The 121750-nt window shown below is 40.0% G+C and overlaps 5 protein-coding genes across 5 annotated transcripts; 3 read left to right on the top strand and 2 right to left on the bottom strand.

The window, feature by feature from the left end:
• Nucleotides 1–4568: 4568 nt before the first annotated feature.
• On the top strand, nt 4569–25014 carry sh3bp5a (SH3-domain binding protein 5a (BTK-associated)). Its single transcript, XM_042506613.1, has 9 exons — nt 4569–4836; nt 5861–5923; nt 10575–10703; nt 19419–19583; nt 20594–20724; nt 20981–21023; nt 22248–22464; nt 22604–22966; nt 24499–25014. Exons 1-9 carry the CDS (start codon nt 4753–4755, stop codon nt 24672–24674), a joined length of 1371 nt encoding a protein of 456 aa, XP_042362547.1. The 5' UTR covers nt 4569–4752; the 3' UTR covers nt 24675–25014.
• A 15574-nt stretch (nt 25015–40588) lies between these two features.
• On the top strand, nt 40589–56076 carry zgc:110239 (uncharacterized protein LOC550326 homolog). The gene is made up of 11 exons (XM_042506636.1): nt 40589–40709; nt 42988–43047; nt 43129–43221; nt 45020–45192; nt 46977–47238; nt 49335–49530; nt 49667–49860; nt 50925–51016; nt 53305–53466; nt 54236–54425; nt 55247–56076. The coding sequence occupies exons 1-11, from the start codon at nt 40667–40669 to the stop codon at nt 55432–55434; spliced, it is 1653 nt and encodes a 550-aa protein (XP_042362570.1). The 5' UTR covers nt 40589–40666; the 3' UTR covers nt 55435–56076.
• Nucleotides 56077–58104: 2028 nt separating this feature from the next.
• Nucleotides 58105–66566, bottom strand: si:dkey-166k12.1 (solute carrier family 22 member 13). The gene is made up of 10 exons (XM_042507149.1): nt 66176–66566; nt 65567–65670; nt 64898–65052; nt 64274–64442; nt 63990–64104; nt 60113–60219; nt 59769–59980; nt 59588–59696; nt 58524–58736; nt 58105–58375 (listed from the first exon to the last, which is right to left on the bottom strand). Exons 1-10 carry the CDS (start codon nt 66512–66514, stop codon nt 58273–58275), a joined length of 1626 nt encoding a protein of 541 aa, XP_042363083.1. The 5' UTR covers nt 66515–66566; the 3' UTR covers nt 58105–58272.
• Nucleotides 66567–77581: 11015 nt separating this feature from the next.
• Nucleotides 77582–109436, top strand: LOC121957967 (trafficking kinesin-binding protein 1-like). Its single transcript, XM_042506802.1, has 18 exons — nt 77582–77757; nt 78635–78829; nt 87767–87843; nt 89828–89944; nt 91561–91661; nt 91783–91888; nt 91983–92061; nt 94208–94338; nt 94468–94542; nt 94643–94780; nt 94857–94933; nt 95721–95969; nt 97898–98178; nt 100848–100966; nt 101619–101826; nt 103413–103518; nt 104105–104230; nt 106065–109436. The coding sequence occupies exons 3-18, from the start codon at nt 87793–87795 to the stop codon at nt 106657–106659; spliced, it is 2559 nt and encodes an 852-aa protein (XP_042362736.1). The 5' UTR covers nt 77582–77757; nt 78635–78829; nt 87767–87792; the 3' UTR covers nt 106660–109436.
• A 5199-nt stretch (nt 109437–114635) lies between these two features.
• On the bottom strand, nt 114636–118743 carry cckb (cholecystokinin b). Its single transcript, XM_042506870.1, has 4 exons — nt 118687–118743; nt 117897–118017; nt 117128–117283; nt 114636–115044 (listed from the first exon to the last, which is right to left on the bottom strand). Exons 2-4 carry the CDS (start codon nt 118015–118017, stop codon nt 114908–114910), a joined length of 414 nt encoding a protein of 137 aa, XP_042362804.1. The 5' UTR covers nt 118687–118743; the 3' UTR covers nt 114636–114907.
• Between the last annotated feature and the right edge of the window lie 3007 nt (nt 118744–121750).

Here is a 121750-nt window from a genome sequence, read left to right as displayed (position 1 = left end):
TTTGGTAACATGTTTAAGAAAATAAAAATATGATTGACTAGTTAGCAACCAGCAGAATACAGATATATAGCACAGTAAACTGGGTTTACTGAAGTTGCTAAAACTTAGAAAGATTTATTTAAATAAACTTGTCATTTCTAAGTTGGAACAACTTTAAAAAATAAAGTAAATATATTAAGTAAACTTACCAGTTAGATATAAAATGAACCTAAATTAAGACTAATAGTTTTAATTGCTTACATTTTTCAAGGCATTTGGTTCCCCAGATTTTTTAAAAGTAGAATTCGCTCAAGTTTTTGACTTTGCTAAAAACTTAGAAAGATTGATTTAATGCATTTTGTTATTTTTAAGTTTCAACAACATCACAAAATTAAGTAAATATAAGTAAATTTTATGTAAACTTAACAGATAGATATAAAGCAAGCACAAATGAAGATTAATAGATATATTTGCTTAGATTTTTCAAGGCAATAGGCTTTGTAGATTTTTTTTTTAATTTATTTTTTAAAATCAACTTGCCAGATTTTACAGTGTTGAGGATAGGGGCTTCCTTTTTTTTTTTTTCTTTTTTTTAATCTTGACCCCTCCCGAAACCTACAAATATTTTGCCTCCGGGGAAATGCATGGCACATCCTTCAACATATATATTCACACCAAATGTAGGAAGTAAGGATGCAGAATATTGGATTTTTTTGCCAGTATCCAATATGGCGATATGCCAGTATATAACAACTCATGGCAAATTACCAATGCAGATATCCAAATATCCCAATTTATTGATATATTATGCAACTTTCTTCCCCAGACCCTCTGACTGGATGTACCTCTCTATCCCTATGCCTGTGCCCCAGTTTTATTTATTTTTATTGGCATTTTTATTTATCTACTTATTTATTTTATTATGTTTAATTTGTCATTTATATTCTTAATACATACATATCATACTTGTATATCTTTCAGAAACGTTGTTTTGTGCTTGTGCTTTATCATTTAGGCTATTTGAAAATATTCACTTTGCCGTTAATATTTAAAAAGAAATTGGTTTGTCAATCAGCATGTTGACTGATTACGATTTATTATTTTAAAGCGAATATCGGCCGTATTGGAGCCACTGCAACATGCAAACACCATAGGAGTGAAAGGTTTCACCAAAACAAAGAGCCCATTTCTGTGGCAAAATGCAAGTCCTCTTTAAAAATGATGTTTAGAAGCACGTTGGAAATGGGGAAAGTCATCGATTCTGGTTGTGATGAATGATAGCTCCCCTGAGACAAAATAAAAACACAAGTCCTTCCCCAGTGCTTAAACATTTATTTAACATGCCTCTCCTGTTTTGCACCCCCTCATCTCTTATAAATAACAAACAGTCTTTCATAAAGACCCATATTCAGATATGTGCTATGAGCCTAGAGAAAAGACTAAGGACATCATTAACTAATATTGAAGCCTAAAGACCACTACCAACATGACATACATTTATATAGATTATGATTGATCCATTCATTAATTCACCTCAGCCACAAATATTAAAACACATTTAATCTTATCCTTCTAGTGTAGTGTTGGCTATGGATTAAAATACTGAAAACTTGAAACATCATTTGATTATTAATTTTTTAAAACACTTTTTAGACAAATAAATATGTAAATAAACACATAAAGACAAACAAAGATCCCCTCACTTTAACCCTTTGAGCCCTGGAGCAACATCACCTCTCCTCACTTATGCGGCTTTCAAATGCCTTTAAATGGTAAATGGACTTCACATGTACAGTGCTTTTTTAGTCTTTTTGACTATTCAAAGCACCTTCACAAGATATGTCCCATTCACACAGTGGTGGTCAAGACTACCATACAAGGTGCCACCTATTAGGTAGTAACCATTCACATGCACGCATACTCCGATGACGCAGCATCAGGAGCAATTTGGGGCTCAGTATCTTGCCCAAGTATGCTTCCACATGTTGCCCAGAGAAGCTGGGGAGTGAACCACTGACCTTCTGATTAGAGAACCGCCCGCTCTACATCTGAGCCACAGCCACCCAAATGTGTAACATGTAGTTAAATCTTAAAACCTGAGCAAATTGTTGTGATTTCTTTCAAAAACATGGGAAAAAGGAATGCAGCAAGAAATGTCCCTCATATTGCATTAAATCGTTTTTTCAACCCTTCCCAAAGCTTCAAATATTTTTCCTTGAGCCTCTCTGAGTGATTTGGGGAAAATGAATGACCCTCCCTTCACCACAAATGAGTTGTTCATTAGTGCATATAGGTCAGATTCCATACGTAAGGTCATCTCTAAACTTTATAGACTACAGGAGATAAAAATAACGAACACCATATATATAAAACAAAAATGGGACAGGGAAACTAACAATTGCCTCCTAGAAGATATTTGGTTAAAATATTGTGAATTTCAATGGAAGGATATCAAGCTCAAACACATGGAGATCATTCGGCTGGAAATGTCTCATTAGGTATTTCACTACACCAGCTCAACACAGCTACCAGGCAGGATCTGCCAGCTGCTGGAGGTTGTGTCATTCCCAGGAGGCTAATCATAATAATATTTGGAACTGACATTTCATTTAACTGGGATGAACTTCTTTTTGGACTTGTACTGTCAGCTAATGTAAGTGTGAAGAGTAAATATTTAATCGGAATACTGAGTCTAGCTGCTAGAAAAGCAATAACAAAAAAATGGCTTAAGCCAGACACCCCAACTATAGATGAATGGTATGATATCATTTATGAGATTTTCGTTATGGAAAGAATCACTTTCTCAATGAGGCTTCAGCAATCTAAGTTCGATGACATCTGGAAGCAATGGAAAATGTATATCTCCCTGAAACGCCCCTCTTTTATTTAAGGTTCTTTTTTCTATATTTATTTTATTTTCATTTTTTGACCATATAAAGACGCACTGGATTAATTATTTATTTAACTGTAATATTTCAACAGAAAACACCCCATGTTCATGTTAGTGTTAATGTTTAAGGAAAAGAAAGATATACATATGTGCGGGTATGTATGTATATGTATGTATGTATGGGTGTGTATGTGCGCATGTAAGTATATGTTGTATGTGTATATATATATATATATATATATATACATATTTTTTTTTTTTTTTTCCTTTTTTCCTTTTTTCCGGACATTTGAGGCAGACAACGGAAACTAGATATACGCCCAAATGATGTCCCAGATGTAAATGTCTGTTTCTGAACGTCTGACTCTGTATATCTGATTCTGAATGTCAAAAGAAAAAAAAAATAAATTTAAAAAAAAAAAAAAAAAAATGAGTTGTTAGATTTTAAAAATTGATACTTTGATGGTGAAAAAACTTGAACATATACTGGAGTTGAAAAAAGGATCATTTTTTTCACTCTTAACGTGGATGATGTCTAAAGAGTTTATTTTTTTGGCCAAATTTTTAATTTATAAAGTAAAGGGATTTTGATGACATAGACTTTAGTTTGAAATCTCAACCATAATTTATGTTTTTACAGTGTCTGGCTATGATAAACTGTGTAATTTTGACATTTTTAAAAGAAAACATGAACCTGCAGATTTGGAAGACATGTTTTCTTTAAAATCTTTAAAAATCAATGGTCAAATAAATACCAAATACAGACATTTCAGACAGACATTGTATGCCCCCCCCCAAGCCAAAATAACAACCATGAGTTCCTCCCCACTGCTTAAAAAATTGACATGCCCCCCAAACATGCCCTTTAGTTTCACTTTCAAATACCTGTAAGAAAAAGAGGTTTTGAATTTCAAATTTGGTTTTATCTCTGCTGAAAATATCATCAAATAATAAAATTAGTGATTATTTTAATTATTGTTATTGTTGATACCAAACAGAAGATTTTCCCAGTAAAGAGTGTTTAGGAGTCACACAGTTGCCAGTGTTACAGGAACGCGCCTGCTGTCAGCTGACCTCCCCAGCAGAGGGCGACTCACACCCGCTCGTCCTGTCCCAGAATGCAGCTGCGTCAAGTTCACAGCAAACACCTGCTTTAAGACCGGAAACAAGAGTGTCCCGACAAAATAATATGAAACTTGTAGGACATTAGGTAGACTAGGTTCGGACAAAAACGTGTCATTTAGGCTGAATTAAGTACACTTCATTTATAGACCATTAGGCTATTCAAATGAGTCTTTTGGTGCATGACTAGTTCGTAATGAGAACAGGTTGTTATTCATGGTGCAGGGAGGATCATGCATTTTCTCCTCAGGGAAAACTTCAGGAAAAAAATGTAGCTCAGGATATAATACAGCTGAAGTCAAATCCCAGCCATCGCCATACGCTGAAGAGTAAATTACAGTTCCTAACTCTCAGTAACACTCAAGTGCACAGGGCTGTGCCCTTTTTGAAGAGACAAGTATTTGTTATTTGATTAAGTTATTTCACCTCGTATGAACATTTGGATGCATTATCATGTGATAGCGGTCAGACATTTTAACAAAATTCTGCTGCAACACAGGCTTTTATTTTGAAAAGCTCAAACCGGAATCTGTCATATGCTGGTTTCCACAGCGGGTCTGCTGCCGATCCCCGAGATTGGAATCCTCCTCAATCGGATCTTCCGGCGGTCAGATAGCGGAGTCCTCTGCTCGCAGGGCATGTCCTGGTCTCTGGGTGAGGCTTAGTGGATCTCTGCTGGACCCTCTGCTGTCCAGCATTCCGGGGTCGCGCTGTCTTTACACTGAAGACCCATATTTTCTCTCACCAAAAATCTCCAGAAAATGGATCCTTTAAGAAACGGGACTGAGTGTGAGGAGGACTCTCAGTGTGCTGAGGAGGAGGAAGAAGTGGATCCGAGAATCCAGGTGAGCCTCCTAGAATGAGATCCAGATGTGGCGACCAGAGTGACACTGGGAGGATAAAGGGGACCCCAGTAGAAAGGAGCTCACTGCTGGGTTGTATGGAATATAGTTTAGTGGAATATAGCCAGTAAAAGCCAACAAAATTTTTAAAATCATTACATTATTATTTTATTATACTATTAACACAGTGTTACTCAACTTATGGCCCGCGGGCCAAATTTTCCAATTAACAATACAAATAAAGTGATTCACACTGGGAATTGTTTTTGTACTTTTAGTATACATAAGGTGCCAGAGTGCATGAAACAGCATCAAAATAGAGCTTGTTTATCAAAAAAAGTTTCAGTGGAGGATCCCCCACATCCCCTGACAGAGGCCCTAAAAGACCCTCAAATCCTGTGATGTCCTGAAAACATAGAAACGACCTAAAGTCCTAGAAATGTCCTAAAAACCTGGAAACATCCTGAAGTCCTGGAAATGTCTTAAAATTCAAGAATTGCCCTGAAATCCTAGAAAAGTCCTAAAATCCTAGATATGCCTTAAAATCCTTGTAACATCCTAAAATCTTACAAACATTTTTAAATCCAAGATACTGGGGAATGTCTTTAAGTCCTTAAAAACACCTTAAAATCACAGAAATGTCCTGAAATCTGTGAAACGTCCTAAAATCCTCGGGACATGAGCGGGGCTGCAGCGACTGGCCCCTGGTCATCTGTCATTTTACAGAGTTGGCCCCCGAAGCAAAGCAAGTTGAGTATCCCTGTGTCAATACTTTATTGCAGCCTTTACAGTTACAATTGAAATAATTTATAGTTATGTAAAAAAGTGTCATCTTTAATAAATAAAAAGTGTTTAGCACTCAGCACACACACACACACACACACACACACACACACACAGAGTGAGGGCTGCATGCTCAGTATTTAGGTAAACAGAGGTCACAGTTTAGTCTTTACACTCCCAATGTGTATGAACCATAACTCCTCTCTCTCTCTCTCGCCCTGCATGCCATGTTGTGTGTAAACAGGGGGAGCTGGAGAAGTTAAACCAGTCCACAGATGACATTAACCGCTGGGAGAGTGAGCTGGAGGTAAGAGCAGACACCAACACTGCTGTCATTGTCATCAGTGGCTCTCCCTGCGGGGATCAATCACACGGCCGAGCTGCAAAAGCACACTTTAAGTCTCACTTTCCAAATCTGACTCTGCTGTAAAGCAGTGAAAGCTCCTGTCTGTGCTGTGGGATAACTGATCTAGTTTAGACTGTTTAAGGTATTTGCCTAGCAACAAGGTCATTGCACAGAAACCATCCAGACCAAATGTTTTGCAAAGATGGAAATGTTCTAAATGCGGGAGCTGCTTCTGAGGAGAAATGTGGAAAAACTGAAGCGGCGGCTGGTCCTCCTTAATAACACTGCACTGTATGAACCCTCAGTGCCACAATAACTGTGATCTGAATGTTAAGTATAATATCTGAATGGCACATTTGGAGCGATTTAAATCCCAAGCGCTCTCCTCGTTTCCTGTAAAAACATACCAAACACTTAAAGAGGAAAAACGCTGTAAAGTGAAGCGAGGAGCAGCAGAAAAATGGCTGGTTGGTTGTTTTCTTTTGGGTGTTTGTGCAGCGCTCGCTCGGATCTAAACATTTACTAGATGGGTTACTGTTCAGCAAAAGCAGAAACATTCCAGAGGAAGGCTACAGTTTTCCTTAAAGTAGGCCCCTCGTGTTTCTCATTAGACCTTCAGTCATGTCCCAGTGCCACAAATCAGAGCTGGAATAAATGTTACAACAGACAGACAGGCAGGCACAGGACGGAAACGGGATCTGTAGACACACCTCAGAACCACGGTGGCTTTACTCAAGTATTCATGCTGGATCATTATTTTATATCCTGGTCATTTATAGCCAGGTGCTGTCATTTGAGATATATTTTTTTCCACTGTTTATGCAATTTTTTGAAGCAACAGTTGTGTCGCTGATGTTGTTAGATCTTTATTTCAAACATGCCAAATAAAATAGGAGAACAAAATAAAATTAAGCAAGAAAAACACCAGAATGCCCATTTAACATATTCTGTAAACAAACGTAAACAAAGTATTTCATGTCCGTAAAGGGAAAAGGAGTAGGACGAATTTAATACTCATCAAATCCTACCACCTTTATTCAGTTTTATATACATGTATATTTGCACACTGAAAAAACAAGAACAGATTAGTCTCAATAAACAAGTACACAAACATCACAAAACAACACATGAATACAGAAAACAATACAGCAGGAGAGCCAATCCCAGCTGTCATTGGGCAGAAGGCGGGGTACACCCTGGACAGGCCAGACTATCGCAGGGCCGACACATATAGACAGACAGCCTTGTCAATATATATGTTTTTGACAAAAAAACATGTTTAAATTCATTAAATGTTCTGTGTGTTTTCAACTCTATACTTCAGCTGTTGCATAAATTAACACCTCTGACTGTAATATAATATTTTGTATTAGTCCTCACTGACTGTTTCTACACACTAAATCCTCTCAGATCATTAAACTTTCTTTCATTTGAAACAACTTTTGGATATTTTGAGGTAAAAACACAGACAGAAGCAAACAGAAAATGAAATATAGAGTGGCGGACCTCTGGATTGACCTTAGGCTGCAGTGAGGCAAACTTTAGTCACAGTTCAGTGGATGTGCTGAAAAGATTTCAGCTCTGTATAGATGTCTTGGTGATGCATTATGATGTTTTGAAATCTGGAATATGAGATTTCTAGAAATGTAGATTTATTGTAATAGGTCTCGCCCACCTAAAGCAATCATCAAATTTTAAGCTTGGACTAAGTCATGACTCTCATACATCAGCATCAACTTTGTTACAATTGTCTATGCCATTTTTGATTTCTGAGTATTTATGTAAAATTGAACTTGAAAACAAATGTTTGAAAAATCATTAAAAACATTACTTGAAAATGGATTTACAATTTTTATTTATACATATATATATATATATATATAAAACTTTAGATCAGTGATCTGTAGATGATCTTGCCAAAGCTTTGGGATGATTGGCCCAACAGTCTGGGACTAGCTTGCAAAAGTGTGATTTTCAGAAAGTTAAAAGAAAGTCCCCAAATTTGACATTTCTAAAGCAGAGGACCATTGAAGCAAAGGTGCAGATGAATTGAGACATTAATATGGAGAAATAATTTTGACTCTTAGCCAAGCTGTTTTTGATATATTTGCTGAAATGCCAAACTGATCATAACAGCACCACCTTGAGATACTTGAGTGTCTTTTTTTATTTGCCTAAGTAGTGGGTGGAATTCGCTTGCCAATTTGGTGAGGTTTTGTCTGGTGGTTTTTACTGCAGGAACATTTTTAGCTGAGAACAATAAGATGAAGAAAGAAGAACATTTAGAACAAAAACAATAGGGCTCCAGCGGGTTGCTGCTTGGACCCATAAAGAAGGCGACTCATAGTGAGGCAGAATGAAAGTAGGAAAGTGAAAAATGCGTAAAGTGTCGCTTGCAGGCTGCAGGCTGTTTCCCTGCAGAGTCTGGAGTTGATTATAACCATGTACAGTAGATTCAGAGGATTCAGGAAAAGCTGAGGCAGCGAGGTTAAAGCCAAGTTCAGATATAAGGCTCTCTACGCTGCCAACACAATGGCACACAGACAACACTGTGTGTTAGAGATGAAGGGGCAGTGAGGCCATCAGTCTTTGCCATCATTACAGAATATACTAACCAGTCTGCATGCTGCGTCACAGCCTCATAGCAGGAACAGGAAGTCAGCAACATAATGATGTCACAGGAAGTGTGCTTCCTGTAGGGCCCTCTCCCTTTTCTCTCTTTTACCCTCGCTTGTATTCTTCCCTCAGTTTTTTTTTTTTTTTTTATGAACAGGATGCAGGTGCTGCTGCCTTTCAAACTCTGTAAATTACAACACACAGACAGCTGTACACACACACATGCACATACACACACACACACACACACACACACGCACACACACTCAGTAACCCTGCCATATAGATTAGGTGACGACAGACCTCATTTCTGAAGAGCATGTCTCGTGTCACTGAGCCACTTTGGGCTTTCTGCAAACAAATATGCACACACACACACACACACACACACACAGATGATGTTGCAAAGTGCACAATATCAGTGCTCACAAACAAATTTAAACTGATTTCATGAAGAAAGACTCAGTACATTTACATGATGAATGTAAACGTACTGATTTACACTGATTTACCTAAAACTGTAATTTTAAAATACATGTAAAAATGGTAGTCAGACTGAAATCTCACTTAGTAGAATTTCTTGAAGTCGGACAAACACACATAGATAATGCAGTCAGGGGTCACTTTACTCTTTCATGTAAAAGCACCAACTGGACCTGAACTGGCCTCGGCATTCTGCACAAGCTCCAGGCTTTGACCTGGAAGTTGAACAGTATAAATTCATAGAAGAAAGCCAAAAGAAACAAAAGAAGAAGAGGGGAAGTAAACAAAACAAGTAACAAGTAATGCATACAGTATGTAGAAAATGTACAGTGCCGAACTGCATCCATGTTTTGACGGTTGGACATGCAGCCCATTTGCCGCTTGCTAACTTCTTTGGTATGTGACCTAACAGATTAATGGAAGAAGGCCCAATAGCAACTAGGTGAAAGGGGCATATCGCCTCCTAAAGCAGCAAAGTTGGACATACTTTCATCAGTAAGTGGATTCTCCCCCACTGCTTGTATACTGGGACAAGGTCAGGAGTCCAGTTAAATGGTCTGATTGAGCTATAACAGTGGCTCAACTTAACTGTGCATGTAAACGCACTGAATATATAGAAAGCCCCTTTCCTACTCTACAAAAAAAAAACACTAACGCCATCAAAAATCTGGCTTTTTACTATGATGGGAAAGGTAACAATCAGCATTGAGACCTGGATCAAATGACTCCACAGTAGTCACAGGTATTTGTCGGCTCTGACTGGCATCAATGGGAACACAACACCCAGGTGAACGTGCTAATTTTAGCTACAATACCGAAAAGATGCAATGATAGGGTCGCCACAAAATACCATCCATCTTCGCCCAAGCAGTGCTCGAACATTGCTCCAAATTAGTCTGCACCGAGTTTGAAATAGAGACTGAATAGGTAAGGAGAGGTAACCACTCTAACATTTTCACTGGTCTCCATGCTGCTTTTTATTGTTTATTAACCTGTTTGTTCATGACGTGGAATGTGACACACTAAAAAAGCGACACACACACAGAGAAAGGAAAACTCATCTGCTGCAGACCAATGTACACATCTCTGCTATACTGGCAAAGGGAAAGGAGTTTATAGCCTATTTTTAGTGGGTCTTCCGATGTTTAAAAAAACACAGTGTGCATGGATTAATTTTGGTAGAAAAGGAGTATACGTTTTGCACAACAACACTGAGGAGCAAAACCAAAACTGAGATACAGTTTCTTTGTATATCAGTGCACGTGCTCATATTTGGCTTATGGTTTAGAGATGACTTTAGAGGCACCAGGCCAAACTGATCAGGGCCAGCAGGACAGCACGAGCCTCAAGGCAAGCCAACATGTGGCTAAAGCTTAAAACCTCAAACACAAGAGGAAATACAGTCGTAGTTAGGATACAAAACTTCAGTTCTCACCTTCACAACAGCTTTGAAATGCATCATTATGACTGTAGATTGACTGATACATTTAAAAACGAATGTGTTTGTGTGTAGGACTGCCGTCAGCGGTTTCGCGCCGTGCTGGTAGAAGCAACAGTGAAGCTGGACGAGCAGGTGAAGAGGATCGGACGAGCTGTGGATGATTCCAAACCATACTGGGAAGCCCGCAAAGTAGCAAGACAGGTACACACACGTACACACACACACACACACACACACACAGACACAAGGGTACATACACACACATTCACAGAGGGGTGCAGTAGTCAGTGAGGTCAGCAGACACTGAGTGTGAGGGCAGGCTTACTGAGGATGAGAAGTTTAAATAGCTCAATATCTACTTAAAGGGAGCACAGTCACATGGTGTCTATTTTTGGACTCAGTCACACCTCTGTATCCTAAGCTGCTGTCACACACACACCAGCTCAGTGTGGGGAAGAGGAATTGTCTGAGGCTACATCCACACTAAAATGTTTTTGTTTTAAGACCCGTAACTATTGCTATGTTTATTCCTAGCATCCATGTTACTTTGGCATTTTGGAAGCCCTAAAATGGATACCTTTGAAAATGCAGATGACTTAGTTTTTGTTTGTTTCAGTCTGGACGGGCACAAACAGAGACTTTTGAAAATGATGATGGCGCAGACATTCCAGTGTTTACCACAGAATTAGAATCTCTGTGTGGCGCTATCATTCTGTGTCCTCTCTTTGAATTTGGATGCTTTTTGTGGGTCCATGAAAGCAGAGCAGGCAGAACTTAATACAGTTTTTTTTTCCCTCAGCACATGTTAAGCTGTGGGGTGGATAATTGATCAGTCCATCTGATCAGAGTTGATCAGATCAGATTGATGGATTAAAGGAGCAGCAGATGAGTGTGAATGCAAATATTCACACCTAGCTCAGTGAATGGTTAAGTTTCTCTTTCACTGCGCCAGATGTTCTGCTGCTCCCTCTGTGCCCGGATTATGCTCTACGCTCCTGTGTGTTGCAATCAATAACCAAACAGAAAATATTTTCCAAAAGAACTCAAAATGAACAGTCCAGCTCCAAAAATATAAAATCAGTATGTGGTGGCAGATGTTTTAATCGTGGTGGGTAGCCACAAATAAATTAATGTGTGAGAAACCCTGTCATGTTCACTTCCTGACTGAGTCTTAGTCACAGCTCGTCAAGTCAGAACATTAAAGCTATGTCTACATACCTTTAATGATGTCATGCTTTTTGTATGGGAACTCCTTTCCCATCACAATGGCTTCCTCCAGCAAAACAGATAATGCTCCTCGTACTACTCTGTTATATCGCCATATTTTTAGTGCAACGAGCTATTTCTGTTTTCTGCCACCTTGACCACTTTATACATGTGTTACTTTCAGTAACACTTCCACCTCGTCATCAGTCAAAGCAGAGAAATCTCTGGTCTTGCTTTTTCATTATCTCCAAAATATTTTCGGTAACCAAGCAACCAACTGCAGAGAAGATAATCTGCTCCCTGTTTGCACCCAATGTACACGAGCGGCCATGTGATATGCATTTTTAGGCATTTTAATATAGATGGAAATCTATTCTAAATTCTAATCTATTTCAAAACACCGTTTAAAATCTGAGTTTCCCACACATTCATTTGTTTGTGGCAGACCGCCATGACTGTAACATCTCCTGCTAGGTATTCATTTTATATTGTTCATTAGGAGCGCTACTGGAATATACAATATATACCATACAGTCGTGCATTTCATCACATTGTTGGATCACAGAGCACACACTGAACACAGACGGAGCAGCAGAACACCAGGCAATGTGTAAATTAAACCTTACACTTCATTGTGCTGGGTCTAAAAGTTTCACAGCCGCTCGATCTGATATGATCAACTGCTGCTGAGGAAAAAAAAAACTCATGAAGAGTTCTGCCTGAGCTGTGTTAACGGACATGCAAAAATATCCAAATTTAGAGAGGAGACACAGAATGATAAAAAGGGACACACACAAGATAAAAATAAAAAATACAAAAAATATCACCAAAAAAACTGCTGAACCCCCCATTGTAAGCTACCAACACATATGCTAATATTTGATAAACTCTGAAAATTGATAAGTTATTCATGTGGATGTGGTCTGGCTGCACTGAAACTGCCAGACTCATCATATTTGTCATTATCTGTGTTGCTTCCTTTGCTGCATCTCAGAGGCCTCTGTGTTTTCATGTATGCTGAGGGAAAGTACAGCGACTTCCCTCAACGCTAAGTATGCAGTCCCCTCTCCCATGGGTCATGTCCTTCACTGTCAAACTGCTCCAGCCTGTTGAGGCTTGGACCTGATAGCTTGGCACCAGAACTTTAGAGTCCAGCACCCCCCCACCTCTCAGCCAATAAGGAAGGAGCTTATGAGTCATTCATCAGAGGGCTGACATTTGTGTGTCAGGGCTGAGCTGTCAAACTGAAATAGACTCTCTGTGTGTGTGTGTGTGTGTGTGTGTGTGTGTCCCTGCTTATCTCTGTGGCAATATGACAAATTACCTGGCAGTACCATCGTCTTCTGACGGTAGCACGTGAGCATCAGGGATTACTGATAGGTTTTGAATTTTGACTTAGGATCCAAAGGCTCTTATAGCTTTGTGTGTGTGTGTGATGGGGTGGGGGTGGGGGGGTGATCAGGGGGTTAAATAGAGCAAAGCCCTTAGATTGAACTGGTGTATTGTCTGGTCATGATTTATGGATGAATATTTAAAATTTAATACATGACCTATTTTAAAGGGATTCAAATGCTTACCCTCACTGACCCTGCCAGAATAAAAACACTCACACGCACACACACACTACCTAACCCCACCCAAACTCGTCTCAGCCCCCAACCCCCCATGTTTATCCTCCTACATTCCAGCAGACTGGGGGGGTGGAGGGTGGCGGTAGGAATTCGCCTGTACTGTCCTATCTTTTGTCCTTTTTATCCAGCATTCTCTTTTGCACCAAAGCCTGTCTGTCTGGCAGTCTGTCTGCTGCACCCCTCTCTCATTCTCTCTATCTAACTCTTTACCCACTCATCTCCACAAAACTGTAAATGGGGTGAACACCTCAAAGAAAAGGTGTCAGACAGGATGACAGCGTCTGACATGCCAATTTAAAATGAGTCATGTGTACAGTTACACACATATACACACACACTTACACAGTAGGATGATAGAAACAGGCGTCATGCATGTTCAAGGTGACAGTGTGTCATGCTATTTCAGACCAAAGCCACACTGTGACACCTAGTTAATTAACTGATAACAATGCCTGTAATTAGCATGCAGTCCCACACTCAGCAGGCTCTGTGCCACATACAGAACTGCAAACAGTGTCCTCCACCTTCAATGCATGTTACTCACCAGGGTCCTTATGATTTGTCATCATTTGTTCAATTGTTTGTCTTTTTTTGCAAAAGCAAAGAAAGGCAGAGACTGACTGTGTTTGGTCAGTTTATCTGCTGACAACAACACGAGCAAACACCAAAGGAAGTTTGGTGGGCTCTGCCCAGGAAGTCCTGAGAAGCAGGGCCATTTCTAGGATTTGAGGACATTCAGTGCGTTTACTTGATGTTAGAAAAAGTGGAATAATTGTGTGTCATAATGCAGCATTTCCTACCCCAAAGTTATTGTGAATAAACAGGGCTGTGAATTTAAAGGATTTTTTTCCTTTAAAATGTTGAGGTGATTTTTTAAAAAACTTTTGGCTATTTTTTTTTCTTTAAAACTTTTTTTTGTTGATATTTTTGGTGATTTTTAAAGAAGACATGCCTCCCAAACCCTTTGGGCTGGCCGAAATAAAAATCAGCACCATTTATTATAGCCAAAAACTGTAAAACCAGAAATTATTGTTGTGCTATTTATGTAATATTTGGGGCTGAAGCCTCGAACACCAAGGCCCAATGACGCCACTGCTGTGAACGACGGGCACTTTTGTATGACGCTTTATCTCAAAAACCCATGATGGATAGCATGAAAGTCTCACTACTTTCACTTCTTCTTTACTCATGGTTTGTCCTCATCAAATATCTATCACCATCCTTCTGTTTTCCCTGCACCGCCTCTCTTCTCTGAGCCTGGGAAATGGGTCATGATGGAGAACACAGAGGAGGGATTCATCTTTGCCGGTCAAACTCACAGATTACATGCAAAGAACTACTTTTATCTTTACACTCCCCTCCTCTATCTCTTCAGCATCTCCAGGGGGTCTTACCAACCCTGGACCAGCGATATCACTACAACACGACACAAAAGATGTCAGCATGTGCATTTCCTGCAGATCTCTGCTTGCTTGCGTCATTGTTGGAGGCTTTATCATGAACCTAGCTGACAGAGGCAGGGGTGGTGTCACAGGGGTTAATGTAGGAGAGAGGCAGGGGAGGCTGTGAGAAAAACACAGGGAACAGCTGAGAGACCTGCGCTGACCTTTTGGGAGTCTGTCATGTTCAAACCTTTTATTGTGAAATGTGTGGCTCATCATGATGAACACACAGTGAGCTGCAGGTGAATGAATGACTGACAAATGAATGAAAATTTATGTCAGACATGTGAAAACATAATAACATACAAACAAACAAAAAGTCAATTAGCTCCAACAAATAAGCAGAATAAAGTGAAACATTGAAAAACAAAATAAGCAGACTAAAGTGGTAAAACATGTTACAAAAAATAAATTTCATTTACAAGCATTGACACGCCTGAAAAGGAGCAGGAAGAAGTTAACACTTATTTAATCCTACCCCTTCTGCACAACTCAATCATTAATCTCTATTTTACATAAATATATTACATATACACATGTATATAAATATACACATATGTACATATACACACATAGAAACACATACATATATATACTGTATATATACATTCTATACACATTACATACATACACACATACCTCTACACATGTATAAACACATCTTGAGTTTAAGTACAATGTTTTGGTTTGACATCCGACAACTTTATTGTCTTAGTTTGTGCTCACCGCTCTCGTGGAGGACTCAAAAATGAAGACAAGACAAAAGTGAGAAAAACTGCAGTTCTTCGAATGTCCACTTTGGGCTGGCTCCAAAAACGAGTCAGTCCACATAGAACCCCATGTTAACATGCCTAGTGTTCCAGCTGTCTTCCTTTCTTCCTTCCTTCCTTCATTAATGAATGAAGTCCTAATTAACCATACAATAAAGTATAAGTGCATGCTGCTATCTATGTAAGTTGATTTTATTTATAAAGCCCATTATCACAAATCAGAGTTTGCCTCAGAGGGCTTTACAGCAACACCCCTCTGTCCTTAGACCCTCACATCACCCAAGGAAAAACTCCCCCAAAAACCCTACAACGGGGGGGAAAAAATGGTAGAAACCTTAGGAAGAGCGACTGAGGAGGGATCCCTCTTCCAGGACGGACAGACATGCAATAGATGTTGTAAATAACAATTAAATTACAATAATGACATAAAGGAAAGAGAAAGAGAGAGACGGAAAAAGAGAGAGAGAAAGAGAGAGGGAGAGAGATGCATAGCAATAATGGTAATAATAACATATCATATATCAATGGTGATAGACATAAAATTACTAAATGCACTCTGATAGCATGTGATGTTACATGCAAATATCATAGGCGTTGTTAAGAATCCCATGTGTATATTATTAGTGGAGGCATGACTCATAATAATAGCAGTAGAAGGTCGCGTCACACAGGATCACGGCATCGGCACAACCAAGGCCCACAACACAGGCGCAGCCACAGACAGGACCACAGCAACAGCACAACCAAGATCATGATCCAGGCGAGCTGGAGGTACAACATCAGTGCAGCCACAGCATGAGCACGGCCAAAGGCAGGGTCACAGCACCAGCACAGCTATCACCACAATCCAGGCGCAGCCAAGATCCAGAAATGTACGAAACAAGGGAGCACAAATGCTCCGGAGAAGAAGTTGATTTAGTGTAATGCAGTAAAAAAGACATGAGCATAAAGACATGAGTGTTTGCAGATGGAGGGAGCAAGGGAAGGAAAGAGGAGCTCAGTGTATCATAATAAGTCCCCCAGCAGACTAAACCTATTTCAGCCCATCTAGGGACTGGTCCAGCTTGTAAGCTTTATCAAAGAGGAAGATGGTTCCATTAAAGAAGAGCGTGGTAACTGAAGGTTCTGGTTCCCATCCAACTTTTGGAGACTTTAGGAACCACAAGTAACCCTGCATTTTCAGAGTGCAGTGATCTTGAGGGTTGGTAAGGAACTATGAGCTGTGACAGACAAGACGGGGCCTGACCATTAAGGGCTTTTTGGTAAGGAGGAGGATTTTAAATTCAATTATGGATTTTTCAGGGAGACAGTGCAAAGAAGCTAAAACAGGAGAAATATGATCCCTTTTCTTGATTCCCATTTGTACACATGCACACGTATTCTGGACTAGATGGAGAGACCTCAGAGACTTGTTGGGGCAGCCGGATAATAGGGAGTTGCAGTAATCCAGGCTAAAGCAACAAATGCGTGCACTAATTTTTCAGCATCTCTTTGAGACAGGATATGTCTAATTTTTGCAATGTTACGCAATTGAAAGAAAGCAGTCCTTGAAGTTTGTTTTATATGGGAGGCAAAAGATAAATCTTGATCGAATATAAGGTTCCTTACAGTTGTGCTAGAGAGTTGTGCAAGGCAATGCCATCTACAGAAATGATATCTTTTGAAAAAGAGTTTCTGAGGTGGTTGAACCAAGAACAATAACTTCAGTTAAATGCATTCTGGTGCCGCCCCTCTTATTACACATTGAGTGAGTATAATCTGTCCAATCCCCAAAAATGTCTCATGCACAGAGTGAGTCTATAACTCACTTCATAAAAGTGATAACTCACTTTGCCCCTTTCCTAAAAAAAAAGCACCTGTCAGCAAATTGATGTTGAGTTCATAATGTAACTGATAGCAATGGGTATACACCATTGCTGCTGGTTTCTTTCTTGCCATTTATTGATTTGGGGAAGATACACTCAGATTTCAAACCATTTTGGTTTAACACTGTGAAATGGTGTCTATTTTAACATGAATGAATGGCTTTGTTACATATTTGCCTACTACAGCAATGGCAAACAATAATCCATTCAAAATACTTAAGAACAGAAAACAAAGTAGAGCAGTAAAAGCTTGCTTCCATTGTAGCACACGGTCAACACAGATAGACGGTGTGATTAAAACAGGACGAGGGGCACAGAGACAGACTCAGAGTGTTTTATAAAATGTCAAAGAGTGACACACAACTGATTGTCCTGTTAAAATGCTGTACTGAACAAAGTGTACTCTGACCCTGCAGAGCTTTTAGAGGACTGCAGGAGAAGTATCAGTTCAGCCTGTTGTTGCATAATTTTGGATGTAAGATGATATGGCATAGTTTGGAGCAGAACTGTAACTTTTTTTCCTCCTATTAACTAAAAATCTGTGAGATGGGTTGGTGGATGAGGATGTAGTTTTAGCCCTTTTTACACAGAGGTAGCGCTATAAAGTCACCACTGTGTCCTGTCTTTATGCTTCCTTTACATTTTTGCACAGAACCAACAGAGTCTGCCTCTCATGGGACATTAACATGCACCAGCAGTGCTTTATAAACAATAAAAAACGTAACATGTCAAAAACAATAATTTACCCTCTCTGTTATATGGCAGCTGATCTTATCCTCTGCTCAGAGGGTAAGGAGCTCCCCAGTCGCATTGTTTTCCCAATGTGTGGACATTGCAGACAGTGCTGCTCTTATTATACAGACCCTGTTTGGCACTGTTTCTACCTCCTGTGGCGGTTTGAAGGGGGATCCACGATTGTACCTTTTATACAAATGGTGAGGTAGCACAACGGTGCAATAATCCTGCCTTGATCAGGCTGTGTAAAACAGGCTATGGTTTGTTCTGTTTTTGATTTTGGTTTGATAAGTAGCGGTACAACATTCCCAAAACTATATATGTGCTGTAATTTACAGTAGGCTTGGGCAATGTGTTATATTTCATACCTTCACACCAGCAATAGCAAGTTCTTATAAAAAGCATGTAGTCTTTTTGGTTTATTTTCATGCCTTTAATACCATACAGACAGACAGACAGACAGACAGACAGACAGATGGACACACAGACAGATAAGCATTTCCCTCTGGGACTCCCCAATATCACCATTAAATCCTGCTTATCATTCTGTTCTATCTTTTCTCAAATAAAAGCTCTTTATTTGATTTACCAACGACAAATGACCCAGCTAACCAAATGTTCTTTATTACTTCTTATCTTATTCCAGGAAATTTGATGCGAGTTACTGAAACCTCTTAGTATTCAGCCAGTCACTGACCTTAAAGTCAGGCCTGTATGGGTGGACAGAGTGGGTCCAAATATGTCCAGCATGATGGGAAGAATCCTGCCATTGAGTGTGACTGTGGGCAGGAAGAGCCCACTGTAAGCGCGTCAGATTTTCTTAGTGACAAAGCTTCTGTTTGTCTATTGTATCAAGGCCCGCTTGTCTTTCTGTTCATGTGTGTCTGTGTGTGATCTTTTCCTCCCTCCACGGCTGTCATAAGGAATCAACCGTGGTTCCTCCAGAGGAAATACTGGTCATGAATTACACACTGACACACAAGGACAAGTGATGCACTCATACCATGTGAGAACAAACGCTGGGCCAACTGGCTGCTGGTTATTAGTGTCAAATGAATGTCACGATGCTGTGATTTGTGCTCTCCGTCAGCTTTTCACACTTGTCACTTTTCATGACATCAGAATTGTGTAAAATCTCAGTCCTGCATTTCACCCGGAGTTCCAGTGCAGTGATATTTACCACCTGAAAGCTCTTTTTTAAGCAGGACATTTGTAGCTTTTTACTTTTGATGTGATTATAAATAATTACTCTCTATCTGAACTCTAGGCCCAGATCGAAGCCCAAAAGGCCACTCAGGAGTTCCAGCGGGCGGTGGAGATCCTGCGGGCAGCCAAGGAGACCATAGCCCTGGCCGAGGAGAGGCTGCTGGAGGAGGACAGCCGCCAGTTTGACTCCGCGTGGCAGGAAATGCTCAACCATGCCACACAGAGGGTACGAACATGATGCAAGAAAGCTGAAAAACACTGAAAGGCTTCATCCTAACAAGTCTGTTGTGCTGGAGTGTGATGTGCAGACTGCCACCGACACTAATGATCAAGGAAGTGGAACCAGTAGATACTGTTATACTGGAATTGTCCGTCTTAAAGGGTAACTTCAGTATTTTTCAACCTGGACTGTTTTCTGATATTTGTGTGGCTGACTAATGGGAACAACAACAAAGTTATATAGTTAAAGTTATAACTGTATACTTTTAAATGAAATCGCAGGAATATCAAAATTTCTGATGCTTTTCTATGGAGGTCTACGAGCAGGATGTCCGAGTTCAGTGTGTATGTGATTGGCTCATGGCATTGGAGGGCGGGCCTTGCGATAGGGCAACTGAAACTTACCTTATCAGCTGCAGCCATTTCCTCCTCTCTTTTTCATTGATAGGAAACTAGTAAAATGACAATTCCATCATTTTTTTGGACTCAGATCTGTTCAAACAACAGCAAACACAGTACTGTGGTATTGTAAACAATACAAGGCTTGGACCTAGAAATAGGACTATAGTGTCACGTAGCCATTTAAAGACCGGATAAACACTAAAATTACTGTTTATTTAAACACAGTCTGGTGGGTTCAGCAATAGCGTTTTCGGGCTGTTTCTAGTTAAATATAAAGGAATTTGCTCTTTAACAAAAAAAGTATATTTGTTGGGAACTTTTTCACAGTGTTGTCAGACACTGATGATAACAATCTGAGTCTGTCAGCGGCAAAAACAAACACTTTTGTGGACTTAAATTGATGATGCACAAATGCTCCTAGTGGTTACATTGCAGCCTATTTGGTGACTGCCAGCTGCAGCGCTCTCCTGCAGTACTGGACCACTTTCAGAATCTTTTGTTCTCATTTGTCACTTCTTTAAAAAATCATAGGAAACGAAGGTCCAGGTTGAAAAATCCCAGTGTTATGTGTGGAAAGCTGGCTTTCATAACATGAACCTGTGTGGATTGTTTCAGGTGATGGAGGCGGAGCAGGCAAGAACACGGAGCGAAGCAGAACACCGAAAAACAGCAGCCAATTACAACTCATGTATAAGCCACATGAGGCAGCTAGAGAAGAAACTCAAGCGCTCCATCAACAAATCCAGGTCTGCTCCTCTCACTCATTCTCCTTTTTCTTTCCCCTGCTCTGGCCTCGCTGTGTGTGTGAGTGTGTTTGTGTGTGAGAAAGCTGGGATTCTGTCATCTGATGCAGTCCAGATGTTTGAGGGGTTGGCTGCGCAGTGTTGGGGTGTGCTCCCTTTGTAAGAGCCAAGGAATGTGAGTGCTCACAGAGGAGTGTTTTTCTTCCAGCAGTTTCTCCCTCCCTCTCTCTCACATTTTCTCCTTTCTCTCCCTCTGTAGGCCATATTTTGAACTGAAAGCCAAGTATTATCTGCAGCTGGAGGTATGTATGTCAGCAGGCTGTGAAGTCATTTAAAGTTAAGATACACTGAGCCAAACCAGTTTAAAGCACTGTTGTTTATACATTTTTCATCCACGGTAATGTACGTCCATCAGTCCGTGCTTCTCTTGGTCCAGACTGAAACATCTCACATTCACTCCTGCCCCCCCGTCACATGTTTTGGTCTCGAGTCAGACTTGAGTAAAACTTTGATGGCTTTAGACACAACATGTTGAAAAAAGGTTAGTTATATAGGTACGCACGCATCACATAGGTGCAACGCTATCAACAATCAACTTTCATGAGGGAAAAAAGGTTACACCTGCACACATACTCCATGCCACACAAGACCTGACGAAGATCCAGGCAGGATCAAAACATCTGAACTTGTGTGGCATGGAGTAAGTGTGCAGGCGTAAACATGACAAAATCAAAAAGACTTGCAACTCAACTTGGACTTTAACACCAATTACTTGTGGCTTCACTTGGACTTGAGCCTTTTGACTTGAAAGTACTTGTTACCTTTACCTAAAACCAAAGATTCAAGTGTGTTATCTTGGGGGGCCCAGTAGCTCAGTGGATAGTGTGGGTGCTCCATGTACAAAGGCACTGTCCTCACCCCTTTCATGCTTACATTCTGTCCTGTCAAATAAAATCAAAAACGCCCCATAAAAAATATTTTATGTCGTTTCATTACATCATCAAGTGCAAAACAAATCAGTTTATTTCCTTCATGTCCTGATTCAGCAAATGTTAACTTTAATCTTTTTATTCAACTTAGACATAAAACAGACAAAAACATAAGGAAACAGGACAGAAATATACAAAAATCCATTCTGTTGTGGTACCAGTTAATAATAATGCTATACACTTCAAAGAGTTCAAAGGTTTAAAGATGTGTGAAAGGCATCTGAAAGCAGCACAAGAAAGGTGCTTCAGGGTTCAAAGGGTTAAGACAGCTCACACTGAGTTTTATGACCACCTCACATCAAATGATCACCTAAAGTTTTTATTCTGACATTTGAAATGTATCTGCGACAGTAAAGTGCTTGAAAAATCGTGTGTTGTTAGCCATGTTTGTTTAGTAATGAAAGCACTCCCCCTGTCTGTTAATGTCATGCCCACTCAGCCTCGGAAACCCTTTTCTCATGTGTCAAAATGTTTTTGATTCATAAAGTTTTTACAAGAACGTGTGTTAACTAAGTACTTGTGTTTGATATCAAACAGCAACTTAAGCGTCATGTGGATGAACGTCAGGCCAAACTTGTGGTTGCGAAGGCCGACTACCGCGCAGCGCTACGCAACCTAGAGAGCATCTCTGAGGAGATCCATGCCCAAAGACGCTCCATCGCCATGGGAACCAGGGAGCAGGGTGTCGGTGCGGAGGGAGACGCAGGCAACGAGGACATTGCCAACTTCAAGATGGAGTCCGACGGGCTGTCAAGTGAGTCTAACTGAAGCTCAGAAAAGATCCACATTGTCATCCATCCATTTTTGTTTTGTTGGTGCATGTGTGTGTCTGCGTGTTTAATGTGTGTGTGTGTGTGTGTGTGTGTGTGTGTGTGTGTGTGTGTGTGTTTCAGTGGTGTCCGTATCAATTGACGAGGAGGGCAGTCACAGTAGCAGCTCAGAGGAGGAGGCCGACACACACTCCACCTCCTCACCCTCCTCATCCTCCTCTCATCCTTCCACCTCTGCCTCCTCCCCCCCGGACATGCCCCGCTCTTACCCCTCCTCCTTGCTCCACACCACCTGCTCCTACCTCTCCTCCTCCCCCCCCTCCTCCTCCGTCCTGTCCTCCTCCTGTCCCTCGGGCTTGGAGTCAGTGAGCCCCTGTGGCTCTCATGACACGGACTCGGCGTGCGGTTCTGGGCACGCCTCGCCTCTCCTGGGCCCTCGCAGCCAGTGCAGCGGAGCTTCCTCTCCAGACTGTGACCAAGAGAGAGGTGTGTGTCCATCACATCAGTGTGTGTGTGTGTGTGTGTGTGTGTTGACTCCTGATGTGACGCTTCATCCTGTATGTCAGAACTGTTTTATATTTTTGGAGTTTAATGTTTATGTAACATTTCAACATTCAGTTTTTAAAATGCACTTTTTTCTTTTTGGGAAAGCACTGTAACTAGTCCACGTGTCCTCGTAGAATGATTTGTGTGATATTGTACAAATTAGTGCCTCACAAATTACTTTCCATCCTTCACATAAAGTAATTGGGGTTAGATTTAGGAAGAAAAAAACATGGTGTTGATGTACTTTCACCCTCTGAGACCTGAGGAAACTGTCTTTTTTCCTTTTTTAAAACATGGGAAGAAGGAAATAAGCAACTAAAGAAGAGACAGCCCACAAATTTGCAAATTAGTAAAAAGTACAAGAAAATTACCTGAAAATTAGCATGCACAAAAAAACTAAAAGTAATAGTAATAATAATTCTGTAGAATAATAATGATTATGTTTAATTATGATTAAAATAAGTGTAAGTATAGTTAAGAAAATATTCTGATAAATGCAACAGATGACAGTAAAACAAAAGTCAAGTCAATAAAAGGCAAGTCTGAATAATACGTTTTTTTAAAGCGACTTAAAAGAAGACAACATGTCAGTGTTCCTGATCTCCTCCGTCATTCCACAACAGAATCAGTGCGCTGGCAGAAGCTGAGGCTGGAGTCAGAGATAACAGCGAGGTCATCCCCAACATCAGGCACAGTCCAATGTATCGGAGAACAGTCGCTTTTTTTGGCCAAGAAAGAAAAGCAGTTTCTATTTCTAAAATAAAAACCCAGTTTCAGTTCAAGCCTTTTTACATCTACCATGTCAGTCAGTGTTGCTCCTCTTTAATCATCATATGTGAGTTTGTGAGTCTTTATTGCGAATGATATCAGACGTAGAAGGTGATACAGTGTAAACTTTTATTGGGGAGAGCTGTTGAAGTTATAATAAGAAGATGTTAGACTTGAGTGATAAATTGCAGGATGTGGTACACAGTATATTTGCTAAAGGCAGTATAATTTAAAGTTGAGCTCACAGGTTTTAGCCTAGGTCTGTCTTATATGTTATTTCAGACATTTTCAAATCCCAAAACAGTTTTAACTTTGACCATTTTTAGGAGAAAATCACTGAAACTTTTTTTAAAATCATTAATTGTCCATTGGGAAGATGGAAAAGTAAAGACAGAAGCTAAAAATAACGAGTAGTTTGTCTGCACTAACGTGGAATCTGAGCAGACCCATTTGGGACAACAGTTTACCATCGTTCACCAGAGTAATATTGATACATATTAGTTTTTTATTGTATAACAGTTTGCCAAACAAACAGCATCATATCCTTCATGCGAGAGGTGGATGAGATGAGGAAAGTGTTTGGTTTTCCATGAAGTTCTGTTTCGTCAGTTGACTTGAACATGTAGATTTAGTCACAATTCTATGCTCTTTGTGTGTGTGTGTGTGTGTGTGTGTGTGTGTCTGTGTGTCTGTGTGTGTTGCAGGTGACAGAGCAGAGGGAGCAGAAGCGACGCTAGAAGCCGGTTTGAACAAGCTAACCTTGACTGTAGCACAAAAACAAGACGGGGACTCTGAGGATGAACAGGATGGCCTGTACATTAACCCCGACATGTCCTCTCCTCGCTCTGCCTCTCCCATTCTCTTACTCAATGGTGTCTAATGAATGCCTGTCACACTAAAAACACTCACTGTGCCCAGCGCCAAGCGTCCGGACTCTGTAGCAGAGCACGTGGAACAGGCAGGATTCAAGCTGCACACGCCAACCATCCTGACATTACGTGTCCATATTGTCTGATGGTGTCATGTTAAAGGTGCTACAGTGTTTGAACATAAGTGCATTGTTGTGAAATAAATTGTGAACATATGTTGTAAACAACTGAGAGCAGGCACAAGAGGATAAGCCTCTATGTGTATAACTAGCACACTGTCAAATCTGCCAAGTTGATCCTACTTAAAATAATTTTGGAAATTGATTGCATTGAAAAAGTAAATGATAATAATAATAAGGATAATAATAATAATAAATAATAAAATAAAACATAAATAAAAGTAATAATTCATAAATTAATTAATCTTAATTTATGTTTACTTCATGTCTTATTGTTAAGTTTATTTGACATTTAGTTACATTTACTTAAGTTTGTAAAGTTTTCTCAACTTAAAAATGACAAATGATATTAACATTTTTGTTTTTTAAAATAAGTGTTTCACAACTTCAGTAAACCAAGTTAGTTTCATTTAACTTTATCATGAAAAAGAGGTTTGGTGATCTGTGAGTTCTGTTTTTTTAACATGTTTAAGATGAAATACAAATAAGATTGACTAGTTTAAAACCAGCAGAATACAGATATAGAGCACAATAAACATGGTTTACTGAAGTTTCTAAAACTTCAAAAGATTTGTTTAATTAAACTTGTAATTTTTAAGTTGCAACTTCACAGTATTAAGTAAATGAAATTTTAGTTAAACATTTAGATTTAAAGTAAACATTAATTAAGACTAACAGTTATATTTACTTACATTTTTTTGGCAGTTGGTATCCTAGATTGTTTTTAAAGTTAAAATCAACTTGTCTGATTTTAGTGTACTAGTGTTATTTCCCATAAACCACCTTGCTTCCTGTTGCAAAGAGGATGCCACTTGTTGCCATTGAACTAATTTTTCTCGCTCTGTTTTTGCCAAAAAAAAAGGAACATGGCTGTTTTGTGCCACAAAGAAATTTGTGTTGTGCCACAGTGTGGCAGATTTTCTTTCCTTTGGCAGACTGTAGAGGCTGTCAGTCATCTCAATAATAGCTTCATAGTGATGTGTCACAGTTCATGTGGTTAACATTTATTGATGTAAACATACTACAGTTGGCACCATGAGATGTTTTGTTTTAATATCAGCATGGAGCCTCTTTTTTTTTGGATCTGAATCTTCACAAGGATCAAAATAGGAAAAAGCAAGCTGTCAGGTGATGGATCACGTGTTGTTCTGCCCTGATGGTTGAGCTCCTCCTGTAGCTCCTAAATGTTGAAATGAAGGATGTGGAGACCGCTATGGAGGAATAGTTGTCAAGCAGGAATGTGGAGTGCAAACAGGAACTCTGAGCACTAAACTGAAGAAGAGACTGAACCCAAATGTTCTTCCTTTTGGATCTGTGAATAATGAGTGAGTGAGTGGATGGATGTGTGTGTGTGTGTGTGTGTGTGTGTGTGTGTGTGTGTGTGTGTGTGTGTGTGTGTGTGTGTGTGTGTGTGTGTGTGTGTGTGTGTGTGTGTGTGTGCGCACATGTTTGTGTGTGGCTCACCATCTGAGGTGGTGCTGATTGAGCAGATGATTTCTTGCGTGTGTCTGTTGTGTTTTTGAGAAATGCTCCAATACTTCCCTGTAGCACAGATATTCTATATTTATACTCCTGTATTCTTGTATATGAACTATGTTTTGTGGTTTCTGTTGTTATTGTTTAAAACAGAATAAGCAATAAACGTGTTCTTCACTTAACTGATTATTTTCTATCAATCTTTGACAATGTCTGTTAGTGTAAATAGGCAGATTTCCATTACAGATTTGATCATAAATAATATGAATCATCTGAAATACCACCTCATGCCAGCGTAAAGACATTTTTTGCAATAAATGTAAGGTTTTTGCTTGTTTTTTTAATTTGTGCAATTTGAGGATTAATGGAAAGGTAAAAAATAATTTTCATAAATAAAAAATAAAGATAAAAATTAGTAAAACACTAAAGTTGAATTAATTTCCTGTACAGTCCTAATTTGAAAATCTCCATTCCTGATGATCCTGCGGGACCTTTAATTTGAAGCCGTCTGGGCAGAAACAGACCTGTTTATGGCAAAAACGTTTGAAGAAAATGGAGGGAAACACTGAAATGTTTGTACTGAAGTGTCAAAGTGTCTCTTGCTGAAATAAGCGCTGGACTGGAACAGGAACACGGTATGTTGTGTTTTTAATATGTGTTCTTTGTTTTGGTGTGGGTTTTTAAATGACATTGTGGTAAATTAGTGAAAAAATTGAAGTGTTTCACTGTCGCGTCATTCTTCCTAAAAATAGCTGCTGACGTCATGAACACAGGAAGCATCACTGATGTTGATATGCGTGTTTCACTCATGTAAATAGTGATGTGATTTGCTTGTTTATGTATTTATATGGTTTATGGTTATGTGTCACTATGTGTGAGAGCTGATTTTATTTATTTGTGTTAGCTTGCAGCTTCCATTTTTATACAGAAAGTGTGTTTTTGATACTGTTGTAAAGGAAACGGTGACAGCATAAGAAAATAAAACGCTTTAAAAACCATTTATGTACAAGTAGCTCCAATCAAACAATCTGATTGGTCCTTAAGATATTTAGAAAGTGCGGATACTCACAGAACAGCACACCTTCTTCATCACTATAAGGATTACTATTAACTGAGCACTGCTCTTTGAGTTATGGAATGATTGCAATACTGCTAAAGGCAGGGGAGGAGGGCATTTCTGGAACTCTACATCGCAGAAGCTTGAACAGTTTTACAAGAAATTCAACTGAGTAGTTAGAAAGTAACAGCCAACTCACTAATAGTGTGATCTATAAACTAATACAAAGATGACAAAAAATAGCATAAACCACCATGTTCTGAACAGACACATTATAAGTATCTATATATATTTGCATGTATGAACATAAAAACAGCAGCATCTCGACCGCAAACTGAAAACCTCACAGTTTAGATCTAGGCATGATGGGAAATGCTAAAGTGAGGCTAAATGATTGTGGACGCATGAAAAAGTTGTCTTTGAGAGGTTAAACGGCATCAAGAAGCAGAACAAAGTAGAATATTTCGTTAGATAATAATATGTTGTGAATTTTGGAAATTATCTATCCTTTTTTCATTTATTTTGACTTTTGGACTTTGCCATTCTCTTGAGTTACTGGAAATGTTTGGCATTCTCAGGCGTTCTCCTTAAGCTGTGCCGTGACACAGAGCTACTAGCTTAAAAAACAGGTAAAGTTTGTGGATGTAATAGCTAAATCTGTATATGGAAAACAATGTTTTGTTTTGTTTTTTTGTTGTTGTTCTTATTCATAACAAGACTGAGCAAGCTGAGCATTTCTGTGTCTATATCCAGTGTATTTATTTAGTTTGCAAAACCCCACGATCTATAGAAAGTATATGCACAAGTTTGCCAGTGGACTCAACAACTAGGCTGTACCAGGTTGTAAACATGTTTATTTCTGCTGTAAAGTTGTACATTTTAACATGGGGGTCTGTAGGGGTTGATTCTGTTTTGGGGGCAGCCTCTAGTGGACATTAGAGGAACTACAGTTTTTTTTCTGCATTTGCTTCACTTTCAGCCTTGGGGTTTCTGCTATGTTCATCCTTCAGTCCAAGTGAATGTTTGTGCCAAATATGAAAAAATACCCACAGGGTGTTTTTGAGATATTGCATTTACGAATTCAACTAAAACACAAGAAATTTGTGCTCAGAAAAGGATAAGCACTCAGAGAGGATCCTAGGGTCACTGATCACCAATTATGACTTAAATATGAATGCCAGAGAGAAAGGGAAAAAGAAAGGGGAAAAAAGGGAAAGAGGAAGCAGAGCCAGGGTGGCAGGTCTGAACGGACTCAAAACCACCCCTACCAGATCGGGCCGAAATCTCTGCCACCTCTCCCTCCTCCCCGTCACATGGATGGGGATTTCAATTGAGCACAAGAAACTTGTGCTCAGGGAATATACACACTAAAGAAACTAGGGTCACCAATCAGCTATTATGGCTTAATATAAAGGTCAGAGAGCAGTGAAGACTAACACATCTTTGGGGTCATCAGGTGGGAACCTCCTTTCATCAGTGTTTCACCTAGTTGGTCCCACAACACAACTCCAGGAGGCTAGGCAGTGAACTCTGGCGTCCCAAAGCCACTCTCCCCTAGTGCCAGCCCTCACTGCTCCTATACAGCCCAAACAGCCCTGCCACCTTCAACAGACCCAGGCTCCGTTTATGCGAGCTCCAGGTAGTGGCAGTACCACCTGGCTATCACAGATACAAGGCTAAGCTAAACTACTACAAAAGCTCTCACAGATGCAAGCTAAACTACTATAAAGCTATCACAGTTACAAGGCTAAGCTACACTATAACATGGCTATCACAGATACAAGGGTAAGGCTAAGCTATGCTAGCTAGACTAGTTATTATCACATGGCTATCACAGCCTACAGACAGATACCACAGGCTACCACAGATACAAAGCTAAGCTAAGCTAACACATGGCTATCCCCCAGGAGGCTAAACTGAGCTAACTAAGCTAGCTAGGCTGGCTATCACATGGCTATCACAGCCCAAACAGCAATACCACCTTCAACAGACCCAGGCTCTATTTATGTAGACTCCAGGTAGTGACTATGCTGATGCTGCCTTCCCTAGCACATGCATCACAATTGCCAATATACTACAACTCACATACAAGACTCAAGCTAAGGGAAATAAGGGTGAATTGGATCAACTTTACACACTTACTTGGATGGCAGCATGGTCTCACACAGAGACTCAAACAGGCCATTCCCACTCTTAAATACCCTCACACTTCCTGGATTTTCTCCTGAGAGGACTGATTAGTGGATTTCTCCACCTGATCTCAAGGAGTTGTCCATTCAGTGGATCCCCCTGCTGGTCCCCAACTACCATTGTTTCTCCTAATCCAAATCCACTGACTGGATTGAAGTGCCTCATCTGACATTTCCCTCACTGTCTTCCTCAAACTTTGTCCCCTTACTCTTAGTTCCCCAGGAGAGAGATAGCTGATCCAGCTACAAATCCCCTACATCCCACTTCAACTGGGTGAACCCTAGCTTTCCATCCTTTCTGCTCAGCTTCTGCCTGTAAATCTGTGTACCTCAGTTTCTTCTTTTCATAGGCTTCTTCCACTGAGGCTTCCCAAGAGACTGTTAGCTCAATGAAATAAACGATCCGTTGACTCACCGACCACAGCACTATGTCAGGCCTTAAATTAATACAGACTAAGTTCCGGTCGAGATCCGTATGTAGTGGCTGCACTAGTCTCACTCTCCCGCTCTCTTTTTAAAGAACACTACGCTTCCAACACCCCGAAGCTTCAAAATACTCCGTGTCGACAAGCAAGTGAGTAAATCGACAAGATGACTTCTAAAACAGCTAAAAACACGAAAAAAAGACGACGCTAAAAAAGACTACTCCTGCCGCATGTGGTAGCCCGTGTGTCGCTAGCATAGCCAGCCTGCTAGAGAAACACAGGGCGGCGATTTCAGCCGAGTTTAAAAAGGCTTTCACGTCTCTGGAGGAGAAACTGGTTCAAACCGAGGCCACCGTAGAAGACCACGACCGACGCATCGCTTCAGTTGAGACCAGCGCTAACATTTTGGAACAGAGGATGGGCATGCTGGAGAAGAAGTGTGCGGCGCTAGCCGATAGCAACACCAAGCTAGCAGCTAAGGCAGCTGATCTAGAGGGCCGGAGCCGGAGGAATAACATAAAGAATCATCGGCTTACCGGAGTCTATCGAGGGTCCCCGACCTACGGCCTTCTTTTCGGATCTACTTGTTGAGATATTTGGCAGACAAACATTGCAGTCTCCCCCTGAGCTGGATAGGGCACATAGAGCACTCACTGCCAGGCCGCCTCCAGGAGGAAAGCCACGGGCTGTCATCATCCGCTTTCACCCCTACCAAACGAGAGAGCGCTGGTCATCCGAGAGGCTCGCAAACAGCGCGGTAAACTTCAGTTCCAGGGGAAGCCGATCTGGATCTTCGAGGACTACACTCCTGAGGTCCTTGAGCAGCACACAAGATACCGTGAAGTCATGTCGAGCCTTTACAATCTGGGTCTGAAGCCATCTCTGCTGTTCCCAGCTAGGCTAATGATCACGCTGAAAGATGGGTCTCGTAAAGGATTCTCATCTCCCGCAGAAGCCTCCGGCTTCGTGGACTCTTATCAACGGGAATCGCCAACTCATCCTGACATGCCACGAACCGAAGACGAAGACTGAGAATGGTCACGGTTGGTGAATTACCCGGTCTCACCCTTTATATTAAAACCACAGGGAACTCTTATGTATGGAAGCCCTAACAGGTAAACACCTCGGACACTTATCTGTATTCTGTTTAGGGCGACTTACAAGATAAGTGGATGGGGCTGGCTGTTAAGAGCCAACTTTACTGATGCTGTTTGGCGTCATACATGTTCACTGTTAAGATTAAGTTCATTCAGGAGTTGTTGTTTCAGTGATTTTCTGTGTTGAGTCTGTTTCATTACATGTCTGATTATACAGGAATATTTGTTGATGGCTAGTTTAAAGCAACATGGTGGAATTAAATATTACCATGCCACTATCTCTGCACCTCATGAAGCAAAAATCTGTTAAAGTGCCTCTCCCTTTTTTTTTTTTTTTTTTTTAAAATTATTATTTTTTATCTTTTTTTTTTTTTTTATTTATTTTACTTTCAGTCATTTTTTTTTCTCCATCCACGTGACAATTTTAAGGCATCCTACATGTAATTACTTAATAATTTCCTCAAATATTTTTCTCTACAGCAATGCCCAACCATTTTTTTTTTTTGTTTTTGTTTTTTTTCCCTCATATGTATGTGTGCATGTCTGTGTATGTACGTGTATGTATGTGTGCATGTCTGCGTATGTGTATGTGTGTTTCTATGGATGTGTATGCATATGTATTTTTTTTTTTTTTTTTTTTTTTTTTTAAATTTTTATTTTTTTATTTTTTATTTAAATTCTTCATTTGTTCCGGTAAGGCTCTATTACTATGCAGTCATGTTAAGACTGCCCTCATGAGGCGTTATACATTCAACTAAATTGCTTCACTGTTATATAACGTTGTTAACATAATAATAAGACACTGTTTCTAGTTCATGCTAATAATGGGGTTACAGTAGCCACACATGGGAACCGAGACTTTGTGAAATGGTGGGAGACTAGACTAAGGTTAGTTAGAGAGTGCCAATGTGCTTGGGAAAAAGGTGCTATGTAGGTACCATGGGATTAAAAGGGAGGGAGGATGGGAGGTGGGGTGGGACGGAATGGGAAGGGCAGAAACGGTTAGGTAGGACAACTTCATTTACTGCTTTGACTTGAACTTTTGTCTTTTTCATCATTTTTCTTTAACTTTTTGTTTGTTTGTTTTTATTTACCTGCTATAATTTTCCTTTACTGTTTTGCCAGGTTACTCTTATTGTATTACTGATTCGAGGCAACATACACCACGTATCATGCTATGACTAGCACGACTAACGCAGGGGCGGGCGGCGGACAGGTGGTAAGGATTATCTCGTTGAATGTTGGTGGCATGAATGCAGCAATTAAGCGCACAAAGATCTTCTCACACATTCAGAGCCTAAAAGCAGATATAATGCTTCTTCAAGAGACACATTTACTTAACACTGATCACCAGAGGCTTTGTAGACCCTGGATAGGGCAGATATTTCATTCAAGATTCAACCAGAAAACAAGGGGTGCAGCCATACTAATTAGGAAAAATGTTCTTTTTACCCCTGAAGATGTCTCCGCAGAGATACGAATGGCCGCTATATTATTGTGTCTGGCACACTATACCAGAAACCCGTCATTCTTGTTTCAGTTTATGCCCCTAATTGGGATGACCACGCTTTTATGAAAACTTTTTTATCCTCTCTCCCAAACTTAAACTCTCACGCATTAATAATGGGAGGAGATATGAACTGTGTCATAGATCCCCTGCTCGATAAGTCTAGCCCCAAAAATACAGTACCTTCCAAAATGGCTCGGACTCTCTCTGCTTTCATGGAACAATACGGGTACATTGACCCATGGAGATTTTTGAACCCTTCGGCAAAGCAATACTCTTTCCTCTCGCATGTACACCGGACCTACTCGCGCATCGACTATTTCCTCACTGACAAGACTTTCATCTCTTCCATAGTCTCCACTCAATATTCGTCAATAGCTGCATCAGATCATTCTTCTGTAATTCTCGATCTCCGATTTGGATTGAAACATAAGAGTTCAGATCTTGGCGCTTTGATACCCTTTTATTATCCAACTCTGACTTCTGAAAACAGATCTCTGAAGCCATTGACTTTTTTCTGGAGACTAATAAAACAGAAGACACACCTCCTACGTTGCTATGGGAAACTTTGAAGGCTTTTATCAGAGGCAAAATTATCTCTTACACAGCTCATGCTAGCAGGTGCCGCAGAGTACGGCAGAAGGAATTAGAAGACTCTATTGCCAATATAGATGCCCAACATTCAATCAACCAGTCACCCGATCTTTATAAGGAGAGATTGAAACTTAAAACTGAACTTGACCTTTTGTCAACAAAAGAGGCTGAAAAATTATTACTACATTCTCGAGGCATGTTTTACGAATCGGGGGATAAAGCCGGCCGCCTGCTTTGCCCAACAGCTGAAATCTAGGAACGCTTCAAACCAGATAACACAAATTCGTAATTACACAGGTACAATTACCTCTGACCCTGGTGAGATTAACCATGCCTTCAGGGAATTTTACTCCCAGCTTTACACTTCAGAGTCCCCGAGCAATGGGATTCAAATGTCACAATTCTTTGCGCAGATAGACATCCAAAAAATATCATCAGAGGATCAGCAACTACTTGATAGCCCCTTAAAACTTTCAGAGATTACAGAAGCAATTAGATCGATGCACAACAGAAAATCCCCTGGGCCTGACGGGTTTCCAGTGGAATTTTACAAAAAATTTTCAAAGAAATTGGCTCCACTATTGCTAGAGACATTTCAACAATCGCACCAGCAGGGCGCCTTGCCACCCACTCTTGCACAGGCTTCTATTTCTTTAATCCTTAAGAAAGGCAAAGATCCCCTTAATTGTTCATCGTACCGTCCAATATCGCTTTTATCAGTCGATGTTAAAATTCTTGCCAAGGTATTTGCCCACCGTTTAGAATCTATCGTATCCTCAATCATATCTGAAGACCAGACAGGGTTTATTAGGCAGCGACACTCATTCACAAATATATACGAAGGCTACTCAACGTCATCCCACACTCAGTCTTCTCCCTCAGAAATAGTCATATCCCTTGATGCCGAGAAGGCCTTCGACAGGGTGAAGTGGACTTACCTGTTCTCCACACTGAGAAGGTTCGGCTTCGGGGACAGCTTTGTTTCCTGGATTCGTTTGCTCTATACTTCCCCTCAGGCATCTGTATGCACAAATACTCATCGTTCTAAATTTTTCCCGCTCTCCCGTGGTACACGGCAGGGGTGTCCGCTCTCCCCACTTTTATTTGCAATTGCCATCGAGCCACTTTCAATAGCGCTGAAATCCGAAACAAGATTCCTGGGTATCCAGAGGTGGGGAAGGGAACATAAAGTTTCATTATATGCAGACGATCTACTCCTGTTTGTGCGCAACCCAGAATCTAGTATACCACATATAATGTCAATTCTGAACTCCTTTGAGACATTCTCTGGGTACAAGTTGAACACTCAAAAAAGTGAATGCTTCCCCATTAACCAAGCAGCCTTATCAATGTCAACATCTTCTATTCCATTTCACTTCTCTACACTGGGGTTCAAATACTTAGGAGTTTTTATTACCCGGTCCATTCGCACCTTAAAAGAACGAATTTTACAACCCTAACAGAGAAAATTAAGACAGACCTACAAAAGTGGGGCCACTTGCCCCTCTCTTTGGCGGGGAGGGTACAGACAATTAAGATGAATGTATTACCAAGGTATTTATATGTTTTCCAATGTATTCCCGTCTTCCTACCCAGATCATTTTTTAAGACCGTCGACTCCATTATCTCCACATTCATATGGGCGGGCAAGAACCCTAGAGCCTGTAGAACCTTTCTACAGCGGAGTAGATCATTGGGAGGACTGGGCTTACCCAATTTCCAATGTTATTATTGGGCTGCAAATATGCATAGGCTGCTGCTATGGTTCACCTCCCCACAGAGCAGCTGGTGCCAACTTGAGACTGCCTCTTGTATCTCTTCTTCACCACAGGCTCTGGCATGTAGCACCTTACCCACCCCTTTCTCACAGTACACGGCTAACCCTATTGTTACTGCCACTTTGAAGATATGGGCACAAATAAGGCGGCATTTTAAGTGGTCCACTCTCCCACAGTCCACCCCTATCTGTAATAATCACCTCTTTTTACCAGCTAGTATTGATCCAAGGTTCGCATCTCTCGCTGAAAGGGGCCTACGATGTTTGGAGAACCTGTATGTGGATGGGTCTTTCGCTAGTTTCAATCAATTACGTGCCACTTATGGGCTAAACCAGTCTGACTTTTTCAGATACTTTCAATTGCGGGACTTTGTGAGGACACAGTCACCAACATTTCCTCAAATCCTGCCTCCCAGTGGCTTAGATCATATACTATCTGCTGACACTCTGTCTAAGGGACATATCTCATATTTATATGAACTTGTTTTGCCAACTAGCGAATTCATGGTTGAGAAAATTAAAGCAGACTGGGAAAGCGAATTGCAGATTAACCTTTCTGATCAGTTCTGGGGGAAGGCTTTAGAAGCTGTGAACTCATCGTCCTCTTGCGCTCGGCTTAGCCTAATTCAGTTTAAAGTGCTACACAGGGTTCATTATAGCAAAGCCAAACTTTCCAAAATTTACCCAGATACAGTAGAGGATAGATGTAGTAGATGCTCACTCTCCCCATGTGACTTAACGCACATGTTTTGGCTGTGCCCCAAACTGGTTGGATTTTGGGAATCATTCTTTAAAACGGTCTCTGAAATATACAGATCCAGATTTCACCATCCCCCCACATAGCTATTTTTGGGAGACCGGAGGACAGTTACACTATGACAAGAACCCAAATGAATGTAACCGCCTTCACCTCACTAATTGCACGCAGGAGAATTTTATTACAGTGGAAATCATCCCTACCCCCATCTTTTAAATCCTGGATAGGTGATACTATGTCCTTCCTAAAACTGGAAAAAATCAAATTTTCTTTGAGAGGGTCATCTGATAGATTTTACTCTCATTGGCAACCACTGATTAGCTATTTAGATCGACTTCCTGCAGGAGAACTTTCTCAGTAATGCTATGTTCCAATCCTGTCTGTTGTCTTGCCAACTATTTGATGAACTGCTACCTGTTTGCCGCCCGTCCCATCCTGTCCTGTCCCCCGCCTTCATCTCATGCACCTGTATGGGGGTGTACCAGTAGTCCTGGCCTCTATAGTCATTTATTTATTTTATTTTATTTATTTATTTATTTATTTATTTATTTATTTATTTATTCATTTATTCATTTATTCATTTATTTTATTTTTTTATTTATTATTTTTATTTATTTATTATTATTACTATTACTATTATTATTATTGTTATTATTATTACTATCATTATTCTTTTTAAAACTCTAAGCCTATTCTACTTTTTACACTGCACTTGTATTTTATGTCTATTTGTGTATGCACATTCTGTTTTACTTACTAAGTTACTTTCTCCTATTTACTTATTTAAAATGTATTTTTATTTATGTACTTATTTATTTACTTTTGGTACTATTATTATTTTCTTGCTTTCCACACTAACAACTAGGTTGTCCCTTGTAGAGGGGGTTTGTGGGAGGGTGGACAGAAGGACCATGAGGCACTGAGCCGGGATAGAAAAATGGGGAAAAAAGTGGAGCATGCCTATGTTCGATGCTCTTGTGCTCTTGTCTTCTCCCCTCAATACCTGCAGCTAAGCTTCTCAACATCTGATTATGTCGCCATGTATACCGGCCCTGTGGTAAACTAATTTTGTGCTTGACAAAATATGTCTTAACATTGCAGTACCTGAACACAATGGGCATGATGGGTCACCATTTACCCAGAGCTTCAAGTTCTGGGTGGTTGGCAACACATCATATGTAGCCCCTATCAGAAATCTAATGCGGCTCACCTGCATACTCCACAGGTCCCTCCAGCTAAGCTTCCTCCTCTCTACACTTTGCCAATTCAACCACTGACCCTGCTTAGCCTGAGCCACTGCCTTAGCTCCCTTATAGTCTCCTCCTGCCTACGTAGCCGTTCCACTACCAGTTTTCTTCTATCATTGGGGCCTGCTGTATTCCACACTGGTTTGCCTGGCCCAAGCCCCAAGCCTCCCGGCCAAACTGAACATTACCTACTATCTCTGCATGCCTTAGAGCAGCATCTGCGTCCTGAACTGCCGCTCTTGGGCTCCATTTTCTCCCCCTGGAAGGATTTGGAACCACACTCCTAACTATTACATCCTTACTCCTGGCTAACAACAACTCTGCCCTAACCTTGGTGCACTTAAACTCCTCTGTTGAGCTAGATACTGGCAGCTGAAGTATCCCTTTCCCATATAATGCCATACTGCTTAGACACCTGGGAGTGCCTAACCACTTCCTAATATATGAACTAACCACCCTTTCCATTCTTTCCACAACAGATACTGGGACTTCATAGATTGACACCACCACTTCAACTTTCCTGGGAGCCCTGACTCATCTATTCTATCCAGTCTTTCAGCGAAATCTTTTATAAATTGCACAACTTGCTCAACATCAATCAAATCATCATAATTTTACCATTGTACCAAGAATGAGATGGATGCAAGGTCACAGTTGACCACCAAATTCAAAACAAGTCATCCTTGAGTCTAAATGGATGTTTGTGCCAAATTTGAAGAAAACCCCTCAAGGACTTCTTGAGATATCAAGCTCACAAGAATGGGACAGACAACTCGAAGACATAGTGCCTCCAGCCACAGCTATCACCAATGTGGAGACATAAAAAGTGTAAAATCAACACTCTAAAAAAACCATAAATACAACAAAAAGAAAAGTTAAACAAAAATACATCACCAAGAAAAAGCAGACACATTAAGACAAACAGCAATATTTATTGTAAAAAACTCAAAAGAGTTTGAAACTGTTGTTGAGTTAAAAATTTGTCCAGCTTAATAAAGTTCTTCCTCCAGTGAAGAGCGTTATTGTAGTTTTTCCAGTATGAAACAGCTCTACTGAGGAACATATGACACTTCATGCTGTAAACCTACACTTGTGTACATCTGGGATGTTGGGGCAACTCTTATACAACAGCAGAGGTTACAGACGTCCTCACACACGCTTTGTAGTACTCTCTATGTAAATGTGATGATGCCAGTTGAAAAAAATTTAAAAGTTTTTGGGTTTTTTTTTTTTGGTCATATTATTTATTTATTTTATTTCAAACATGCCAACAAAATAGAAGAACAAAATAAAGTATAAGCAAGAAAAACAACACCTGAATGCTCATCAAATATATTCAGAAAACAAACAGAAGTCGGAGGAAGTGAATACTTCCTCCGACTTCTGTTTGTTTTCTGAATAATCTTCTAATGTTTTCTGAATAATCTTCTAAACTAAACTAAAACTAAAAAAACTAAACTGAATAATCTTCTAAACTAAACTAATACTAAACATGAATGTTCCGAATTTCTGCCAGAATATTAATCATAAACACCTTGATCTAATCTAGGTTTCTCTTAATATACAGTGCTGCTTCGGTTGTGAATCAGATCTTTTCCAGATTGTAAAATGATTTATTAAAAAAGATGTTTTCAGACCATTTATGTGGAGAGTTGGAGTCAAACCATGCGAGGAAAGCCCTGGAAAACATGGCCTCCAGAAAGTCACGTTACAATATAAACAGAGCTGTTGGTTGCTTTAGGGCCCTGGCTGATTTTGTTTTAAACAGTATTGAAAATAGTTGAGGGTGTACTGTATGAGTATAAACAGTTAAAATTGTGTACATTACTCTGAGGCAACATGGTACCATAGAAGTTTAATATTTTGGGAAATATACTTCTTTGCTTTCTGGTGGTCGAGGCTGCTACATAAAGCACCACCTGCTGTGAGACTGTCACGCTGTGTGTGTTTTGGGGTCAGTAGTTTGACCAAGGACACTTTGACATGCAGACTGGAGGTGCCAGGTATCGAACTACAGATCCTGCAATGACTGGATGATCCGCTTTTCCTCCTGAGCCACAGCCACCTCTTTTAATGCCTGTATCGTAATATTTAATCCTGTTACAATAAACAATCAGATCCCAAAAAGTCCCACAAAGTGATCAAAAGAAAATATCCTCTCCCACTGACTGTTTCTCTCTTCCTCCATCTTTAATCTGGCTGCTCAGTGGCTGCAGTGTCACTGAGTTCACCGCAGCATAACTTTTACTCTGTAACTCCTTGCTCCAGTCCTTTCTTTCTCTCCTCTGCCTGTCTGCACACACTCCTGAGAGCACGCTGCCTCTCCCCACACTGCATTCTGAGATTGAAATATCTGCCTCAGCAACTCTGGACTCTGACCTGTAGTATTGGGCAATAATAGGACCACGTTCTGTAAGATACTGACATCTAGTGCCAACTGTGCTTACATGATTGTTTCCACACACACCCTCAGAAAAAAAGTTGTAAATCTGTAACTCAGTGAGGTGTCATTAAATTGTGTTTTTCAGTGACTTGATTTATTGATAATATATATTTTTAAAAAAGAAAAGAAACCAATAAAAACGAGAACCTCCACAGCTCCACCCTCCTGTCCAAATATGGTCACCTCTGGTTTAAAAAAAAAAACCAAAATGACAAAATGCCGCACTCAGTAGTCCGAAAACCAATGTCTGATATCACAGTATTGCTGTGATTTCCTACTTTGTCGTGCTGTATCCTGCAGACAAAGAATGACTTGGATCAAAGAGTTGTCTACAGTGGCCGCGATTAGTTCAGGCAGCCGGACTAAAGGTGACCTAAGGGTGCGGAGCTCTCTTTCTGTTAGTTACACCCAGGGTTCCCCCAGATCTTTAAAGTCCTAAAACGCATTGAATTTATTAATCTAAAAATAATGCCTTAATTTTTTTACTAAGTTGACTTACATACACATTTTTTAGAAGTCTTAAAAATGCTCAGATGTGGGAAGTAGTATTTTATGAAAAGGTTTTTTTTTCTGATGTTGCATAATCTCAAAATATTTAGTAACTAACATCTTTTTTTTTTTTTTTTTTTTTTTTTAATAATTGTATTATTTCCTCCTCTTAAACTTGCCATTATGGGAAGCCAAGCAGTGGAAGCTCACATGTAGAGGGAAAAGCACAAAATTGCCAAGACAAATGGCTAGAAACGCTAGATATTTCCCACTTTATTTTCTCCTCACTGGAGAAAAAAGGGCACGTTTTATGTTATAGGAAACATTTTGGCCAAATTAATTTGTCCTTAACCTGTTGCTTAGCCTGTTGCCTCCGCGACCCGGCCTCGGATAAGCGGACGAAAATGGATGGATGGATGGATGACCCTCTCATCAGTCAACAACAGGAGACACATTTCCTCTCACACACAAGTATCATACGCTGGCAGCTGTTGGCACCAATACATCCATAGTTTGCACAGTACAAGCTTCTCCCTAAAGGTTATTTAGTCATATGACACAAATCACATGATTCACAAATAAATCCCGCCTCTCGTCTCTCATTGGAGGACACTCCTCCGCACCACACTGTGATTGGTTTAGAGACAATGTCCGTTTTTGCGGCTAGTTATTTAATAAGTGTTTTTGGGCAGCAGTAGATTGCAGAGTCATGTGTTTTAGTTTTAACTTAGTCTGACTGCCTTGTCTCTTGTCTTCTGCTCGAACAATGCGTTGGTTCCTCGCAGCGGTTCTTCTGTGGACTGTCATGGGTAAGAGACTGTATTTAATGCGCCACTTTGTGTTTGCAGTTAGCTAGCGTTAGCTAAGATACATGCTATGAAAGAAGCTAGCGGTTAGTGTTGTGGATGCTTTTTATAACTAATCGCTTACGTTGCTAAAAAATAATTTCAGAATTAAGCACTTCACTACAGCAGTGACAGATACATATCAATACTATTATCATAAATAAATTCAAATACCGAAAAAGTGTCTGGTTCCGTCTCCGTTGAGTGCTGATAAACACACAAGGTGTCAAACCAAACTTAAGGCAAACAATTTTTCAATTTAGAGTAGACCTACTTATCAGGACGGCTGTGTGGATCTGAAAACATGCTTCATGATAGCAGATGACACCGCATGAAGTCGTCTTAGATTCGGCATATTTGCAACACACCATGCTACACTTTGATGAAACTATGGGTTGTTTGTCTACAGATTTACTTTAGGCGTTCAGTGCCAGTATAAAAGCCTGAAAGCTAATATGTTTGAACAAATGTGGAACTCGGGTGAGTTGCTGAGTCGTAAAATTTCCCCAAAAACTGACCCTTAAAAGACGTCAGTTTATTGTTAAAACCGAAAGAATTCAACATTGACTGAAGTACCAAATTTTTCTGGCTAATATTTGCTTTGACTTGCTTTGTAAGTGATAAGGACACACAGCCAGAGCACATGTCCAAAGACAGCTATCAGTATTCCAACCAGGGCCGTGCAGGGACCTTTACAGGGCCAGGTGCTTTCATTTTAAAAGGGGCTCTCGGATTTTACAACTTTAATTTAATTTACAGAATAACTTGCTGAATTATAGCCACCTTTATTCAACAAAATTTGATAGGGAACCATAAACCAAACTGCATCACATTCTATCATGGAGGGAGATCATGAAAAATAAACATAATAAAAGTATGACTGTGTAGTCATTTGAGCTGACATTCCCTTTGTGAGAAATCGCATGATACTTGGGCATAGTCAGGGTCATCCTCAACAGCAATCACTTAAAAGTTTCATATAACATTTTAAGAATTTGGTATTGATAGTTCAAATTACTGCTGGGCAATATGGGCTGAAAATTGCAATATTTTAAGGCTACATCTCTATATATTATGTCTTGATGTCTAAATCTCCTCAAAAGCACTTCATTAATGCTAGAAGTGGAAGACAGAATCGAAATATTTTTTAACTTTTTTTTCATCAAATTCCCTCATTGTTGTGACAGTATTGTAGAAATGACTATTGGGGGGCACCCGCTTTACCAACTGAGCTACTGGGCGCCCCCCATTATTCATTTCTGCAATATACAGAGGCTGTGTCGATTCTGGCCGTGGGCCTTTGCTGATTTGCGCCCCCCCCCCCCCCCCATTTCACGCTTAAGCTGTCCTGTTAATAATGGCAAAAAAAAAAAAACCCCAAAAATAAGTGTCTTTACAATTTCAATAGTTTTGCTTGTTTGTGCCCCCTGTAAATAAATTAATTAAGAAATTAATAAAAATAAATAAATATATATTCTTTGATTTTGGTGCTTTCTTTTTCTTAATTTAAAAAAAATACAGCAGAATAACTTAAGCTTATAACTGGATTTCATGTAATGTGCAGTATAGTGTAATTTTACCTGTATATCAAATGTGAGAAGATTTGTGTCTTTCATCATCCTGTTTTGCAGCTCGAAGCACCCACACCAAGATAATTTTTTAGATGACAATTAGAGTTATATGTATTCATCTTTAAAAAAAAAAAAAAGGTATTGCTATTATTATTTGGATAAGATCAATTTTGAGATCAATTTTTTTTTAACATTCATCTTTTTGTCATACTTTTGTCTGTGGTTTTTTACTTATTTATTTGAATGTATTTTCTTTTTTATTTATTTTTTTAAATGATATGACTTAGACATCACAGGTCATTCTAAGCCAGCAGGAGTGGGGAGCAGAGGGGATGAGAGGGTAAGATAAAAGGGCTGCTTTTCTTCAGGAGTATTAAAACCGGCAAAATTTGTAAAACAAATGGGCACATATGGACGACATGTGGCTATGATTAATTATTATTCACTGCACAGCACTAAATAAGAATTTTAAAACAAAAAACAAAACAAATTCTTTTTAATGGCTTGATAGAAGGGCATTTTGAGCATGGAGAGGCAAAGGGGCAGGTGCTCAAGCACCCTCAGCCTTATTCCAACTAACATTCCTGTTTGTTTCAGAAAAGTACATGGATATGTACAATGACACCACTGAAAATGTAGTTTTTATTGTAACACTTCTTGTTTGTTTTCAGCTGCAGAGGGGAAAGCAGTCCCTTCCCCTCCAAACTTTGGAGACAGCTATCATGTCAAAGGTAAGCTGTTCAACATTAGTTTACACATCGCCCCCTTAGAGTTTAGCCTCATTACAAAACTGTTTCACATCTCCCTTGCAGGAGTGATCTCTCTGCCCTATGCTGAGATCAAGGAGCCATTTGAGGCCTGGTTTGATCTAGCAGCAAAGTCCAGCCGAATAGACTACTACCATGGTAAGAAAGCTCCTGACCCGTGGCTGAGTGTGTGTTTTTTACTGCTCGGCTGGATTAGTGATGTGAAACTGAGAACATGTTGTGTCAGACTCTGTGTGAGCAGAGCAGAGCAGAACATGAAGCACTCAGTGCATTAACAAAGAAGTGGAAACAGAGTGAGTGAGCAATTTTTTTTCTGTTGGCTCATCTTACACTCTCATATGACTTTGAGCCTATACTTCTCCCTCTCTTTTGTTGAGGATCGTTTTTATAAGCGTTGTCTCTTGTATCCTTTTCATCCTGAAGAAGTCAAATGTCAGAATTGAAGTTTCTCAGTGACAGTGGTAAGTGGAAGTCATAATATCAAATGGATAAGAAACTTGTCACAACAGCAGAATTATGTATTTCTGGTCCCTTTTAAATATTTTATTTTTATACATCCTGTCTTTCTGTTGCTTTCAGCTCACTTGTACCTTAAATCACAGGAGAGTTAGGGCACTTCCTGAACTGGATCCTACAAACTGCATCACAGAGTCAGTATGTTTCCATGCACATTTTAGTCAAGCAATGGTCATTGCTCGGCAAGGCCATTTAATTGTACAAGTGTAAAAGCAGTAGGGGAGAATCCATTTTTTTGACGGAAATATGTCTGACTCCACCATGGAAGGTGGAGATAGGTCCTCTTTCAGTTATTTGCAACGTTACTTTTACAGTATAGATGGAATCACAATCAAAACTGTTTATTTACAATAACTTTGTGGTAGAAAAATGCTGCATCAAGTCCATCTAGTCAAACTGTGCTGAGCAAGCTCTGCATTCATTAATCAGTTTCAAGCCACTGCAAAACACAGCCTTACTGACAAGGATTTGAAGCCATTCTATCAAAAACACCAGACTCTCCTGAAAGAAAAAGTCACTTTACTCCACTGAACAGCAGAACTGCTGCTCTACCGCTGCCTCCATCTGTGGTTTCATGTTGTTGTTGTCTTTTTTTTGTTTAAAATAAGTATCAACTGCTATCTTTTCAAGTTGTATGCCCCTCACCTAAGCCAAAATTAAAAACACAGCTTGCTCTTCAGTGCTAATATTTTTTTTTTAATGCCTGACCCGTTTTGCAGCACCCTCCCCACCCCCATGACTAACAAACAGTCCCTATCTCTAATCACTAAGGGAGGCAAGCGCAGTGATGAGTGTAAGTCTGCTTGTAGTGAGCTGTGAAAGCTGTTTGAAGCACCCTTCATGAAGGTTTGGGGTGTAAATACAGCAGCGAGTTTTCTGACAAACGTCCCTCTCTGCAGCAGGAGCAGGTGCTGTCTCAACTTTAACAATTTCACAGTCTACACTTAAAAATAAACTGAACACACACTTTTTGATAGACTGGAGAAGTGTTTATTTGATCCTAAATACAATATAACATTTAAGATGTTGTTGGATGTTGTCTATGGAGCAGCTCCAGACTTTATATGTGATTGAAGTAGGTTTCTGGAGAGAGGAGCTCATGTTCACAGATATTGACTGAACTTTCCTCGACCATAGAAATTACATATTGGTATTATTCATTTAGGTGGTGTTTCCCTTTAAGTCTATGTCTTAGTTTAAGTAGTTTATTTTTGTAAGGAAAGTTGCACTATTTTTATATGGAGCATCTTCCATGATGAGCATAAGACAGCGTTGCATGTGATCAGTAAGTCAGCATTCCTCTCCCTGCATGTTGGTTTGGGTTAGAAGTCAATGTGTCGAACCCTCTGAGTAGGCAGGCAAAGGAGCACAGGGTCTGGTTTGGAAAATGTCCTAAACTGACTCCATTGATGATCAACAGGCCAGGTGTCCACCTTCCAGCTGGGGATGGAGCAGCAGTGGGGCGTTGCCTATAAAATCACTCCTGAGACCACAGAGAAGGAGCTGAATGTGATGAAGTGTTTCCAGGCCAATGGAACAAAGGATGAAGCGGTCACAGCACAGGCGTCGCTGCCTGATGTGCAGGGCTTCCAGGTCTGTGAGAGCAAAACACCCTGAGCAATACAGCAAACACCAAAGTGCAGTTATTAGAGTGATTTCTTATCTGTCTTATTACCATAAGCAATCTTGAAGACTGTCAGTCTTTGATATCTGAGCAAATTGTCTTGATTTCTTACTAAACCATGGGAGGGTGACAAGAAACTTGACAAGAAATAGCACAAAAAGCTAGAAATTAGTAAAAAAAAAATAAAAAAAAAAAAAAATATATATATATATATATGTATATATATATATATATATATATATATATATATATGTGTGTGTGTATGTGTGTATGTGTGTGTGTGTGTATATATGTGTATGTGTATATATATATATATATATATATATATATATATATATATATATGTGTGTTTGTGTATAACCTGAAAATGAGCTAAGAAAAACAAGGAAAAGAATCCCTCATAAAATAAACTCAAAGAGCTAAAATTAATATTTTTGTTCTTTTTTAAATAACCTTATTTTAAACATATGTTTAGAGAATTATAAATATAGGGTTTTTTTGTACACCCCCCCCCCCCCCCCCCCCCCCCCTTGTGGGACTCTACTTGCCAAGATGCTCATTAATTTTTTTTTTTAATGTTTTTGAAAGAAATCAAATCAATTTTCACTTTTTTCAGAGTTAAAATGCCAGTGAAGAAAATTGATGTCGATATAGGTATTAAAGGTTTAACAAACTAATCTAACCCTGAGCTGTGATCTGATGAACTCTGAGATGTAAAACTCATAGTTTTCAGTTCCAGAACAGCTGATCAGAGTTTGTTCAGTCAACTCTGAGTAAGGTCACTCTGAGTTAAGCTCGTGCACTGTGAATGAAAAAAGCCATCATCGATGGAGCTCTGATACTACAATTCACCATGGCAACAGTTAAGAAAAAAAGGGCACAGCCTTCATTTTAATCAGGTGCACATGGAGATATTAATTATTCAGATCCTGAGCTTCCTGCCAGAGTTCTGCAGGACTATGATATAATGTTTGTCATGTATTTGTAGGCCGAGAGGCTCAGAGTGACTGAGGAGGGATCCCTCTTCCAGGACGGACAGACATGCAATAGATGTTGTAAAGAACAATAAAATTACACTAGATGACAGAGAGAAAAGGAAGGAGAGCAACAATAATGGTAACAATAACATAACATGAAACAATAGTAATAGACATAAATATTAATAAATATTGTAGTTTATGTATGTGGCGATAACAGTCATGTGCATAATGATAGTGGAGGCATGACTAATAATAATGGCAGTAGTAGTTGGCGTCGTGCAACCATGATCCACAATCCAGACACAGCCGCCCCACCCTGTTCTCTCCCAGACATATTATATATATTAACATATAATCTCAAATATTATACAAAATTATGTTCCATCAGTGCGACCAGTCGTATCATAAATCATGGCTTTCCTGCTGGCAGTGCTTAGGATCCTAAATAGATCTCTCATCAGAGGTCATGGATGTAAAATGTAAGTGCAGCACGATTGGTGCAGGGAGGCGTACAACAGCGTGGTGGTTATTCCAGTGGTGGATTTGCATTTCAGCTGTCACAGAACCTCGTGTAACACTCCCTGACATTGAGACAGTCTGATTTCCTCTGCAGTCTTAACGAGTGACATAGAAGTTGATTGTCTGTTTGCTGTAGTCTCCATGCTCTGCACCAGTGCACGCTTGTCGTGATACTAAGCAACAAATGTGTTCAATGTCGGCAAAATGCTCTCACAGTTTCTGTCTGGGTGCTTAATGTCAACCCTCCCCCACAGTTCCTGAGGATGGAGTACTATGGAGGTTCCCTGTGTGAAGTCTGGCAAAATGTGACCACTGTGGGCTACAAGAAGAACACGTACACACTGTGGGTGACCCACTCAGAGAGAGGTGTTGATGCCAAGGACGAGCCTGCCACACCCCTCCACTATGAGATGATGGGATACAACACGCTGCTGGGCTCACATTATGACAAATACTTGGTGGACTACAAAGAGTTCAGCACTCATGTGGATCCTAAAGTCTTCTTGCTGCCTGAAGGTTTGTGCTCTGCAGAAGAGTGTTTTTATGTAGTATAGTTGTTTCTCATTCTGTCTTCAGTGAAGCCCATCTTATCCATGTTCACTAGGCTTTAAGTTTGATCACACTCTGTTTACCTTCCCTCAGACCGCTACCTGAATGTTTACTGCTGCTGAAGTACTGTGGTGACTCTCGGCACCTAAAGCCAAGTATACACTGTACGATGTTAGCCTGTTTTGGGCCTGATTTTTCAGCCACACGACTCATTTTGAAGTTGGGCCGAATTTCAGTTGCGTTTGGCGTCATTTGACGTGCAGTTTTCAGGGGGTGGTTAGGACCGATCATCTGCTCCTGAACAGCCGTCGGACGGTCAGATAACTTTCTGACATGTCAGACATTTTGGTCGGCCAATGCAGGCTCTCGCACTTTTTAAGCAAGGCCATGATTCAGTTCCTCAGTGTCAGTGCCTTTTTCTCACTTGACCTGCACAAAGTGACAAACAGAGCATCTAAAAACACCATGGCAACACAATGCTGGACATCCCCTGATTAAAACTAATGTTAGCGACAAGTAGTCATGACATAGGAAGTGCAATTTATGGCTGGAACATTAGCATATGGTTAACTATCAAGTTAACAGTAAAAGTAGCTAGTTTACCTCGAGTTCTCTCTGCAAAATGGACAGGCCATACTGTCCATGTCCTCCAAACCATCTGAGAGTCCAAATGTGCCCATGCCTCTTTGTCTTGGAGGTTTTGCCACACAGGACTGCACAGATTATCAAGGCAGTACGCTTCTGCCTTGTTAACATTGTTGCTAATAACTGCCTCAACATTTTCAAACTAATCTTTATTGACAGTTGTCAATAGCCAGGACGGTCCATTTTTACAGGTACAGTGTGAGCTCTCAGGTGGAGGCTTGACAATCAGACTGTACAGTGTGAGCACATGAATGCTGAGCCTTGGCTTTACCTCACAGATGATTCACTTATACAGTATGAGTTGGAGTTAACGTTTCTAAAATTGTACTGTGTATGCCCAGCTTAAGTCATTGTGCTGTCACAAGTTACACTGTCACAATTAGAAAAATGTAAGCCGAAATACCCGAAGAGCTGCCAGCATTAATCTCAGAACACACTGACTATGGTCTGACCATGTTATTTAGAGATTACATTAGCATATATGATGGTTGTTTCCACCAGCCTACAGTACTGACAGCTCTCATTTACTCAAGCAGTGTAACAAAGCACAATAATTTATATACAACAATAACAACAATATAAAATATAAATATAATATAAACACAATAACTTCACTGCTAAAAGCATGTACGAGTGCTTAGATGACATTAACCAACCCGAAAGAACAATCTTATAAACTAATTAACACTAACATTAGGCTGCACTTGTTGCTATAGCAACGGTAAACATGCAAGTAGTGGGATTTATTCGTGTAGCCTTAATATCTTCTAACATTGTACAGATCCCATACTTTCATTATGGTTCACTTTTATGGTAATCCATGTGGTGTTTTGGTTTGTTTGGTTTTTAAATGGCAATTGAATTACAAATTATCTCATCATACCCAGACCCTCCACATTTCAGTTTTTCTCTCCACGTGTCAGCTTTATTCACAAAATAGTTTTCAACTTGATTCTTGACATTAACAAACTTAATTACTGGATAGCCCCTTGAGATGAACAATGTCTTTTTAGAAGAGGGTCCAACATAAATAATACACAATACAATACAACAGTCATACATACATACATACATACATACATACATACATACATACATACATACATACAGTTAAGGCTCTCATACACCCACCTACCCACACACCATTCCCATTAGCTCTTTACACCCATATAGAATGAGGAAAATTAAATAACCCAAGTGATAGTAAAAATAGTTATAGTAAAAATAAAAGTATCAGTAATGTTCTGATTATACTACACACATATACATATATGTACTTAAATATATGCAAACATATTTACACACCTTCAGGTGAAGACAATAGTATCAGCAATAATAATAATAGTTCTAACAATAACAAAAGCAATGTAGGAAAGGAAAAACAAAGTATTTTCTGTTTTGTGTGTTTTCCCCTGTAGGGATGAGCTGTGGGGGGTTTCCTGGTCCAGGAGTAGAGCACCACATGCTGGCCAATCCAATGAAAGATCTCATCCACACCTCAGCATCAGGCCACTCACAGAGCATATTTGAGCATTTCAAGAAAAAGTTCCAGCGTCAGTACAGCGATGAAAGAGAGCATGAGAAAAGGCAGCATTCTTTTGTTCATAACCTCCGGTGAGAGGAACATGAAATATTGATAAGTTGTCACACTGCAGCAATACAAATATTTTCTTAAAGCACATAGTCATGAATAACAGGAGTCCAGCTCTGATATACTGTATATCTGATGAATGTTTCTGTGTTACTGTAGGTACATTCACTCCAAGAACAGAGCAGGGCTGTCCTTCTCGCTTGCCCTCAACTCTCTGTCAGATCGCACCATGTCGGAGCTGGCTGTCATGAGGGGAAGGAAAAGAGGAAAGACCCCAAACAAAGGGCTCCCCTTCCCCGCAGAGATTTATGAAGGAGTACAAGTGCCTGAGTCACTTGACTGGAGGCTTTACGGTACGGATATACAATCTACAATGTTAACCAAGATGCATCTTCCTGCCAGGATCTCCTAGTTTGTATGCCTCTGTGCTGTTGATGTCAGTGGTTGGAGAATATCTTGATGTCAACGTAAACTTGACCTTTGACTTTTTGGATATAAAATGTCATCAAATCCTTTGACCTTCAATCACCAAATTCTAAAAGTTTTTGAGTAAGTTGATGTTTGTGGCAAATTTAAAGAAAATTTCCTCAAGATGGTCTTGAGATATTGCATTGACAGGAATGAGTTGGACTCAAGGTCTCAAATACTTTGACCTTTTGAAAACCCAAATCTAAGCAATTCATCGTGTAGTCCAAGTGAACGTTTGTACCAAATTTGAAGAAATTCCCTCATGTCAAGAAGATTTCCCAATCATCTGTCTGTCCTTCTGTCCCATTCTCACGCAGGGGATATTTTTTTGTCAATTTCTTTTTGCAAATTTGACACAAACTGTTTCTTGGCTAACGTTATTTGCCGTTACATTGTACATAATTTTCAGTTCATATCGCAATATAAAACATGTTTTCTGATTTATAAAGTTACAAACGCAAGAAGATAACAAGTGAGTCACTCACCCATCTTTTAAGTGTTTTTGTCTCCAGTCTGATCTCGAAAGTACAGCTGATAGCTGCATGTTTAGTTACATGAAGTAACAGAGGTGCAGATTTAATGAATCCAGTGTGGACAAAAAACTCCAGTGTTATACAATGCCACCTGATGGTTAGACACTCGTTTTTTGTTGGGACACGGTGTCATTCCATTAAGGATTGACTACTGAATCATGTGGGGTGCCTGGTAAAAATTTGGTTAACTGGCCTGGTCTAATATTTGGCTCAACTCTAATACAGAATTAGTGACACAGATCTTTGATGGCTTTGGCTTTGAAACTCTGCTGATTGTATAGATTTTCTGTGTCACTGTGGGGAAGATGTGTGTGAAGCAGCTGTGTTTTCACAGACATGAATGTAAACTGAGTAACTTGAATGGAACATACAACCACAAGAGGATAACTCTACTTACCTCAGCTCTGCTCTTGCAGGTGCTGTGACCCCAGTGAAGGACCAGGCCATCTGCGGCTCCTGCTGGAGCTTTGCCACCACAGGAGCAGTAGAGGGCGCTCTCTTTCTAAAGGTGAAAGCTTGCACCACAGCCACTGGCCACATTCCAATGTTTTTAGCTGACGGGACTACTCTCCTATGCTCTCTGAAGCCACAAATGTTCAGTTCAGCAGTTCATCTGTTCATGTTTTGATAGATTTGCATTGCTTTTTAAAATATGTAAGACATGTTACGATATAACTAAAATAATAATATGTATAGCAGCAGGGGAACGGGTTATTTATGCAGAAAAACATCATATTAAATAGAAACAAATAATGTACCGAATACACGTCTATAAGTGAAAAAGTAGGGCAGTTTTGATGTGAGGTACAAATAATGTGACAGATTTCAACTGAATAACACAAATTCAAACACCAATTCAGTAACAAAAGTTACAAATCATCAATGAGAAATACAGTATTACTGTTGTGTAAGAGTTAACTAAGGATGGTCCTTTATGTGCAAAAATCTGCATCAGATGCTGTTTATTTGCCGTGCAGCTCTTTTGTCTCCATTGAGCTTCCCTGTGAGTGGAAACCGGTCCTTCCCTTCAGAGGAGGGGCGGCTCCACAGGACCACTCATTGTGCCACTTTCACTCACATTAGACAGACGGGACTGTGTGCGAAGAAATAAAACAAAGTAATTGTCAGTCCAGCCCTGCCTCCATCCCATGCAAGGAAAAGCTTCAAGGCATTCCTTTTACCTTGTTGCCGAGCAACACGATCCAAACATTGGATGGATTATTATGGGATTTGAAAGTGCACCACTGATCCGACCAAATTCTCTGACTCTTTCACCGACACACTGTCTTGACTTTTTCTCTATCCTTGTGCCAGAAGATGTTTAAATTGGAAAACTTTGTCAGATTTTCTGTCCAACCTGTCCAAGAGGTATTTTTGTTGGTGCTGCTGTTTTAAAGACAACTGGATTGCTTTCCATTTTCCCCAGAGTCTGGCAACTACCAACAACACAGGATACACTGCATTTTGTTTTCCAGAGTTACAGCTGTTACTCCACTGTCCTCCTAACTGCAAAGAAGTTACACTGATACTCTTGGTTAACTCTGGAATGGAGTGTGAGATGGACAGGCGGTTTGGTAAAACATTTGCAGGGATGTTGTTGTGGTGAAGAGGGAGTTTAGCCAGAAGGCAAAGCTTTCGATTCACTGTTCCATCTGCATCCTAACCCTTGCCTATGGTCATGAGCTTTGGGTAGTGACTGAAAGAATAGGTGGCAGACGCAAGCAGCTAAAATTTATTTTCTCTAAAGGGTGTCTAGACTCAGCCTTAGAGTTAGGGTGAGGAGCTCAGGTATCTGGAGGGGGCTTAAATTAGCGTCATTGCTGCTTTGCATCTAAAGGGGCCAGTTGAGGGGATTTGGGCATCTGATCAGGATGCCTCCTGGACGCCTCCCTTTAGAAGTGTTGCAGGCAACTGGTAGGAGGCCCTGGGGCAGATCTGGAACACACTGGAGGGATTATATATCTCATCTGGCCTGGGAGCACCTCAGGGCCCCCCAGGAGGAGCTGTATAAGCAGATGAAAATGGATGGATGGATGGATGGACCTGCACGTGTACATGTATAGTGCTAAGACACTACTTGTCACAGGTCCAAGGTTTAAGGTTTCTTTATTACTACCCAAGGGTTAATTTGTTTAGCAGACATGGCCGTCAGTAATCCAAAATAAGGCATCAACACAACACAGATTTTAAGACATTAAAACAAAATACACAAAAGCAAGTATCATCTAGTATCAAAGTACAGGTGATTGATGCTACAATACAAAGTGCCACATGCTTCTCAGTTTTTTAAATGTTCATACACACTCACACACAGATAGCACAGCCATCAGGAGAGATTTGGGGGTTCAGTGTTTTTTTCCGAGTTTTTCGACATGTGGACTGTTGGAGCCGGGAATCAAACTGCTGGCCCTCTGATTAGTGGACAACCCGCTCAACAGCCGCCCTAAATATGTTTTTGAAATACACAGTCTTAAAGAAGTGTGCTTCTGAGCAGTGGGTAGTGTGTGGCGTGCTGCAGCGGGGTGTTCTGCACTGATGAAAGCAAGAAAGAGTTGGTTTGGAGGTGCTTACATGACCCCACCAGGTGCAACACCATAATTTATCAAGTGATCCATTGGGTTCATTTGAAATTTAACTCTGTTAAAATATTAATTATAAATCTTACTGTTTGTTCTCAAACCATCTCTTTGTTTTTGGTGCTTTTTTGTTTTGTTCTGCAGAGAGTGGGATTGATGCAGAGTATGACATGTTACTACTGTGTGTGAAGTGTGCTGAAGCTTTGCTGCTCTCTGTCAGACGGGCTCCCTGCAGGTCCTGTCTCAGCAGATGCTGGTGGACTGTTCCTGGGGTTTCGGCAATAACGGCTGTGACGGAGGGGAGGAGTGGAGAGCATACGAGTGGATCATGAAACACAGAGGCATCGCCACAACAGAAACTTACGGAGCCTATATGGGAATGGTGAGATGTTTCCAATATGTGAAGCCTGTAACTGTTGATGCAGAATAACCTGTACAGTCAGTTTTTAGGTGGTTTTTATGTCATCTGTGCTGCGGGGGGAAAGATGTGGTTGAAGCATGTTTTCACAGACATGGGTATAAACTGTAAGAGAAACCTGACTGGTGTGTAGAGGGGGAAAAGGCAAAAATTCTTGAAGAAAAAAAACGCCAAATTTAAACAAGAACAAAAAACAAACATGCTTCTAAACAACATTTCCTTCAGTCCCTCCCCAGTGCTTAGAAAATGTATTTGACACACCTCCTCCTTTTTACACCACCCACACCCCATAAACAAGAAACAGTCCCTAAGTTATATTTCAGTGTTGGTTTCTAATCATGGTCTGAATTCATTTTTTTTAAAAATAATGTATGTTGAAAAAAGCTGTGATATAACAATGAAAAAGCAGCGAACCACTTTACTACTTTAGTGAAAAAGTAGTATAATAAGGACTATCGATGGTCATTTCAGTGTTTGGTCTTTAAAATTTGCCTCAAAGTCACGAAAGAGTTGTTGAGGAGGAGGGCCCTCTGCATTAGCTGTTTGATTGGCCAGTAAGTGGTATTTGAGACTCGACATACTCCACTGGTAACTCGACTCACATCAACAGTAAATGCAAATAACCTTGGTCGTGTCAAGTTAACTTTGACAGCCCTAGTAAGTCCAGACTGGTTTCCAGTTCTGCTCCACTACAGGGTTCAGTGTTAAATGTTGTGCCTCCGTCTCTGAACAGAATGGATTTTGCCATGTGAACGCCTCCCAGCTCACTGCACAGATCCAGAGCTACACCAACGTGACATCAGGAAACGCAGAGGCCCTCAAGATGGCGCTCTTTAAAAACGGCCCTGCAGCAGTCAGTATCGACGCCTCACATCGTTCATTTGTTTTCTACAGCCATGGGGTCTATTATGAACCGGCCTGTGGTGAGTTTCCCTCTCTCTGGTGGGCACACTTTTCACAATGGTCTTCCTCGCTCTGTAACTGGGTTTGATTTAATATTAAAAACATTATATATATTTTTACGAAAAGGAGAAATGCAGGGGAAACCCAGAAATCCCTCAAAAGGGCTTGACAAGTGGGGTTCCCTAAGAAAATATTAAGGCAAGGCAGCTTTATTTATATAGCACATTTCATACAACAGGTCAATTCAAAGTGCTTTAAAGAGCAATAAAAAAAACATGGTAAAGGATTGCAGAGTTGCCATGAAAGAGTAAGAGATAAGATATAAAAGGTAAAATTAAGAACTAAAAAATTCACCATTAAAAATACCAAAAGTGCAGACAAGAGATGCAAAGATAAAGCAGCATATTAGTAGCATAAAGTAAATAAAGTAGCATATTTTAACTGATTTTAAAGTCCAGGTTAAACTATTTTTGCACTTATTACAGTCTGGAGTATAGGCAGTGTAAAAAGGGAATGTATCAATTACTATATATCTCCTAACCCTGATCAAAAACAATTATAAGATTGTTTATTGAGAGGGCTCAATTTGCACCAATTGTTAGCAAATATACACAAACATAGAAAAGATTGATAAATATACAAATGCAGCATGAATATGATTAATACATTTACATAACTAGTTCATACAATGCTCTTATAGAGGGATATGTTTCTCTGATTTTTTTTTAAATGATAAAGGAGAAAGTTTAACCAGGTGAGGAGGAAGTGACTTATACTAAATTGATACTAATTTGGGGTGAACTGGTTGGTGATTATGGAAGTATGGTGCTTGTGTTTCCAGGTAACACCACAGATGATTTGGACCACGCTGTGCTCGCAGTGGGTTACGGCACCCTGAACGGGGAACCGTACTGGCTGATAAAGAACTCCTGGTCCACATACTGGGGCAATGACGGCTACATCCTCATGTCTATGAAGGATAACAACTGTGGCGTCACCACCGATGCCACATATGTCACTCTGGCATAGCTTTGCCCGTTTCCTCTATGTGTAACTATGTTAGTGCCACTATGTGAGTGCCTGAGGGTGAGTGACACCTAATGCTGGATGTGTTGAGGTGAGCTGAGCTGCTTGGTGATAATAACACATTAACTGTGAATTAAGATGCTGCACAACTCACACACAGAGCAAAGCCACTTTTTCCAAACGTGGTTTTGACAAGTTTATTGCCGGCGGCACAAAGCTGCAATGCCTTCATTTCAGTTGTACAAAGATCATTTTGTGACTTTTTTTTCACTTGTTCTTACACTTTTTAATTTGTTGCATTCAAATCAAAAATAAAAAATGGTGAAGTTTTCTATTTGCTGGCTTCAGTGACATCGCTGGTTGATGTAACATACTGACATGCTTTCAGAAGTCATGCAAAGGAATAATGCGTTAGATTTTATGCATTGAAATCATACTGGCCTCAAATATCTTTGCTTTAAAAATAACATCTTTTGCCTAAATAACATTGTATGACCTGAGTGTATGATCCATGCCTTGAGTTTTTTTTATGTATTACACATCAATGTACACAATAACAGCCCTTAAATGGGAAAAATGCACAGATTCAAGTCATAGCAAGTCAGTTTACATATATAGTAAGTATAATAAAGAAATGATACACAATGCTGAAATCAATCTCTTCACATGCTGATCACAATCACATCCCATGGTTTCTATAAAAAAACTAAGAGTTAAATTAGTATGACAAAATGCTACATAAGGCATGCAATCTCACTCAAAAAGCCGTTTCCCCTCTCAGCTTGAGAATAAGAAGGTAGAGAATGAGGCAGTTACTTGTTCATTACAGCATTAAGATTTAACAAAGGTATTCCACAAACAGTCCACAGACATGGTAAACTTTTGTACAAGATTATTATAGACTCTATACTCTCTAGTATAGAGAGTGGTTTTATTACATGCACAAAATGTAAGAAATATATTAGTCCTGAAAAATATGAAGTTTTAACAGTATCGGCTCAACAGGACTACATGTCCTGCATTAGAGAGGAAGCAGCAGTCTGCGAATATCTCCTTGTCTTTTAATCTTTCACATAAGCACAGAGTCAGAAATTTGATTTCTGAGTTGATGACCGTAGATTTATATATGTACTATTTAAAGTTTGTATGATTAGAAGAAAATGGAAAAGTTGTGGAATCTGCAAATAGTAATTTACAGGCCTGAGGAAGTTTTGAAGAACTAAATTTACTCTCAAAATTTTGAAAAGCCATGGAAAACCTATATAATAAAGCATGAGGTGTTCAATGAGAATCCGAAATTTGAAATTCTTATTTCTGGTCATTTTTAATGAAAACATGCCTTTGCTGTGGGTTTGGAAGTCAGGCTTTCTTTAAAAAAAAGAAGAAAAAAAAGTCAAAATTCTTTCAATAAAAATTGCCAAATATTCTAAAGAACACATGCCTTCCAGATTTGCAGGAATAGCAGTAAATAAAAACAAATTCCATCCAATTAAAATTGTATGCCCCTCCCCTAAAGCTAAAATATTGAACATTGAAGTCCTTCCTCAGTGCTTAAAAAATATTTGACATGCCTCCCCATTTTTGGATATTTATAGGTAAAAGTGTGTCTGAACCCTGATTAACGCCACCTAAGAAATGTTCCTACCAGTACAATTTGCCCCTGTGAATATTACCAGATCAGTTGCCGTCCCTTCTTTCACACATGAGAAGATGCATTTGACAGATGAAACCAGAATGGTCTCCAGTCCTGCTCCACTACAGGGTTCAGTGTTAAATGTTGTGCCTCATGTGAACGTCTCCCAGCTCACTGCACAGATCCAGAGCCACACCAATGTGACATCAGGAAACGCACAGGCCCTCAAGCTGGCCGTCAGCATCGACACCTCACATCGATTTATTTTTCACAGACATGGGGTCTATTATGCACCAGCCTGGGTTAACTGGGAGTTTTTTTGTTTTTTTTTTTAAGATTATTTATCGACTTATTGCCTTTAATGGACAGGACAGTTTGAGTGTGTGTGTGTGTGTGTGTGTGTGTGTGTGTGTGTCCACTGAGCCACCAGGTGCCCCCAGTATTGGTTTTTAAGGGCCGATACCTATTATCAGAATTTAATGAGACCAATAAAAATGAAAATCTTTTTCTCAAAATTTAAAGTTTTGAATATATCAACCTCCAACACAAAACTTTGTTTAAATGCCTTTAGCAAATGTTTCAAGGGAAAAAAGGTAACACCTTTTTCCTCATGAAAGTTGTTTTTTGAAAGCCTTGCACCTTCGCGAAGTGCTTATAACTATCCTTTTTGAACTTTAGCAAATGTTTAATCAAAATGCTACCCTTTAAGTCAAGTGAAATTTTAAATTAAAATGATTTATTAAAAATAGCTTGTGGTTTTACAAAGTAAAAGTTCCTCCCATATTGACACTTTCTTTAAACTTTTTGATTAATTAATTGTATGAGTGATCATTAAAATAAAACTGCCAATGCAGATAAATTGCAAAATGCCAAATATCAGCCCCAATAATCAGCCAGGCTGATAATCTGTCGACCCCATAAAGATATAAACGTTTGAGAAATGCACAAGATTGTAAAGGACGACTGTTCCCTGCATCTGACGAAACAGTCAGCACATCTTAATGACTGCTTTGTGTGTGTGTGTGTGTGTGTGTGTGTGTGTGTGCGCGCGTGTTTGTACACTTGCATGTTAGTTTGTGTTTGCATAGTGCTCTTAATCAGATCCTAAGGGACATAATGCATAGAGGATGTTATGTTAAGGCCTGTATCTGCAGGTAACAAAGTTGAGGCTGTATAATATGTGAATGTGTGCAGCCTCATACACACACTTAGGCTTGGTTTGCCAGACATTGTAGTTCCTGCTCCTCTGTGCTGCTGGCTGATTGACTCACATCCTCAGACATCTCGGGGCTCTCCTTGCCGGTAGGCGACCTGCACAAGACAAAACACAAAGAACACACTGAGCTGTTTGCAGAGGTTTGGGTCTTCACATATGAGCAAACAGGGCAGTGAGATCCTGTTCAGGGTTAACAGCAAGGACACATTAACTGCATAGTGACCAATATTCACACAATAGTACCTCATGTCCCAGCTCTCTGTGTCCTCCACCGTGTCAGGCAGAGGTCTGTCGGCCGTTTCGGGCAGTGCCAGGGCCAGGACAGCACCAAGCAGGGGGGAGGTACCGAAGATGAGCAGAGGGGTAGAGGGGCTTTGGTTGTGAAGCATGTTTATAATGGGAGCTAACACACCGCCCATCCTTGCAAACATACAGGATACACCTATTCCTGTTTGCCTGGGGGTACACAAGATGAGAAAAAAGTTGTGCCAGTGTATTTTCTTCACTTCTAGAGACGTTTCACCAATTCAGTATCTGACCAATCTTTGACCTATCTGACCTACCTTTTGTTCATGGCTTATGATGTTGAGTAATGGCCAAAATTCTGTTTTTACAGAACATTATGATGTCACAGTTAAGTTGGCTTTTGACTTCTCGAATATATGATATCATCATGTCATCATCTTATCCTATTAGTGAAATTGTGTCATAATTTGCTCAATTCTTGAGTTATGGCCAAAAGCATGTTTTGTGAGGTCAAGTCAAGTCAGGTCAATTTTATTTATAAAGCCCATTATTACAAAACATGGTTTGCCTTAGAAGGCTTTACAGCATATGGCATCCCTTTGTCGTAGTGACCTTAACTTTTGACTGTCTACCACTAAGTTCGAATCAGTTTATTCAAAGTGGATGTTTCTGCCAAATTTGTCAAAATTCCCTCAAGTACTTTTTGAGGCATTGCATTCACAAGAATGTGACAGAGGAGGTCCTAGTGACCTTGACCTTTGACCACCAAATCTAGTCTATAATATAGAGAATAAGATAGAAGAGGTCACAGTTAGCTTGACCTTAAAGCACCAAATCTTATCAGTTCATTGTTGAGTGGATGTTTGTGCCAAATCTGAAGAAATTTCTTCAAGGTGTTCCTGAGATGTGGCATTTTCGAGAATGAGATAGACAGACAACCCTAAAACATATGCCTCTGGCCTCTGGCTATGGCTGTTACCAGTGCGGAGGCACAAAAATCACTTTGGGATTATGTGTGTATGAGAAAAGTTATTAAAACTGTACAGACAAATATGTCTTACCGAAGCACAGTGGGGAATATCTCAGCAGTGTACACATAGATTACAGCAAAGGACGCTGTTATCCCAAACTTCCCTACCATGGCAAGAGCAGTCAGAACACTGGGATGATCTATGGACAGAGAGCAGGGACATGAGTTATTAAAGGTTCCTGTCAGAAAACAACACACAGTGTCTGTCCTACCTGCAGGGACAGCCAGCATGAGCAGACAGGCCAGCCCTCCAACAGCCAGAAATCCGCTCTGGGAGAGTCGGCGACTGAAGGGCAGGACAAGCAAGACAAGAGACCGAGCCGGGATCTCAACCACCCCGAACACAAACTGGGTCAAGTAAAGGTTAGTCCCTAACCTAGACACACCCAGAGAGAGGCCGTAATACACCAGCACATTGACAAACCTGCGGTGCGTAGAAGGACAGATAGAAGACAATGGAATATGGAATTGGATTTGTATTTAATGAAAATAAAAAAGATATACATCCAAATTGCATGCACACACACACACATACACACACACTAACTCAATTTACCAGATGTAGAATAAGATGATAGCCCTCTTCCTCATCTGAGGCGTTCGTACGAGATCCACTGCTGAATAACTTCGCTTCTCTTCAGCCAAAATCCGACACTTCTTCACCTGGACACACGTAAAGCAAAACCTTTAAAAGACAAGGCCGGTAATGTTCAACATTATTTTTATCAAATCCAATGAAAAGATGCCAGTTGGCCAGACAGAGGGGCACCAATCCTCTCATCTAACAGGCACAGTTAATAGTAAGAATTTCATGGACTCAGGGAAGATGGAAAGTATTGAGACATGGACTTACACCTTGTACAACCCCACTTCCAAAAAAGGACTGTCTGAAATGCAAATAAAAAAAGAATGCAATGATTTGTAAATCCTTTTAGACCTATTTTCAGTTTAATACAGACAAAGCAATAGGGGGTTGGAGCCTATCCCAGCTGTTATTGGGCGAGAGGTGGGGTACACCCTGGACAGGTCGCCAGACTATTGCAGGGCACATATAGACAGACAACCAGTCACACTAACATGCACACCTGCGGCAATTAAGAGTCACCACTTATCCTGACATGCATGTCTTTGAACTGTGGAACATGGGGAGAATATGCAAACTCTGCACAGAAGGGCACCCCAAGGTCTGAACTTTGCCCCAACCTTGATTTGAACCAGGGAGCCTCTTGCTGTGAGGCGTCACTGCTAACCAGGACACTAAGTAAGTATTTGGGAACTGAGGACACTAAATGGTGATGCTGTCAAGTGAAATTTTTGACTATTCTGTATGAAATTGACTGTTATGCTTGGTATACAACTTCAGTTACTCAGCAGTCTGGAGTGTTCTTTGGTGTATTTGCATTTCATAATGCTCCATACATGTTGATTGGGAGTCAGGTCTAGTAGCTGCACTTTCTTACTACGAAGCCACACCCTAAAAAAAAAGTCGTCTGGATGGAAGCATACGTTTCATCAAAGACCATATATACCTCTCAGCATTCATTCACAGATATGAAGTCACCCATGATGCCATGGACACCAACAGATTTACAAATCGTTGTATTCAGTTTTTATTTACATTTTATACAACATCACAACTTTTTTGGAATTGGGGATATATGTTCTGGTCTTTTTAGGGTTTGTAATAACAATATAGTTACAACGCGAAAATTTGAAAGAAATTGGCATTCAACCAACCTCGGAGAGTCCCGTTTAGTCTGGTTGGATAGTCTTAAAATGTATAAGAAGGCCCTCCGCCATGCCAGAGCGAACTATTACTCATCATTAAATGAGGAAAATAAAAACAATCCCAGGTTTCTTTTCAACACTGTAGCCAGGCTGACTCAGAGTCACAGCTCCATAGAGCCTTGTATTCCTTCGGCCCTAAGCAGTGATGACTTTATGATTTTCTTTAATGATAAAATTATAACTATTCGAGATAGAATCCATCACCTCTTGCCCTTAACTGACCTGACCCCAGACTCAGGTAGCTTGGATATGGCAGCAAGACCTGGAATTTATTTGGACCGTTTTTCCCCCACTGACCTTTGCCGACTCTATACTTTGATTTCTGCAACTAAGCCATCAACATGCCTGCTAGACCCCATCCCAACTAGGCTACTTAAAGAAGCTTTACCATTATTAGACAACTCTTTATTAGATATAATCAATGCGTCTTTATTAATGGGCTATGTACCACAGTCCTTTAAAGTAGCTGTCATTAAACCTCTTTTAAAGAAGCCCACTCTCGATCCTGAGATTTTAGCTAACTATAGACCAATATCTAATCTCCCTTTTATTTCTAAAATCCTTGAGAAAATAGTTGCCCATCAACTCTGTGATTTTCTCCAAGATAGTTATTAGTTATATTAGTTATATAATAGTTTATTCGAGGACTTTCAGTCATGCTTTAGACTTCATCATAGTACAGAGACGGCACTAGTAAAAATTAATAACGACTTATTGATTGCTTCTGATTCAGGTCTGGTCTCTGTTTTAATCCTTTTTGATTTCAGTGCCGCATTTGACACCATTGACCATCAAATCTTGCTGCACAGACTGGAACAGTTAATTGGCCTGAAAGGAACAGCACTAACCTGGTTTAAATCTTACTTATCAGATCGTTCCCAATTTGTTCACATCAATGATCAATCCTCCGCGCATACTAAGGTCTGCTCAAGATTTATCTTTTGCCTCCCATATAAAACAAACTTCAAGGACTGCTTTCTTTCACTTGCATAACATCGCAAAAATTAGATATATCCTATCCCAGACAGATGCTAAAAAATTAGTACATGCATTTGTCACCTCTAGGCTGGATTACTGTAATTCCCTATTATTTGGTTGCCCCAACAAATCACTTAGGTCTCTCCAACGTTCTCCTGTTTTAGCTTCGTTGCACTGGCTTCCTGTAAAATCCAGAATTGAATTTAAAATCCTCCTCCTTACTTACAAAACTCTGAGTGGTTAGGCTCCATCCAATCTGCCACAGCTCATAGTTCCTTACCAACCCTCAAGATCACTGCGCTCTGAAAAGGATTACTTGTGGTTCCCAAAGTTTCCAAATGTAGGATAGGAACCAGAGCCTTCAGCTACCATGCTCCTCTCCTATGGAACCATCTTCCAGTTTCGGTTAAGGAGGCAGGCACCGTTTCCACTTTTAAGGGTAGACTTAAGACCTTCCTCTTTGATAAAGTTTATAATTAGGGCTGGCTCAGGTTGCCCGGACCAGCCCATAGTTAGGCTGACATAGGTTTAACCTGCCGGGGGACTTTCTATAGGGGTCAGAGAGCAGTGGGGACTAACACTGCTCTCTGACCTTTCTATTTAAGCCATAATAGCAGTTTAGTGACCCTAGTTTTGTTAGTGTGTATATTCCTGGAGCACAAGTTTCTTGTGCTCAGTTGAAATCCCTGTACGAGTGACGGGGAGGAGGGAGAGGTGGCAGAGCTTTCGGCCCAATCCGGCGGGGGTGGTTTTGAGTCCATTCAGACCTGCCACTCTGGCTCTGCTTCCTCTCTCTGTCTTTCTTTTCTATTACTGCTCTCTGGCATTCATATTTAGGTTGTAATTGCTGATCAGTGACTCTAGGATCCTCATTGAGTGCTTATCCTTTTTACTGCTCACCACCTTGGGTCTGTTGAACTGCACTATGCTAAACACGTTGCCTCTCCGGAGCATTCCTGCTCCCTTGTTTCCTAGCTTTCCTGGATCCTGGCCGCAACCCTGGCTGTGCCTGATCGTGGTGATATCTGTGCTGGTGCTGTGACTCTGCCTTTGGTTGTGCTCGTGCTGTGGCTGCACTGATACTGTACCCCCAGCTCGCCCTGATCGTGGTCTTGGTCCTGGTTGTGCCGATGCCGTGATAATGCCTTTGGACACCTCCCTATCAATATATGAATGAGGCTCTTATCAACACCCACAATATCATCATAGAGTGCATTTCACACCTATTGTTATTGTAATATGACATCCACTATTGCTGTGCCTCTGTCCCCCCCCTCTCCCCCTCTCTCTTTCTCTTTCCTTTTTGCCACAATTGTATTTCATTTGTTATTTATGACATCTATTGCACGTTTGGGGATCCCTCATCATCCTCTGCCGCTCTCCCTGAGCCCCCCCCCCCCAGTTACAAGGGTTCTTTTTCGGGAGTTTTTCCTTGGGTGATGTGAGGGTCTAAGGGCAGAGGGATGTCATACACTGTAAAGCCCTCTGAGGCAAACCATGTTTTGTGATAATGGGCTCTATAAATAAAATTGACTTGACATCATCTTTATCTTTTAGTAAAACGTTTAGTCGTCAACATTTTGTACTGCATGGAGCAGGAAAAAAATACATCACAATGGCGTAGTTAGCATGAAAGTGTAGTGTGAGTCAAATGTAAAGAAACACACTTGTACAGCAGGAGGTAAGACCCGGCCATTAACAAGTGCTGCCTTGCGGAGTAATGCAATGGCTTCCTCCCTCCTGTCATTAGCCAACAACCACCTGGCAGACTGAGGGAGCACCCTGGCAGGAGATAAAGAGGGCAGACAGGGGGAGGAGGCGAGAGGCAGGGCCAGAGATTAGGGCAGTGGAGGACCACCATGAGAACCACAAAGAGGACATCATGTACTCTTGTGACAGAAAGATATATGAATATGCAGTGGATCTTATGTTCAGATGTTGGATTTCTCACCAGATGTAGAAGATGAGCAGGAAACCCGGGGCAGAGATAGCTAGCTGCAACTTCCTCCAGTCACGGATCAAGTAGGCTACGCCTGCTAGTAGCATGTAGCCCAAACCAAATGCATAGTCTGTGAAGATACCGGCTAACATGCGCCTCTTGGTGCATGTCCACTCAGTGCCTTGGGAGGAGAGGAGAGGAGAGGAGAGGAGAGTACACAAGGGAAAAGCAGAGGAGGAAACAGGAGGAGAGAGGAGGAAACAAGGGGAGAAGAGAGGGGAAAAAGAGGGAAGAGGAGGTGAGAGGAGAGGAAACAGAAGGAGAGGAAGTGAGAGGAGAGGAAACAGGAGGAGACGAGGTGAGAGGAGAGGAAAGTAAACGTAAGTGGGGGAGAGGAGAGGAAACAAGGGGAGAAGAGAATAAACAGGAGGAGAGGATAGGACACAAGGGAAGAGGAGGTGAGAGGAGTGGAGAGATGGAGAGGAGAGGAAACAGGAGGAGAGGTAAGTAAACAAGAGGAGGTGAGGAGAGGAAAGGAGAGGACAGGAGAGAGGAGAAGGCTAAACTGAGGAGGTGGTGTGGATCTTTAAGGACAGAGTGGAAAGGCTCTGATGAGTATCTGCGTGTGGTTAGTACCGAGGACGAAGGCGTTGATGATGACTCCGGATATGGTGGTGCCAACTATGAAGCGCAGAATCACATAGATGGGGAAGTTAGGAGCAAAAGCCACTGCCACTCCGAACACAGTCTGCAGTGCGATGGACAACAGCAGGACGAGTCGCCGGCCGTACCTTGCACAGGGAGAGGAGGGGACATGAGTCTGTACGTGCATGAATGAGTGTACTGTAACAGGGTGAAACTAAGATATATACACGGCAGGGTTAGTGTGTGGAAACTGCTACATTCTGCCAACACTTTTAAGGGATAGTTCCGATTTTCTGAGTTTGGGTTGTATATGGTACTTATCCAGAGACAAAATATCACATGCAGTAGATGTCAATCAGCTCGCCCACAGTTTGGAGAAGCACGCTGCAATCTGACACTCAAGCTAAGCAATATGCTGCTGCAGAGATGTCAGCAACAAAACACATTTGAGCCACCTAAAAAAATCTATATCAGTTTTGGAACTTCCCCACTCCGGCTCTGAATGACTTCACCAGTGCAAGATTTCAGCAGCTGTATCCAGAATATTTTAGCTTCACTTAAGCATGGTGGAGTTAAGTGGGGGTGCATTGTCCGTCTTTGTAGACAGTCTGCGGTCAGAGACCACAGACCTCCAGGTTCAGAGAGAGCAGCTGAGCCTACCTGTCAGCCATGGCTCCAAACAGCACAGATCCCACCAACAGGCCAAGCATGTAGATAGATGATCCGAGACTGTTGAGTCCAGCTCTGTCACACACCAGGTCCCACTGGCAGAGTCAAAAACAAGGCATTGAGAAGACGGTTTAAGATTCATTTTATCAAACTTGTCACTTTTAAGTTGCAACAACTTCACAAAATCAGGGTCAGCATCAGGGTGAGGCCGACTCGACTTGGACCGAAAGCTGTTCCTCTCCAAAGCCTTCTTCTGGCTAATGTCCACTTGTAGGAGAATAAACTGGATGAGATCTGATTGAGGCTCACTCAAGTCTACCTTGTACCTTGTAAATACAGCTAACTTTTAAGTTCAATTAACAATTAGATACAAAGTAAACATAAATTAAGATTAATAGTTATATTTACTTCACTTTTTCAAGGCAATATATTTCCAGGATTATTTTAAGTAAGATCAACTCGTTAGATTTTACAGTGCAGTGAAATAACTGATTCTACCTGTTTCCATGCAGGTGCGCACATTAGCATGGGAATAATTGTAGTTTCACACTTGTAATTTCTGATTAAACAGATCACGTGCACACCAGCACCCCTCAGTACCTCAGTGACCGTTGTACTCTGGAAAGTCTCTTTGCTGTACACCCATCCATGGGCACACAGTACGCGCTCGGTCCGGTTTCCCTGCAGCGGGACATCGAAGAAGGAGCAGGAGGAATGAGAGATGCTGAAGTTCAGGCTGATCGTACCCGGGAAGAAGGAGTGATTCCCGGCCACTGAGCTAGAGCTGTCCCGGCAGTAATGGCGCGGCGAGGATCCAGTGAAGATGCTCACCATCATGTGGAAGGCGAGGAAGATCTGGGGCAGACAGATCCATACGTACAAGATTTTCTGATATTTGCCGAATCCTCCGATGGCAGAAAGGATCTGATCGAAATCCATTTTGGAAAAAGAAGGTCAATTTGGAGATTTGCGTTATTCTAAAAAAAAGGAGGCTGGCTGACTTTAAACACAAAACACATAAATGAGAGGGGCGGTGGAGGGCTGTGGTGCTGTTCAGAGGGGAAGACACATCAGTTACCATGTGCCACTGTGGTCAGTCCAGCTGTAGTCCACCACCATGACTGGTCCTCAGCAGCGCGCTGCAAGCGGCGCATCTATTCTCTCCAGACCAGGGTCCACACAGGTTCTCCTCAGTGCTCCATTATCTCCAACAAATTCCCCCAGAAAAAAACAACTATCAGCTCAATGCATGAAAAATCAAATAGAGAATTGTCTTTTTTGAATTAGTTAAGATATAAGAAAGTGAAAAACTGCTGTTTAGATGCAGATATGTGCGCGTTTCTGGAGTAATGTATCGTTACTGACTGTACAATTCAGGGCTGGGAAGTCCAATAAAAGACGCTCCAGCGCAATATCCCAACGCACCGCTGCCGCGCTGTCATCCTACAGGCGGAAAAATGAATCACATCGCCTTTTCCTCATGAAAATCATGTTATCATCAATTGCACGCACTGCCATTCATCTTGTCGAGTAACAATTCTCAACAACAGCCCATTGTTTATCTGTTTTGATGTGCATCAGATCAACCCCGAGATACAACCTGCTCAGAGGATCTGTGCTGCCATCTGCTGCTGGGACATTGCACTACAGTTATCAGTGAAGCTTCACAGTCTGTCCGGTAAGGTCAGAGCTTTATTTGTACAGAACATTCTATACAACAGGGCTATTCAAAGTGCTTTACAGAGCAATAAAATATAAAACATAATATAACACAATAAAAAATAACTGTCAGCTTTACCCTGAGGTCTTTTAATAGCCAGGCGTGATGGCCTGACCCAATAAAGGATACAGATAAAATATAAAACATAATAAGGGACACATTTGATAATAGTGCAGAGTAAATATATATATATATTGTATATAAAAGATCAAATAATTACTTTATTTAAAAAAAAATAGAAATCACCATTAAAAATAGCAAAAGAAGAAAGATAAAAAAAAGAGGTGCAAAGATAAAAAAAAAAAAGATTGTCACTGACAAGCAATGGTGTAATGCAAAAGGTAATAATACTTTGTTACAGTACTTAAGTATTTTTGGTAGTGTCTGTACATTTTGTTGATATATATATATATATATATATATATATATATATATATATATATATATATATATACAGATATATAATTCTGGCTTTTTTTTACTTTTACTCCACTCCATTTCCTAAATAAAATGACGAATTTTACTCCACTCCATTTCCCCTAAACATTTCAGTTACTTACTTCAAAATAGGGAAGGAAGGGAGGAGGGACAGACAGACAGATGAATGAAGGAATAAAAGGGAAGGGAAAACTGAATATTGTTTTTAAATCCTTAAGTTGTTAAAAAAGAGAGCTAGTTTTTCTTCAAGTGTATGCTTCATTTTTAAGTTGGTGTATGTTATGAAGAAATTAACTTCATAATTTTTAAAAGTCAGTCTGCTTGCTTTTTTTTTTTAATGACCAGCATTCCTTACTTTTCATTCATTGTACTTTTTGTCTGTGGAGCAGCTCCAGACTTTATACATGATGACATCACAAGTTTGAGACTTCCCTCTCTGGTTCTTGGTTTTGAGAGAGAGCAGCTCGTGTTCACAAATATTGAGCTATATTCAACTTTCCTCAACCATAGAAATAACATACCATCGAAATAATTATATTTACATGGTGTTCCTCTTTAAGCTTCTTTTCTAATATAGGGTGTAATATATTTTACATGAAACATGCTTTTGTTTTAGTTTTTTGGGGGTTATAACAAAAACAAACTGACTTGAACTGACTACACTATATAATGGTAATACCTTAAATGTGGCTAGAATTTACAGTTGGAGTCAGCTGAGTAACTGTGTGCAGGGGACCTTTAAAATCCACAAAACAGGAAAATGCAGCAATTTCAGTTCATTTTCATTTATAAAGCCTATTATCACAAATCACAATTTGCCTCAGAGGGTTTTACAGCATACGACATCCCTCTGTCCTTAAAAAAATAAACCAACTGGAGGAAAAAAATAGAAGGGTAGAAACATCAGGAAGAGCGACTGAGGATCCTCTTCCAGGACGGACAGATGTACAATAGCTGTCGTAAAAGACAAGATTACAGTAGCATATGACAAAATGATACAATAGAAGACAAAGACAAGAATTAATAAATGTACTTGATGATAGCATGTAAGCAAGCATGCAAGCTAATATACACTCAACAAAATGTGAACACATTTATTCTGGCTCCCATTTTTTACAAGATTTTTAATGCACTCAATAAATATATTTCTAGTTAATTTTGATAAAATCCACGTTAGTGAGCATGGACAAGCATATCAAGATGCTGATTAAACAGCATCATTACTGCACAGGTGTGCTTTGGGATGGAGACAATAAAAAGCCACTGTAAAACGTGCATTTTTTCACAACACAATGCCACAGATAATGTTGTTATATTCGCTAACCTGCTGCAAACTTGCCCTATGTCTTCTCCCCATTGCCAGGCGGCCAGCTTTGCATAGGTATGTATGAAATATCTATTTTCTTGACAACTTGCCTAACTTTGTGTTGCATGGCCTGTCTGTGTTTTAGTGCATACAAACATATTGTCAGCCTGTAACTGCATCTTATAACATTTTATTTAGGGTCTATGTTATGACTCTTGTATTTTATCTCTACCTCTATCTATTTCTGTTTCTTGTTGCTGTTGCTGATCTGCATGTCTGCATGTTATGCTTAGCTGTGTGTTGCTGCTTCATGCTAGGTACATGGCTGTTTGTTTAAGAAAGCTATATGTTGTCGCTTCAAGTTGCGCGCATGGCTATTTGTGCTAAAAAGCTACATGTTGCTTTAGACTGCATGCATGGAATTGTGCTAAAAGGCTACATGTTGTTGTTTTAGACTGGGTGCATGTCTATTTGTGCTAAAAAGGTGTATATATTGTTGATTTATGTTGCATGCATGGCTGTTTGTGCTAAAAAGCTATATGTTGTTGCTTCATGCTACGTGCATGGCTATTTGTTGTAGAAAGCTACATGTTGTTGCTTCATGTTCCATGCATGGCTTTTTTACTAAAAAGCTATATGTTGTTGCTTTATGCTGCGTGCATGGCTGTTTGTGCTAAAAAGCTATACATTGTTGCTTTATGTTGCATGGCTGTTTGTGCTAAGCTGCTATATGTCCTTTCTGTAGGATTGTTTGATTCTGTTGTTCTACTGTTTCTTGTTGCTTGGCATGGCTTGTGTTCTGTCTAAGACGTTCCTGTTTGTGTAGCTCTGCTGTCTTTATGGTGTCCTGCTGCCAAAATGTGAATTTGATCATTTTACAGGTTTCAAAACATCTTGCCAAAGAACTACAGTTGGAAATTTGCCAGATGGCTAACACTGGCACATTTACAGAAATGTTGATTAATGTGTTTTCCTTATAAAATAAATGGAAAGAGTGTGCCCTCTGACTGCAGGAATGTTCACCAGAGCTGTTGTCTGAGAACTGAATGTTCATTTCACCACCATAATACATCTTCAATGTTGATTCCGTGAATTTGGCAGTACACCCAACCAGCCTCCCAACCACAAAGGTCAGCTACAGTGACTAACTGCAGGTCAAGATGCCGGTGAGGACAACGAGCATACAGATGAGCTAACAATTATTTTAATTATTATTATAAAATCAAATTATTATAATTTATAACAAATTTGCAATCAAATTTTGAGAGAAATACATCTATTGGGTGCATGAAAAAAGTCTTATATCTTGAACTTGTAAAAATGGGAGCAAAACCAGTGTTGAATTTAGATTTTCGCTTAGTATAATAATAATTACTATAAAAATTCTCCTTATGTTTTAGTAACCACAGTATGTGACTGCTGAGTGCATACGCCATTAATGTGGAACGATGGAATACACTGACTAGGCTTTATTGATTTTTTTTTTTTTTTTTTTAGAATGGGAAGGGAAAAAAGGGTTGGGGGGATTTTTAAAACACTTTATAGCAGTTTTTTTTTATAAAAGGAAAACAACAGGATAAGTCATATTTAAATCAAGAAGACAAGGACTGTATTTTAAAAGAAAAGACAGTACATAAAAGAATAACAGCTATGGTATTAATGCTAAAATGAACCCATCACACCCCCTCCCTAAAAAACAAAACAAAAACATGACATTAGGGAACCGAATCAGTACTTTTCACTCGTCTTCACTGCTGTCTTGAGTGAGGTACAAGGATGAGTGACAGCTGAAGGGCAGGTCTGTTGGTCTCTCATGTACTGTAGGACCAGGTTCCAGGAGCTGGGCAATTTCTGGAGATTACCAGATGACTAATGTCTCCACCTCTCTACATGTAGAACAGCCATCAGTTCCCATAACCAGGTTTCAAACTGGGGAGATAAGTCAGATTTTCTCAAGATATACCTCTTGGCAATTAGCATGCCATACACCAAGACTGTGCAGGCATTATGATCCACATTTTACAAAGTTGTGAAATGTTCAAGCAGAGCTGTAAGCAGGTCAAGAGTTAATAACCTTCATAACATTTCAATAACACTAAAACAATAGACACCAAAAATTCTATAAATAAGGACACATCCAGAGGTTGTGAGCTAACTTGAAATTGATGTACACAGGCCATGCACGAAAAACACTGACAACACTGCATTACTAAAAGGTTCGTCGTCTTAAGCGAGACTTGTTGCTATATTCACCTGATATCACTCGCTCTAATGTTGTGTACTGAGCAGCATGGAGGAGCATCGGTAAAACCACTGGTGACAGCAAACAGAAGAAAAGAAGATTACTGTAAACTCTGTGCAGAAGCACACAGTCAGATTATACCACAAATACACTCCTGTTGTATTTTATCTTAAAGAGAGAGGGCTTAATTAAACATTGAAATAAAAAGAATGCAGCCAGTTGCAACACTATCAGGTTCAGAGCAGTGAGGATGAGGAATGGCTGACTCAGCCATGTTCCTCTGCTGATTCTCTGGGGAACAATAGCTCCTCTCTCTTCAGTCAAGCTGGTCAAGTGGGAGGCAATGACTACAGACTCATGGGAATTTGTTCTGATAGTGTTAAATTTTAAAAAAGCTTATTTTTGTACAATAGGCTACACGGGTGGAGTGATATCTTTATGCAGAATAATGTACCTCACCCAGCTGGGGAATTATATCTCTATGTTAATGTATAATAAAGTTCACAACATGCAAATCAAGCTGAGTAAAAATTGCATAGGCCAAACACATGCATTTTATTATGGGATGACTTGATGTAAGTGTCCTATGGGACATGTCTGTAGCCTGTCCACTTCCTGTTCTGGGTTTTCGTGACATCACTGAGTCTCCATCCTGGTTTGGGTGTCTGGATAAACAGCGGGGAGAAAAACTGTTAAGTCAGACAGAGTTCACCAGGAAGCAGCTGGAATCAGCGTGTTGTTTTAAAATTAAAAGTGCATAAAATCTATTACAAATTTCCAAAATAAAAAAAAAAAATTAAAATAGTCTGCCTGAAGGTGTCAGGAACGCTAAATCAGTTGAAACCCTCAAATGAGATCTTGAGACATATTGTTTTACCATGACTTCCTCCTGAAATGTGTTTTTAACTTATGTTTGATTGATCTTGTCCTAGCCTGCAGTTTCAATGCAATTTTAGGTTTTTTTATTATCCATTTTATCATCTTTTTTCTGTCAAAATTCTTTCATGCTTAGCACTTTGTGTTGCATTTTATGCATGAATTTTGCTATATACATAAAGTAATTGCTGTTATTATTCAGAATAACTGCCAGCTTTACCCTGAGGTCTTTTAATAGTCAGGCATGGTGGCCTGGATATCAGTAACCACTAACTCTTCTTTTCCACTATTTACACAAATCACTGATAATATCATATTATTTTAAAAAAAAACAAAACATTTTTTTTATTTACCAATTTTTTCATTATTCTAGCAGCAGTTCTCTGCTCATGAAAGGGCTCTATGGGATGGGATTAGATTAAGAAAAGTGGGTATGGGTTGCAGCTCTTTGAAAAAGATGAAAAGATGGATGTTTCCAGAATTTGTGGACATTAAGGTCTTAGCCCAAGTGGATCCTGCCCTGTGATTAAAAAAAAAGCTTTCTTCACCCTTCAGACAGTGTTTCTTTTTAGTGTTTCAGATTAATTATGAATTGTTAAATTAAAAATATTAGATGTTGTTAGTAATTAGTTCAACATTGAAACATCTTTTCCATAGTTTTTGGTTTCCTAACAACACAGTGATGATCCTCCGTAAAAGTATTTTCACATCGGAAGTTCAGGCTGTAATATTTATTATATTTTATTGTAACACAATCAAAATCCTTAATATAAGTCGTTTCAGATTGGAAATTTAGACTACAACTTCTAGTTTAATTAATTATTTTTTTTTTTACATTGACACAGTGACAATCCTCCATAAAAATATTTTCAGTTTGGAATTTTAGGCCAAAATTTTATTTTATTTGATCACATTATATTTTATTTTATGTATTTTAACACAGTGGTAATCCTCAATACAAGTTTTTTGTTATTTTATTTTATTTATTTTATTTTAACACAGTAACAATCCTCCATAAATGTATTTTCTTGTATTTTCCCTCAAGCTAAATGTTCCCCTTGTTGTCTTATGGGTTTTCGAATGGTGATGATTTTATTTTGAAGGCGGTGACCAGAAGTGCTGTTGTCCTCGTGCAGTGCGGCTTCGCGGTGGTGAGGGAGGCTCCGGAGACAGTGAGACCAGAGACAGAGACAGAGGGAGAGGGGGATGGCTGAAGAGAGGGAAGAGTGGACCGGGTCAAGAGCGACTTTGGAAAGCAGCCTAAGCTGACCTTGATCCTGCAAAGGGGGGTGAACGCCGCGCCCAGCTGCAGACCACTGACACATCACCGTGAGACGAGCCGCCCGGCCTGCACATACTCACACACACACACACACACACCTGCTCATCCTACGGACAATCATCATCACTACCTGCCGACTCCCTCTGTGGAGGATTACTCATCTGCACCGCAGCCTCTTTGGGTTCCTGACAGAGAGAGGGACGCTCCGGATCAGCGCGCGCACTGTGAGTACGCCTCTGCACTGCTTTCACACATGAATGATTTTCATGGCGATGTCATGCATCAGAAGGTCAGCTGATCATCTTCATATTGTGGTGCTTGTAAGGACGCAATTTATGAAAAGCCAGATCCGCATCCATGACGCGGCTGCTGATGTAGGTGAAGCCACACCCTCAGACAGCGTCCACAGCGCGCGGTTTGTCAGGGCACATGCATGACTGAGCCCCGGCCTGTCCACCGGGGACTCTGCCAGCAGCAGCTCTCTCTGCAGGACAGCACACAGAGTTTAGACTGGAGGTCATCCGGTGAGCTGCTGGGCCTCTGTGAGAGCTGAGACATGTCCTCTCACTCACAGTCTACAACATCCACCCTGATTTTAGGTTAGATTCCCAAAGATGGCCCAGTTGGTCTTCTCTAAGTTGTCAAAACACCTGAAAAATTTTACTCTTTTGAAATCCTTTTTGAAACATGAGCAAACGTGTTTGATTTCTTTCGAATACATGGGGAAAAGGCATCTTGGCAAGAAATTATCAAAATAAATTAGCAATAATAAATAAAAGTTACAAAAAACTGAGTGAGAGAAAAACATTGGAAAATTGTTTTTAAAAAACATGTAAAGAGAGCTGCGAACATACTTATTATAATTATATATTATTTTACAGAAATATATTTACGTATTATATTAACACCCCTTAAAGGTCATTTCCTTATTGGTTTTTGTTTTTTACTTTTTCCCTCATTTTCAGGAAATTTTCTTGTAACTTTTGCTAATTTCTTGCTAGTTATTTTGGGTTGTTTCTTGCAAAGTTGCTCATTGCCATCTTATGATATTAAATCAGGCCAATTTGCTGAGTTCTTAAAGGGCTATTTACATACAAATATTTTTTAATAAAAGGCTTTTACTTGCCAGGAGCTCATTTTTTAGAGACCAGCGGACTGAGATTTTGGGTAGATGGCTTTTTTTATATTGTTATATTTTTATAGTTTTTACTTCTGTTCCAACAACTCATACAATTATAATCAGTCTTACCCACTGTTGTTTTTTCTCTCTTTTAATGTTTTCTGCGATGCATTCACATAACCCATACTTCATTTTACATTAATGGGAAAAATTAAATAATAATGCTACTACTACAACTACTACTATGACTGCTAATACTACTTCAAATATTAATAATAATAATGACAATTGTAATGAGAAAATGGAAGTAGTAAGAAAAAAAGTGTCAATGCGTGTAGTGATGTATGTGTATGAGTATCTATAACCAGGGTTCCTTAAAAAGTCTGAAAAGGCATTGAATTTATTAATCTAAAAATAAGGCTTTAATTGGTATTAAATGGACTTAATTGTATCTTTCAAAAGTCATAAAAATGCTCAGACATGGGAAGTGGGATTTTATGGAGTTTTTTTTTCTGATGTTGCATAGTGAAATCTCAAAATAATTGGCAACATCTGTTTTTTTTGTAATTTACTGAATTCCTCCTCTTAAACTCATCATGATAGAAATCCAAGCACTGGAATCTCACATGCAGAGAGAAAAAAAACTGAAAAAATTTGCCAAGAAAAGCAGCCAGAAACACCAGATATTTCCCACTGATAGATACTTTCACTGAAGCTTTCACTGAACAAAAAAGTTCATGTTTTATGTTGTAATAAGCATTTTAGCAAAATAAAATTGTCCTCCTTCAACTTTGGTTATTAGAAAATTGGTCTTATGCTTAATTCAGAGTGGCAATAAAAAAATTCTCAAAAAGTCTTAAATCTACCTTGCCTTAAGCCTCTCTTGAAGTCACAATATAAATCCAAGCTATAATTAATAATAATAATAATGATAATAATAATAATAATAATAATAATTATTGTTATTTATTTTAATTTTATTAATTCTATTTTATTATTATCATTTGGTGGGGGGAGGGGGGCATGTTTTTACCACACAATTGTAATTCATCTAAGTGCTGCTATTAGTAATATTTATGAGATACTTGCATGCATGACTTTTAATCCAAAAATCTACATGTGCATGTTTGAACCAGAAATCATCTTTCCTGCACAGATTATGTAATTCTGAAACAGCCCAGACAAACAAATGTCCACTTGAACACTCGCCCAGAAAACAGCAGTCAAACTGCCGCAATGGGTCATACGTCCCAAGGTCTGCGTGCTGCTGCACAGAGAGCAGAGCGTGTGCTGTCTGTCACTGTGTCGTGCGTGTGCTCGTCACTAACACAAACATGTCAGATGCAAATCACCAGGTGTCTTTCATCTTTTCCAAGTACAGAGACATCAACCTCCTAATGCATCTGGCTGCAGAGGACACAAAAACACTTATGCCTGCGCGCGCGCACACACACACACACACACACCTCTTCTCCGTCTCTATTTATATTCTACCCAACATCGTGAGCCGTTTGATGAGACACACAGGTGAATTTCATGATCCAGATCTGTTGCTGCAGATCTGCTGCACATCTGCAGTGAGAAACTGAGCTCTGCAGAGTGAAGACAGAGTGATGCAAGGTCACTATGCAATGGGCAGTGGTGGGTGTACCTCAGATCAGGGACTCAGCATCAACCTCTGGTCTGATTAGTGGTCCGGTGCTGTGACCAGGATCTCCCTGGGTGTCTGGGAGGTCAGGGGGTGTGGGTTTCAGTGTTGGATAATGATTCAATAGTTTGTCCTTTGACTTAAAGGGATAGTTCAGTTGTTTTGAAGTGGTGCTGTATGAGGTACCTGAGTGTGTTACCTACAGCAGATGTCAGTCGGCATTCCCCAAGTTCAGATCAGCAGGCTGGAGTCTGACATGGAAGCTAAACATGAGCTGCTGTGGAGGGTCAGTACCAAAATATGTTTTGGCCACCTAAAAAAAAAAAAGAAAAAAAAAACCAGTTTCTAGTTTAATCGGTTTCAGTGTATCATGTCAGTTTAAGTGTACATTTTACAGTATTGAGAACATTTTCATTGTTTCAATCTCATGTCAAACAGTGGTTTCCAACAGGAAAATTTAGCAAAACTGATATTGATTTTTTTTTTTTTTGTCGTTGTTGTCAGATATTTTTAGGATGCTAAAATACCTTTTGTAGCTGACACCTCCACACACACATTGCTTAACTTCCATGTCAGACTCCAGCCTGCTTTATAAACCGGGGGTGTGCCGACTGACATCTACTGTCTATAGATTAGTAAGTTTTAGGGCGATATGTTCAACCAAAACTGAATCTTTCACCATCATATACAGCAAGTTCAGTGAAAATTTGAATAAAAAAGAGAATAAAAATAGCTCACTGAGGTTTTACAAAGTAAAAGTTCCTCCCATGCTGACACTTTCTTTGCATGTATTGCATACTTCCTTCCCTGCTGTTGGTTGCATGTAATCACACACTATCATTAATAAATTTTATCTATGATCATTAAAATAAAATGCTGATACAAAGATCACCTCCGATAATCGGCCAGGCCGATAATCTGCGTTCTTCCTGCTGAAGTGGCCCTTACACACAGAGGCCCTCGCAGACCAGGAGCCACTGTTCTAAACTCACATCAGGGGAGAGGAAGACAAAATAATTTCCCGTATAGGATCAGTTAAGTAGTGCACTTTGTCATGTTGTTATCAAGAGTAGCTCTTCAGCATCATGTGCCCTCTCTCATTTCCGACAGAAGAAGAGTGGAGTCTGCAGTGGAGCCGCTCTGATCTCTGCAGCCTGCTGGCAGGCAGCACAGTGCAGACTCAGCAGAGAACGCAAAGACTCTGTAAGGAAAGAGAGAGTATGACTCTGTAAATGTCTCTCTCCCCTCCTCATGTGTCCTCTGCAGCTCGCTGGACCTGCTGCGTCCTGTCCCTCAGGAGGACCTGCTAACCAAGTGGAGCCCCAGCTCCAGAGGCCCATGGCCCCTGTTTCCCTCCACCAGTGAGAGGTGAGCCAAGCTGGCCTCCCCGGCCCCCTCCCTGCCCTTGGCCCCAGACCTGGACCCCGACCCAGACCCCAAGTCTGACCAGCAGCAACCCCAAGAGGAGCACTATGTGAGCGAGGGCGAGTGCAGCCAGCTTGACACGCACCCGGCGCCGCCCGACTGCAGGGACGCCGAGACCATCACAGGTATGTGTGTGTATGTGCGCGCACGTTAGGGTCAACTGTATTTCAGTCTGTATTCGTATTTGTCATAACAAAATGTTTTTCACATTATTACAAGATATTTTCATGTTTGTACAAAATATTTTCATGTTTGTACAAAATATTTTCATGTTTGTACAAAATATTTTCATGTTTTTAAAACATATTTTCAAGTTGTACAAGATATTTTCATTTTTTTACAAAATATTTTCATGTTTTTAAAACATATATATAATACATATTTTAGTGTTAGAACAAGCAACTTTTCCTAACCCTTTAAAACCTGAGAAAATGAGCTTGATTTCATTTAAAAACATTAAAAAAGCAATAAACAACTTACCAACAAATGACTCAAAAAATTGTACAAAGAAAATTACCTGGAAAATAGCAAAAATAGAACAAAGAAAAAGTTAAATAAATAAATAAAACAAACAAGAAAATGACTTGAGAAAAAAAGTGCAAAATAAAATAGAATATATATTCTTTTTGTAACTTTGAATATGCAATTATAGTAATATGAACTGTAGTTTTCTGCTACCTCTTTGACAATTTTCTAATAATTTTCTCTCCCTGACTATTTTTCTCCTTTTATAATTTTCTTGCTAAATTGCTGATTGCCTTTCTCCCATGTTTTTGAAGAAAGTCAAACCAATTTGCCAACTTTTCAGAGGCTTAAATGCCTTTGAAAAGCGTCTGAATGCTGCACTAGTAAACTGATAGTGGATCTGAGTTTCAAAGGGTTAATACAAGGACAGTTATAACAAGAAAATATTAATCATCATGTGACTCATCACACGGCCATCAGACCGGCCCTCAGTGCCCCAGCAGCCAGTGTGCTGACTTTCCTCTCTGTGATGCTCAGATGTGTGCAACAGCACCGACCTGCCAGAGTTTGAGATCATCAGCCTTCTAGAGGAACAGCTGCCGGTGTACCGGTTGCGGGCTGACACCGTCTACGGCTACGACCACGATGACTGGCTGCACACTCCCCTCGTGGCACCGGACGCCAGGCTCGACCTGACCACCGAGCAGATCGAAGAGACTCTCAAATACTTCTGTAAGTCTTTTTTTGCTCAATGTCTTTTTATTGTATTTAGTGTATTTGTATTTAGTCATACAAATACAGTTTATCACAAATGTAATTGGAAAAGAAAATTACAATATGTGGCCGCAGGTTCAAGTCCATCCTGCGGCCCTTTGCTGCATGTCAACCCCCCACTCTCTTTTATCCCCATTTCCTGTCATGTTTCGAGCTGTCCTATCAAATAAAGGCCATAAAAAGCCCCCCCAAAATCTATATTTTTTAAAACAGTTGCAATAAAATCACCAAAAGATAAACATTTTCTTAAAAAAACGAAAGATGCAGATTATAACATTTTTTTTTATTGTTTTTGTTAATATATTTTAGAATATGTAATTAGAATGATTTTAACTTTAATTTTCTTGATATTTTCCCAATTTTTGAAAAATATTTTCTAATAATCCACCCCCCTTTTTTTAAAGATATTTTTATTGAAGGCATTTTCATCTAGAAATACAATAAAAGAGAGAAGACAGACAAATAGCAAAAAAAAAAAATCATTAATAACCAAACAAACAAAACAAAACAAACAAACAAAACATAATCAAATACAGTGACCCTCCTGCATCCCTGGCATGGTAGAAATAAATACTTCATATTTTCTGGATTCCTCCTCACACTAAATAGGTTTTTTTCAGGTGTACTATAGGATGTTAATTCATTTAGCCATTGTCTCTGTGATGGAGGAAGCTCTGATTTCCATTTCTGTAGAATACACTTTTTATTTACTTTTTATTTACTTTTATTTTACACGATTTATTTAGCTCACCAAAGAAAGATTAGGGGATTTCAAATGGGAAGCATTGGAATAAATATAAGAATTTAGGGAGTATGCTCTTTTTAATTAAATTTACTCTTCCGATTAATGATAGTGGAAGGTCCCTCCATTTTTGTAAATCTCTTTTAACCTGATCTAGTAGTTTTTTATAGTTGTCTTTAAAGGTTTTATCATTTATCTATGGAAGTCCAAATTTCTATGCCTTAATATTTAAAACCATTTGGGCGCCACATGTAAAGGTTTGGTTAGGTTCTTCGTATAGTTGTCCTGTGTATTTAAGGGCAGAACCTCATTTTTTGTAAGGTTTAAGTTATAGCCAGAAGCAGCACTGTATTGTTGGAAACATTGAAAGTGTGGTGGGAGTGAGTTTGCTGGGTCAGTTAGAAAAACTGAAAGATCATCTAGATAAAATGCTATTTTATGCTCACTCGAACCAAAATGAATACCGGTGATTGCACTGTTAGAGCGAATAGCAGCAGCCAAATGTTCTATGGCTATCAAAAACAACAGCGGAGAACAAGGGCAACCCTGGCGGACACCTCTGGATAATGAAAATTTGCCAACATTACTCCATTGATTAAAATTTATGCTTTGGGGCCATTAAAGAGTCTAATTCCAAAATTCATCACCCTTAGAGTTTGTAAAAGAAAGATGGGTTTGATCCTGTCGAGCACCTTTTCTCCGTCCATTGACAGTATTAGCATTGGGATCTTTTTGGGAGTGGGCTGCTTCTATTATATGTAAAATTCTACACACATTGTCTGATCCATATCGATTTCTAACAAAGCCCGTTTAGTCAGCATTAATAATTTAAGGGATAACATCATCCAGTCTTAATGCAATTCATTTTGATAAAATTTTGTAGTCTGAGTTCAGGAGACTGAGGGTATGATAAGAAGTACACTTTTGGCGATCCTTGCCAGTTTTACCAACAATATTATTGTAGCCAATTCCAAAGAGTTAGGGAGAGTCTTATTAGTCACTGCTTCATTAAGCATGTTTGTTTATCTAAGCTTATCAGAAAAGGTTTAAAAAATATTCAATCACTTTCAACATCTTCACAGAATGCATTTATAATTTTACACCTATCGTTATTATAATATGACATGCGTCTGTTTCTACTATTGCCTTGCCTCTCTCCCCCTCTCTCCCCCTCTCCTCCCCTCTCTCTTTCTCTTTCCTTTTGCCATGATTGTATTTCATTTGTTATTTACGACATCTATTGCACGTCTGTCCGTCCTGGAAGAGTGATCCCTCATAATCCTCTACCGCTCTTCCTGAGGTTTCTTCCTTCTTTTTTCCCCGTTACAGGGGTACTTTTTCAGGAGTTTTTCCTTGGGTGATGTGAGGGTCTAAGGGCAGAGGGATGCGTGACCATCAATTCTCTTATTAACTTATTTTCAGGTCATTTTCTTTGTCACCTTTTTAATAATTTCTTGCAATATGAGGGGAATTTCTCTTGCCAAGTTGGTCATTGCCTTTCTTTCCTCAATGTTTTTGAAAGAGATCAAACTGATTTGCTCTGGAGTCAAAGGGTTAAATAGCTTGGGAAATGTGTCTGAACACAGCACTTATGTCTAACCAGGTTTTAAAAAGTTAAGTGTATGCTACATTGACTGTTTTTTCATTGCTTAACCTTCCTGTCAGGCATGTCTGAGAGGAAGCTGTTAATGCTTCAGATCCCCATCTATGCTCTCGTCAAAGCCACCAGACTCCATTGAAGAAACCACTCATTTTAGCTTGCTGAACACAGGAGCTGCTGGTCTGCTGCTGCTTGGATCAATTAGTTCATTTGTGTTATTGAGTGACTTTAGTGAATCTGAACTGACCCTTTAAACTTTTAAGTCAAGCTATAACACAAACTGTTTGATGCAGCAGTAGACCAGCTGCTCCTGTGTTCAGCAATGTTATTTCACTGATTTTCTCAGTGGAGTCTGGCTTTGAAGAGAGTGATACAATGTGGTGTACACTTAAAATTATTATGTTTTTTTAGGAAAATATGTCTTGTAGCTGAACCAATCACAGCAGCACATTGCTTAGCTTCCATGTCAGACTCCAGCCTGCTTCTCCAAACGGGGAGCGTGCCGACCAACATTTATTGTCTGTAATATCCCGTCTCTGGATAAGTACCCCATACAGCCCAACTTCAAAAAATCTGAACTATCCCTTTAAACTGGTGGGGTTTAATCTCTGGAACTGGTGATGAGTATGAGTATTAGTAAGTTTAATCCTTTGAAAGATAATCAGCCATAGTTACAGCGCATTTCTTTCTACTACATGTCTACTTTTCTGCATTTCATATTCAAACCTAGAAACTAAAAGCATATTCTCTATTCAGAAAATAAAGGTATATAATAAAGGTATATACGTTTTAACAGTTCAGTGCATGGTTGGCAATACGATACAAGAACGTTATGGGCTCATTTAGATCTGATATGAGGCGTTTCAATTTTTTATGCCAAAAATGGAGGAAATGAAAAAGCCTTTTTCTGTGTAGTGGTAATACAGGTAAAACACTGGAAAAGCATGACACACTGATTTATTTTTCCCCCAAGGAGCATGTGTGCTCCAAAGTTAAAAAATGTAGGAGTGCAGAGAGAATTTTCGGGGCACAATAAAAAATAAAAACAACTTTCTGTACATTCAAAACATTCCCCACATATCCCCACAACTGTACACTTCAGAGGAAGAAACTGTAGCATTATATTTACCTGACAGAGACATTCACATTTCTACTCACAAACTTTAACAAATAAAATATGATGCATTGATATTTAATAAACTATCCAGCACTGAATAAGAATTAACAGCTCCACCTTGAACTGATTTTAAATGCATTGTGCTATTAAATAAATAAAATGTGTAACTTTAGCTGTGTCTAGTTAGGGAGACATGGTAATACATTGCAGTGTTTTGCTTGCCATCACAGCTCTGTTTCTTTCTACTGAACCTCAAACTACACTGTTACACTGAGTCAGAAGTGAGTGTAAGTATTTGAGTACTTGTTTGCTTTGAATTCTCTAGAACCAATAATGACTGCCAGTTGGTCCAGGACGATCAATGCATGGTTTGGCAAGAAAGGTCGTTTTTGCTCTCCTCCTGTCATATCACCACTCTGATCCACTGGCTCAGAGGCTCCATGAACAGACAGACAGGAGCTCTGCCTGCTGTCTCATAGAAACACTTTTAAGAGGTTTCCATTAGCCCTTAGGGCTCGCTTTAATATCACACACACGCATATTGCTCAGCGAGTCAAGCCTTAAAAATATAGTACATTAATATTATTTTCTACTACTTTTAATAGTTTTTTAAGAGTTTTTTTAACCAACATCAGTTATATACTGAATACTTATTAATTTTCAGAATTTTTACCTTTTAAATACCAGGTTTTTGCCATGATAGCATTATGTTTTTAGACTAAAAAAACACAAAAAATGAATTATTTTTAATATATGACATGTTAGTTGGTTTTTTTTTAAGTATTATTATCACAGCCTAGAATATGTCAATGATTATCAGCAGTATTGATTTTTATACTTTTTTCTGAACAGTGTCAAATACTCACACTCATACCACTCTAAAAAGAAATGTGCTTTTCCAAATTAGGCTATAAGAAATAATATACATTAATATTATTTTTTTTACTTTCATTGAGTTTATTATTTAAACCAAAGTCCATTTTAATTATAAATATCAAATATTCATTACTTTTCAGAAATTTAACCTGTTAAATGCCGGGTTTTTATGAGTCTGGGATATGTCAGTGAATTTCAGCAACATTGACTGTGACAGTGCACCGAGTGTATATAGCATGTATAGCATGTATTTTCATGTATTTTAGCATGTATAGCATGTATTTTCTCCATATGCCAAATATGGTAAAACAAAAAAAAAAAATCACATCTTCAGATGGAAAATAGTAAAAATGACAAATTCCAAGGCAAAAGCCCAAAATGATACCCAGAAATAAAACAATGCATTTTTTATGCTTTGATGGCTGTGGGATCAAAAATGTCAGTTTGAGTGGAGCATTCTCTGACCTTAGCAGTATGAATGTAACAGTTTAGTTTCCAGTGTATGTTAGACGTATTGTAGGAGCTGAGCTGGAAATTCCAAGATTAAACAAAAATACACAATCTTGCCAAACTGTATGCCATATGTATGAACACAACCACAATTATTTTTTAAAAAAAGAAGAAGAATGAAAAGCACGTAAAATGTGCCAAACAGTCCCGAAGGGTTAACAGTTATACTTTCTGTTACTCTATTATTATATATTGTGCTTGGGTGTGTTAACTGTGGAAATCAAATGTGTCTAAGAGAGAGAAATCCAGATCAATAGAATTAAATCAGTTTTTTCTAAACTGTCTCTATTGTCATATCAAATGATGTTTCCCTCATTTAGTGTGTCTGAGACTGTCCACAAGATGGTGCCATGTTTCACTCTGCGTTACTGAGTATTTTTTTTTTCTAGAGGTAGTTTTTTTTCCTATCCAGTACAGCTTAGGCCTTAGGATGTGTCATAAAACACAAGTGGTGATTAAAATGTACAACCCCAATTCCTAAACAATTTGGAACGCTGAGTAAAACAAGAGAATGCTTAAATCCTTGCTTTATAAAATGTATCTTATAAGTGTAAGTTAGTGTGAGTTATGTGAGGAATCTATTTAGTTAACCGTCTGAAATCTGAACAAATGGGAGGAAGGCAATGAGCAATGAAAAAAGAAATGACCCAAAAATTCATAAAAAGTACAAAAAAACCCTGAAAATAGTTTAACAAAAACAAAAACAAAAAAACAGGTAAATGACCTGGAAAAAAATGTTTAAAAATAATAAATCTTCAGTAACATGATTTAAAATGTGTAATTATGATAATTAGAAATGGCCTTTCCTTAGCTCTTTAAAAATAATTTCCAAATCTGCTCATTTCTAAGTCAAAAATAAAGAAACAGAAAAAAAATAGTGACCCAGATTTTATTGTTTTTATGATTATGATTATGATTATAATTATTATTATTGTAGTGGTAGCAATGTGCCTCCCTGTCCCTTTTTATTTTTATTTTTTTTCTTTTCTTTCTTTTTAGTTATGTATTTACTAATTAATTAATTATTTTCCCCCCTTATCTTGTTCTCCAACATACCAGAATGAAGGCACATGCTTACACATACACACACACACACACACACACAAGCACTCAACCAGTATACATTAACATCAAATCAATATCAAGTCAAGTCAACTTTATTTATAAAGCCGATTATGACGAAACATGGTTTGCCTCAGAGGGCTTTCCAGCATATGATATTCCTCTGCCCTTAGACCCTCACATCACCTAAGGAAAAACTCCCAAAATCCTTGACTCTTGTGGAAATTTTGTTACATGACCTGTTTTTACTGCTCTTATTGCATGTTGTTGTCGTCAGTATTGCATTTTGTTTTTTGAAAGAAATCGCAGCAATGTGCTCAGGGGTCAAAGGTTAGAATACTTAAAAAAGGCGAAAAATGATGTCGCCCCAGGTTTCAAAGGTTTAAGAGGAAGCTTTGTGTTACACAGAAGTCAGGTTATTGGTTCCCACAGTGTGTTTGCAGCCTGATCAATGGTAAAGAATTAATGTGTGTGTCTGCTCATGTCCCGCGTTAGTTTGCTGATGAGGGTTGCCATGGTTACAATGGCCAGAGGTCGAGAGATGCTTGGCAGCAGAGAGTGGAAGTGAGCAGGTGATGGAAAGGTGAAAAGCAGAGAGGTGAGGGAGTTGTGCAGCTCGCCAACTCTGATTGGCTCTTCCATCCGTCCTGCATCCTCTCAATCACAATAATACTTTTGCTTCCGTTTCACCTCCAAGCTGCAGAGCACACTCTCTGATCTCTCCGCCTTCCTCGCACTCACAGGGGCGTCCATGTGGGCGGAGGGTAATTCAGTCTCTGGGCTGGGGAGCCGAGCAGCAGCAGGAGCAGGAGGAAGAGTGAATGGAGTCGTGTTTGGAGCGGTTGTTGCCTCTGATTGTTGGTCATCGTGGAGGTCAGAGAGGAGATGGACAGCAAGAGCGGGATAGAGGGATTAGCCAGGGAGGAGTGCGAGCTGGAAGACTGGTATTATGAGGACAAGAAAGGTGGAGTATTTCAAAAATACCGAAAAGAAAGGCCCATTCAATGTAGTTTAACTCTTTGAAACCTGGATTGACAGTTTCCTTGTGCTGCCTTCCACAAGCATTTAAACCTTTGAAACACAAGCAAATGCAAATTGAAAAAAAAAATGGAAAGGTTGACAGAGAGAAAATCAAAGGAAAATGATCAAATAAGTAGGGTAAAATATTAATAAACCTAAAATTAGAATTATTACAATTATATATTTTAAATTAGGTTACAGAATTTATTTTTTTTTAACATTTTCCCACTTTGTTAATGTTATTTTTTTGATTGTTTTGTTGTTGTTTGAGATTTAGTTTTGTCTTATTTTTACATATTTTTTCTCTAACTTAGAGTAAGTTATTGCTAAATTAAGCGAATTTGCTCAGATTTCAAAGGGTTAACTCTTTTATTTTTCTTCTCAGTTTAATGGGATTAGCATTTTTGAAGTCATCCCCTGTTCCCTGAAATTGGCTAATTTCTTGCTATTTTTTTAGGTCATTTCTAAAGTTGCTCATTGTCTTCTTTCCATGTTGGGTCAATATGTGTTTAGTTTCTTTCTTTCCAGTACTCAGATCTGATTTTTGTGACATTTGCTGCTCAACTGCAGCTATTTCAGACATCTAGCAACCATAGCACCTTTGTTCTTCTCATTAAGGGGGATTTTCCTGAAGCCTGCTGACTTTGAATTTACTCTGTTTTGACATATCAACTCTCAAGCACACTCGCGTTCACACATGAATCCCCACGGTTCACTAATGTGCCGTGTGAGCCCGAGTGGATCATAGTTTCTAAACAAAATTCAAAGAAGCTGAGGTGCTTTAGTGACACAGCAATGAAATGATTTTGTGCTCTTGTCATACTAACAGAATCACAGCCATTTAACATGATGCATTCAATAACTTTGTTACCGCGTGTTATTGATCAGCGTGCAGAAGTTGATTAGAGTTTTCACCTCAGGGCAACACAGCCAACTGCTGTGCGCCATGGAAACAACCTCTCTGCCCCACTGTTGTACACTAACATGATATCCAGGATTCATACACACTTTTACCAAAACATTTCCAGGACTTTGAGGCAAATTTTAAAGACCATACATTCTCTGAAACAACCATCGATATTTTTATCAGTTTTTGCCATTACTACATAATAATATTTAAAAATATATTAATTTAAAAAATCATGAATTCAGACAAGGATTAGAACTGAATATTTAAATGCAACTTAGGAACTGTTTCTTATTCATGAGAGGGATGGTGCAAAAAGCTTGAGGCATGTTAATTATTTTTTTAAGCACCAGGGAGGGATTTTTTAGTTTTTGCTTTAAGGGATGGGCATGCAACATAAAATGGCTGTATTTTCTATTTCAAAGAAGAATTTTTGGTGAGCTTTTTTTTTCATTGACATTTTTGGTGATTTTTAAAATATGCTCTCCAAATCAGCGCCCTGTGGGTTCGGAGGGAATGTTTTTGGTGATTTTTGCATTCTTCAAAACATCTTGGAATGATGAAAAATGTGGCCACTATTTTCTTGATAATTTTTGCTGATATTTAAACAAAAACATTTGCAGATTTTATTTTCTTAAAAGTTTTGGGTAATTTTTAAAGAAGACATGCCCTCCAAACCAGTGGCCCATAGGTTTGGATGGCATGCTCAACAAATGCTGTGGGGAATGCTTTTGGGGAATATTTAGTTTTCCAAAACTTTTCCAGGTCTGGAAATTACTATTTGCAAATTCCATAACTTTCCCAGTTTTTCCATGACCATATGCACCCTGTATATGAGTGGTAATGGAGGTATAACATCCTAAACATGACCCATGCACAGCCTCTGAAGGGATGACTTTTCTGTGTTATGTAACGTGGCTGTGCGTGCGTGCTGCTCTCCATGTTCATGCATCACACCGCAAGTGATGAAAAGATTACCTTTTTTCCCTCAGACTGATTGTATCTCTGACAATCCTCGCTACCTTCCTCTTACTCTGTTTTTCTTTCTTATATTCCCACAGTGCTATGTGCAGACAGAGTGGGCCAGATGACGAAGACCTACAATGACATCGATGCTGTCACACGTCTTTTGGAGGAGGTGAGACCAGCTATTTTTGTCTCTTTTATCAGTAATTCAAAGCTTTACTCAAAGGATTTGTAATCAGTCGAAATCACAAAGTGAGGCTGCAGGAAAGAAGAAGCTACCTGAGTGAAATATGTCTGTGGTGTGAAAAGGCAGTGAGTGAACTGCTTCTAGACAAATCAACAATAGCTCAATCTTGCCTCCTGCAGGACATCAAAAACCAAAACGTTGTGATTATGTTTGTGGAATTTTGGGGTATTGAGGCTATACACCAGTCTGGGAAAGTACCAGAAGTAAACAAGTCACCATTACTGTGGCGGCATCTCCCTCCCTCCTGTGCATGTTTGGATGTAAGCTGAACTGAGAAGTGCAACATTTTCTACTTTTACCTTCACTTTCTGTGTAACGTTATTTTTGAAAACGATGTGTAGGAGTTCAGGAAGGACCTGTGCAGTTCTCAGCTGCTCCAACAGCAGTGGCAAACTTCATCTTAAAAAACTACAGTTTCAAATTTGATTTCAAAAACATTTTGATAGTTATTAACCATTTGAAACTTGGATTGACATCTGTTTTTTGTGTTGCGTTCAAACGCCTTTTCCAAGCATTTAAACCCTAGAAACCTGAGCAGACTGGTTGATTTATATCAAAAACATGAAAAAAGACAATCAGCAGCTTGGCAAGAAATGTCCATCAAAATGCAAAAAAATAGGAAAAGAGAGATAGAGAGAGAGAAAGAGAGAGAGAGAGAGAGAGAGAGAGAGAGAGTTATTATAAAATTTACAAAAAAGGGAGGGGGGGAGCAGAAAATGGTATACAGTTGTAGCAATTTTTTTTTTTTTTTTCAAAAACTCAGGCTCAGTTTGCTCGGGTTTCAAAGGGTTAATGGACTGTGAGTATGGGACAGGTCCTTTTAGAATGATGTGTTCATCATCTGGTAGAGCAGGCATGTCAAACTGGTCCACAGGGGGGCCGGTGTGGCTGCAGGTTTTTGTGCCAACCAACCAAGAGTACACAGTTTGACCAATCAACTGTCTGAAGACGGAGATCAGTTGATTAAATGAGTCAAGTCTGGTGTGCTGCTACTTGGTTGGAAACAAAACCTGCAACCACATCGGCCCCCCTGTGGACCGGTTTGACATACCTGTTAGAGTGTGTAATATTTGGCCAACCCACAAAGCTCAGGTCATTTCGACCCTCTATTAGAGACCTGTAGTTGGTATTTTGTTGCTCATCACATGTCAGGTGACTGATGAGATAATCTTGAATCATAAACAACATTAAATTATAGTCTTTAATTTTTTTTCTCATGTAACTGGTCTATAATGATTAAATGCAACTCTTTACTGATTGTGCTAGCTAACATTAACTCATATAATAACTTGGAAAGTTATATTACTGCACCTCATTACTTGATTATATGTAATATGTAAATTTGAATAACGTCAAGATCGTCATCCATATAAAGCACCTTCATCATTAACTGGGGGCTGCTGGCTAAAGTCAGTATAATATTTGATTGTTTTTTGTTATTTTTTTATTTTATTTGTATTGGTAGTTGATTGATTAATTGTTGAATTTATTTTTACTATCTTTGATTACTATTGTCAATGAAGTTGTATTTTTGTATTACCATTATTATTATTAATATTTTATTTTTTTTGTTCACCTATTTATTTTTTGATTACTTTTATTACTATTAATTTTTATAACCGTTTGTTTCTGTTGTAATGTGATGTTGTCTTGGACCCCAGGAAGACTAGCTTGTTGCCTAGGCGTCAGCTAATGGGGATCCTTATGATAAACAAATAAACAAATCCAACTCCCCATTCTGCTGTCACCATAATGTTATAATGATATTTTAATACTGTATCTACGGCTGTCACTGTCAGCACGCAGCAGTCAATTGCCACCGCAGTAATGGCGGAGCTGCTAGATGGCAGAACACAGAAACAGGTTCCCGGATTCATCTATACTAACCATCTATGTCCTTCAACCACAGAAAGAGAGAGATTTGGAGTTGGCTGCGAGGATCGGTCAATCGCTTCTTAAGAAGAACAGAACTCTGACGGAGCAGAATGACTATCTGGAGGAGAGAGTGGGACAAATCACAGAGGAGGTCTGCTCACACATGTTCACACACATCCCAAATCAAGCTCCACTTCACATTATGTCACATTTATATAGCTGACGTTTTTTTCCAAAGTGACTTACAACAGATTGCCCCAGAGATTATGTTTTTCTGTAGGCTGACGTGGAAGTTAGCTTTACCCTGGTTCCCTTGTCAAAAAGCCTATGCGATTTTTCCATTGGATTTTGCATTCTTGCAGAAAATAGGCTCTGTTGAAAACAAACGTTTGTGATACTTACAAGTTTTGTTCAGCAAGACAGTCTTTACAAATGAACGACACTTTCAGGATTTTTGAAGCCTAAATGCAATCACCAGAGTTAAAAAGCTAATGTCATGCTATAAATGAACTCTACTACGGTCACATGACTTAACATCACCACCAATATGTGGTGTGATGATGTTCTTTAGTCTCATTTAGCCACTTGTTAGCAACCGCATTTTTTAAACACATAAAAGCTATATAGAGTTATATCTACTTGAGTATTTTATACTGTAGAAAGCCTTGAAGTCTTTTAAAGGGATACTTCACCCACAATAAGACCACATGTCCGTTTTTTTCCATGTTATTTGTGATGGTCATTATCTAGAAATGTCCAGCCCCGTGGTGATCTACCCCCAGTTAGCTGGCACCTTATTTAGGGTTTTGTGGTTAAATGAGGAGTCGTCATGTGGATAGCTCCTTTCATTGTCTTGAATTAGTGATTCATCATCTATTGTGAAGCTTTTAAAGCCAGCGACAGGAATAAATAGAGATAGAGCATCCGACAAAAGTGCAGCTCAGAACCACAGCACTGTAATGCTCATGGACAGTTAATGTCAATAGAAAACAATGGAATCGCTTTCTTGAGTTGGATTCGGTTAGGACACGGTGTTAGAGTAAATAAAAAATAAAAAAAGTAATCCCTTCAAGTAATCTTTTATTTTTAAATAGTAACTATTTAGAATACCATCAGTTTAAACCATAGCAGAATACTAGTGCTATTTTTATGTATTGTATTTGTTACTTATTTACTTGCAGTCTCTCTCTTACTCTCCAACGGTGTTCAGGACTCATTCCTGCAGCACTCTGAGGGTATTCAAAATGTGCAAGGACCATCCATGCAAATGCATCAGCTGCATAAATGTGCTGATCCACATAACTGGTGAAGTTTAAGCTACATTTAGAGAGAATTAGAGATAGAGAAAGAGGTGTTTTTTTTTTTTTTAAAGTTTTTTTTTCACCTGGGCCAAGCTGTAGTCTGAACAGATGAGTTTTAAGTGTGAGACAGAAGGTGTGTAGAGTTTCTGCTGTCCTGATGTCAATGGCAAGTTTGTTTCACCACTGTGGAGTCAGGACAGCAAATGATGGTAGAATTTTCTGGAGCTTTTAACAAATCACAGTCTTTATCAATATCAACAATGTCAGTAGATCCATCTCCATCACAGCTGAACAGTTAAATGTCCCTCAGAGCTTGGCTTGTTTTGATAAGCTTTCTAAGGTCATTAAGATAAACTAGAGTTACACTGGAAACAGATAAGGTCCATCCACACACCACATGTAATCATACAGTACATGCAGACATTCAAACATACACCATTTTCAAAGCTTGTCGCTCCTTCTGCAGGTGGCCCAGCTGCACCACGAGCTGAACCTGAAGGATGAGCTGCTGCAGTTTTACACCAACGCAGCTGAGGAGAGCGAGGAGGAGTCCAGCAGCTCCCCAACGTCAGCATCTCTTCTTTGCTACTTAATGTCACTGATGCGATCCATAAATACTCATTCAATAGTTTACAGCTCACAAGTTTTAGAGAGGTCAAATTTATCTTGTGTATTTGTCTGTCCAAAGGGGTAAGAAGAGCAAAGTGGGAGCAGCTGTAGGAGGCTTTGTGAGTGACACGCTGCAGAGGAAACTCAAAGAGCTGGAAGAGGAGAACCTGTCGCTCCGCTCAGAGGTACCTCCACACACACTGACAAAGTGTAACCCACCAAACATTCTGGCATCATAAAGTGTATATTTATCTCTGCATAATGTGTTTTTGCACAAAGGCAAACCATCTGAAATCAGAGACTGAAACTTATGAAGAAAAGGAGCAGCAGCTTGTCAACGACTGTGTGAAAGAGCTTAGTAAGTTTTCTGTCACACTCCCTTTATTTATTCAGCTTTTCTCTGTGTGTGTGTGTGTGTGTGTGTGTTTGTCTAAACTTAAAGGTCCAGTGTGTTGGATATAGGGGATCTATTGACAGAAATTGAATGTAATTTTCATAATTACTAGAGCTTGGAGATATGGCTTTAAAATAATATCACAATATTTTAAGGCTACATTGCGTCACAATATACATCTTTTAAAATCTCCTCTAAACTGCTATAAACTACTAAAATACGAGATTATTAAAAGAACCACAACTACAAATAAATTACCTTCTGCCATAAACTAAAGTTACATAAAGTTTAATAAAACACTGTTGTAATGTGAGATAAAGTATAAAGTTAAATGAAGTACTGTTACAATGTGATAAAAAAAGTATAAAGTTAAATAAAGTACTGTTATAGTAAAGTTAAATAAAGTATTGTTATATTTAAATAAATCAAAGCGGAACCCATGGTGCTTTTATTCAGAAGGACCTGGCTTGTCTAGTCCTGATGTTTTTGCTGTGGACTCTAAGCTTCGGCTCAGCAGTTGGATGTTAACATTAAACTGTAATGGTGGTATAAGGATTCATTCACTGCGAGCTGGAAATAAACTAACAGCTCTCCAGTTCGTAGATGCAAAGATTTCCAAGTCACAAAATGTGATTAAAAAGATTAAAAGATTAAAAAGTCAGTCTGGAGCTATACAAAAGCCCTGCTTTTTGTGTGTTTATGTGTGAGAGGCAGAGAGCCGTGAGAGAGAAAGGGAAAAACGTAACACTGAACTGAATCTCATGCTGGTTGCTTAAACAAACAAACAAAAAAAAAACAAACAGAGGCAATGTATATTTACTGTTCGTGATAAAGTCATTTTATACATCACACGTGGAACAATCAGTTCTGTGTCTGACTTTTCATCCCCAAACCATGTCCAACCAACAGAAGCAGGCCCTCTTTTGGGCACAAGCTCCTCCTGGTTTCAAGTCGGCCGGTCTGTATCAGTGTATGCTGAATCCTCATGTTCAGTATCTCTTCGAAGCTCCTTCATGTTTGTTTTGGTGCTGTGTGTTGTGTCGACGCCCCCTCGGCCACGTGCAGGGATGCAAAGCATTATCACGTATTTCTTCATATCGCACAGCTCTACTAACTACATTTTTATTAGTTTATAATCACCTGAAATTAAGAATTGTTATGTTTTCGTAACCTTGGAATGATTCGGTTACATCCACATATGCAGCACGCCCTCCTCCACAGAGTCTGCCATGTTGTGTCTGCAATATCCACAAACCCTGCCCCCAGGAACCCCCAGCTACCAAATTAAGACTTCTGAGTCTGTCATGTGTTGCAACTGGGCCCAAAAAGATTTTTTTCCCTCAAGGCAGATTCATAGTTGTGCTTTTGCTCAATGCAGAGCCTACACCGATGTTAGCATTTATACTTTGGAACAGCTGTGGCTCAGAGGTAGAGGTGATCCTCTAATTGGTCAGTCGGCGGTTGGTCACCTCCTCCGGTTAGAGACTACCAATGTGGAGGAGCGAGGGGGTGGATCTGACTTACAGACTGTAGCGAGGCTTTCGCAGACAGTCCTCATTCAAGCGACACCCGCCCTTAAATGTGTGTAACTTATTGCCTTGATAAAATGTTAAAAGGTGACTTATTTAAAAATGCACCTCTTCACAGTGTCATTTATGTTGAAATTAGTTATAGAGAGCAAAATTGTCTTTTGTACCAGGCTGTTAATATGTTTATTTCTTCTGTAAAGTTGAGTATTTTAACATGGGGATCTATTGGGATTGGCTGGCTCTTGGAGAGTTTTTGGGCACGTCTACATTAGCTTAATTTTTCAGCCTCAGAGGTTGCCACTTGTTTGTTTGTTTGTGTGTATGTGTGTGTGTGTGTGTGTGTGTGTGTGTCTGTGTGTGTGTGTGTGTGCCTCCATAGTTCTCCTACTCACTTGGCAAAAGTTTCACTTGGCGCAATCTGCAATCTCACCACTAGATGCCACTAAATCCTACACACTGGACCTTTAAATAACCTGGACTTTTTGGTTTCTGATTCTCTTGCTTGTTCTCCCATTACTTTCGCATCTCTTGTCTCTCCCTCTTTCAGGTTAAACTAAACTTTTCCCTTTTTGTCCTGTCAGGGTTGTCCAGTCTCCAAATCTCCACCATAGCAGAGGAGCTGGCTCGTAAGACTGAGGACGCCTCGCGGCAGCAGGAGGAGATAACACACCTCCTCTCTCAGATAGTAGACCTGCAGAAGAAAGCCAAATCTGTGAGTGACAGAAACATGAACCCATGTGACTGTTAGTGTGCCCTGTTCATTTAGCTAATTCCAGCCTCTGTGTGTGTGTGTGTCTGTGTGTGTGTGTGTGTGTGTGTGTGTGTGTGTGTGTGTGTGTAGTTTGCGGTGGAGAATGAGGAGCTCTCTCAACACCTGGTAGCAGCTAAAGATGCCCAGAGACAGCTTACAGCAGAGGTAACTTCTCCAGTGCTTTATTCATTTCATGCTTCCTAAGCTGATACCAGACAGTTTGACTATAATTCCAAAATATATTTTTGATGTCTACAACTAACAGCTCCAGGAGCTGGAGGAGAAGTATTTGGAGTGTATAGAGATGCTGCATGAAGCCCAGGAGGAGCTGAAGAACCTGAGAAACAGAAATTACCCTGCAGGAGCCCCTCGGCGCTACCATCCTCTGGGCCTGTACCCTATGGTGAGAGAGTGTGTGTGGGTGTGTTGGTGTGTGAATATGATCTACCGTTCCTTCATGAGGAGTGTTTGTGTTGCAGGATTCTCTGGCAGCTGAGATTGAGGGAACAATGAGGAAGGAGCTGAGTCTGGATGACCCTGAGTGCGAGGAACAGAAGTGAGCATGGACTAAGAGTCAAACAGTTCACATGCTAACTTGCTAATCTAAGATGACACACTACAGAAACAAAACACTAACTGCATACACTATGCAGTGATACTCAACTTACGACCCACGGGCAAAATCAGACCCCTGACAGGTCTCCGGGTGCCCCCCCCCAACCATTTTCGAATTCACATTAAAAATAAAGTGCTTCACATTGGGAATTATTTTGTACTGTAGTATACATAAGGTGTCACAGTGTATTTAACAGTATCAAAATAGAGCTTGTTAAAAAAAAAAAAAGTGCCTGTGGAGGATCGCCTGCATCCCCTGACAGAGGTCCCAGCTAAGCCCCCAGTGTCCTAAAATCCTAGAAATTTCGAAAAATTCTAGAAACATCCTAAAATTTCAGAAATATACTATAATCCCTCAAACATCCTAAAATCCTAAAAAAAAATCTTGGAATCTTAAAAATGTTGTGAAATTCCAGAAATGTCCCAAAATCCAATAAATGTCCTGAAATTCTAGAAACATCCTAAAATCCTAATAGTCATTAAATCTGAGAAATTTGTAAAATCCTAAAAAATCCTAAAAACCTAGAAATGTCCTAAAATCCCAGAAACGTCCTAAAATCCCAGAAATGTCCTAAAATCTTAGAACCGTCCTAAAAATCCTTAAAACCTGTATGGGCTGCTGCGACTGCCCCCTGGCCTTCTGTCAATTTGCAAAAATGGCCCTCAGGCACAGCTAGCTGAGTGTCCCTGACCTACAGGCTAATTCTCTCATGTCTGGTTGTGTGCAGAATCCATCGGAAGCGCGTTTTCGAGACGGTCAAGAACGTCAACCAGACGGTCCGTCAGCGCTCTCTGACTCCCACCAACGCCAACATCCCGGGATCCAACCAGTCTCTGTCAGCTCGCACATCACCCCAGTCCAGCGGGCTCTCCACGCCTCACTCCAGCATGTATGGCGGTGACATCAGTGGAGACAGTGTTGCCCTTGACAACCGGACGCAGAGCATCCTGATGGAGACAGCAGTTAATCAGGACAGGTGAGGAGGAGTTGGTTTTTAAAGAGTAACTAAAACTCCAAACCACCTTTTATGCTAAAACCAATGCTCGTGAGTCTTTAGCTGTGTTGTGAAGTCAGGTCCAAATCTCCGAGGATGTGAATGCTAAATAATGGACCTCATACAGCAACATTCTCTTAATTTTTCAATTTTTTCCCTAATTTTCTGGTAAGAAAAAGAGAGAAAGCGAATTAAGCATTTATTTAGTTCAATTATAAAGTCATTATAATTACTCTAAAACATGATCTACATTTGCATTAATGATATATTTGCATTTTCAAATGTTCCTCAAATATAAAACTGTTTTTTCTTGCACAGGGCAACAATGTGTTGTCTGTGAAAACAAGATATTTTTCTCCCATCTTGGTCAGAGTGCTCTCGACACTGTTAAAATTTTCCCATATCTAAGAGAAGAGCAAAAATAAGAAAACATTGGTGAATCCCACAAATAAATGGGTACTAAAAAATAAGAATAAATTGTGTATTTGAGCAGAGAGAAAATTTGTTCACATATCATTTCTGTCAACATATCGCCTGTTGTGTTAGAAATGTCCATAGTGACTGCCCTCTGCTGGTTAAAAGCTGGCTACTGCAGTTAAATGTTGCTATGATGTGGTGGCAGGTGCTGTATATGGTGCCAGCTTTTGTCATCACTGATGGTGATGTTTTGCAGTCAGAAAGACTAAATACATTCATCATAAACTATACACTCTATTGTATAGGATTATAATTATTTTGAGGAAGGAAGGAAAAGAAGGATTGAGGATTAAACAGCACAACCTGTGGTCAGTAGTCTAATGGGGATGTGAGCATTCTTAAATGGCATGTGATGTGAAGCCCTGACCATAGGCTGTCTGACTGATCTGAGAGCTGTTATGATGGTTTTGATTTATTAAGGTAGTTTGAGGATGATAGAATCGCTCTGTGGATTTATATACAGCAGCAAAATGATATAATTCTGATATACATTAGAATTCATGTAAATGAAGGCTGAACCATGAACAGAAATATCAGACCACCTGTATAATATTTGAAAAGATTACATTGTCCATCAATACAATAAATGGAGACTTTAAGCAGACTGATAAACGGATATGATAAGATCTGTATGAATAGGAATCCAATCTAACAGAAAGTGGGTGCTTCTGAGACTTAAGGCTGCTAGAAAAGTCAGAAATCTATCTGACAGAGACAAGTTCTGTGAGTAAATTCATAGCTAAGAAGCTGAAACTTCATGCGGAAGGAGTTTGTGAAGGAGTGTAATTTACATGTAATAATCTTGAAACCGTGATAATTGTGTTTTTTTTCATACTATCAAAATCTATAGTCGTGGCATCATATGTGTTCATAAATTTAGTATGGCCTGCTGAGGACTTCATAAACACTGAAATGGCCCCTGATAGGAAAAAGGTTCCCCACCCCTGGTTTAGAGGGTGCTCAAACTTTTAAATTTATTTTCTTTCAATATATTTTGATTACATTTTTTTTCTATGTAACAAAAAATGTAAATCTTACAACAAATCGCATCACACAGTATCATTGTTATGCACCTGCTAAAATTGGAGGGGCTCATGATAAGTAAAGATAATGAATCTATGAATGTGTAGCCATTTGAACTAACTTCCCCACTGAATTTCAGTAAAAAAAAAAAAAAAAAAAAAACTATGCATGTGTAAGCAACTTTATTTCTGCATGTGTAGAGACACTTGAGCCAAAAGTCTGGGGTTTAGTAATCTTAAATTAATCAGAAAGGAGGTTGAGATTTAGGACAGTTTTGACAGCATGGACAAATTGTGAAGAAGAACCTTTGTAAACTGCCTGTTGTTCAGATGAGTCCTGAGGACCTGAGTCAGATGTTTTTTTAGGTACAGTTTATAGAACATTAATATTGTTCCCTCTGTGCTCTGCAGCGGCTCAGAGGGCCGAGAGAAGAAGGCCAGCGGAGCAGAGGACCTGCGGCTCGCCCTGCGCCGCCTGTCTCTGCGCCGACAGAACAACCTGAGCGAGAGGCGCTTCTTTGAGGAAGAGAGGGAGCGCAGACGGGGAGGACACGGAGGTCTACATGACGCCCTGAGCCAGGAGAGCGCGTTGACCCCCTCAGAGAGCATCATGTCCCTCGGGAACCTCCACCTCTGGGCCTCACGAGGGCCCTACCTCCCCGACAAACTCCAGATCGTCAAACCACTCGAAGGTGAGGGAAAGAGTGGGACGAGCGGCAAGGCGGGGAGGAGGTGGGAAGGCGAGCAGGGGGTCGGGAGGACGCTGGAGGGGGAGAGGGAGAATGGATGGGGCTGGGCAAGGAGGACCGGAGCTGGGATAGAGAGGGAGAGGGGGAGGAGGTGGGCCAGAGACCGCGCCGGGAGCAGGAAGATGAAAACGGCGAGGGAGAGGAAAGACATGCCGCTGTCACTGATGCTCTTTAACTCCTTGTGGTCCCTGATGCACCATCACAAGTCAGGCAGCTTTGCATCTCCACACAGCTATTACAGAGACACACAGCCCAGAGGGTGGCTGTAAACACACACACACGTGATTGAACAGCAAAGGAAACAGGGGTTACACACAGTTTGCCTGAGCCCAGAGAATCTCAGCAGTATTTACTTGTGATTGGGTGTTGACTGAACCTTAAACGTGTCTGCTGTTGGCCTGTGCGGCCTCTGCTGGTAAACATTGATATAAAAGCACAGCATACAGCTTAGTGTTACAGAGCAGTCACTTCATACTATTTAGCAGGGATACTCAATTTGCTTTGCCTGAGGGCTGTTTTTGCAAGATTTTCTGACATATATGGATTTCCGGATGTTTTAGATTTTAGGTTGTTTTGAGGATTTGGGATGTTTCAGGGATTTTAGGATGTTTTCAGGATTTTAGTACATTTCCAGGACTTGAGGACAACATTTCTAGGAAGTAGGAGGTTTCTAAGATTTTAGGACATTACCTGGATTTTATCACATTTCTAGGATTTTGGACGTGTCTATGATTGTGGGACAAGATTTGGATTTTTGGACGATTTAGGACATTTTTTTGGATTTTAGGACATTTCCAAGACTTTAGCAAGTTTCAAGGAGTTTGAACATTTTTAGAATTTTAGGACGTTTCCAGTATTTTAGAGCATTTCTAGGATTTTAGGATGTTTTTCAGATTTAAAGATGTTTCCAGGAATCCAGGGATTCTAAGAAGTTATGGTCTTAGCTAGGACCTCTGTTGGAGGGTGTTGGGGGATTCTCCACTGTCACTTTTTTTGATCAACAAGCTCTATTTTGATGCTATTTTATGTGCTCTGAAAACATATGTATACTGAAAGTACAAAAACAATTCCCACTGTAAAGCACTTTATTTTTGTTGTGAATTAGAAAATTCGGGCGGGGGTCACCCAGCACCCAGCACCCGGCACCCTATCAGGGACTATAGAAACCCTGACATTGCTTCTATTTATGTGCTCATTTATTTGTGTTCAATTTGTGTTCTCATTTCTTATACAGTTTTTTCTGTCTTAATGTATTTCTTTATTATTTACTTGTTATTCATGACTAATATGACTAACCATAACCCTTTTTTATGTTTTGTGTTTGCTCATTCTGTCACTGCTTGCTGTTTGTTTCAAACTCAGGTAGCTAACTAATAAAAAGATTTTCTCATATTAAAAGCTCTTAAATTTCATTTTCATCTCATTGCTTTGCTCTTCATCATTTAGTGTCTCTGTATTCATCTTTTTCTGTCATCCTGATCTCTGAAACCTACACACATTTGTTTCCATAGATATGCTTAAAGGGATAGTTTAAGTTTTTTTTAGGTGGGATTGTATGGGCTACTTATCCATAGACATTAAATCAAAAACAGTACATGTCAGTCAGTACATCCCCAGTTTTAGAAGCGTGTGGGGGGGGACTGAGCTAACTGCTAACTCCGCAGGGAAAGGAATCGAAGGGTGCATTTTGTGCTGGGCAGCAGCCAGGATGCTGCCCCCACAACCCAGCCTAGGGTAAGCCGACGACAATGGATGGATGGAGGCTGGAGTCCGACATGGAAGCATGAAACCGTTCAGCAATAAATCATATTTTAGCACCTAAACAAAAACTGCCTCCAAATATTTGTGTGACTTTGGTGTTTAAAAAGGCAACTTTGAATTTACCAATAACACTGATTGAAGCAGCAGTGGACTAGCAACTCCTGTGTTCAGCCAGCTAAAATTACAGTTTTTCTTAATGGAGTCTGGTGGCTTTGAGCTGGGGAACTGAGGGCATTAATGGCTTCCCTGGTGAAACGGGCTGCCTGATGGAAAGGCAAACATGGTGAAAATGCTCTCAATGCAGCGTACACTTAAATTGACAGCAGTACATAGCTTAGCTTCTATATCAGACTTCAGCCTGTTTCTCCAAACTGGGGGTGTGCTGACTAACATCTACTGTATGCAGTACACTGAAAATGAAAAACTGCCCCACAAATCCCCACCTCAAAAAAATACTAACTATCCCTTTAAAAGACACACTAAGTGACTATTTGTTTTCACTGAATACTTTTAATAGCTATTTTTAATGATTTTACCACCTAATGTGCAGGCTTGTATCAGTCAATATGCAGGACGTAATATGTGATATCTGCATTCACATATATTTCAATTTGTGGGTGGATAACATGTTTCATAGGAATGGAATGGAAAGTCTATTAAGCCATTTAACTGGACACAGACAGCTGCAGTTAGAGCTACATATCAAAAACAAAAAATGATCAAGTATCAAGTTCTTAATAATCCCTCAAGTGTTTATTTGTATATGTGTGTGTGTGCGTGCGTGCGTGCGTGCGTGCATGCATGCATGTTCAAAGATATTGAATACACTGTGGTTGTCTTCACCCCCCCAGGCTCCGCCACCTTGCATCACTGGCAGCAGTTAGCTCAGCCTCACCTCGGGGTGATCCTGGACGCCCGGCCGGGAGTCGTGCCCAAAGGGTACAGACCCCTGGAACTAGAGCTGGAGCAGGTGTGTGTGTGTGTGTGTGTGTGTGTGTGTGTGTGTGTGTGTGTGTGTGTGTCAGCCTCACCTCGGGGTGATCCTGGACGCCCGGCCGGGAGTCGTGCCCAAAGGGTACAGACCCCTGGAACTAGAGCTGGAGCAGGTGTGTGTGTGTGTGTGTGTGTGTGTGTGTGTGTGTGTGTGTGTGTGTGTGTGTGTGTGTGCGTGTGAGAGATTTCTTCTCATGTAAATGCATCTTTGTGTGTTTTCCATATGTGTTGCAACTGCAAAAACTTGTTATTTTTAGATAATTTTCCCTTATTTTCTATTAATTTCTTGCTAATGTTGGGCCATTTCTTGTGAAGTTGATCATTGCCCTCTTCCCATGTTTTTGAGAAAAATTTTAAAGGGTGAACTTCTGCTATTTGTCTTCTCAGTTTGTTCAGTGGGAGAAGACGATGACGAATAAAAAAACATGTCCAAAAGAAATTTAACTTCATTACGATATTTGCCTAAATAAGGAAAAGCCTGGTGTGTGTTTACATGGTATGACTTGGGTTATTAGTTGCAAACACCCCTCACCCTCCTTCTAGTAACTGTTGATCTTACTATAGTCAATAGCAGTAACACTCAGTGCAGATGCATGCCTGTAGTGACTGTGCCCTGCTGTTGTCTGCAGGTCTATCCATGGGGCGGCTTTGAGGAGGATGAACCAGGGGAGCAGTACTTCCAGAATCTGCCCACCTCCTCAGCCTCTGCCTCACCGGCCGTGCCCTCCACCTCCAGCATGGCTGACACCAACCTCGGGCAGCCTCCACCCAGCCTCGCTCCACCTTCTCCACAGTCTCCATCTGCATCGCCACATCTCAGCAATACTGATGCCCTGGGTGAGGACATACTGTTCATTTATACACTCTAGATACTGTATGTACACGATGAGCAGAAACATAAAAATCTTTATGCTGGGCTAACTGAAACTGTAAAGGTGAAACGTTAATTTGTAATGTTACTCAGTGCATGAGCTGATGCTGTGAATCCATCAACACAGCTTAAATTTCAATATAACAGTTTTGGCCACTCCATCTGTTTTCTTTTGTTGTTGCTGTGTTTTTTTTTAAGATTCTTGTTTAGCTTTCCTTTTATTCTGTTCAAACATGAAAGGGGGAGAAAGACGGGATGAGCAAAAGGCCACAGGTTGGACAGAGACCCTCACTCCAGCCTGCTCTTTTTTGTTCTGAAAATTTCATAGGTCTTACTTTTGGTTCCAAAGGCAGCTAAAATCATCCTCCATGGCAATGGCATTCCACGATGGCAGTGTTTTCCCGCAGGACAGGCCAAAAACTGTTCAGGAATGACAAAAGGATCGTGACAAAGAGGTCAAGGTATCAACCTAGCCTCCAATTTTTGTCACATTCCTCAGGCCACTCCTGGGCAGTTTTTAAAGTGTGGCATGGTGCATTGTTAGTTTGGGTTGCATGTAATATTTCATACCTTCATACCTGAAATTTCATCAGGGTATATCGTATATGACTGTATAAGTGTGCGGTGCTAACATCCTGCCCCCCCTGGAGGCGATTGTGCTATTTACTTTCAGCTTTTTTAGACTAATAAATACACAATGGAAAGCCACAAAATGTTAATTTTCCTTATTAAACAGAGAATTACAACTGTACACCCTCTGAATTCAACTTTCTGTCGGTCACAGAAGACTGACGAGGCTTAATTACCACAATAATTCATCATGAAACACACTTCATGCAAATTTAAAAAAAGAAAAAATCACCATAAACTGTCAGGGTTACTCTTGTTAGCAATCTAGTTAGTAAGCCCACTGTTCCAACAATCACAAGCTCCAATGTGGTCAAAATAAATCCTTAATTCACCAAGTTAGATGTAAAAAGCATCCTGTTATTCCCCACAGTCTCTCTATGCCTGCTGGCCACTGGCTCTTTACAGTCCTGTAACTTCTCCCTCCACCACTAGGTGTCTCTGTGTCTTTCAGCTCAGCTGCCTGTTTCACCAGTAGAGACCAGAGACTGAGGTCTTGTGGTGCGTGCTGTGCACTTCATACAATGCTTTAATAGAAAAAGGAACACCTGTATTTAGGACGGTATTGAAAAATATACCTTCTGGATTTCCTTTTACTTTGGTATACTGTAATACTGTGACTCTGCCAGAACCTACTGTGTTGTCAATCTGGGGGGACCACTGGCATTGGGTAGTGCGGTTGCCATGAGGGTGAGTACTTGATATGTATCAGTGCTTGTGTTGGTGGAGCGCGTCAGGTGTAAACCACATGAAAATCAGTACAAAAGGTTTTGCAGCAGAACACGCACTGCTACAAGATGATCAATGATTTTCATTTCACCTGCTAGCGTGGCTGATAGCTGTTAAGTGTTACAGTGCTAAAGGTATATTGGCCGTGGTGTTAGAAATGAGTTTTCTTTAATGACTGTGTCTGTGGGACTTGCAGCTGCATACTACCCAGGTAAATGTATGGCCCACACCAGCTCGACCTACACCTTCACAACCTGTCGTATCCTCCACCCAACCGATGAGCTGACGCGGGTCACTCCAAGGTAAGCAACAGTAATTTGGTGCTGCTAAAAATGTATGTATAAAGTTAACTTTTTTCCATTGAGTTTCTCAAAGTTTCTCTGTAATCTGCAAAAAATTCACTCCTAATCAACTTGAGTAAAGTTTTGCTTTTCTGCTAAAAGCAGCCATATACAAATATATTATGCTCTATTGCAAAAGTCCTAATGAAACTATGCGTCCTGTTTTGAATGGTGCATGCTTTCAACAAAAACAACTAAAATGAACTTTGTATTAAACATTTAATGCAGTGTAATGTGATAATGTTCCTTCAGAGTGCTATATGTGCACTCAGTCTGAATTTGACTAAAACCCACAAGACCAATAAGATCCAAACAGCAGTCACTGAGGTGGGATTGTATCCAACAACAACATTCAGTCAGCTGTCTGCTAGACAGTAGGAGGGTGCTAAATAATACATGCAAGTTCTCATGGTTGGAAGAAACAGCATCCCCCGTGCACAACAAATGTCAGTTTGCAACGATGAGATATCATCGCTGTGCAGTTTAAGTATCTTCTTTTCAATCTTTCTGATTGTCTTTGTTCTTTTGTCTTGTACTTTGGTTCCAGTCTAAACCCAGTCCCAGCATCATCGGCCTGCGTGATGACCAGCACTCTGTTGGGTACTCCTGCTGCCACCCCCTGCACACCCCGCAGGCTCAGTCTCAGGCCGTCTGAATCCTCAACTAACCTCAGGTAAACTTCCAACCAGCAGAAAATCACTTTTTACATTTTCAGCTGTTTTTATGTCCCTGTACTGGTGATCGCTGAGGCCAGCTGGCCAAACCCTGGCGGGCTGGCCCATTCTTGTAAAAGTGATTTCTCAAGAACACCTGAGGGAAATTTTTCAAATTTAGCACAAACATCCACTTAGACTTAAAGATGAGCTGATTGTATTTTGGTGGTCATAGGTCAAAGTTTAAGGTCAATGCGATCTTGCATCCTTCTCATTCTTGTAAATGTGTTATCTCATGAACACCTTGGGGGAAATTCTTCATATTTGGCACACTCTGAAAACAGGGTAGAGCTTATTGGAATTTGGTGGTCAGAGGTCAAAGGTCAAGGTCACGCTGACCTTTCATTTTTCATTTTATATCCAAGAGGTCAAAGGTCAAGTGTGACACTGACGATGTTAGTCTTGGACGTCCACTTTGAAACTGTGCTGATTGTAGAGAGCTGTTGGAGAGAAGATGTGTGTAAAACATCCCTGTTTTCACAGACATGGATACAAGTTCAACTTCACTGGTGCGTGAAGGCATATAACTGCATGGCAGTGTTTCTAGTCTAAAAATGCAGTACCTCCCTTTGTTGCTACTGTCTTTGTTAACGAGTTAGCAGATTGTTATTTAGTCATTTTATAGTCACTCACACACACACACTGAGTTTGTCTTACAAAACAAGACATATAAGTAGGCCAGCCATTGGGCAGGGGGATAAAGTAGGCCCCACATCCACACCCATCAGTTAGGGGGACAGAAAGGTACAGAAAAGTACTCATCAAAAAAAAAATGGTTTGAAAAATGTGAAGGAACTGAACTTTACATGTCAGAGTAGAGGGGTGGCTAGAGCGAAATGCATAGCCCTCCCTTCACCATAAATTACACCATGGTGTGATTTTTGAGGATTTGAGGAAAAAATACCTTAAAACCCAGTTGTGAGTTTTGAATACAGAATACAACCACTTGAAGTTAACTGTCTGTCCACTTACCCAAATAACCCCCCCCCCCCAATGTTTACATGAACAGCCCCTAATGCCCCCCTCACCCTTGCCAAAATTTAGCGCACCTTTGAAGCATTATTACACCCACCTCCCAACAGCATGACATGACTAGTACCAATGCATGACTTAGTTCATCTAGTTTAATGTGATATCTGTATCTTTACTGTAGCTTAAAAACTGAGCCCGCCATAGCAGGTTGTGTTTGCTAACATTAGTCTGCCTAACTCCTTACCTGCGGCTCCGCATGTCACAACTGCTGTTTCTTTACACTTTTTTGCCCAGATATTTGGCCTTTGTCTCCCTTCATCTTTCATTATCTTGTTCTCTCTGCACCTTGGCATTTATTTTGGGGCCCCTGACTTTTAGTGAGGCATTTTGCAGTTCGCTTCACATATTTACATTAGCAGCATGTATATTCTGTGCATCTCTGACCTACGCTGTCAGATAGACTGCACCATTTCACAGTAATCGCAGAGGAGCGGTATCAGATGACAAGTTGAAATGTGTTTTAATAAAAACAATGTATACTGTGTATATATTTATCATATAAATACATATATTGCAAGTGATATGTCAGTAAATACATTGTTGCACTTGGGCCCATTTAATGGTTAACTATAGACCCTTTCATGCCCCCCCTTGGTCTTGGAACGGGGTCATCTGTACCCTTGGAACTAACTTGCTTTCATTTGTTCAACACAACGCACTGATCGACAGAAGAGAGCAGACTGTGCTGCAAGGCTCAACTTAACTTTGTAATTTTGCAGAGTTATAAGTCAATATGATGTTGACTCTCATTCATTTGTGCAGAGATGCAACACGCACCACCAGCACTTCCCTGGGGTTAGTGCGCCTTCTCCAGGAGAGAGGAATCTCAGCAGCAATGTATCACCAGAGCCAGGGCCTGGAGTACGGTCACGGCAACGGAGGAGTTTTATTCAGCACCTCCATCGCCCCTAACCGAGTGCCCAACCCAGACCCTCTGCGCCCATCCACCCCTCCCAACTCACCCACTGGACAGGGAGCTTCAGCTGTGCCCACGTCTGCTGGCTTCGACTTCAAGAGCCCCTCCTACGACAACTTCCTGGCCTCCAAACCGGCCCGCTCCATCCTGAAGGAGGTGACGGGGAGAATGAGGGGTAGGCAGAGAGGGAGGGACTGTGAAAGCCAGACAGACGTTAGCGTGACCGTCCACAACCTCAACCTGCTGGACAAGGTGAAGCGGCTGGGTGTGGCTGGAGCTCCAGGCAGCAGAGCAATCAGTCCTGGCCCCATCCTTGGGCCTCTGGGCGGGCTGCGCAGATCCGGCTCCCCTTTTGGGCCTGATGGAATGAGGAGGAACCGGAGTTATCCAGCCATGGTCGGGGCCAGCATGGCCATGAAAGCCCCGGGGCCCCAGGAGTAGTCTGGACTGCTGCTTGCCGTTAGGGGAGCCAAGTAGGAGCCAGGCAGGGCCCAGGACTGACTGTTGAGCAGTCACCTGGGGCCCAACACTGACTAATACTGTTCCTACTGTACAGCGACGGCACTGCTGACCAAGTTCTAACACCACAGGTTCCTCACAGACACTGTCCAACTATGCTTGAATTAAAAGCAAAATCAGTTTGATTACCCAAACTACTGCAGCCTCTTCTAATTTGCACCCATGCATACAGTTTGGTTTGTGCCCATATAATAAGACATCTCTGAAATGTCTCAAATGTGTTAGTTTAGACATATATCTAAAAATTCGGGCACATCAAACCAATTTCCTATTATTACATTTCATGTAATTGCATAAAGCGACCCATTAAAACCAGAATACCGATACAGTTATTGAGATCCCAACCACTGCTTTCCACTCACAACCCTGCTTTGGAGACTGACTCTGCTGGCTAGATGTAGTACTCCCACTCCTGCCTTTTCTGAAACACATGCAGACACACATGGGTGCATTCAAATGTGCAATCTTCGTAGTCTCTGTAGCACTAAACCATGCCTTTCTTCTTCTCTCATTGGATTAAAATCCACTTTTTATATATGATTCACAATATTCAATCAAAAACATGAAAATATGTCAGGCTTTTACCCTCACTCTCTCCCCTCAGTCTGACTCCTGCCTACAACCCCAGTGCCGAAAAAGTTGGGACAGTGTGGAAAATGTAAATAAAAGAGAATGCAATGATTTGCGAATCTTTTTTGACCTATATTCAATTGAATAGAGAACAGAGACAAGATATTTAGTGTTTAAACTGATTTAACTGATTTATTATTTTGTGTAAATATATTCTCATTTTAAAGTTGAATGCCTGCAACACATTCCAAAAAGTTTGGTCCAGAGCGAAAAAAAAACCCAACTCACCTAAAACATTCCACAGATAAACAATGGGGTATAAAGGGGCAAAGATTCAAAGAATCCAGAGAAATCTCTGCATGTTAGGGGCCAGGCTGATAACCAGTACTGAATGCACTTCACCTTTGACCTCTCAGGGTGCACTGCATTAAAAAACAACATGATTGAATAAAGGATTTTACTTCATGGGTTTAGGAACATTTTGGAAAACCATTGTAAGTAAACTCAGTTCATCTCTGCATCTACAAACTCAAGTTCAGACTCTACCATGCAAAGTGAAAGCCAGATATCAACATCATCTACAAACATGGTGGACTTTTCTGGATGAGATGGACCGACAAAAAGTGGAAGAGTGTGCTGTGGTCTGACAAGTCCACATTTTTTTGGAAATCTTGGACGTTGTATCTTCTGGGCTAAAGAGGAAAAGCATCATCCAGATTAGGTGGGTTTTCATCACAGATTTGTGCAAAAATTAAGCGATATTTTCAAAATGTCGGAAAAATACAATTGCGAGATGGCTGTCTTTCCACTGACTGATGTGTTTCTGAGTGTTTGCATAAAGAACATTTCTGTTTATTGTCTTTTATCGCTGACTGTTCCGTTCTTTGATAGTATGCCACCTATTGAGCATTTTGGCAACTGCAGACCAGGTTTCATTGCACATGTGTTGTACTACAACGCTGTGACTTGTAGTGACAGTCACAGTGACTACAAGTGCCCATGGCATCATAGATAACTTCACATCTGTGAAGGCACCATGAATGCTGAAAGGTACACACAGCTTTTGGTGCAACATATGCTGCCATCAACACAAAATCTTTTTCAGGGACTTCCCTGCTTATTCCAGTGAGACAATGAGAGACATTCTTCACGTGTTCAAACAGTGTGGCTTCTTAGTAAGAGTGCAGCTTCTAGACTGACCTGCCTGCAGTCCAGACCTGACTCTGAACATGCGTGGAGCATTATGAAGCACAAAAGACAACAGAGATCCCAGACTACTGAGCAACTCAAGTGGTATATCAATCAAGAATTTTGCTTAAATTGTTGTCTTTAGTTCCAAAACATTTACTGAGTGTAATTAAAGAAAAAGTCGATGTCACAGAGTGGTAAAAATGCCCATGTCCGAACTTTTTGGGGATGTGTTGCAGGCATCAAAATCAGAATGAATGTATGTTTACAAAGAAACTGTCAAGTGTATCAGTTTGAACACCAAATATCTTGTCTCAGTACTGTATTCAATTGAAAATAGGTTAAACAAGATTTGCAAATCATTGCATTCTGTGCTATCTATGTTTTACACAGCGTCACAACTTTTCTTAAATTTGGGTTGTACCTTAGTCCCTCCTGAAGTGATTAGGTGTGAGTCCAACATGTCACTTTTTGTTATAAATCATTAAATACAGTTAATGTCTATATTAAAGACACTTTGGTTCAGTTTCCTAATTGACCATTAAACAGGGAAGCTGATGGTGCTTCCACTGAATGAGGCGGATCGATACGCTGAAACCACAGCTCACAAAGGACAGAGAGAGGGAGGAGAAGTGGCTAATCAGCTGTCCCATTTGAGGCTTTCAGAGAAATAAAGCAACATAGTGCCTCAACCATCTGTTATTTTATTTTATTTAAAATAATCATGCATAGTAATAATGTTCTTTATGTGTTGGATTCAGGGTGTGTAGCTGTCACAGCCATTGTACTTTTATTTATTTAAAAAAATCCTCTGAATTTTCATAAAAAATATCTCACATGAGTGCACTGTATATATTGTTCATTGTCACTAAATTGTCAATAATGACACACGAATAAAGGAATGTGTAGTGCATAACCAACAGCCACACATCACTGCAAGAATTGGGGTGAGCATGTGATGAAGGTTTTTTTTCCCAAATAAAAAAATCAGTAATCAAAACAATAACTTGACGTTATGATTTTCCCCCTGAGCATGAAATCATGACTCATTCAGGACATGAAGAGCCGCAGACAGGAAGTCATTATTTGCCCTCCTCCAGCAGATGGTGCTCACGAATTACTCAGCCAAGAGAATAGTCAGTATGTTAGGAGCATTGCATTCGTCCGTCTGTCCACATTGGCGCGGTCATAATCCATCGCCCATCCACCATCTGTAGCTTTAGTGTTATGAGGGATGTGATGAGGGCTGCTTATTAAACCTCCATTAGCCACAGGGTGAACGAGAGGTGAGCAATCATCCAGAAATACCACTCTGGCAGCCAAGGAGTGGAATTAGAAGAAATGAGATGTAATGCTGTTTGAAATGTCACTGACGTCTCTCACCTTGGACATTTGTCCTCTCAGCATAACATTTTGGTAATCTAATTTATTCTCAAGATCTAATCAGCCGGCTCCTGAGGTGAAAGAGGACTTCTGCCCTCAGGTGCAAATAGGATGCTCTTCAGATAGATCACATATAGCACTCATGTTCAAAGTCTAGGAAAATTGTGGCCCTTGGACCGATTTTACACAGCCGCCAGCTTCTCTTTGAAAATCATGCAAAGTGATCTTGATCCTGATTAACCAATATTGTGTTAATCAAATAGTATATTTTCATTCACTCACAGTGGCAGGAAGATCACAGTTTGTAGACATGCACCAAGTAGGAACTCCGTAGGCGAAACTAATGTGTTCATAAACAGATGGTAAACAAGCAAATTATCAGTTACCTAACAGCAGATATATCCTGCGAGGTAGCAGACATGGTGACGGCAAAGAAGCATAAAGATGACAGAGAGGGCTGCTACTTTCAGGAGGGGTGGAAAATTTTTAATTTTTTTAATTAAATTTTTTATAACACAATATGCTAAACAATATATTTTCAAAAACATATACTATATTATGACATTTTTAGGATTTAGTTCACAACATACTGTACTATGACCTTTTTATACATTTTTATCACATACTAAACTATGCCCTTTTTAGGGATTTTTAAACTGACAATTATACTATGACATTGTTATCTTTTTTTAACTACATAATATACTGATATTTTATTGACTTTTTAAACTTACTATTACTACTACAATTCTTACATTTTTATTATTTTTTTAATAACATACTATACAATGATGGGTTTTTTAAAAAGATTTTTACATGATACTACATGATATACCGTGACATTTTTTGACTTTTTTAATTGACATACTATACTATGACGTTTTTGTGATTTTTAAACTACATATGTATATACTGACATTTTCTTTAATTTCTTAAATGACATATTATGAGGATTTTTGTTTTAGTGTTTTTTTTTTTTTTAAATGACACTATATTTTGACTTTTTAAATTATTTTTAGAACAACATAACATACTAGGACTTTTTTTTATGATTTTTTAAAACAACATGCAGGACAATTAAGTTTTTATGATTTTTTAAACACTTTACCAAGGCATTTTAATGATTTTTGATATGACATACTACATTTTGATGGTATTAATGATTTTTTAAAATTAAATACTATTCTAAACATTTTTTAAACAACATACTATGATGTTTTTTATGATTTCTTTAACTAAATAATATACAGACATTTTTATGCTTTCTAAATGATGTAGTATACTATGACATTTTAATGATAACGACATGACAAAGTTTTTATGATTTTTTTAAAAACAACATATACTGTGATGTTTTTAGGATTTGTTAATAAGCATTCACTACTATATTGCTTTTATGATTTTTTTCAATGATATACCATGCGATGACATTTTTATGATTTTTTTTAACATGTTATAATATAGCATGTTAAAGTATAGTATGTAATTTAAAAAAAAAACATTAAATCTATATGATATGAGCTTGGAATTGCGTGGTTTTGGATTACAGTCCGGTGCATGAAAGATAAGAACTCTCCCTCCCTGCTGTTACCAGAAGTTCTTTTGTTTTTGATGCCAGTAAAATGCCTTTGAGCTGACTAAAGCTGGTCAGACGTGAGAGGATGGAAATATTGGAGACAGACAGGACAGAGAATGAAAGACAGTATGTTGAGCCAGTTTCATAGATCTATCCATCTGCTCATCACCGTTGCTGGATCTTCATAACAGCCATCCTCTCGGAGCTCATGTTCCTTTCATGAGTGTGTGGCTTTGCCCCATTAGCAGACCAAACCAGAGCACTTATGCATGTACCCATGCCTCATCACTCTGTGTTGTAGGCTGCACATGCAATCGCCTTTCGACCTTTTATGCATCACTGACACCACCAGCAGATATCCACCTCTGCTAGCACACACACACACACACACACATTTACTGGCAGTCCCGCTGAGCCTTTAAACCTTTTTAAGAGCCTTTAACTCCCAAGTACCTCAGCCCTTCAAACAGTAAGTTTGAGTCGATTCCCATGGTCCTCTTGGAATCTCAAGTCTCTGAACATTTCTGATTCAAGTGCGACCTCAGTCCAGGCCACTGGTTTCAGAGCCCAACACACACAAATAGATATAAACAAACAGCAAGCCCTTGCTTTCCCCCAAGGCATCCAGAACCACCTCTCTGAATAATTCACCCAGCCTGCTTTGTCCATCGATCCCTCTCTGCACCTCTCACACTCTCTCTCATGCAGACACATCTTTCACTTAACACGCTGGCCAGGAATGGCATAATGGGCCACTTCATCACAATTCACAGCCAGCTCTGTGGATTCCTCCCTTTTCCCTTGCTGTTACCTTCCACAGGTTCAACAGGAGCCTGTCTACTGGCTTTGTTGTCATGATAAACATTGAGCCCCAAGTCATCAAGTAGCGGTGCTTTTGCGGTGCTTTCATCGTAAGATCCTGATGACAAATGCCATCTTTCGCGTCTGCATGATACGCCACTGGACGGTGTCAGCTGAGAACGCAGTCGGAAAAAAAATGTCATACACAGAGGTAGGAGCGAGGGTGGTTGAAAAAACCCCAGACTTTCATGCGAAAGTCAGGTGTTTGCCTCTTGTCTGAATGTAATGTTTTCTATACCTTACCATGTGTCTCCTTCCACTAATCCCAACTTCCTGTGCTAGCATGAACAATTTTTGTTCATGTGCTTTTGTTGCCTAAACATAACCATGTACAGCGTTATCCCACCATGTGCTTGTGTTGACATCACTGCATCCTGGAGCATCAACAGCAGATGCAGAAGGATACCTAAAATACAATATGTAGATGCAGAATTCCAGTGCAACATGTGACAACTTGGGATGAGAAGGTGTTGGAGCAACCAAACAAAAGCAAATAAAAAATGCGTCATTACTATGTCATCAAATCTCTGCTGATTAGAGAACTTTCAAATGTTCTCCTGACACAACCTTTCGTCATAACACCAACCATACTGAGCTCTCTACAAGCTGTTATTAGAGCCAAAAGCAATTATCCTGATTTATTTTGAGCCCGCTTTAATAATTCAATCGATACCAGTTTCTCCAAACACTTCAAAACATTTCAATATTTAGTACAGGCGTTAAAGCTCATAATGATCTTGCCATTCTTTTGAAGATATTCGGGAATATTCCCCGGCCTGCCTCCTGAATGATGCATTCACTGATTTTCATCTCCTTTGTGAGACTGCACGCTGACTCTTTTTCTCAGCATCAGACATCTCTCTCCTTTTACAGTACATTCATCATACTCTAAAACCAGCATCATTACCCATGATCCACCATGGCCAAGCAATTTTGCTTTCATCGTTTAGCCAAAGACTCTGACCTCTGACACTGGGAAAGTGGTTTGAAATCGTTTTGTCTTCTATTCATTTCCATATCAATAGCAGTGAGATGACAGTGGTTTTTATTCCAATACATTTAATTTATTAATAATTCATAGAAAAGAAACTCAACTATCAGAGAAGTAGATGACAAGTCCAATGAGACTCTTTACCCACAAATCTGCATGCAGTCTAAGGTCTTGGCCAGTTCTCATTCTGAAGTTGTCAAATATTGCTGCTTTTGTAGTGCTTTCAGCATAAGATCCTAGTGCCAAAAGCCACCTTTTGAGTCTGTAGGATACATTGTTGGATGGCGTCAGATGAAAATGCATGTGCACAGAACCATTCACAGTGTTATTTTATGCCAGCTGATGGCCAGACTGCAGCTGCTGTGACAGCGTGGTAAGTGAATGATCGGCATCAGTCGTGTCCGCATCATACGTCGCTGCACGGCATCAGCTTGAAATGCCTCTGGTAATATCTTAATATAGCGAGCATGACAGTCCCATAACATATTTGCCAAAACCTCACCATCCGTGGCATCACGTGCATTTGTTGATGTTCCCGCAGGCCTGGCGTTAAGGGCGGGCCAGACTTGGCTGCACATTACTGTAGATTATAGTTATTTCTCTGTATTGTGTGTATTTGTTTGCCCTTGGTCAGCACATTGGGCTAGTGTAGGGCTTAAACAAAGCAATTGGTTGTAGTTTTTGATGCGCAATTACGTGCCTTAATGCAGTGGTTTGGGCCATGCTGCTGTTTAATTGTGTTACTTTACACAGTGTTACTAGTCATGCTGTCCAGTTGTTGTTAATGTCTGCCTATTTCTGCGCCTTTACGCAGCACTGCTGGTCATGCTGTTGTGTTGTTTTGTGTATATTTATATATATATAAAGAATTTTGTATTGTGTTGCTCGATGTGTTGCATAATTTCCTCCCAGTCAACCACTGTGTGTTCATTGTTAAAATGATTCTGGCTGAGCTGGTGTAGTGTAGAGGCGAGGCAAAGACTGCATGATTTTGGAACGTAATGATTCAGGATTCAGTGAAGTAAAGGATGATTTTATCTCTTGCTTTTATTCAGAAAACCCTCGTCCTCATAAATCACTAAAATGACTTTTGGGGCACCGGTGCTTATCATGAGTATTAGTGCATGCTCACACTGCCATCTGTAATCTCACTTGTAATGTATTAGTTTTACATGATAATGAGATGATAGTGTTTGCAGCAGTAATGAGGTGCCGCAGATAACCCTGGATGCAACCAATGAATGTTAATGGATCTAATATAAGCAGCATGCATTGCTATGGAAGAATTCATTTGCAGAGAGTGATATTTTTAATCTTTATTTAGTCCAGTTAGTCTCAACAGACCCTCACACCATCCCAACCCTCTCCTCCCCAAATGATAAAGAAACCAGAGAAAACAAACAAATCTTGGACAGTGAGAGCTTTTCTGCAAAATTTGGCATATGTATATTGCATTATTACAGTTTTACAAACAAATGTACAACAAATACATCATAAATAGACTCTTATTGTGAGACAGTGAGGAGCCAGCTTGCATGATTTTTTTTCTCTTCTTTTTCCATATGCCCGTACAGAGGGCTCTGAGTCGCGACTTCTCCTTTTTACGAGGAGTATTCATACTCCTCTGCGCTGCGGCGGCCGAAATCCATCCACCCAATGTAATCCCTGTCTGCTATCCGATGGTTGGCACTCAGTCCATTGCCTCTGTTGTTTGCCGTGGAGTTTCTACGCACAGATCCTGGGAGGCAAAGGATGAGAAGGGGTGGAGGTGAGGGAGAGATTAGGTAGAGGAGGGAAATTAGTATTCCTCAGCATTAAGAGAGCATGGGAAAACTTCATCAAGCTGTGGTCCTACTTTTGGTTTGCTTCTGCACAGAGACATCAGGAGAAGCTGGTTTGAAATGCTCTGATGAAATGCCAATTTTCTTGGGTTTCAGAGGTTTAAATGAATGTGAAGTGCAGCAATAAACTGATGTCACTCCAGGTTTTAAAGGGTTAATCTGATTTTTAAGGCTGTGAGACTGCTGAGAGAATTCATTTGGTGTTTTTTTTTAATAACTAAAACATCATCATTTGGTAATATGATATCTGGTGAAATGTGACAGATTTGGGGTGAGATTTGACACAAAGCAAGTAGTAAATAGTTTTTATGCGCTAAAATGTATTTTCAGTGATTGATGCTTTTAATATCCAGAATGGGTGCTCAGATTTTTCCCCTAACATAAACGTTTAGCAGTCAGTTCGTTACCAAATTACACTTTTCACAGTTTGCCTGGTTTGCAGCTTGACGACTGATGAGATTTTGTGTCTTCAACTATTTTGGTAGTTTTGCTGTGAAGCTTTTGGACATTTTAATGGTCTCAGTATCTCACTCTCTCTTTCACACACACACACACACACACACACACACACACACACACACGCACACACACACATCCACACACACACACAAACACACACACCAAAGTAAAGGGGGTGTTCCAACAACAGCTGGACTTCAGGGTGACAGCATATTATTACCCTCTCTTCCTTTTTGTGTCAATGCATGCAAATTGATCAATGTGTACTTGTGTGTTTATGTGTGTATCCATTCCCTCGAAATGCTCATCGCATCCTCCTTTCTTCTTCTTCCCCACACATTGTGACCTCCTGTCTGAAAAAATCTCTGAATCTCCGACTTTTTATTCCAAGTAAAGTGAAGCGGGAATGCTCTGTGTTTGGTAATCAATCGAGCGCTTGCTGAGATGCTGTTTTCACTCCACCCACATCCTCCCACGCAACACACACACACACACACACACACACTGGCATGCACGCACACATGCACACATAAACACATAAACACACAGTGTTTCAGTTCCCTGGTGTGCTGAGAAGATTGGCTGCAGAAGGCTCGACAATGACACCTCCTACACCAAAACATGCAAGTGAACAACGAGCACACGAGCACAGACACCCACAAACACACACGCACGACTCAACAGAAAACACACATTCCTGCAGGGTATTACATATTGAGCTGCCCTTTGACACTTTATACACTTCACTGTCTGACAGACTTTGGAAAAGTCTTGTGAGATTATGCAACAGCAACATATCAACTTTACAGCTAATGTGGCTGCAGAAACTTTTCTTTTAGCGTGTCTTTTTCAAATCTTTGATGACGTGTTCAAACATTTCTCTGACTCTATGACTCTGTGACAACCTGTGCAAAAGTTGCCCGCTGTGGGAATTGTTTCGCAAAGAGACGCACAAGAAGTCAGTGTCTGGAAGCAAAACAAAAATTCATGTCTTGACAGACAGTGAGTGTCAGTGTGTGTGCTGTCAGAGGCCAGACGTTCCCCAGTCCTGTCCCACGGCCAGAGAGATCAGAGTGTGCAGCATGTTGGACTCTGACAGGGCTGAGGGCTTGTTTTGTTGGCATTGAACGGGAAAAAAAGAGACCGGGAGTGAGACGGGGAGAAAAAAGTGAAATAAGACGTTATGAGAAGAATGTCCGGAAGGCTGCAAACACTAATATGCACTCTTTCAAACCACAAAAGCTTTTCAGAGCCACTAATTCATTTTACAAAGCAGGCTGCCCGCTGATTCCAGTAATTAGCGGGACCAAGGGGAGGAGGATGGCAGTAAAAAGCACTTGTCTCTGAAAATGAAACTATTTTGCAAATATTGTTGTAGCCTGATGTTTTTTTTATGACAAGTGCTCACACTCACTCACCCCCTGTATGCTTCCCAAGTGGGATAACAGAACACAAACAGGCACAGACAAGTACACAATGTTACACACACACACACACACACACACACACACACACACACACCTTTCCTGGAGGAGATGAGTCTTGCCAGCAGCTCACTGAGGTTGGCTCGGGAGTCTGCATCGTCCTCGGCCAAAGGGAGAGCTTTCAGCTGGGGGGCAGAGCGGCTGTGTTGGATGTGGGGCTCTCCTAAGATGTGGGTGTCAGCCTCAAGGAGAGCTGCTCAGCACAGACAGAGACACACAGGAGCAGGTGTCAGATATGGAAACTTACTCACTTTAAAATCTGGATTAACATCACTTTCATTCAGATGAATTTCATTTTTTGCTTTTAAACCTTTGAAATCCAAGCAATTTAGTTTGATTTCTCTCAACAAATATGAAAAAGGCAATAAGAAAATCGGCAAAGACATGTCCCAAAAATTGCAAGAAATGAGTAAAGGCTGACAATAAAAATGACCTGAAAAACAGAAGGCAAGAAAGAAAAGTATTAGAAAATATATTTTTTTAATATAGGGAAAAATGTAAAGACAACTAGATTTATATTTATTATCAAATATATTTAAAATGATGTTACAGAAATGTATATTTATTATTTGTGCACTTTGAGTTATTTCTTTGTTTTTCATTTGTTTTCTTTTTTGCTTATTTTCAGGATACTTTCTCATAACTTTTACTGAGTTCTTGCTCATTTTGGGTTAATTTCTTGTGAAGTAGCTCATTGCTACCTTATTATGTCCTGGAAAGAAATACAGCCAATTTACTTAGGTCTCAAAGGATTAATAAAGTCTTTTATTTTATTTTTTTCCCCCCACGCCTTGAGACAGTTGTACCTTCAGAAGCAGCGGGCAGGGAGCGGTGGCCCTCGTCAAGAGGTTGGGAGGAGAAGGGGAGCCCCAAACAGCTCGTACACAAGACTGCCAGCACAACACACACACACAGCCCTGCAGTCATCTAATACACACATACACACACACACACACACACACACACACAGAGGAGAGAGAAGCACACAGAGAAAGTTTAATAACGAGGAATTTAAGATGCAGTCCAGTCTGGCTTTACATCAGGCGTCTCCTGACTCAACACGCATCGTCCACACAAAGAAACTACAACTGAGACCATCTGCCGTCTGCCAGACTGCTGCTCACTCTCAGATAACCATCACTGTGACTGAAAGCGAGTAAATCAGAAACAACATATTCACACTATCATCCCGGGGCACAGCACACAACACACGGTAGATCTTGATATCCTGATATCAGAAACAATCTCTCATCTGCACTTTGCTTTCAAGAAATAATATGTAGGAATACATTCACAGAATAATATGAAAAAAGTAAAATAAAATCTGTTTTTTTAATTAAATCTAAAATGTGATCTTTTTACATTTTTATTAATTTTACATATGCTAAAAAAACAAGGCAAACTGAAACAAAATGCATACTTTTCTTTGCATCATTGTTTTTCTTAAAAACATTGATGCAAAGAGAAAAAAAAAAAATTTAAAACCCCATAAAAAATGCCTCCTTGTTTTCCTATCTGATTATGAAAAAAAAATCTCATGTCATGCTAAAATCTCATGTGTTTCACGTAACAAAAAAAGGAAATTGTTTTCCTTACCTTGAGAAAAGAGGTTGAGCGTGTCGGAGGAGTGTGTGAGAGTGAGGAGAGCACTTCTCTGTTGAGTGGGAAGGATGCCCCTTTTATACTCCCCGCTCAGCGCCCTGTGAGCATGTGTGTGCATATGTGTGTGTGTGTGTGTGTGTGTGTGTGTGTGTGTGTGTGTGTGTGTGTGTGTTGCCTCAGCGTACATCCTGTGTATTCCTTGGTAAGTGTATTTGCTACAACCTCAACAATACAGCAGCGTTCTTCACTTTTATTGTCTGTTTGCTCATCATAAAATTTAGGAGATGCCTGGTTGATGGTGTGTGTGTGTACGTGTGTTGTGCACATAACAGTGAATGTTATGTGGTTTCAAAGCTTTAATGCTGAAATATTGAAAACTTCTTTATTTTACTGGTTATACACATATTTTTATTCAGTATCCTGATAGAAAGATCCACATTTTAACTGCTTGTCATGAGTAGCCTGTGCATGTGTGTGCGTATGTGGGTGATGGGGGGGGCTGTGTGGTCAGGCATGTGTGGGTGTGTGTATTTGTACACACCCACACGTATTAGATGTCAGTGGATGCTCACTCTTAAAAAGTGGGCGGAAACAGAGAGGAGAATCTTCAGTTTTGTTCATTTAACAGGTGACTGAGCTCGAACTGAGACATCTCCACCATCCTCCAAATGCCCCCCCCCCACCCCCCCTCTCTCCCCCGACTGAGCACACAGGATTAACCCGGCTCATCGATCATCCAGGTGTAGCAAATCAATCAGCCTGAGTCGATAGCTAATGATCAGCTGTTGTGAGTTAATGTTTTTATTAATGGGGCTGACAGCCCGCTGAACCATGACAGGATTAAGATGTCTGTTACCGCACCAGAGCTCTTTGTACCTGCTGAGATAATGTGGACAAGAAATTGTAGCATCAGCGAGCCTGTTAACTAACACTAACATCCACTGGCACTGGGGAATCACAGAGGAGGCACACTCACATCCTTTTACTGCTCGGGTCTAATTAGGAGCAATAAATGAATGACAGTAGGAAGTTGAGCGTACTGAACACACACACACACACACACACACACACACACACACAAAGTGAGTAGTGCTCAGAAGTAACTCTCTGTGCTGACACTCAATGAAATATGGATCAAGTGCTCATTTGCTGCAAGAAAAAAAACAGAATAATTGCGATTCCATCTGTGAAAAGACATTCTGTTATAATTAGTAACTGTTCCCCTGACTCTGCTGCCAGCGCAGATGGACAACCTGTTTAAAAACACAATCCATAATCCAGCTGTAAGGAGAAGGGCTGCCCACGAGCACACGTCAAAGGACTGTTTCTGAAATAGATTTAAAAATATTTTAATACACAGACTGTTCTAGAAAACAGCTTCAATAAGAAATTGTATATAACAAATTCCAAACATACCTATTTTTTTAAACATGATCAAATAAGAAACAGAAATTACTGATATTACGTCTATAGCTTAAACTCTCCAATGAGACATATAAATAAACCTGCAAGTGCAGCTTTTTATAGCATCAAATAACTAAATCAAACTCATTAAAAAACAAACACTTGATCAAACAGCAAGGTGTTACATATTACCTTAAATATGACTTGTACTTTGATTTTTTAGTCCGGCCCATGTCCCGTTCGATAACACAGAAGGGCCAAGGTTTATGACCTATACAGCAACCAGCCACCGGGGGTTGATTGGACATGTCTAGCTAATAATTCAGTTTTATCAACCTGATGCCACCCATTGACGTATCATGTAGACATGACAGAACCCATCTGGTTGTGTTCTCTGCTGATGCGGACCATCTTTTTGCTTCATGCTGTCATGGTTGGTGCTGTCTAGCCTTTTGGAAGCTTATGATAAAACCGCAAATGGTTCTGTTCAGCCATGTCCTCAGCTGACACCATCCAGCAATGTGTCATACGGACGCGAAAAGTACCTGTTGGTGTTGAGATAATAGGGCGGAGTTCTACTTTCTGTTTAACCTTAATGCTGAGATCAAGACAAAAAAGGTGACAACGGCAGTGGTATGCAAGGCCTCTAAATCAAGCCTGTCGGGGAAATTGGGGAGTACGTGTCTCTCGTGCTTTCCACCATTTGTAATCCTGCCCCTGCTTTTTATATACATACTGCATCTCGCATCCGTGTTGCATTAACTTTTGAGGATGCACAGGGGATGTGTGGCAGCCATCATGTGTATTTGATGTGAAGTATATCTCAGACTTCACACTGAAAGCACTGCAAAAGTGGCAGTATTTGACGACTTCGGAATGGGAACCGGTTTAGTAGTGACAAACCCATTTAACGGCTTGATATCTTTTGTTATCACCACATTACTTTAACGTGGATGAGACTGAAGACTTTAACAGACTTGAATAAGACTTTATGAGATTATTAAATACTGGCATTCACTGTGAATCACAATTGGAGCACAGTTGCATAAACATCGATAGAGATCTGGTTGGTCCAGATGCCACTCTGATTTCAAGTGTGAACTTTTTTTTGATAACAGGAAGCTCCATATCCAAACTTGAATCTTTCCTCTAAACGACAGTGAGAGGATGCACTGTCCAGACATAGTTGGATCAATATGATTAACAGTATGAGATATTACCTCGCCAGGTTGCATGGCTGTTGTTTGCTGGTATTTCCTGGTATTAAAGTCTTGAAATCGAATTCAAGCACATCTGGCTGTCATTTAGGAAGCTGCTGGACCAACTTTGGGCCACAACTCCCAGCTGTCACTTAGGAGCCATGAGTCTCTCTCCATCACATCGGCTCACTCTGACACTGTTCTGCTTTCACATTCATGGCTTTGCTTCAGTCTGCCTGTCTTTCTTGATCACTGAGGATGCTGTAACGTTTTCTCCAGGCTCCATCCGAAGGCATGGGTGTAGGAGGTGAGGCCACGGCCGTTCAAATTAGAATTAATTAACCATGTGGTGTGGGTGGGTGCATGTGTGTGAAATGTGTGTTTGTGAGTCTCGATTTGAGATACATACTTTTAGCTGTTTCTTCTCATTGTGTGTGAGTGTGTGTGTTTTAGTC

The sequence above is a fragment of the Plectropomus leopardus genome, chromosome 18 (genome assembly GCF_008729295.1).
Source record: "Plectropomus leopardus isolate mb chromosome 18, YSFRI_Pleo_2.0, whole genome shotgun sequence".
Classification (NCBI taxonomy): Eukaryota; Metazoa; Chordata; class Actinopteri; order Perciformes; family Serranidae; genus Plectropomus; species Plectropomus leopardus.
This window is presented reverse-complemented; position numbering and strand designations above follow the sequence as displayed.

Bases quoted from the DNA above. Each gene is read 5' to 3' on its own strand.
- LOC121957967 (XM_042506802.1), top strand. From the start codon at position 87,793: ATGACGAAGACCTACAATGACATCGATGCTGTCACACGTCTTTTGGAG. The intron at 87,844-89,827 runs GTGAGACCAGCT...CTTCAACCACAG, and splicing joins TCACACGTCTTTTGGAGGAG to AAAGAGAGAGATTTGGAGTT. The intron at 94,781-94,856 runs GTGAGAGAGTGT...TTTGTGTTGCAG, and splicing joins CTCTGGGCCTGTACCCTATG to GATTCTCTGGCAGCTGAGAT.
- si:dkey-166k12.1 (XM_042507149.1), bottom strand. From the start codon at position 66,514: ATGGATTTCGATCAGATCCTTTCTGCCATCGGAGGATTCGGCAAATAT. The intron at 65,671-66,175 runs GTACTGAGGGGT...TGACTCTGCCAG, and splicing joins AGAGTACAACGGTCACTGAG to TGGGACCTGGTGTGTGACAG. The intron at 65,053-65,566 runs GTAGGCTCAGCT...TCCCTGTGCAAG, and splicing joins TTTGGAGCCATGGCTGACAG to GTACGGCCGGCGACTCGTCC.
- sh3bp5a (XM_042506613.1), top strand. From the start codon at position 4,753: ATGGATCCTTTAAGAAACGGGACTGAGTGTGAGGAGGACTCTCAGTGT. The intron at 5,924-10,574 runs GTAAGAGCAGAC...GTTTGTGTGTAG, and splicing joins GCTGGGAGAGTGAGCTGGAG to GACTGCCGTCAGCGGTTTCG. The intron at 10,704-19,418 runs GTACACACACGT...TCTGAACTCTAG, and splicing joins CCCGCAAAGTAGCAAGACAG to GCCCAGATCGAAGCCCAAAA.
- cckb (XM_042506870.1), bottom strand. From the start codon at position 118,017: ATGACTGCAGGGCTGTGTGTGTGTGTTGTGCTGGCAGTCTTGTGTACG. The intron at 117,284-117,896 runs GTACAACTGTCT...TGTGCTGAGCAG, and splicing joins CCTGCCCGCTGCTTCTGAAG to CTCTCCTTGAGGCTGACACC. The intron at 115,045-117,127 runs GTGTGTGTGTGT...TTTGCCTCCCAG, and splicing joins ACTCATCTCCTCCAGGAAAG to GATCTGTGCGTAGAAACTCC.
- zgc:110239 (XM_042506636.1), top strand. From the start codon at position 40,667: ATGCGTTGGTTCCTCGCAGCGGTTCTTCTGTGGACTGTCATGG. The intron at 45,193-46,976 runs GTCTGTGAGAGC...CCTCCCCCACAG, and splicing joins CTGATGTGCAGGGCTTCCAG to TTCCTGAGGATGGAGTACTA. The intron at 53,467-54,235 runs GTGAGATGTTTC...GTCTCTGAACAG, and splicing joins ACGGAGCCTATATGGGAATG to AATGGATTTTGCCATGTGAA.